At 43.0% G+C, this 129,998-nt stretch overlaps 5 protein-coding genes, 2 non-coding genes and 1 pseudogene across 16 annotated transcripts; 6 read left to right on the forward strand and 2 right to left on the reverse strand.

The window, feature by feature from the left end:
• The first annotated feature begins 849 nt into the window (after positions 1-849).
• Positions 850-15,720, forward strand: LOC123482707 (annotated as a pseudogene).
• A 29,266-nt stretch (positions 15,721-44,986) lies between these two features.
• On the forward strand, positions 44,987-56,240 carry LOC121568998 (transcription factor 20). 2 transcript variants are annotated; one of them, XM_045211416.1, is made up of 5 exons: positions 44,987-53,489; positions 53,675-53,768; positions 53,967-54,030; positions 54,252-54,352; positions 54,730-56,240. In XM_045211416.1, the coding sequence occupies exons 1-5, from the start codon at positions 46,119-46,121 to the stop codon at positions 54,744-54,746; spliced, it is 7,647 nt and encodes a 2,548-aa protein (XP_045067351.1). In that variant the 5' UTR covers positions 44,987-46,118; the 3' UTR covers positions 54,747-56,240. The 2 variants fall into 2 exon arrangements, with proteins under 2 accessions (XP_045067351.1, XP_045067352.1); XM_045211417.1 differs by having other exon boundaries at positions 53,967-54,016.
• Positions 56,241-58,958: 2,718 nt separating this feature from the next.
• On the forward strand, positions 58,959-64,992 carry LOC121568644 (germ cell-specific gene 1-like protein). Its single transcript, XM_045211218.1, has 6 exons — positions 58,959-59,102; positions 60,490-60,809; positions 63,296-63,343; positions 63,436-63,597; positions 64,003-64,114; positions 64,488-64,992. The coding sequence occupies exons 2-6, from the start codon at positions 60,512-60,514 to the stop codon at positions 64,990-64,992; spliced, it is 1,125 nt and encodes a 374-aa protein (XP_045067153.1). The 5' UTR covers positions 58,959-59,102; positions 60,490-60,511.
• Positions 64,993-65,269: 277 nt separating this feature from the next.
• LOC121568997 (epithelial membrane protein 2-like) lies at positions 65,270-71,130 on the reverse strand. 2 transcript variants are annotated; one of them, XM_041879570.2, is made up of 5 exons: positions 71,036-71,130; positions 68,095-68,177; positions 67,428-67,530; positions 66,453-66,593; positions 65,270-66,340 (listed from the first exon to the last, which is right to left on the reverse strand). In XM_041879570.2, the coding sequence occupies exons 2-5, from the start codon at positions 68,170-68,172 to the stop codon at positions 66,177-66,179; spliced, it is 486 nt and encodes a 161-aa protein (XP_041735504.1). In that variant the 5' UTR covers positions 68,173-68,177; positions 71,036-71,130; the 3' UTR covers positions 65,270-66,176. The 2 variants fall into 2 exon arrangements, with proteins under 2 accessions (XP_041735504.1, XP_041735503.1); XM_041879569.2 differs by lacking the exon at positions 71,036-71,130 and adding an exon at positions 70,659-70,769.
• A 4,737-nt stretch (positions 71,131-75,867) lies between these two features.
• LOC121570794 lies at positions 75,868-75,921 on the forward strand. The gene has a single exon (XR_006001534.1). It is a non-coding gene; the product is annotated as a U7 small nuclear RNA (small nuclear RNA).
• Positions 75,922-77,612: 1,691 nt separating this feature from the next.
• LOC121570791 lies at positions 77,613-77,668 on the forward strand. Its single transcript, XR_006001532.1, has one exon. It is a non-coding gene; the product is annotated as a U7 small nuclear RNA (small nuclear RNA).
• Positions 77,669-83,750: 6,082 nt separating this feature from the next.
• On the forward strand, positions 83,751-101,335 carry LOC121568994 (zona pellucida sperm-binding protein 1). 7 transcript variants are annotated; one of them, XM_041879562.2, is made up of 9 exons: positions 84,094-84,182; positions 85,836-85,924; positions 88,473-88,534; positions 88,888-88,989; positions 94,868-94,962; positions 95,427-95,556; positions 95,802-95,931; positions 96,033-96,102; positions 96,290-96,335. In XM_041879562.2, the coding sequence occupies exons 2-9, from the start codon at positions 85,859-85,861 to the stop codon at positions 96,307-96,309; spliced, it is 675 nt and encodes a 224-aa protein (XP_041735496.1). In that variant the 5' UTR covers positions 84,094-84,182; positions 85,836-85,858; the 3' UTR covers positions 96,310-96,335. The 7 variants fall into 7 exon arrangements, 4 of the variants coding, with proteins under 4 accessions (XP_041735497.1, XP_041735495.1, XP_041735496.1 ...); XR_006657897.1 differs by lacking the exons at positions 88,473-88,534; positions 96,290-96,335 and adding an exon at positions 95,152-95,275; XR_006657896.1 differs by lacking the exons at positions 85,836-85,924; positions 88,473-88,534; positions 96,290-96,335 and adding an exon at positions 95,152-95,275 and having other exon boundaries at positions 83,751-84,182.
• On the reverse strand, positions 96,404-108,229 carry LOC121568996 (CD9 antigen). Of its 2 annotated transcripts, none has more exons than XM_041879567.2 (9): positions 107,733-108,223; positions 107,372-107,493; positions 105,122-105,224; positions 104,747-104,844; positions 102,628-102,702; positions 102,043-102,144; positions 101,777-101,866; positions 101,342-101,425; positions 96,404-97,960 (listed from the first exon to the last, which is right to left on the reverse strand). In XM_041879567.2, exons 2-9 carry the CDS (start codon positions 107,435-107,437, stop codon positions 97,868-97,870), a joined length of 711 nt encoding a protein of 236 aa, XP_041735501.1. In that variant the 5' UTR covers positions 107,438-107,493; positions 107,733-108,223; the 3' UTR covers positions 96,404-97,867. The 2 variants fall into 2 exon arrangements, with proteins under 2 accessions (XP_041735501.1, XP_041735500.1); XM_041879566.2 differs by having other exon boundaries at positions 97,868-98,486; positions 107,733-108,229.
• Positions 108,230-129,998: the final 21,769 nt, after the last annotated feature.

Here is a 129,998-nt window from a genome sequence, read left to right on the forward strand (position 1 = left end):
TTATAATTTATGCAGCATATTCCATAGGTTTTTAAGGCGTCACAGTGCTAAGGTTGCTGCTGATACATATTAACAGACGGTCCTATATGATTTCTCCACTTAATATTTATATTTTAGTTTACAAAGTAGCCAGTGAAAGTAGAACGATTTGGTTTAAGGATATTTGAGAAGAAATATATCGGTTGGACCCGTGACATTGGAGCAACAGAACAGAATGTTTTACAATTTGCATCTACTTGCTTACCAATCATTCTATCAAAAATCACAGACTCTCCCACTCTCCTGCACACATCATACCAAGGTACAGTGGTGTACTGTATACCTCTCATTACACAACACACAGGTAACTGACAAAATAAAGGAAACACCGAAAGTGTTTAATAGGTGCGTATGGGACCATGACCAGAACAGCTTCAATGCACCTTGGCATAGATTCTACAAGTGTTTGGAACTCTATTGGAAGGATTGCAACACCATTCTTTCCAGAGAAATTCCATCATTTGGTGTTTTGTTGACGGTGGTGGAAAACGTTTATGTTCATCAAAACGTTAGTGACCAATCGGGGCATTGTATCCTATTTGGGAATAGCCATGGTAGCCAAAAAATAATATAATAATTTAGCAACGTTATAAAGTGACTTACAGTATGCGTGTATTACATTTCTTTTTTTTTTTGTGTATGGGTGGTCCTCGGGATCAAAACTCACTACCTTGGCGTATATAAGCGCGTGGTCTACCAGCTGAAAGCTACAGAGGACCACATCATACCAAGGCTGCCTAGCATTTTTATAATGACCCTAAGTATGATGGGATGTTAATTTGTTATTATAGGAACACAAAACGGGGGGGGATGGCAGGGGATGACGTGGTGATGTGTGACTGTGTGGACTGTGACTTCCATGCTGGCATGCTGAGGTCTGTGGAGAGCTGCTCTGGTGTGGGAGAGGAAGTGAGTGGTGGGGTCTAGGGAGTTTAGGGGAGAACATTGATAGGTGGTGAGCTTTTCTAGTGGTTACTGGTATTTAGAGCTTTTTGTAGTTACTGGTATGCAGTGTGGCGGTCTGCCTGGCTAGTGTTGCCGGGCATGTTGTTGGGATGACAGTGCTTGCTCTCAATGCAGAGACACCATCAGGGGGTAGTACAAACATGCATATCAGAGGAACACACACACAGACACACACACACACGCATCACTCTCATCTCCAGTCATGCATAATATTTGTCATGTATTTATTTATCTATGTATTGTGTGCGTGGTTTTGAGGCAGAGTGTTGCCATGGAAACAGTAACCCAGAAAAAAGAGAGAGAGGCAGAGAGAGAGAGAGGCAGAGAGAGAGAGAGGCAGAGAGAGACAGAGGCAGAGAGAGTAGAAGAGGGAAGATTTTGAGTACTGAAGAAACACTTGTGTTTTCACACACACATACACACACACACACACACTCTTCCCACACACACTGGCACATACATATCCGACAGCTAGAAAACAGAGAGATACCACTAACATGAAACGGAAGCACATTGAAAGGGGTTGCAAGTATTGAAGTGATAGTTAGGGAGAACAAGTAAAGAGCTGTCCTGTCTGCCGCCTCACTGCAGTCGGATAGTAGCCATGCTCTACTGTATTAAATTATGAATATTACTTACTATTTATGGATTATATTTACAATAGGATTATTCTACTCTATATTCTCTACTGGATTATGTATTCCTACTCTAATTTCATTCTACTGTATTCTATTCTACTCTACTCTATTCTACTGTATTCTATTCTACTCTACTCTATTCTACTGTATTCTATTTGATCCTATTTTCACTGCACAGATATCGCCACTCTACCCTGTGTGTGGGAATAAGAGCCTTATTAACCTGAATCTCTGTTCCTATCCAGGTACCTGATGAACGTAACGTTTGAGGGCTGGAACCTGTCCTTCCAGTGAGGATGGCTACAGATGCATCCCAAACTAGTCATCATCCACTGGACAAGATGAGGCAGTGGGACAATGCTGGTGAGGCTTCGGGGTTTGTATGTGTGTGGTGGTGTGTGTGTGTGTGTGTGTGTGTGTTTGTTGGTGTGTGTGTATGTGTGGGTGGTGTGTGTTGGTTTGTGTGTGTGTTGGGGGTTGTGTTAGTTTATATTTGTATTTTAATGCCTCACTGTGTGTTTAATTACTCACTCATTATTCTATCTCTTCAGCCTCTAATCGCCTCTGGTAATCTATATTCTGTCCTCTGATCAGAGCGAGCAAGGTGACTCCCCCCCCCTCTCCCTCCCTCTGCTCCCTCTCACTCTCATGTTTAATTTTTTGACTTCAGCTGGACCACTTTCTGGATTTGAAGAGTGCAGGCTTCACCCTCCGCCTCACACTGAATAGTTTGAAGCTTCAGTAGTATCCTGTCCAGTCTACACACACTGTGAGTTGACTGTAACCCCTCCCTCTCTGTTGGAGGAGAGGTAGTAGCCCAGTCAGTCGCTGCAGCCTGCCAACTTCCTCTCTGGAGTGTGTGTGTGTGTTAGGCATGTGTGTGAGCGTATGGGTTGAGGGAGGGCGCATGCGCGCACATGCTCAACCTTGTCCATCTCACATCTTGACAGGCCCAATTAGTTGATCATCCATATCCATTTACACCCCACGCCCATTCCCTGAAATAAGTGCCCGTTAGCTGCTGTTGGAGTAGAGGGCAAAAGACAGAGTCTTAGGTATGATTTGTGGCAGCAGTGATGGTGAAAATTGAGTAAATGATGGTGCTAATTCAGCGTGGGGATTGGAGGGTCCTCCAGGGATTGAGTTGGACATGGTCAGGAGTGCTTTCATTTGCATACGAATTACTCTCCTCCCTCTACGTGCCCCCCCCTCGTAATCACCCTTTCCCCTTCCTCTGCCGTCCTTCACGTTAACCTTTCTCCTACCCAGTGCGCTCGGTCCAGTTCGGGGCTTTGCCAGCCGCTGCTGAGGGATAGAGCAATCTACAGTTGTTGAAATTGTTTTTTTCTGTTGTGTTTTACTAATCAATCAAACACTCACTCACACTACGTCCTCCACTGTTTTGGTGTTTGAGTGTTATCATGACATGTTTAAGGTAAATCTCAATATTGTGTAACGAAGATAGGAAAATAATAAGAAATGAAAATAAGTACTTTTAATTAAATGAATTTTTAAGGGGACATTCATAACATGTAACCAATATTGGCAAAAAGTCAAATGAAACATCAATCTGTAAACAGAACAGCATAGATTGGAGTCAGGTGGGGGAAGTGGGAATGGCTCCTGTCATGAAGAAAGGTACGCTTTGAATTATCAGGGGCAGAGAGCCGGAGGACGACCACCTTCCATCGTGACGCTGGAGGAGGCTCGTTCCCGCCATCGTGGAAGGACGTTGAACCCCTCAGTGGCACCTGTATGAGGAACACTGTACCTGCAGGAGACAGCGCTCCAAACAATGTGAGGGGAAAACTCTCCACAACACTGCTCTAATGCCACATACAATGTCTATAACACAATGCATATCTTTAACACTACTGTAAGTGTATAATACCACAGAAATTCCTTCACAATTCCACAACAATGTATTTAACAATAATATAAAGTATTGATGTAAAGCAGTGTCAAGTCTATAATTTTAAGATGTATAATAATTCTAGTTATGCCCCTTATATTGTCCCACAATCACAATATAAGCTAAGACAAACCCCATTCTTACAGTAATGAATGCGCGCCTTAGTATCTCTACATCTGTTCTGAGTGATTAAGCCTCAACTGTGTGGGTACCTGTCCTGTGTCCAATATGTCCCCCCTCCACCTCTGTCTCACTTGCCGTGGCAACATGGCATGATGATGATCCAAATCCAGGCTAGGGGGTAGGAAGAGCTCTGTTAAAGTCTATAGAAAGCAGAACGCTTTAAGATGCTGATAATGTTCCTCGTAATCTCTGTCTAAACATAGGTTCAGCAGGAAAATAATTCTGCGCCTACAGCTGTATGAATGCCCAGTGTTAATAGGGCTATTGTGTCCCTATCACCTTTTAAACTTTTTTAGTTGCCTCAATCTGTCTATTCCTGTTGCACTTTCTCTACTATATCTCCCCCCCCCCTATTCATTGTTTTCTCTCTTCCTTTCCTCCATTTTATGGTACCCTAATTCTCTGCATGCTTTTCTCCTTATGCGCCTCTCCCGCTCCCCCCCCCCTCTCCCTCTCCTCTCTCTCTCTCTCTCTCTCAGGAATAAAACCGTAGACTCGGGATCTATATCAAGCGCTGCTGTAAGGGTTTTGCACCGACATCCCGGAAGAAGATCGCCAAGCACGCCAAGTTCACCTATGACCCCTACTTGTGACCAACGGAAAACACGGCAAGAAGATCAACGGCACCTGGAACGGATGGTGGGAGAGGTGGGCCTCAGGAGTGGAGTAGTGTGTGTATGATAGTGACATGGGGTTAGCTACTGTGTAGTCTGTTGTTTATCAGTCTGCAGGTATCAATCTGTTATGTTTGTCTGCCAGTGGTTTGTCTGTGTCTGTGTCGTATCTGTGTCAGTGGCTATCCCAACAGGCATCATGCCCTCTGTTATAAACTTGGAGTACTGGAAGGCAAACTCATTCTGAGTGACTTACAGACAGACGTTCACTTCCATGTACCAGTATTAGATTGGGCAATAGCTAATGTAGTAGGTTAAGCACTTCACCAAGCTGGTAAAGAGCAGTCTACATGAAAGTCCAGTTTGTGTTATAAAGATGCCCCGTAATCGACATTGGTCCCAAGGTAAGGTTGTTGTCAGTTCTAATTTACAGCAGTAGCAATTGCACTGAGGCAGATAGTAGCGAAGTTTACAACTTTGTTCTAACTTCAGGAAAATTCTAGTGTTGCGCCTCACCTTTGTAACAGCCCAAAGGCTGTGGGTAAAAATAATAGAAATAGAAGGATGTTAGGTGAAAAACCCACTGTAAGACAGGACTAATCATTTTCCTAACAAATCACATTGACGTTATAATTCAGCCATTTAGCAGACCCCTTATTCAAAGCCACGTAGATTCAAATGGAGACTGGGCCTCCAAGGCCAGAACGGTCACCTGTTCTAAAGGGGTGTGGAATGTGGAGTAAAAGGGGCTAATGTACCATCCTTTAACACTAGAGAGAGGAATGTTAATGGAGTAGAGCATCCTTCCCATCCCAGCGCCGCTCAGCAGCGTCCTTCTCACACTGGCCCTCCGCCAGGCCGTGATCTCACACTCTTAATGACCCCTGATCTGCACACAAGACGATGGATCACATAGATGCCCTTGATTACAAATGCACCAGAGCTGTGAAAAAAAGAGCAAGAACTCAATGCAGGGGATAAAGTTGGTTCCTCTCCATTTTGTGCTGATAACGTGCTCGCTGGTGTCGGCATTGATGGAGTGAAGGCAGCTCACAACTCCTCATAATCCAAAAATATTTTAGGCAATACTCTTGATTACATGAGTTGGCTTAAACATCACAGACGTGAACACAGAACACACACGAAGAGTTGGTCATTCTCAGTACCACCCACATAGTACTTTCATAAGGAGAGAGAAAGCCGTGGGAGGGAGATGAGGGAGAATAAGAGAGAGAGAGGAAGTGGGGACACTGCTGGACAGACTCTGCCCCCCTGGGGAGACACACATCACACGCACACACACACACTAAACAAACAAATCTTGGACAAACCTCCAGACCACAGGTAAAGGCAAAAGTTCACTCCCCCCTCCCCCTCCCCTCCCTCTGTCACACACACCTTATAACAGCATCTGTCCCACTCTACCCCAGGCTGTAGGGCCCAGGGTATTTAGAGCTAATATACTGTAGAGATAGAGGGGCATTAAGGGAGGGATGGAAAGCAGGAGGAGAGGAAGGAGGAGGAATGGAATGGGGTGGTATTTCAAGCTTAGACACTGAACAACCTCCCTCCCTCGTCTGTCTGTTCTGCCCCCCCCCCCCGCCTCTGTCCTCTCCTCCCTCCCTCACTGTGGAGCACAAGTCTACTTGAATGTTCTTGATGTGTAGAAACTGTCTCTCATTGACCTTCTTCTCTCTCACTCCCCCCCTCCCTACTGTTTCTCCCTCTCTACTCCCCCACCTCCCTCAGGTAGAGACGAAGAAGGCCCACAGGTGGCGGTGGGCCCCTCACCATCAACAAGGAGAGGTAGAGGTATTGACTCTCCCGGTGCCCTTATGAGAGATAGCGCCATGGTGTCCCGAGCAACGGACCGCCGTGCCCTCCTCGGTGAGTGTGACCCACAAACAGACTCCGCCAGACGCTGCCAACTTTACAATACAAATGTAGGAATAAGAGAATTATAATGTGGTAACTTTCGTGTTATTCCTCCGATATTTTATTCCTACCCCACCCTATCGCCTTCCCCTCCCCGCTCTATCCACTCATTTGTTTCGCTGCTGTACTCCTCATTTGCATATTTTTTCTCCCGCCCTCCCCCCCTTGGCCTTTCCTTTCTCAGAGCCTTTCAGTGCTGATGTGTGGGTGATGATGTTGTGATGCTGCTGAAGGTGTCGGCAATTGCTGTGTTTGTGTTTGAGTACCTCAGCCCTGTGGGCTAAACCGCGTGGCGATGGCAGAGGTGAGAGGGCTCCACACTGGCACGAACATCTCTCTCACAAATGCACACGCACATGCACACACACGCACATGCACATGCATATTTTTCTCTCTCCCCCTCTAACACACACACACACCTGTGGGGTGACCTTCCCCCCACATGGCTGCCAGTAAACCCTGACACCCCTCCGTCCTCCTTTACCTCTCAGAGCCGAGTGCAGATGAAGTCTTATTGATTTCAATGATGCCTCCTGGTTCTTTTTCAGTGTATTTTAATGCGGGCCCTGTGTTTTGCATGCATTTCCATATTTTCAGGAATACATGTCAGGCCTGGACAGGGATGGGACAAGTTTTTATTAGATCTCCCAGCCAAAAAGAAATAATAATATAAAATATAATATGCCATTTAGCAGACACTTTTATCCAAAGCGATAAGTAGAGTGCATAAATTGTGTATGGGTGGTCCCGGGATCGAACCCACTATTAGCGTTCAAGCGCCCGTGAGCTCTACCAGCTGAGCTACAGAGGACCAATGTCTCTCCATCCTATTCATGATGGGGCTATATTTAGAGACCATATTTTTTTAAATCTCTCTCATTTCATGTTCTGGAGAATAAGACCCTCTTCCATAAAGCGTAGGAGTGATGTTAGATACAGAGCCTTGGGAACAGTGTTTGTGCGAATTGGATAAATGTTGGATTCAACTAGTGATATCCTGGAGGCTATTAAGAACAGTAAATACAACTGATGTGCCAAAAAGTAATATGATGGATTCATTCTTGTGTGGTAGTGAGATAACCAGACAGAATATACAACAACAATAGGCATACTTAGTAGTGGACTAAAGTCTCATCTGCATACAACACACTTACCCAGGTGTATTAGAATGGCACAGCACCGTTGTCCTATCAGTTGTGTTCTCGCTTCCCTAGCCACATTGTGCTTTATGATCCTACAGTAACCACAACATATCTAAACACTGAGACACCTCCCTGAGACCATTCCTCATTGTGATCACTACCTGTCCTCCATCAGAGCCTGGAGGGCCCTCCTTCACCATCGGCAAGGCCATCTGGCTGCGGGGTTGGTTTTAAACAACCTGTCCCAGTGCAGAACCCCAAGGGTTGGACCAGTAAGATCATGGTGTCTGTGTGGGCCTTCGCTGTATCTTCCTGGCCTCCCACACTGCCAACCGGAGTAGATCCAGGAGGAGCATGGGGACCAGGGCTGGACTCAGCGACAAGAAGGTAAGGCCTGTCATTAAACTTATTAGTCCTTTACTTGTTTTTCTTACTATCTCTCCCCTCATTACCTCCATTACACTCTCTCTGTCCATCTTACCTTGATTCCCGATTTCTATCCCTGTCCTCTGCCCGCCACCACTTTCTCACGCCATCATTATTTCTATGCCTCTATCGCTCTTCAACACCCCTTATCTTATCTCTCTCTCCCCCGCCCCCCCTCTTTCCTCCCTCTCCTCTTCTCCCCTCTCTCTCTCTCTCCCCCTCTCATTCCCCCCAGTCCAGAGACCCAAGAATTCCCGCCCGTTTGGGAGCCAACGCAGCAGGAAAGGAACATCAAGAACAACACAAGGAGATGAGATAATGACTCAAGTTCCACCAGAAGAACGTGGACGAGGCCCATGGCTGAAGACTGGGTGAGCAGGGGGAACGGGACTAGTCTGGGAGAGGAGGGGGAACGGGGCCTTAGTCTGGGAGAGGAGGGGGAACGGGACCTTAGTCTGGGAGAGGAGGGGGAACGGGGCCTTAGTCTGGGTGAATGGGGGAACATGGTGTCCCCCTATTGCTGACCAGGGTTTTGGTCAATTCCATGTCAATTCAGTATCCCCCGCAACCCTGTTGCAGTCTTTCACTTACTTTATTATGTAATGTATTCTATTTCCTTTTAGTACTTAGTTGTAATTCTCCTGTTTCTCATTAAAAGCTCTTATTCATTTACCAGCACAAGAGTGTTACCATTATACAGTACGTGATAACTGTAGCCCTTGGCAAAGCAGGCATAAGTAATCCTTATCACAATATAAGGGCTACTGAACAGGTTATTGGGATGAGTAGTTACAGTGTAAAGCTAGGCAGAAGTAATATGTAAATTCATTAGTAAACTGATGCCTTATCTACGACGCAGCAGTGCTGAACACATGGCCGGGAGGGGACGAGGGCTGTAAGCTGGTGACATCGGCAGTGGGAAGGTGTTTGCTCACGGGTAGGATCGCATCCAGAAGGAATCTGGCTGGAAGAGACACGTGGATGGCCAGTCCTTCAGCTCTTGGAGATGGTGAGAGCGACGCTCAGTTAGAATTCACACAGAATATTTCAGCTAGGGAGTGGACATTACTGAGGGTTTTAACGGTGTGCTTTGATGGAAAACAGCCAAGTTTGGAGAGAAATGCAATAAAACTAGAAAATTGGGAAATTATTGAGAGAGTGCTGTGTAATGTTTCCCCATGGAATTGTATACTTGGATATTGACAACTGGCTAAAATATAAACAAAATTGTATGTAGATATTGTGCATAATATGGCTGTGTCCAACCTTGAATGAGCACAGTCATACTGCATTAAAAGCCATATAGAAGTAGTTTTTTTCTGCAGCTTGTCTGTGCTGGAGCCAGTTTATTTGGGTGTGTTCAGCCTGTCTTGAGGATCTGGACCAAGGGCCCTCCAGGCCCCACCTATAGTGTCTAGTTAGAGGTGCAGTATAGCTGCTGGTGATTTTACACTCTGTGGACAAGGGGGTGTGTGAATGTGGGTAGCCCTAGAAGACGTGTGTGTAGGTCTTGTTTCTGTGTTTGTAGAATGTACAGGGTATATGACCTGATATAAGCTTTGGATAAGGAGTGTGTTTTTGTATTAGGGATGGGAAAGAAGTATTGTGTGTGTAGGAATAGTAAACAGTTTTTGTATATTTTCTGTGTGTGTAGGTGTGAATATGGGTATCATTGGGCGGCTGTGTAATCCAGCCAAAGCTTAGCAAGTGGCCCTCAAGCACATTGACACGCCCCAACATTCACCCCTCTCAGTGTGGCCTAGTTTGAGAAAGCGATTCACGCGAGAGACCAGGGGCCTGTGAAGGTGCAGACGGCGGCTGGTTTGACGATGAAGCTCCCAGACAGTACTTAAAGCAGAGGAGGATGCCTAGGGCCCCAGGGGAGCTGTGGTCTCACAGACGTCACTGAGCCCCATATCACACCAGTCGCCTTAGTGAAGGAGCCATGCAGGCGCAGCAGGCAGTGGACCTGAATTCGATCATCTGTGTGTGTGTGTGTGTGTGTGTTGATGCTCAGGGGCCAGTGGTCCCATGCGAGAGCCCTGCTGATGTGCACAGCCATCTGAATGTATGCTTAATTAAGTAACGCCAGTCCTGCCAGGAAGTGCAGAACTAACTGCTGTGATGTTACACAAGGTGACACAAAGAGAAGATAAGACTCGGGAATGGTGGAACGTGGAACACACAATCAGAGACAATATTTCCATATAACATGGCACACATGGGTTATTTGCTGAATCTGGAAGTGTGCGTATGAATAAAAAAGCTGAGATGTATTTATTAAAATGCCACCAAAGACTTGCATGCATTAGCCTTTAATTGTTGTCCTCTACAGTTTTAGGAATCATTTTCAGACCTATATTCTCAAGTGTCTTTCCCTACCCCTCGTCCCTGTACCTTTTCTCTGCTCACTTTGCATATCTCCCCCTCCAATATATATCCCCGCTACATAGTCCTCCCTTCTCCACACCCTTCCCCACTCCCCCCTTTCTCTCCCTCCACCCCTCCCTCCCTCTCTATAGTCCCCACTCCTCCCTCCATCCGCCGTCCCCACTCTCCCCCCCCCCCCCTGTCCCCCACTCTTCCTTGACTCCCCCTCCATCCTGTCCCTCTCTCCAGGTGACAGCGGGAGGAGTAGAGGCATGTGGCTAACGGGGATCTGCCACCAGAGAAGAACGAGGTGATGAGCAGCAGCTGGATGTGGACAACATGGGGGCCTTCTACATGCTGGGGGCGGCCATGGCTCTGTGCATCACCTTCATCGACGAGCATGCCTTCTACTGGCAACCGCGCTTCTGCTTCATGGGCTACTGCACGGGCAAGCCAGGCTTCGTTCTCCATCACAGGGTGAGCCAGGCCACCCAGACACCCATAGTAACTGGTCTACACACACTCATACATGGCGTTTTCACTAAGGCTTTTTCCTGTGGTGATGTGATTGCATCAGCAACCTTTGGATCATTTTAGAGTTAGACTACATAACCCACATATAACACGTAAAAAAATGAGAGCGCTTTATTCCTGAAAAGGTAGTCCATAAGGAAACCTGGTAAGTAGAAGTTATAGGCACCGTTGGCAGAAATACGGGTAGTATGTCCCAGTGGACAACCAATGCCAAACTCTGAGTTTAGTTTGAACACAGACAGCTTTCTTATTTTGTTTTGATGCTAATGCCGTTTCACATCCGGGGTAAATATATACAAAATGTTGAGCCAAAATCAATTGTTTACTCGGCCCAGAGAAATGAGGGTAGATTAGGTTATTTGGGAGCAAAGTACGAGGTATTTGATTTATGTTCAATTGTTTTGACATGGCTCCAGTGTAATTCACCAAGGTGAAACGCTTGGGGTAACCACTTGGCTCATTTACTACAGTGCGACACACACCATTGTTATTTGAAAACAGACAGAGGAAAAGAGTAGTTTGTTTAATATTGCTAGTTGATATTTTTGTTTAGTGTTATAGTGTAATGTTAGTTGTGTGTTGTGTGTTGTTTGGGTGTGGTCATGACAGTGGTTAGTAATTGTTGATGATTATACATTAGCATTTGTATGAGGGACGAGAGTGAGGAAAATGATGTATGATTTGTGTGAGGTTCCATTATGACATGTATTCATGATATTATTTCCTAGTTGTTGTGACTGTAGAAATATCTGGATGTGACCCTTGAATACAGTTACTCTTAGAAAGAACTGTTCCAGAAAGGTTATTTGGCCATCCCCATAGGAGAACCCTTTTAGTTCCAGGTAGAACTCTCTTGGGTCTATGTAGAACCATGGAAATGGTTCTGTATGGAACTCAAAAAGGTCTAGCTGGAACCAAGAAGGGTTTTAAAGGGTTATCTATGGGGACACCAAGAATCCTTTTAGGTTCTATATAGCACCTTTTTTCTAAAGTGTAGAAAGGATTCAGTGCTCCAAAATATTAGAGGAAACAACACAATATTTGTTTAGTAGTACATCGCAGACAAGATTTAAGGGATAATTAAACAACAATGAGGGAAATTATAGTTTATTATCTTTTCACAATCCTGGAGTATGGCTTCACATTGGTTCATTCTCATTTAGTTTTATATTTTCCATTGACGCCCTTTCCCTGTGCCACTGGATTGATTCTGTTTTTAATTACAGCATAATCCAATAAACTTTATTATTATTACCGCAATTAAAAAGTAGCCGTAAGAATGAGAAATTCACGCCGATCGGAGTCACGTGTCAAGCCCTTGTTGGTTACAGTTGCGCTGGGGAAAAAAATAAGCAGGGCTATTAGCAAAGTATTCCTCTAACTGCAACACTATAACTAATTCACTAACTAATTAATTAATTGATTTTAAGAAACCGCCTAATGACTTTAGCTAGGAGTTTAGATGAGTATGTAATGTATTAAGCTTAATCGGGTGTTAAATGATCACATTGTAGTATTATTTGCATAAATACACAAAACAGAAGGGAGAGAATTTTAAACACATGTAAGTAACAGTTATAGATTTTAGGTGCCTCCATGACTTTACATTTCTAACCCTCAGGCCAGAGCTATTACCATTCACACATCCCTGCCCAAGATAATCAGAGACAGTCTGTGAATGTTTATTTACGTGGGCATGTGGAGTATCTCAGTTGAATATGAAGCACCATAAAACGATGCTAAGGATTTGTTGTTTTGTTTATTTTTCTGCAAACAGTCAAATGGAGCACACATGATATGTCATCTAACATTGCCAAGGGTGAGGGTTGAGTAAACACAAGGAAGCATGTACAGAGAATATGGGAGAATAGAGGGGTGGGGGTAAAATCACTGTGGAAGCAAGCCAGGAAAAGAAAGCCATATTACAACCTATGTGTTGTGATAATTGCATTGTTTGCTCTATAACCTGTTAGTTCATATGCCTTGACACTTGATATATAGGATGGCAGAGACAATAAGAAGACACAGTGGCAGCATAAATTCAACCACACCTTTTTCATCACAAAACCGAGAGCAACTCTGTGGTAAAGTACAAAGCATATTGCATGTAACAAACAGTTACATGACCTACAGCATGGAAAGAATATTTCCGACATTTTTTGGACTATAAACAACTGTTGATTTAGAACCACGAGAGTTACCACAAGTACAATGAAAACAGATGCTCCACTATTAAGCACCATTTCAACTTAACATTTCAACATATAAATCAATGCTTATTAATACAGTGACAACTAAAATATAACAAAAACAATTTAGTCAATGGTTCTGATGTGTGTGTGCGGTGTTGGGCAAGTAGAAAAACATGACTCACCCTACTGTAGAAAACCCCAATATCCCCTATGTTGACGAAACAGTCTATGACTTGTCATACAGTACACGCTTTTATGCTTGCCCTAGCCTAACTTCCTTTCATGGGCAACGTAGCTAGTTAACATTAGCCTCCTACATTAGCTACATATTGAACTTATCCCCCCCATTTCAGGGGCACAATGTATGAATGTATGATTGGATCAGAATCTGTTATAATCATTGGCCAGAATGGAGAATTAAGTAAAACCACAAGTCAAATTCCACTCATATAGCTAATTTTAGGAAAGGGACAATTTTAGCTAGCTAGCTGGGTTCCCTTGAACTTTTTTTTTGTGCGCCTAGGACCATTCACAGTCGAGTATCAGTTTAGCTCAACGCTGATTGGCTATTATTCTATACGTTTTTTTTTTATCAAGGGAGGCAAAATGTCTCGCTGGCTTCCTTGCATTAGTGCTAGGGGGCAACAATGTCACACCTTTATGACCAGACAGCATCAAATGCTGTAGATGGTACACATACAGAGACAGAGGGGTGTGTTTGTGTCAGATGGTCTGATGAGATATATTAGCCTCTTGCGAATGAAGGACAATTATGAAAACACAGAGAGAAAAAAAAATTATTTTATCTTTTTTTCTTGGTAAATATTTGGGGAAGTGGTTCCCTTGGCATCAATGATTACACGCCACTGGGGAGAATAGTGGTATGGAGGCTCAGTGGCCTCATCAAGATGGAGAATGGAGGGACATGATGAAACAAAGAGGAGAAGGAGGAGAAGAGAGATACAGTACACAGAGACAACCAATGAAGTAACAGTTAAAAGGGGGAGATGTCAAACGTGATGAAAGAGTTGACAAGGAACAAGGTTGGATATGGTTGTTATGGGCATCAAGGCGAGAGAGAGGACAGATTACATGAAAATTACCTGTTAAGGAATCTGACCCCAGCAGTATTGATAGGACACCTTTGATTAATGGGGCCAAAGGGTCATTACCGCTGTATTTCTGAGACAAAAAAAAATAAAAAATATTGGGTAGATTGATTTGATCACTCATCCATCTGTCACACCGGTTAGAATCCATCCATTTGTATTTGAATATCAGATATAATACAGGATGGAAATAGCACGGTTTGTCTTTCTGTCATGTTAGTGCCAGTGTTTCCTGGCCTCATCTCTTCTGGAGTTTTATGTTATTGGTTGGAGGTCCACAGGTCAATGCCGGGGGTATGATTAACTGCCAGGGTATTGTTCAGCTGAATTTTAATCACATTGATTGAAGGTATTGAGCTGAGACCCACAGGGCTTTACTGCATCTCTGTCATTATCAATCATCTCCCCATCCCCCCCTCTCTCCTATTTTCATGCTCTCCTTAAAACAAAAATAAAATGTAGATATATTAATTAGTCATGTGTGAATCTATATTTATTATTTTATCACTTAATGGAGAAACAACAAACAAGGAGTAAATCCAGAGGTACTAGAAGTGAAACTCTTTATATTTCGTTTAGGTATTATGTGTAGAGTATGTTAACAGTTGCATAGGCTATGTACATGGCTTTTGTTATTTAACAATCTCTGTTTACTCTCATTCTCCTCATTACTCTTAGCAGCCCATTTTTTGTTCTCTTTATTTGCCTCTGACTCTCTACCCTCTCTAATGCCGCTTAACCACCCTCTCACTCACAGATCTACAGCTGCATCCACGGGGTTAGATCGAGGAGAAGAGGGTCAGCTGACCATGGTCACCATGAACAACACCCAATCAACATTGCGCCCCTCCGAACCGCGCAAGAACATGGCCCCGTCCGGGGTCAACGGCTCGCCTCACAGGCCGACTTTATCCGAGAGTGCCCTTAAATCTCTGAGCACCGGCGCAGCCTGGCAGGTCACTCGATGCAAGCCTCCGATACATGGGAGGATAACATGTTAGCGATACATCAAGAGGTGGAGAGGATTGGAACCTCCACCTGAAGGAAGCAACCTGTACCAGGACCACTACCTGCACCACCACGGAGGCTCTGGCCTGGGGCTCAGGGCCCGCCCTCGAACAGACCCCACAGCCTGGGAAGCAACAGCTCTCTGAAGGGGATGTTTGATGTGACAGTCTAGGGGGAGGAGGGCACCCACTTCACCACCCAGCCACGCCTGCCCGACCCACAGGAACATGAGTAAGTTTGACCTGATTGCAGTCAGGAGCTCGCCCTCCGGGCCAGAGCCCTCAAATCAGGACTGTCAGACCTGTACGGAAAGTCTCCTAAGGGAGGGGCCTCCAGTAGGTTAATCCCCGGGCATGACAGGTACTGTGGGGGAGGGGGAGAGAAGATGACGGAAACATCCGCTGAGACGCCAGACATTCACTACACGTACCTACGGGAATCTGGAGGGCAATGCTAAGAAGCGTAAGAAGTATCGAGACAGCCTGGAAAAGAGGCCCGGAATCGAGACGAGAGCTGGATGAGATTGAGCTGGGCTACCGAGAAAGCTTACCACACAGCTAACCACTACCACGATGCCCTCCCCGCCCCTACTGCCCCCCGAACGAAGAGAGGAGGAGGGGGGAAAGCAGGGAGCACATCCTACCTGTTGTGACAAAGAGAGTGTGAGGGAATTTGGACCAGTTTCCCCAAAGATGGTGTCCCCAAGGGAAATGTGGATTGACAGATGGTTGAGGGGGGGGTGGAGGGGGGGGGGAACTGAAGTTTGGTGTAGTGGATGACTTGAAACAAAGTAAACCCAAGAAATAGAGTTAAGAGTGGGGGAGGCACAGGGGTGGGGTTGGCAGGCGGCGACTGGGAGGCGGAACTGCCGTGCCAGCTGGAGGAGGGGGCAAGAGATGTCGAGGCATGGCAGCGGGGCAGGGGAGAGGGGAGGCGGGCACGGTGGAGGGGTTGTGGATCCTCAGGGGGTGGAGGGAACAGCGCAAGCTCTGCCACCTGCATGCGTACGAGGGCTGCAAAAAGACAGGCAACCGTACGACATCAGGAGGACAACAACCAATGGAACAGATGGGGGGTGGGAAAGGGGAGGATGGGGGGGGTTAGGTGGAGGCGCCCCAGCCTCAAACTCACCCAGCGAGGAAGTCTCCGGCGAACCCTCCGAGGCAACACCAGATACCCGGAGACACAGAAAGAGGAGGCAGTCGAGTCAGTGGGATAAGGGGGGATCTAGGAGGGGGCGAGCATGGGTGGTGCAGGAATGGGCGGGATGTTGCCTCCTCCCAGAAGTGTTAGTTAAAAGAGAAGGAGGCTACGTGGAGGGATGGTAGGCCTGCCCACATATTTGAGAGGCATGGAGGCTCGGAGAGGGGAGGAGACAGAGACCCCAGAGCAGGTGGTGAGAGGGAAAGAAGAGGGCGCCGTCGGGCTTGTTCCGAGGTGGCGAGGGTTCACGCCAGTGGGGGAGAGGGAATGAGGGACAGAGAAAGAGCCATGATGGAGGGGGGAGGAGGAACCTACTCCTTATCCAAATCTCTCTACCCAGATAGGGTAACAAAACCCCTTTATCCCAACCTTCGAGAGATGACAGTGTATGCATGGCGCCAAACAATATACATCAAAAAGAACAGCAGCAGCAGCAGATGCCCCCAAAAACAGCCAATGAGGGCTCATGGGCGTGAGCTGCCAGCGACTGCCACTGCGGGGTCATGTCAATGTGGACCCCAGGTTCCCTATGGAGCGGGTCTGGGAGGGAACCTCCACGGCTCAGCGGGGGTGGGGCCAACACACCGAATGGAGCAAAGGTACGAGAAACTCTCCATATAGAGTAGAGTGTGAGAGAGGAGACTGGGTGGGGAGGCAGGAGGGAGGGAGGGATGGCATGGCATTAGTGTGGGAAGTCAGGGATGATGAGGCTCCACTGTCCACATTGCAACCGCAACACTTTTAACAAGGAAGGAGAACAGTAGGGAAGAGAAGATGAATGACAGAATGGTGAAAAGGTTAAATGGAAAAGAGCAGGGTGAGTTAGAAGGAAAGATGGGGAATTCATGCCCGTTATTTTGTTACAAAACAATAAATTCAAGAGGTGACACGGGTAGGGTTATGTTAACCCTAGTACTATTTGGCTGTTGCCATCAACACACTCTCAAAAAAGAATAAAAAGGGAACCTCGAATGTGATATTGCAAGTTTGAGCAAATGGCTTACAGAGTAACCTACAGAGTGATTATGAAAAGGGAAGGGAGGAGAAGTGAAGTGTCCATCTGGTCAAGTGTTATTAGAGAAAGGAGATGTTGTCATGACTCATATTTATGATAGCTTGACACCGAAAATGAGTTTGTGGAAGACGATGGCGTGTTTAACCCGACTAATCTCCGCTTTGCCTCTACACTTAGAAAAAAAAGTAAGATGGCTGTCCCATAGGAGAACCTTTTGTTCCAGGTAGAACCTTTTTTGTTCCAGGTAGAACCCTTTTGGGTTCCATTTAGAACCCTCTGTAGAAAGGGTTCTACATGGAACCCCAAAGGGTCTACCTGGAACCAAAAGGGTTCTACCTGCAACCAAAAATGATTCTTCAAAGGGTTATTTTATGGGGACAGCCGAAGAACCCTTTAAGGTTATAGATAGCACCTCAAGTAATTCTTCTGCTCCCTTACACCCAAACAACCATCTTTGACTTTGTTTGCTATGATAATTAAATCATAAATGAAAATAGAGTATTCTTACTGAAATAACAGGGTAAAACAACAATAATGTTATTAAATTGTGATTAACAAAAGTGATATTAGTATTAAGTATAATAATACTGCTTATGACATTAAGTTTGTTTTATGTTTTTGATATTTCAATACTGTTTAATATTTGTTGTTATTTTTTGTCTGCCCCACTGGCAGGAAGCTTGTTATCTAATTCAACTAACAAGCCTGAAGGACTGAGTGAAAAGTATTAGGTCTTTGTTTTTGTTTTAATGATATACAGTTATGCTAATTCATTAATTTGCTGTTTTTAAAATTGTTACGAAGGATCTGAAACATAATTTGCACAGTACTGAAAGTTTTTGAGTTTAAGAGATTTCACACCTGTTTCTGAACTTTGTTGGTCAACAACCGTGAAAGACATGTCTTGTATAAAGCAGATGGCTGAAGATATTGACTGAAGGACGTGCCTTAAAGGACTCCAAATGATGTGTACCCTAGAGAGCTGAGCAAGGGTGGTGTAACGGCATGATACATAATGAACAAGGTGTTAAGATGTGTACAAACCGCTTGTCTTGAAGGGAAAACCTTCTACTGAAACCAAGTCATTATTTACAGATGTGAGACTGAGATATGTGGTGTGTTTCAAGACAATAACATGTTTGATAATTACATTAATTAATGTGGATATTATTACACAGACATTACAATAATCAGAAGTGCTTCATAAACCTGTCACAATCCATACTAAAGAACACCACACATACTGTCAAACTGCTGTGCCTCATTAACAAGCATTTGATCACCCGATTCAGGTTCTTAGAAAAACAGCAGCCTCCAAGGCTCACTTTTACCACACCCCTTATTAGTAAAACCGTATGCGTCACTCTCTGAAGTTAGGAAGGTCTATACAGGCTTATGAGACACATTGAAGAAGCATTGTGAATGCAGTTTGACTTCACGTCAGTCAGAGTGTTTAATGGATTAAAGGCGTATGCTCTGTATTTCTAAATTTAACTCAAATCCTCTTAAAAGATGTTGTTGCCCAATGAAGATGGTAATGGTATTGATTAAAGCCTGAACGTAAGTCGTGAGGATGTCTCTAAAAGGGACATTCCTCCTCAGACTGAGGCAGTTAGATGGAGGATATCTTGAGAATGCTCACGCTGTATGCTTTGACAGATGTTGACAGTACTTTTAGCCCAAGTCCTCTATATTGCACCCCTCCCCGGGTTCAGACTTTCAGAAATACATGCCTTATCATATGAAACTGACTGATGATACAAGCTATTGTACAGCATACGAGCCTATCAGTTATTTAAAGGTTTGTCTTCAATTAGTATGAAGTGTCATGAGTTCAAGGGCTGCAGGAAATTGTGTTTCAGTGTTGAATGGAGATTGAAGGTGCTGAGGGAGTAGATTGCACAGAGTCATTCCTACTTCCAATATGATCAAACTGCACCTCTGTAATATGGAGGTGGAAGATGGAAGGGAAATGATTGAGTGATAACAGCTGTTTTCCTAGACCTGCTGATAATCTATTCATTTATTCAGGACACACTTCTCTCTCCATAACATTAAGATGAAACCCATCAAGTTAGCCTTAAATCAAACTGATTCAACACCCCCCATGAATTACTTCATAAATGGATGGGTATCTTTGGACTTTTAAATGCACATGTTTTGGATGGTCGGCCAATATCAGAACGTTTGAAGAAGCAATGGAAAAGAGGAGGAAGAAATAAGAGAGCGAGAGGAGAAAGAAAGAAAATTGAGTTATTATCAATCAATGTCAGCATTAGTATGTTATCTTTTTTTCCCCTGTAAATATATTTAAAAACTATTTTCCCTTTGTACAGTAGGCAGACAGTCAGGATGTAACTTTCAATATGTTTTACAACAATTTAAGAAATAAACAAAATGGTAATAAAAACATAAAAATACAAAATACAAAAACAAAAATATGCAAAATATAGTTAAGACATATATTACTAATAATGATAAATGATATGATTGAACCTTTTATTTGCTTTAAATCTCATGTTTACTTAATTATGATAGTTCACCAATAAATATTATTATTATTTTAAGGATATGCTTTTGCTTATTTTCACTAAAGTGTTGGAAATTGAGGATAATTTACTCTAGGTGTAGACGTTTGGTGATAAGGGGGAAAGTTTAGTTTACTGAGTCTTTTAAGTTTCCCTTGAATTGTGTTAGATTCTCTTTTAAGATAGTCTACTCTTCATGCTTTACGGGAAACCCACAATTATCTCTACATTTATGTAATACAGTATTACATGTATACATACCAGTAGATGGCTTTTGCATATAGAGACAGTATATTGTGATCCTTCATTTAAGCAATCCTCATTAATTAAGTAATTGACTACAAGATAATTTGTGTTATGTTGCCCTTTATTCAACTGGGATCTGATGCCGATTGCACTGGTGTTGATGGAGAATACACCACGCAGGACTGGCTCCTCCTCCTCATTCTGTGTATCTCTAATAAGGATAATACTGATATCTTCAGTGATACGTGTCAGTAGCACTGGGCACAACACAATGGACATTTCCCAGTGTTGCTCTCATAACAGAGGATGTGGGTGCAGATGTGGGCAAAAATGAAGTGGTTAGCTTCATCACATTAAAGAATCCATCTGAAATGGAAATGCATTTTTGCAACTCTTCTAGAAATGTTTCTAATCCATGTCACCTAAACATCATGTGCAGATGGTTAGAAATTAAGGGTGAATCAAGTAATTCAAGGCAATGAGTTGATATCATTATGTTAATTTGGGTTCTTGTCAGATAAAAAATGATATACTTTGTGATTTATTTATCCTTGATCAAATCTCCACGTGTGTCAAACTTTTTGGTATGCATGTGTGAGAAGATATATATGTTGTCTATGCCATTTTTGATTTATCTGCTATTTTTTGTCCAAGCATTATTGCTTTCAATAACTTTCAATCAGTTTATTTTCCAACTTTTGGGGAGAAATCATTTTAGCTTGAAATGTATCATTCAAATGCATTAATGTCTAGAGGGTTTTTTCTGAAAATTGAAATCATGAAAATGTTTTCACTGCACTCTGTTTGGGTCTGCATATTTTTTATGGAACTCTTCATATTGATTTTACTCATCGCAATAAACTGCATGATCCTTGGAGTACTTGTGTTGGAATCTACTGATGTGTGTTGATTAGTCTTGAATGGAAGAATCCCTTTAAATGTAGACCTACATTGTGATAAGGATGGCCAGGAACTCTTCTTGAAAATGGCACACTGGTCTTAACTGGTTTTAGCACTGATTGGACAGGAGAGAACACATTGATACTGCTTTAAACAGGCTGTCATACCCTTTACCACAGCTACTCTATGGCCAGCAAGTGCAGTAAGTGAGAAACAGCAAGCAGTGTTTATTTTCCCAAGGCCTTTTGGTCCCAGTCACACTCTGTGCACAAGCATGTCAGTACACATACACATTTGTTTAAATGCAATGACACATCAGCCAAAGCAAGGAAATGCTCTGCCATGGTTGTGGACTGTAAAACAGCCCAATACTGTTTGGTGGATACTTCAGCTTGAACACATTGTTCTAATATGATAACATCGCTACATCTACAGCCATGGTTTATTCCTGCATTTCAAAGTGGAATAAACAACACTGGTTTTATTGTGTTTTTACCATTATATTTTACCTATTGATGAAAAGGACTTACAGTTTTTTAACTATTTAATTTGTATAACAATATAAACTTTGATAGTAATAGTATTGCAATTATTACATTGATAACACATTGATTGGTTACAGACCTATTCTCACTTGTGTGTTTTGGACAAATTAAAGAAAAAGTATACCTTATGAATATTGATGGTTTTTTTTGCGAGGATTAACATTGGCAACTTTATGCATTGTTTGTTGTGCTCTCTCATTTATTGTAGATCGAATGAAAGTGGTGCACTGATTGTGCTTTTGATGCACTGAGTATGCTTGAATGGTTGATCGGTTGTGGGCACGTGTTTATTTGAGCATTAACATGTTCAACGGTTAGATTTTCTTTTGTCTTCAGATTAAGATACATAACATGAGAAATGTTATAGTAATGTGGGTAACATTGGTTAAGGGGTTATTGCAAAATGTATTTTATAAAAATATTCATTGCTCACTATTGAGAGTGTGTACAGACAGCCTGCGTTTTAGGCAAGGTTTGTGATCTTTCTTTACCTAAACTGCATATCCTGATTGAATTTGAAATGTAACATGAATAGTATCAACTGTATACATATTATTGTAGGCCATTATTTTCTTATTTTGTGGCCCTTTCTTCAAAATGTTACACCACTTTTACACCATTATACAAACAGAAAATTATATAAAAATAAAGAATTGTACAGATTGTGTAAATATGAATATTGGAGAAAACATTTAAACTCATTCCTTCATTTTTTAAAAAAATGGAAATGATTAAATTAACCACAATAAAGTCATTGGAAATTTGCACAAAAAAATCATCATGGTACCTCTAATAAGGATAATACTGATATCTTCAATGATAAGTGCTAAAATATGACTTATTTCTCTTTGTACATGATGAACAAAAATTACGTGTTGAGTATTAATTAAAAAAATGCCAAGCTCTCACAAATTTGGGGATGAGTCTTCCTTTCTGTCCTTGTGTGCTCTGTATCCCTCACGCTCTTTCTTTCTCTCCTCCTGTCATTTTGAAGATTTGTCATCTCCCTGAACCCCCTCAATCTTTCGTTTTCCATTTCCCTGATATATTTATGTTCCAGTAAAAGTTCCCCCTTGCTTCCTGCTTGTGTATGTCTCTCACGTTCAATCGCTTTTACTGGCAAGACATACTGAGTCTGTCTGCCCACTCTACTGGACAGGGCAGCAGTCTCCCTGTCTCCCTTACACTCCATTCTCTCACTGTCTCCTCCTCCTCCCTCTCCTCTTCTTCTCCCTCTCTCTCTGTCTGGGAGCTCAGCTTGGCAGGGGTGGAGGGAGCTAGGGACCGTGGGTGAGAGGTGGCGGCCCAGGAAGCAGGGCCATATGGTACCTTGAGTGGCAGGGGCGGCTGGGTTTCCACAGAGGCCCACTGCTGGCCCTCCACAGCACCTTACAGACCACATCACCACAGTCCAGGTCCAGGGCTCCGGTCACTCCTGTGCTCCCCAGATCTAGTAGTCTGTGACCGGGTCTGGTACCCTGCGCTCCTCCATTTGAATACATTTAAATACCACATGGTGCCCTTACTTTCTGCAAGAGTCAAACAGTCCTCCATGGTGTGAGCCCAGAGAATCTATAGCTAGGTTACCGTGCTCAATTCACATGAGGGAGATTGTCTCCCATGCTTTAACCTCAAGATGTCATTTTGCCCGGGCCCAGTAGGACCAATGGAGTAAACCTAAACAGTCTGTCAGGGACATTATTCTATTATACTATGGTTAGGAAATAGTTGTGGGAATGAACATGGGGAGACCTACACTCTTAGAAAAAGGTGCTGTCTAGAACCTAAAAGGTTTCTTCGACTGTCCCCATAGGAGAACCCTTGAAGAACCCTTTTGGTTCCAGGTAGAACCATTTTAGTTCCAGGTAGAACCTTTTTGAGTTCCATGTAGAACCCTTTCTACATAGAACCCAAAAGAGTTCTAGCTGGAACCAAAAAGGTTATCTTATGGGGACAGCCGAATAACTCTTGGAACCCTTTTTTCTAAGAGTGTAGCATACTGGCAAAAGCAAAAGCAAAAGCACATGCCTGTGAATGTACACCTTACTCATGGTTCTCAGCATCTCTGTCCCTCTGTCTGTCAGTTTACACATCCCTCCATATTTGATCAGACCTCCAACCACCATGACACTCATCTTCCCATGTATCATCTTCCTCTAGCATGTCTCTCTCTCCCCTCTTAGAAATCTTTCAGTCAAGTTGGAAAGCAAGACTTATAAAATGATTGATAGCGGGGGCGAGGCATGAGAAAAAAAGGCGCAAGAGAATAGCAGGACTTTGAAGCACGAGATGTCTGGGAAGCAGAGGTGACGGGGAGAAAGGTAGAGGGGAGGAGAGTGAGGGGGAGAGTTTAGAGAGAGAGGTTAATATAGGAGAGGGAACACAGAGGTAGACAGGCTGGGAGGCCAGGGCAGATGCCAATGATCCAGTCAGAGCAAATCCCCATTCAGGGCTTGTTTGAAGGCCAAGCTTTCAGGGACTCTAATTTAACCCCATTTAACTGGCAAAGCTCTCTCTTCCCCTCTCTCTTGCCCTCTTTCACCCTCTCTCGCTCTCTCTTTCCCTCTCTCTTTTCTTTCTTTCTCTCGCTCCTTATCGCTTCCCCCCTCCCCCTCTCTCTCTCTCTCTCTCTCTCTCTCCAAGCCCCCATATATTGTGTGTCATCTTGAGTTATTAGGATGGAGGGGGGGTAATAAAATGGAGGGAGACCTGTGAGTGATGGATGAGAGTCCACTGGATATGGAGAATGAGAGGAGCGTGAGAAAGGGTAAGAGAAAAAAGAAATGGGAAGAGAGGTCAGGAGGACAGATGACAGCAACTCCACTGTTAGCTTATCCTGTAAACACATGTCGGTCTCAGACTCTCTTTATTAATATAGAATATGCCTTTTTTTCTTCCTCCCCCAATACGTGTTGCCCTATTTTCTCTGTCTCTCAATGCCTGTCCTCGCTTCCGCTACATCTCACCCCCACAATCCCAGAATGCACTACAATACAAGTACCTACTTTTTAACAATTAACTGTTACCTAGCAACAGTGTGAGTGAAAGAGGTACAGGGAGGAAGGTTTTAGGCAGTGAAGAGAAGTAATGCTTTATATTACTGTTAAAACCATTTTCTCATACAGTAAAATATAAAACATACATGTATTATATGAATTAAGAGAACGGAATTTGCTCAATTTAGTACATGAGCATTGGGCAAAATGGCAGATGTTTTGAGGTTGCTTACATCACACATACTGTATACTATATACACCCACACAAGCACTTAACACTGGATAGGAACTGGGAGAGAATTTGGCTGGATGATGCTCCAGGACAGGTGATGCAGTGTCTATACATAGTGTGTACCTCCTAAGATAGTGAAGACTGCGGAGTAGGCATTGAGGAGCTGTCCCCAGTGCTGTGAGGGCCAAAAGGCATCCAGACACAACTGCAGAGACAGCAGCACACAGCTGATACACAGCAGCCCAACATACATGAGCTCCATCGACACTGACAACCACAACATTCCTGCAGGGAGAGAGAGGATCGATACACACACACACATACACACGCACTAAATGCAGACACACATACACAGAGAAAGGAGTCAGACAAAGATAACAGTTGGGTGTGTAAAATACTGTTACAGACGTCTGTTTTACTGGTAATACAGAGAGAAGAATGAAACAAATTCACCCTTAAGTTATGACTGTTGCTATGACAGTTAATCCTTTACAACATATTTGTTGATATTTGCAAAACAGTTGTCTGCTCAGAGCAGAGGGCGAGTCAAGGTGGGATATACAGTAGATAGCAGTAGATGCATGTAGACGTAATAGATTTGATGATAGATTAGGTATAGGCTGTCATAACAGTTTATAGATGTCATAACAGTTTATGGTTATGATAACATGAGTAAATAGGGTTGAAGATGTAGTATTGTGGTGAGAAAGAGAGAGAGAGCGGGATGGGATGCGGAGAGCGAGTAACAGATGGAGTGAAAGGACATTAACAAGTGATAGAACACTGGGAGGGTGAAAGACAGAAGGTGAAAGGAAGCGCTTGGGAAAAAGGGTTAAGGAGGAGAGGGGGAATTAAATGGTTGCGCGGCAACGAGCCAGCTTTCCATTGCTGACCTTAAAGGTTTTGATGGTGGAGATGATAGAGTGCCATCGTGTGTCACAAGGGGGTTAAAAGGTACATGCTCTACGTCAGGTTTGGGAAGCACACTATAACGACTACTGTATCTTAACTAATCAAATAAATCAGGAGTGTTTCAATTAAATACAGCCCCGAACATTGCAACTGGTAAGTATTTTTTAAACCTCTTGCTTTGGGCTGGATGTGTCAATGTGTAGTTCATACATGCATAATCTATGAGCAGAATTAATGTCTGACCTCAGCTAGCCATGAAATCCCTAGTTTCAAAGCGACTGTTTACTGGAAACAGATTGTTTCTGTTTCCTGTTTACTGGCACCCTTTCCCTACATTTTCTCCCACGTGGGCCAACCCTTAGCAATCTGAGCTAGTGAGAGATCAATGACGTGGTGCACATATCTGCACATATGTTACGTTTAGTAATTTTGGGAATTACTGGTATACAAAAAGTATAAAAGTATACAAAAGGAGAATCTCTTTAACTTGATGATTAAATTGAATATAATTTATATGGATTGACCTCCTAGCCCTGGTAGATGTGTTATCATTACAGAGCATGTCCTTTCTTAATAAGAACCACTGACATCTCACATCTACATGATTAACATTACATAACCTTAATGAAGAGAAACCTGCATTACATCATCAGTGAGATTCTTTCATAAAACCCTAATTAGTTGTAGTTGAAATAACAGCATGAGGCGGTACATAATCCTTTGTTTAGTTTTTATACAATACTGCAGTAAAGGAAAGGACTTGAAAGTACTGGAACATTTGCATATAGTCTCACCTTCCTCTCTTTTAAATAGCTCTGCACCCACCAAGGTAATACAAGCAGGATGGTATGGAACCAAACGCTGTCAACCTTGTGGCTTAGTGACACTTCCTGACAACCACAGGAGGGATGTATGATAGGGTGTAAGGTCACGGTGATGTCACAGCAGGGGATCGAAGGTAGAAACCATACATCATGAGAAAGGATGCCTCAGACCCCGGAAGAGAGAAGTAATAAAGCAGTCACAGGGACAGCACCGAGATGATGGCACCATCAAATGTAATGGCTGCTGAGTGGGGGGAGGGGTGCGGGATCTAGCGAGGTAACCAAAGGGTACCCATAAGACAAACCTGCTTAATTGGGGTAATCACTCTCCTCATTTCTCATTCCTGTAGTATCACTGATTTTGAAATATGTCCTTCAGACTTCTCTGGTCCCCTTAGCCCTGTTCCCTGGCCGTGTAAACCCTCACCAAAACACATTAACCAGCACCCAGCCTTTCACTGCTGCTGGAGAAGACCATTCCTTCCTCTAAGTATGGAGGTACAGGCCTTGCTGGGATGCCGATGCCTGCCTGCCTGGCCCAGCCCCTCCTCCTCCCCTTCCCCCTCCTCCTTCCCCTCCCGGTAGCCGTAGTGATTGAGGCAGGGTTTCTGCGGTTGCTAGGAAATAAGGAGAGTGTGGCAGTCGGCCTCAGCGAGAGAGAGAAGCCATGAGGATGTTGTGTGGGACTTTAGGAGAGGTTGCACCCTGCTGGATACACATAGTCACTCTCTCTATTAGTCATGATGCAGTTATCTTACAACATCTCTATTATTCTGCTCTGATAAAGGACATCTCCTTAGGGTAAAGCGTTTAATATGCTAAGGATTCTCTGAATTAAATGACAGATATTTGCAGTGAAATTAAATTGTCTAGGATACATCTTTAGACTGCCAATGGACGCGCTTTGTTTGCTGCCTCCATTAATCTAAAGTGCCTCCTCTCTTTCGTCAAGGACAGGAGGAAAGGGAAAGATGGAGGGACCGAACGCAGCCAAAGCTACTCAAGATGCTGTGCTAGACTAGACATTTGTTTTCCATAGAAAGGTATCAGATATATCCATTCTATTGATTCAATGTCTATTATGATTGCACCAATTGTAATATTGTAGGACATAGATGCTACACCAGTAAAGAGCAAAGGCATGTAAACTGTAGATATATGTAGAACTGTAGATGCATGGCATACAAGCACACACGTCAAAGGCCTTGTTGGATTAGTATTAAAAAGTGTTAAGACTTTTGCAAATTACTCATATTTTGCATGCTGCTGTGATGATCTAATGTGTTTTGATTAGCATGTTAAATTTTTCTGGTATAACTCTGACTCTATGTGGTCATCATAGAAATTGCACATGTTCACTGCCATGCATGCTGTGCACTGGTCGTTGGTTGCCACATCATTTGGATGTCATCAGACAAGATGTAAGGTGGTGTCTTACATGTCTCTTTTGATGCATTCCTTTAAACTACTTCATTTTGAAGATAAACATCTGCAAGGTTAGATGTAAAGAAACCAAAGTATGTCTTAGGGAAGCAGAGAGGTGGTACTGTGAACCACAGGAGATTGGTGGCACTTTAATTGGGGAGGATGGGCACGTGGTAATGGCTGGAGTAGTATAGGTGGAATGGTATCAACAACATCAAACACATGGTTTCCATGTGTTTGATGCCATTCCATTTGCTCCATTCCATTATTATGAGCCGTCCTCCCCTCAGCAGCCTCCACTGCTGTGAACTACACCCACATGCCTACAGCATTTCTATAAAGAGAGATCATTCTACTGGACAGTGACAACCTTTGACCAGACTACAATATGCTTACAGATAAAGGACAAAAAGCAGAAGTCAGTAGTGAAAGGGTCCGGAGCCCTACAGGTATAAAAAAAATTATCCTGTGTTTTACCTTAATGAAGGCTCTATGCTGAAACACATAGGTGTTTTCTATATGCCATATGCCCAGTATAGAAAGGCTTTCGTAACTTTTACATTTGCCTGAGTGCCTGGACCTTTCACTCTTTTGTGGGATTTGAGTTTTCAGTTTTTCTTATCAAAAGTAAGTAGTGCTTTATAGTTGATGATGTAATTATACATTTGAATACATTGGGAAATGTGATGGTTAAAAGAGATCTATTGGAATTTGTAGGCTACAGTAAAAAGAAAGGCATCCAGTACAGGTACTTAGCCAGTGTTCCTCCCTGCATGTGTGCAGGGTTAAGAACTGTGCTCCGACTGGGTTGTTAATTGCTCATTCAGTGATTTGATTGGCATCCCGAACACTTGCTTTTCATATATTAGACCTTTTCCACAAAACCATCACAGGTCGGTCCAGTGCATGCTTTGAGTCTTTGCTGTTACTAGAGCAAATAAAGTGTTACTACACAGGTATAGGAGCAACTTAATGTATTAAAGTGCTATCTTCGTTTTTCTTGAGATTATGCATATTGTTGACCCTCCTCACTTTGATAATCTAAATATTAGCTAAATCTAAAAGACTATGTTTAGATCACTGTTCTGTTAAAAGGGGAATCTGCAGTTGCTACATACATTTTTGGACTTACAAATCAATGATATGTACCCATTGATTCTTGAAGAATATAACTTATAAATACCTCATGACCTTAGTTCAACTGTCGTGCCCCATCACAACCCAAAATATAAGGTTGTTTTAATCCAATGTTTGTAAACAATGTAAATGTAAACAAACACTGTATAGCCGCAAAACATGGATAAAACTATAATTTTGATATCATGGATGGTCAGTCCTTGCATCCATAGCTCTGTCTATGAATTTGAGAGTGGTTAGATTTCTCCAGCCCCATCCCTCAGCTTTTTACCGAAACAGTGGTGTGGATTTAACTTTGTTATTGTTTCAACTGCGGATTGCCCCTTTAAGGTGGATATTGAGTTCCTTCTCCAAGTAACATTGTCAGCTTTGTGCTCACTAAGGTATATGACATATCAGGTGAGGGTTAATTCACTCAGACTGAAGGGGTAAATCATTACCATTCAAATTGTTTTATGACCTCGCCAGGTATAACGTCCCTGTAAAGATAATATATATATTTTTATAGATAATGGAATAGTTTATTGACAACAATATATTCATATTTTTGCCATGGCCTAGGCAGAGAACTCCTCTAAATTTGTAAATATTTTAATGATTTAATGTTTTTTTATTGTATTTTTTATAAACTTTTTATTTTGTTAACTTATCAATTCAACATTGTCTTAAGACCGACAAGTCAGTTCGTTTTGTCAAGATAACCCAGAGGCTTTTGTTTTTATCTGAAACTGGAGATGGCACAAACTAGGACATCACACAGAGGCTTGTAGTTCTCTCACTCCAAGGTGGACTATCCCAATAGTTTATCTGTAGATCCGGACCTGTCTTACTGACTTGAATCTGGGTTTGGCGGATGCCAGGATGCCAGGAGAACGCTACCTGCCCGAATGCATAGAGCCAACTGTAAAGTTTGGTGGAGGAGGAATAATGGTCTGGGGCTGGTTTCATGGTTCGGGCTAGGCCCCTTAGTTCCAGTAAAGGAAAATCTTAACGCTACAGCATACAGTGACATTCTAGACGATTCTGTGCTTCCAACTTTGTGGCAACAGTTTGGGGAAGGCCCTTTCCTGTTTCAGCATGACAATGCCCACGGCACAAAGCGAGGTTCATACAGAAATGGTTTGTCAAGATCGGTGTGGAAGAACTTGACTGGCCTGCACAGAGTCTGACATCAACTCCATCAAACACCTTTGGGATGAATTGGAACGTCGACTGCGAGGCAGGCCTAATCACCCAACTACAGTACCCGACCTCACTAATGCTCTTGTGGCTGAATGGAAGCAAGTCCCTGCAGCAATGTTCCAACATCTAGTGGAAAGCCTTCCCAGAAGAGTGGAGGCTGTTATAGCAGCAAAGAGGGGACCAACTCCATATTAATGCCCATGATTTTGGAATGAGATGTTCGACGAGCAGGTGTCCACATACCTTTGGCCATGTAGCTACAGTCGTGGTCAAAAGTTTTGAGAATGACACAAATATGAATTTTCACAAAGTCTGCTGCCTCAGTTTTTATGATGGCAATTTGCATATACTCCAGAATGTTATGAAGAGTGATCAGATGAATTGCAATTAATTGCAAAGTCCCTCTTGCCATGAAAATGAACTTAATCTAACCCTGCCACAAAAGGACCGAAGCTGACATCATGTCAGTGATTCTCTCGCTAACACAGGTGAGAGTGTTGACGAGGACAAGGCTGGAGATCACTCTGTCATGCTGATTGAGTTAGAATAACAGACTGGAAGCTTTAAAAGGAGGGTGGTGCTTGAAATCATTGTTCTTCCTCTGCTAACCATGGTTACCTGCAAGGAAACATGTGCCGTCATCATTGCTTTGCACAAAAAGGGCTTCACAGGCAAGGATATTGCTGCTAGGAAGATTGCACCTAAATCAACCATTTATCGGATCATCAAGAACTTCAAGGAGAGAGGTTCAATTGTTGTGAAGAAGGCTTCAGCGTCCAAGAAAGTCCAATAAGCGCCAGGACCGTCTCCTAAAGTTGATTCAGCTGCGGGATCGGGGCACCACCAGTGCAGAGCTTGCTCAGGAATGGCAGCAGGCAGGTGTGAGTGTATCTGCATGCACAGTGAGGCGAAGACTTTTGGAGGATGGCCTGGTGTCAAGAAGGGCAGCGAGGAAGCCACTCCTCTCCAGGAAAAACATCAGGGACAGACTGATATTCTGCAAAGGGTACAGGGATTGGACTGCTGAGGACTGGGGTAAAGTCATTTTCTCTGATGAATCCCCTTTCCGATTGTTTGGGGCATCCGGAAAAAAGCTTGTCCGGAGAAGACAAGGTGAGCGCTACCATCAGTCCTGTGTCATGCCAACAGTAAAGCATCCTGAGACCATTCATGTGTGGGGTTGCTTCTCAGCCAAGGAGTGGGCTCACTCACAATTTTGCCTAAGAACACAGCCATGAATAAAGAATGGACCAACACATCCTCCGAGAGCAAGTTTCCCAACCATCCAAATAGTTTGGTGACGAACAATGCCTTTTCCAGCATGGTGGAGCACCTTGCCATAAGGAAAAAGTAATAACTAAGTGGCTCGGGGAACAAAACATCGACATTTTGGGTCCATGGCCAGGAAACTCCCCAGACCTTAATCCCATTGAGAATTTGTGGTCAATCCTCAAGAGGCGGGTGGACAAACAAAAACCGACAAATTCTGAGAAACTCCAAGCATTGATTATGCAAGAATGGGCTGCCATCAGTCAGGATGTGGCCCAGAAGTTAATTGACAGCATGCCAGGGCAGATTGCAGAGGTCTTGAAAAAGAAGGGTCAACACCGCAAATATTGACTCTTTGCATAAACTTAATGTAATTGTCAATAAAAGCCTCTGACAAAAATATCTAAAAACACTGAAGCAGCAAACTTTGTGAAGACCAATACTTGTGTCATTCTCAAAACTTTTGACCACGACTGTATATATATATATATATATATATATATATATATTTAGAATTCAAGGCACACTTAACCAGCATGGCTACCACAGCATTCTGCAGCGATACGCCATCCCATCTGGTTTGTGCTTAGTGGGACTATCATTTGTTTTTCAACAGGGCAATGACCCAAAATACACCTCCAGGCTGTGTAATGGCTATTTGACCAAGAAGGAGAGTGATGGAGTGCTGCATCAGATGACCTGGCCTCCACAATTAACCCACCTCAACCCAATTAAGATGGTTTGGGATGAGTTGGACCGCAGAGTGAAGGGAAAAGCAGCACACAAGTGCTCAGCATATGTGGGAACTCCTTCAAGACTGTTGGAAAACATTCCAGGGGAAGCTGGTTGAGAGAATGCCAAGAGTGTGCAAAGCTGTCATCAAGGCAAAGGGTGGCTACTTTGAAGAATCTAAAATCTATTTTGAATTCTTTAACACTTTTTTGGTTACTACATGATTCTATATGTGTTCTTTCGTAGTTTTGATGTCTTCACTATTATTCTACAATGTGGAAAATAGTAAAAATAAAGAAAAACCCTTGAATGAGTAGGTGTGTCAAAACTTTTGACTGGTACTGTATTACTGTATATCAGCAATGGATTAATAGTAATTTGTTTTAGAGTCAACAATGTTACAGAGAATGGACAAAGACAGCACAGTCGAACAGGGACACAACAGTAACATTGCCTGTGATACATTATCTTACACTTATATCAGTGCCTATGTTTTTGTATCTATATTGTATGGATATCTGTCCTTGTTGATGCCCTCTTTTTACCTCTAAATTCTTTCAATGTGACTAAGCATAGAACATGTTTGACTACTACGCTGCTTGTATGCATGTCAGGCCTACTGCTACTGTATTTGTGAGTGTGTGCATGTTCATACGTGTATGTAGGTATGTATAGGCCTACATTTACTGGTAAGTGTGTGCATGCGCACATGTGTAACCGTCATAGACAAATTATCCACAGTTAGGGTTCTGTGATGCAGTTGCTATGGTAACCATGATAGAAATAGACTGGTATCTGTATGGGAAACGAAATAATTGAACTGTGTTGTTAAGAAATAGAGACAGAAAATAAAAAGATTGGTGAATGAGTGTGTGCACACCCCCTGCAGTACATTAAAAGTGCAGCAGAGTGGATGGGGGGCCATAGGCCAGGCCATTATGAGCAGGAGAGAGTGAGTGAGTCTGCACTGCATTCACTGCCTGTGCTTGAGAGGAGATTAGCACTCAGTGACAACACAAATTAAATAGGGAAACGATATTGTTTAAAACCTCTATTATTGTACATGATAACATGGTTTCCTAATCACAATGTAATACATCTGCTTTAATTTCAGTGCATTGTAGTCCTTGCAGTAGGGTTTTTTAATGAGACATTTCGTAAGTCAGGAGTCAATTGAGAAGGGCTCTATGTTTTGTGTTGGGTTTCAGTGTGCTGTAGCTAAGGTAAGCTACAGTTACTGAATGACAGGCTTTATCCCTAAACATCAGTGATTTTAAAGACCAGGCAAATAACCACATCAACCAGTATACTGTCTGTATCTTTATTAAACCCATTTTCTTAACACCATTCAACCACTGTCACGTCTCTTTATGGGTTCCTTTGTAGTGAATTCAGGAATCATGCACTTGGATGAAATAAGAACAAAGAGACTGATTGAAAGACTCAATCCCAGAGCAAAGATAGAAAAATGCAGTGATTTAAAAAAATATTTTGCCTTAATGTTTTAAATATATATATATATATATATATATATATATATATATATATATATATATATACGTATATAAATACAAAAATCATTAAGTAGAAAAGATTGGGAAAGGGAGGGGAGATGGAGGGATGTGATGGGAAGAGATGAGGGAGGGGGTGCAGGAATATGAGTGTATGCATTTTCAAGGCGGTCTTTCAGTAGCAAAAAAAACAGTAACAGGAAAACGAATAGGTCTACGGATAGATGCATGCTTTTATACGATATACGTATCATGGAAATAGGCATTTGAGATTTATAGATATTAGTTGTATAGTTAGTGCGGTGGCGGTGGCACTGCGTTTAATTTGAGCTCGATCTAGGTGGCTTCACCTAAACAGTGTGTGAAAGAGGGAAAGGAGAGGGAACAAGAGGGGAGGGGGTGTATGGACCTCACTGGTTACGGGACCTACAGGCACCCCAATTGTGCTCTCATAATTTCTGGAGGTGAGGACAAAAGAAAAGGAACATTGGAGGAAAGGCCCGGGATTTGATTGTGAAGGGGCCCCCGACTCGCCGCCGCTGGTCGGGGTTGTCGAAGACTACAGAGGGTGAGGGAAAAGCGGCGGAGCAGTCGATAAGACGGTTTGCCAGAGCAGCGGGATGTACAAAACAAAGATGGGCCAACCCATAAGAATGAAAAAGTGATGTCTGGTTTTTCTCTGCGTTTAATAAGGTAAAATTACATGTTGGGGGGAAGATTGTCTGCAGCAGCATCTGCTTTATTCAGCGTTATATATGCTTAACTACAACAGCTGTATTTTAAATCTGCACCTAATCAGCCTCTTTTGTAAAGCTTGCCCCTGTCTAGTATGATTATTGGACAGACCCGGTAGCTGACATTGCTAGTTAGTAGCAAATTGTGTTCGTCGGGCACAAATCGATTTCAACAGGGTAGCTAAATTGCAGAAAATAACTCAAACACAATTTGCAATGACACAGATGGGTTTTATAGACAGCCTAGTTAGTCAAGCAGCACCCACTAATTGTGATGCATGAAGCTAAGTTAAATAATAGTAATATAGCTACAAGAACGTAACATGAAATAACAGAAGCGCGCATAGTTTGTCTGTAACTAACTAACTAACTAAATACAATACACGGGTAAATGGCTGTCTTTGCTAGCTAGCTGATATTAAACATTTAGCGTCATTCAATATTATTCACCATCCACTGGTTTTTTGTAGCTAGCTAGTTATCATATCTAGCTATGTGCCATGGAATTGGTTTAGTAGAGGAGATGGTTATCAACTACTTCTGTCCTGACCTATAACTCACAGACAACTTGTTAAGGTGAGGCAGTGGTTAGTTTAACACCCGGTGTGACCCTTATGTGGACGTGTGACAGCACTGTGGTGTCAAAAAAAGTTTAATTGTGTTAAACGAATAGGCTGTTGTTTTTCATAAACTGTATGTTGTAGCTAGCATTCAATTAATGACAACATTTTATACATAATGTATATGATCACGTCAACACATCAACATTTGAATTACATAGTAAAACAGAGTAACATTGGTCCAAAAGTATTCAACCCCAAACTATTAGGCTACTGGATGTAGTAAACTGAATGACTGACTTGGAAAAGAAACTGACACAATTTCTAACTGATATCTTGTTTCACTATCAAGATTGAAACCCGCCAATTATTGGTCAAGGAAACAGATTTGTAGACGGGGTGGCAGGTAGTTAGTGGTTAAGAGCGTTTGCCAGTAATCGAAAGGTCGCGGTTCTAATCCCCTGTGTCGACTAGGTGGAAAAATCTGTGATGTGCCCCTTGAGAAGGATAACCATAATCTCCTATAAATGCTCGATAAGAGCGTATAAATGATCAACTGTAAAAATGTTATGCAGGTGCAGAGAAATCCAACAGTGCAGTAAAAATAAAATAAAAATACACACAATCCAGAAAAACACAACAAATTAAGAAATATCAGAAGGAGAATGTAGAATGGAATATAAATATACACTACCAGTAAAAGTTGGACATAACTCATTCAAGGGATATTTCTTTTATTTTTACTATTTTCTACATTGTAGAATAATAGTGAAGAATCAAAACATGAAATAACAATATGGAATATGTAGTGAACAAAAAAGGAAACAAATAAAATATATGTTATATTTGAGATTCTTCAAATAGCCACCCTTTGCCTTGATGACAGCTTTGCACACTCTTGGCATTCTCTCAACCAGCTTCACCCGGAATGCTTTTTCCAACAGTCTTGAAGGAGTTCCCACATATGCTGAGCAACTTGTTGGCTGCTTTTCCTTCACTCCGTGGTCCGACTCATCCCAAAACATCTCAATTGGGCTGAGGTCGGGGTATTTGATGCAGCACTCCATACTCCTTTGGTAAAACTAGCCCTTACACAGCCTGGAGGTGTGTTGGGTATTGTCTGTTGAAAAACAAATGATAGTCACAAAGCCCAAAACCAGATGGGATGGCGGATCGCTGCAGAATGCTGTGGTAGCATGCTGGTTAAGTGTGCCTGAATTCTAAATAAATCACAGACAGTGTCACCAGCAAAGCACCCCCACACCATAACACCACCCTCCATGCTTTACGGTGGGAAATACAATGGAGATAATCCATTCACCCACACTGCGTCTCACAAAGCCATGGCAGTTGGAACCAAAAATCTCAAATTTGGACTCAAAAGACACATTTCCACCGGTCAAGTATTGCGGTTTTGGCCGAAGCAGGTCCTTTAATTGGGTTTAGAGGGTTCTTTGCAGCAATCGACCAGAAGGCCTGATTCACACAGTCCCCTCTGAACAGTTGATGTTGAGATGTGTCTGTTACTTGAACCCGTGAAGCATTTATTTGGACTGCAATTTCTGAGGCTGGTAACTCTAATGAACTTATCCTCCGCAGAGAGGTAAGAGTTTATTCCTGTGGCGGTCCTCATGAGAACCAGTTTATCATAGTGCTTTATGGGTTTTTGTGATCTGCACTTGAAGAAACTTTCAAAGTTCTTGAAATTTCCGGATTGGACTGACCTTCATGTTTAAAGTAATGATGGATGTCGCTTTCTTTACTTATTTGAGATTCTTGCGATAATATGGACTTGGTCTTTTACAAATAGGGATATCTTCTGTAAAACCCCCTTCTAAGCTATTTGCTGCTTGACACCCCAACGGTGGAACAAGCTCCCCCACGAGCCAGGACAGCGGAGTACTGACCACCTTCCAGAGACACTTGAAACCCTACCTCTTTAAGGAATACTGGAATAGTAAAAGTAATCATTCTAACCCCCCCCCATAAAAAAGAAGAAAAAAAGTGGCTGACCGATGGCTATCATAAGTTGAATGCACCAATTTGTAAGTCGCTCGGATAAGAGCGCCCGCTAAAGATGTAAATGTAAAATGTAAATACCTGTAAACACACTGATTGGCTCAAACGCATTAAGAAGGAAAGAAATTCCACAAATTAACTTTTAAGAAGGCACACCGTTAATTGAAATGCATTCCAGGTGTGACTACCTCATAAAGCTGGTTGAGAGTATGCCAAGAGTGTGCAAAGCAGTCATCAATGCAAAGGGTGCCTATTTGAAGTATTAAAGAAAAAAATATATTTTGATTTGTTTAACACTTTTTTTGGTTAATATATGATTCCATATGTGTTATTTATAGTTTTGATGTTTCACTATTATTCTACAATGTAGAAAATAGTAAAAATTAAAGAAAAACCCTGGAATGAGAAGGTGTGTCAACTTTTGACTGATACTGTTTATACATATAATGTACACTACCATTAAAAGTTTGGGGTCACTTAGAAATGTCTTTTTTTCGAAAGAAAAGCAATTTTTTGTCATTAAAATAACATCAAATTGATCAGAAATACAGTGTAGACATTGTTAATGTTGTAAATGACAATTGTAGGGAAACGGTGATTTTAATGGAATATTACATAGGCCCATATATCAGCAACATAGTCGTGTAATGGCATGTTGTGTTTGCTAATCCAAGTTTATCATTTTAAAAGGCTAATTGATCATTAGAAAATCATTTTTGTAATTATGTTAGCACAGCTGAAAACTGTTGTGTGATTAAAGAAGCAATAAAACTGGCTTGAGACTAGTTGAATTGGAGATAGCAATTGTTGGGTTGACAGGATAAAATGGCAGAAACAAATAACTTTCTTCTGAAACTCGTCAGGCATACTTGTTTGAGAAATGAAGGTATTCCATGGAGAAATTGCCAAGAAACTGAAGATCTTGTACAACGCTGGGTACTACCCCTCACAGAACAGCGCAAACTGGCTCTAACCAGAATAGAAAGAGGAGGGAGGCCCGTGAACAACTGAGCAAGAGGACCAAAACATTAGTGTTAGTTTGAGAAACAGACGCCCACAGGTCCTCAACTGGCAGCTTCATTAAATAGTACCCGCAAAACACCAGTCTCAACGTCAACAGTGAAGAGGCGACTACGGATGCTGACTTAGGCAGAGTGCAAGGGAAAAGCCATATCTCAGAGGGCAATAAAAAAGAAAAAGATTAAGATGGGCAAAAGAAATACACTGACTTTTTCTTTGCAACTGCCTAGTAGCATCCCGGCATCGCTCTGCACTGTTGACGTTGAGATACAATAGCATTTATAACATTAACAATGTCTACACTGTATTTTGATCAATTTGATGTTATTTTAATGGACAAAAATAACAAAAAAAAAATAGAAAAAAGTAAAAATGTTATAAATTGATTTGCATTTTAATGAGGGAAAAAGTATTTGAGCCCTCTGCAAAACATGACTTAGTATTGGTGACAAAACCCTTGTTGGCAATCAGAGGTCAGACGTTTTGAGTTGGCACCAGGTTTGCACACATCTCAGGAGGGATTTGTCCCACCTCTTTCAGATTCTCCAAGTCATTAAGGTTTCGAGGCTGACGTGGGCAACTCAAACCTTCAGCTCCCTCCACAGATTTTCTATGGGATTAAGGTCTGGAGACTGGCTAGGCCACTCAGGACCTTAATGTGTTTTTGAGCACCTCCATGTTGCCTTGGCCGGGTGTTTTGGGTCATTGTATGCTGGAATACCCATCACGACTCCATTTTCAAGCTGGCTGAGGGAAGGAGGATCTCACTAATATTGAGGTACATGGCCGGCCCATCGTCCCTTTGATGCAGGGAAGTTGTCTGTCCTAGCAGAAAAAACATCCAAAATGTTTCCACCTCCATGTTTGACGAGGGATGGTGCTTGGGGTCATAGGAGATTCCCCCTCCAAACACGGCGAGCTGAGTTGATACCAAAGAGCTCATTTGGTCTATCTGACCACAACACTTTCACCCACCCCTGAATATTCAGATGTTCACTGGCAAACCAGACGGGATGTATATGTGTTTTCTTGAGCAGGGGACATTGCGGGCGCTGCAGGATTAGTTTCACGGGAAGTGTGAAATTGTTTTCTTGGTGACTATGGTCCAGTGCCTTGAGATATTGAAAATTCCGTGTAGTTATGGGCTGATCCCACCATTCTCATGAACATTGCAACTCCACGAGGTGAGATCTTTAATGGAGCAGGTCGAGGGAGATGACAGTTATTTGTGTTCTTCATTTCAATAATCACACCAACGTTGTCACATTCTCACCAAGCTGCTTGGCGATGGTCTTGTAGCCCATTCCAGCCTTGTGTAGGTCCACAATTTGCCCTGACATCCTTGGAGAGCCTGGTCTTGGCCATGGTGGAGAGTTTGGAATCTGATTGATTGATTGCTTTGTGTGGATAGGTTTTATACAGTACAAACTGAGATTAGGAGCACTCCCTAAATGTGTCCTAATCCAGCTCGTTACCTGTATAAAAGAAACCTGGGAGCCAGAAATCTTTCTGATTGAGAGGGGGTGAAATACTTATTTCCTCATTAAAATGCTAATCAATTTATAACATTTTTGATATGTGTTTTTCTGGAATTTTTGGTATTTGTTCTCACTGTTCAAATAAACCTACATTAAAATTATAGACTGATCATGTCTTTGTCAGTGGGCAAACATACAAAATCAGAGGGATAAAACTTTTTTTTCCCTCACTGTATATATATATATATACAGTGGGGAAAAAAAAGTATTTAGTAGCCACCAATTGTGCAAGTTCTCCCACTTAAAAAGATGTGAGAGGCTGTAATTTTCATCATAGGAAACACGTCAACATGACAGACAAATTGAGAATTTTTTTCAGAAAATCACATTGAATTTATTTGAAATATGGTGGAAAATAAATTCGGTCACCTAAAACAAGAAGATTTTGGCTCACAGACCTGTAACTTCTTATTTAAGAGGTCCGCCCCCACGCTACCCGTATTAATGGCACCTGTTTGAACTTGTTATCAGTATAAAAGACACCTGTCCACAACCCAAACAGTACACTCCAAACTCCACTATGGCTAAGACCAAAGAGCTGTCAAAGGACACCAGAAACAAAATTGTAGACCTGCACCAGGCTGGGAAGACTGAATCTGCAATAGGTAAGCAGCTTGGTTTGGAAGAAATCAACTGTGGGAGCAATTATTAGGAAATGGAAGACATACAAGACCACTGATAATCTCCCTCGATCTGGGGCTCCACGCAAGATCTCACCCCGTGGGGTCAAAATGATCACAAGAACGGTGAGCAAAAATCCCAGAACCACACAGGGGGATCTAGTGAATGACCTGCAGAGAGTGGGACCAAAGTAACAAAGCCACATCAGTAACACACACAGGGACTAAATCCTGCAGAGCCAGACGTGTCCCCGCACTTAAGCCAGTACATGTCAGGCCCGCCTGAGTTTGCTAGAGTGCATTTGGATGATCCAGAAGAGGATTGGGAGAATGTCAGATGAAACCAAAATATAACTTTTTTGGTAAAAACTCAACTCGTCGTGTTTGGAGGACAAAGAATGCTGAGTTGCATCCAAAGAACACATAAGGAAGCATGGGGGTGGAAACAATGTTTGGGGGCAGGTTTTTCTGCAAAGGGACCAGGACGACTGATCGCAAAGGAAAGAATGAATGGGGAGTATCGGGAGATTTTGAGGAAAACCCATAGAAGGGATTGAAGATTAAAGGGGGTCTTTCAGCATGAAATGATCCCAAACACACCGCCCGGCAACGAAGGAGTGGTTCGGAAGAAGCATTTCAAGGTCTGGAGGGCCTAGAGATCTAACCCCATAGAAGTATTTTGGAGGGAGTTGAAAGTCGTGTTGCCCAGCGACAGCCCCCAAAACATACTGCTTAGAGGAGATCTGCATGGAGGAATGGGCCAAAAATACCAGCAACAGTGTGTGAAAACCTTGTGAAGACTTACAGAAAACGCTGATGTGTCATTGCTAACAAAGGGATATAACAAAGTATTGAGAAACTTTTGTTATTGACCAAATACTTATTTTCACCATAATTTAAAATAAATTCATAAAAAATCTAAAGGATTTTTGGATTTTTTTTTCTCATTTTGTCTGTCATAGTTGACGTGTACCTATGATGAAAAATTACATGCCTCCCTCATAATTTTTAAGTGGGAGAACTTGCACAATTGGTGGCTGACTAAATTCTTTTTTTTCCCACTGAATATTGCCCATTGTAGAAGTGCTCAGAAAGTGACTTTTTGACCGAATCCCAAAACATTAAGAGATAAAGGTGGTCAAAGTTGATATTTTGCATTCACTGGAAACAATAAACCTTGAGATTTATATTTAAAAGCTTGCAAACAGGGTTGTCAAACTGTTTTATAATTTTATTTTTTTCTTAAATGCCAATATCTCAAATTATTTATAAAAACCTTATCTAATTATCATCTGAGGTTTTGGTGTTGTGCCCACCATCGCTGAGACACAACATGTTTTGAATACAGGGTGGATGTTTTGGCTGATAAATGTACTAAAATGGGAACAAAATAGACATTTCGACTTTCAAATGGTCACACATCAGAGAATGTTGACTTGAATGGAATATCAGATGGTTTAAATAACACTGTAATCCTCCGTAGGAAACCATTGAAATCATAGAAATATAGATAATAGAATAGACATGACCATTTAAGTGACACTTGACGGTGGGTGGACGCCATCTTTGTGGTAGTAATTAGAAGTACAAATTTCATTTCAATTTCAATGGTGTACCAGTTAAATTGCAGTGGTCTGAATTCAATTTCTATTATTTAAATGACGCCCACCCTGTATTCAAGAGATGTTGTGTTAACCGATGGCGGGCACAACACAAAAAACTTCAGATTAGTAAAGTAGGGTCAAGCAACAACAAATAATAATTTATTTAGATTATTTTTTCTCAAGAAATATAAAATAGACAACCCTGCTTTTAAGTGATATCAACCTCAACCGTTATCATTTCCAGTGATAAAGACATGGATGTCTATAGGGCAGGGACGAAAAACCAATATCGCAAAACCCTTTGGTCCTTTAAAAACCTGTGATGTAATATATTGTGAGCTAAAGCTTGGAAAATAAATACATGTGAATCTGGATGACAACATAATGATGTTTGTTTCAACATTAGGGCTGTTTTCTAAATAAGTTAAATCCTCTTTGTGTTTTTTTCCTGCTTGATAAACAAGTATCGCGATATGGTAGTCCCCAAAATGTCTCTTGTTGTGGTGGGGTATGGAATGGATAACTTTGAGCACTCTGTCTCCGAATGTTTTGGCATTAGGTCAAAAAGTCACTGAACTTATTCCAGGGGCAAATATGTATGGAAAGTTTTGTTTAATCAAAAGGGATGCTGTAAAAAAGTAATTGAATTCATATGGATTTACCCTTACTCTCTAGTGCTCGCTTGTGTGCAACCCAGGATGTTTGAGTTAATGCATTATTAGGAATTGAACATACACAGCAGTGGCAGTTGACACATTAAAATACGGTATATTGTCGCCGTTTGGACAAATGTTGCCCTTAAAATCATATACCGATTTTCCACACTATAAGGCGACTTAAAAGCCTTTAATTTTCTCAAAAAAGACAGTGCGCCTTATAATCCGGAGCGCCTTATATATGGATCAATTGGTTAATTGGTTGATCATACTGGCTGTACACGCTCAAGGCGCCTGTCAAAATGTTTCAGTATGAAAAACCAATAAAAACAATTTAATAATAATGAAATGTTTCAGTACGACTGGTAACTACAAAGCCGCACCGTGCAGCATACGGTAGGAGTCAGTAAACACGGTACTGTGCTTACTCACAGTCCACACCACTGTGTGTGTATAAAGACCCCAAAATGGCACCTTTCAAGAGACACGCTACGAGAGAGTCAAGCTCAAGTGTCGGTACGCAGTAGAATATGGGAATAGAGCAGAGCGAGAGAATTCAACATGAATGAATCAATGGTAGGAAGTGGAGGAAGAAAGAAGATGACCTGCGCCAAGTAAAGAAGACTAAACAGATCAGGGAACAAAGCGAGATGGCACAGTAGAGGACAAACTCGAACAGTGGGTTGTTGAACAGAGAGCAGCAAGTAGAAGCGTCTAATTATATTCGAATGAAGGCAACAGCGCAACGGGAAGATATCGATGAATTCGAGGGGTTCTTGGAGCTTTGTTATGAAAAGACATAATCTCTCCATCCGCACACGAACCACCGCCCCGCAGCAACTGCCAAAAGATTACCAAGAAAAGCTGGTCACTTTCGCGCATACTGCAAAAAAGAAGATCACTGAAAAGAAGATGCCAGAGCACATCACCAACATGGACGAGGTTCCACTCACCTTGATATTCCCGAGAACCGCACTGTGGAGAAAACGGGGAAGTAGGTGTTGTACGCACCACAGGGAATGAGAAGTACCTTCACTGTAGTTCTCGCCTGCCAGGCTAATGGCAGAAACTTCCACCCATGGTTATTTTCAAGAGGAAGACCTTGCCAAAAGAAAACTCAAGTGGGCGTCGGAATCAAAGCTAGCCGAAGGGATGGATGGATGAGGAAAAGATGAGTGAGTGGCTGAGAGAAATTTACGCCAAGAGACGGGGATTTTTCCACACAGCTCCGTCCCAGATACGACTCAATGCGCGCCATATCACCGATGCTGTCAAAAAACAAGTGAAGCAAACAATCGATTGCGTCATTCCGGGGGATTAACTAAAGAACCCAGGTAGATATGGGTAACAGGCCGTCAAAGTTAGACTGCGAAGCGCATGGGAGCAGTGGATGACAGAAGGGAACACACGCTCACAAGACGGGGAGACAGGCAGGGATTACGCCACATCGCCAATGGATGTGGATGCCTGGGGCGATAATCCCCTCAACTGTGGTAAAGTCACGAAGGCAGGAAAATCTCGAACTGCCAGGCAACAGCAGCGACACGACTCGGATAATGACGAGAGGGAGGGGAGGTTGGATGCCGGAGTCGACCAACTGTTCAATTCGGACACTGAAGAAGAAGAATTCGAGGGATTCGGGGACGGGGAATGAACTGAAAAAGTGAGCTTTACGGTTATACGAACTGAACAATGTTGAGTTATGCACTAACGCTTGATTTAGTGGTATCAGACTGTTTTTTTACTACGTGTTTACTGAATCAGGGAAAAGTCCCCCCACGTGGGAGAAGAGTGAGCAAGGCTGGGAGATATTGTTAATATGCACATTAACGCTTTGAACAACGCGACATGGGAGTGAAGGAGTTGTCAGAACGCTAATAAAGTTTGACTTTATCTGACTGTTTTGTTGACATTCCCTTTAGCACAGCTCATCTAGTGGATGCATAACGCAACCCCAGTCAAACGTTGACTGCAGTATTTCTATTCTATGCGCCTTATAACCGGTGGCCCTATATATGAAAACAGTTCTAAAATAGGCCATTCATTGAAGGTGCGCCTTATAATCCGGTGTGTTTTATAGTGGGAAAATACGGTAGTTGTGATTTTGAAATTTTAGTTTGATACCATTACAACAAGTGCCCTAATACCTGGGTATTATTTATATAGTAATTACATGGGCAGGTGGGCCTATAGTGTAATTACAGTATGATGTTATAAAGTTGGACACGTTGACTCCTGATTCATTGTATTGCAGATGATATGTGACTATTTCTACAGTAAGACCTACAGTTAGTACAATACTTTAGGAAAATAGACCATGTGGCATATGTTAAGGAACACAGTGAGAAAGAGTCATGGGTTATGCAATGGTTAACAACAAACCCACTGTAGTTACTTTGTCTACAAAAACCCACACAGCATTTATGGATGTAAAAGCCTATGTACAGTATAGGCTATGTGGTCATTGTGGCACACAGACAGTTATTTTTGTTTCTTCTTCTGTTCTTTCAGATTTCCACAGGGCTCCTGTAAACAACTGAAGAGAGATGGACTCACATGGATGGAAATACTGGAGAGAAACTGCAAAAGAAAAACAAGAACATGCTGATTAAATGGAAACCTTACTTTTGGACATCGGTATGGGAGATGGTCAATTTGAATAATGATTGAAAGAAAAAGAAAATAAGGTAAGACAGAAAAATGTGGGAGATATAGAAGAGCAGCAAGATAAACACTGAACAAATATAAGGTGAAGAAGAACTACAGTTGGGGGAAACTGGGGACCAAAGACTTCTACAATCCAACTACATATGTCAAAAAATCTAAGGGAATTACAAAAAATTAGACAATTTAAGAAAGTATTAATCTCAACAAGAACACACGAATGTCAGTGGATCTTTTTTCCTTTTGGGACATTTATTGGATAAAAGTATTGGCTAGCATTTCTGAGGATGTTTCTACACAGGTGCTAGCCAAATACAACGTGAGGGAAGCATGATTGTTTCACATAGGCTACTCCTGCCAGAGCTGAAGAATTTCTGCAATAACAGTCCAGCAGTCTAAAAGGCAGTGACTCAGTTACTCTTGACAAGTTTTTGCACATGGGACACCATTGAATCCCACTGCAATTTTAGCTGAACTGTTTTTGCCTGTGCTCTTATTACAGTGGAAAGGACTTTAAGGCCTATTATTTCAGGTGCTGTTGTCTCTCCTGCACTTGACATTTTCACATTTAGTGCCAAACTGCAACATCTGTATCATATCCTTTTAACATTGAAATCACTAATACATTTACTACAACAAAACTGATATTTTGTTATAATTTGGACTCAGTTCTCCAACTATTACAACTATAAAGGAGTTACTCTACATCATCAGCAGATTTCAGAAGTTCTTTAGAGTTGCATCTAATAGAAAATTACTGCTCATTTTCTGCTCAAGCCTCAGTATTTGCTTCATCTTCAATTGCTGCTACAAGTGTGATAAAACATTTGTGATAAAGTCACTTGCTTCAACTCTGCTGGACTTTGTTGGACTCTCCTCCATCATTTAACTGCAAGCCTACGAAGTCAACTGACACAGTAACTGCCTTTACGGAACAAAAAACATTCCCTCAAAGAATTCATAAAAATCCATCAAAACATGCAGAATTTCCCCAACAGTCCAGCACCTCCAGCTCTTCCTCCTGGATTTACTAGTAGGGGTGGAGGTGGCTCCGCTTACCCACCACTGTCAACAGACCCCCAGATATCCCCAAGGATGACAGATGACTACACTGGGATGCAACAGCAAACACCCCTAAACCCTCAAAGTCACAGTCGACACCTACTCCATCGAGGGCACCACCACCCTAGTCAGGCTGGCCATATGCTTGCTTATGATGCAAGAAACAGAGCTGGAGAATCATCACACAGTAATATTCACAGTGGCAGTAGTAGCAACCCTTACCGAAAGGAAACAATGGATTATTATTTTGCAATGGGTGGAAAGGACAGACATAGAAGAGGAGGTATGGCATATGGGGCAGGTTTTGGGTACTCAAATATGGATGGCCATATACCTCAGCAGTACAGACAAACTGGAACTAGCTCCGGATCGTCCTCCGGGATGATGTCTCCCTATCCTTTGGACTATGGTTCTACAGCTGGCTCAGGTGGTGGTAGTAGCAGTGGCAGCAGTGGTGCTGGAGCATTTTCCCCCTCCCATCAGTACAAAATGGGTCTGAACCCTGCAATGCAGCCAGCATCAGGGCCTCAGATGCAGCACCGCCAACATGGACAGAATTACCCCGCCCATCAAGCTCTGCAACATGGACAGCAGCATAGGACTTATCCCATCTCTGGACACAGAATGCCTCCACAGTTCTCACACTACTCCCCACAGGGTAGTGCATCCACAGGGTCATCAGGAATGTACAGCTCCCCACCACAGAGATATCATGATGGGGCCAGCAGTGGTGGTGGATTTGAACCTAAAGTCAACAGCTCTCCTAATATGACCTCTAATTCAAACTCAATTTCAAGTTCAGCTACAACAAACAGTGTTGGATCACTGGAGAATGTTGCACAGAGTTACCACTCTTCAAGTTATCCCTCATACTCCCCACAACCTCATTCACTCCACAAACAAGCCACCCTCCAGCACCGCAATTCTCAGCACAATTTAGGAATAGGTTACGACAACTCTCTCAAAATGCAGCATCATGCCCCTCCACCAGGTTCTGTATACTCTAAACATCACCAATCCGCCAATACCGGAATGCCTCATCAAGCGTGTCAAGAAGTCGCCAAATCGCCAATGCACTCTCAACCCCAACAGGGCCAGATTAACCAAAACTTCAGCCCTATATCTAACCCCTCTCCAGCTGCCTCTGCAGTGCATTCTCCCAGTTGTAGCTCCTCACCTTCCCCGTTGATGGGTGTCTCAGAAGGTCATGGAAACCCTTCATGTCCCCCATCACATGTTCCATCACATCCTCCTCCCCCAAACCCTCGTAGCAGCCATAGTCGGTTACTGCAGACTATGCCTCAGTTGAGTCCCACACCCAACTCTAACAGCAGCATCAGTAGTTGTGGCAGCAGTGGCAGTAACAAAGCTGCTGGTCTGAATACAAGCGCTGGAGGTGGTCACTCAGTCTCAAACCGAAGCAGAATGGGTGCAGGAACAGGAAAAGGATCACGTGAAGAAGGGTCATCCTCATCTGTCTATTCATCTTCTCCTCTTGACAAACTCATGCAAGACCCTGGCCTGAACAGTCTAAATGCGTTGACATCACAGGTAGCAAATTTACCCAACACAGTGCAACATATGCTTCTCACTGACACATTAATGTCACATAGAAGGGGGAAAGATGGACAAAGTCAAATGCAGCAGGCATTACAAACCATGCCCTCTACTCAACCAAGGAGTCGAAGTGTCAGTGCTGCCTCAAGCAGTGGGATAGGGGGTGGTGAAGGTGCTAGCTCTGAGGCTGGAGGTGATGAAGATTCCTTTCTGGTGTCGGAAAGAGTATCATCAAGGGCCAAAGAGGAACAAGATGAGCAGTTTTCTGAGGGGGAGCAATCTAGAATGCGGCAGATGAGTGGAGCAAGCAGTGGATCGGAACCAACTGGTTACTATCCTCCTCCATCTCCGAGTCAAATGTCCATGGGTTCAAGTCAAAACCAATCCCATACTGGAAAGAGTGATCAGGGTTCACAAGGGAAGAGGATGTTCACGGAATCTTCTACAAAACAATCTCTGAATCGATCAGATGTTTCTGAAAGAAAGACAACTGAAACCTGGAAACCTTCATCGTCATCTCCCTCCTCTGCTCCTCAATCTGCTGAGCCTGGTCCAAGTGTACATTCTCGCCCTCCTGTTTCCTCTACTCCCTCATGCCCCATTCCCTCTCCTGCTCCTCAGTTCCACTCAAACTGTGTTTCTGAGCCTGGTGCCACTGATGTTAATACTAAAAATGGCCTTAGGAAAACAAGGGAAATGAAATATGAAGGAATTAAAGATAAAAGTGAAGGGGTGATTGAAAAAATTGAAAAAGGCACCCATGGAGAGGGAGGTAGAGAGCAGACCCGAGAGGGACACATACGACAAGATGGGCAGGACAAAGAAAATACATTGGATCGATCTTCCTTGCGCAACAAAAAGGGTGATGAGAAGGACGGAAAACGATGTAAGACACGAGATTTGGACAACTCCAATCAAGATCTAAATATTGAGGAACAGCAAAATGCTGGTGGAGTGGGTGTTATTGTGTCAACTCGTTGTGAGGTAAATAATCCAGAAAAAGCTACACATACACAAGCCAACTGCTTAGAGGAGAAACATTCAGACAGCTTCTTTAGTAATGGGGAGGAAGGAATGGATTTGAGTGTATATTCCTCTCATCATGAAGTTCCCCAGAAATCTAACTTTGGGACGTCTGTCCCTCAAAATCATCCCCCCTCAGGTCCTCAGAAATATGGTTACCAAGAGTCACCACATGGTGCTGCCATGGGTTTGAAGAACAGAGGGAGACCTAGTCCAGGGAGTGTAATGGGATCAAATTCAAGGTATCAAGGCTTCCATCAGCCAAAGCCCAATTATGGCCCTGAACACACCAAGGATGTCGCGGGTACTACGGTTGAGGGATCAGTGAGGAGAGGGGAAGGATCAGGAGCAAGAGGACATGATGATAATTCTCAACTCCAACAGCCAATTCCAAGCCTCTTGCAGGAGGTTCTACAGGGTTATCACTTAGACCGGCGCTATGGGCGATCTGAACAGGCAGCAAATGCCCATCTCCAGGCTCAAAATATGACTCGGCAAGAGTACCAAACCAGGCATCCTTATGGCATGGCTGAAAGTATGAGATCCCAAACTGGAGTTGGAGAGGTCACTTCCCACCCCTCCCGAATGACCAGCCCTGGAAAGCCTCTTCAACTAAATCAGCGCCAGGGGCCTGGATCTGATTTAGTACCAGAATCACCTCATTCCTCTTTGAGGTCTGAAGTAGTAGGTACTAAGGGATCTCACAGTGCTTCTTCAGAGAAAAATAAAATGGCAACACCTCAGCGTCACCCCACCCATATGCCACAGTCTACAGAGTTTTTGCCTGGACCTCCACCAAAGCACATCAATTTAGCCGACTACTCGTTACCTCACAGGAAACCCCCTTCAGGTCTGCCCAGCTCATCATCAGCTGTGCAAGAACTCCTATTGCAGGAAACAGAGCAGCTAGCGGGCAGTGTTGGAACCATAGGTCAAATTGAGTCTCAAATGTCGACGGCCTCCCTTTTACCTCCATCTAAAGAGCGGCGCTCTGTTATATGTGATGTTTGTCCAAATCGCCGCAGTACACCAGAAAGGGATAGGGAACGTGAAAGAAAGCGGGAAAAAAGTCAAATTGGTGCCTCTGTGATCCAACAGCCATCAACAAATGATCTAGGGAACAGCAAGGAGATGGGAGATAAAAGAGCAGTTGGAATGAAGGTAGCATCAAAGGAGACTGCAGAGGCTGTCCATCATAGTGGTCTTACAACCAAGGAAACTGATATTGAGCATCATAACAAGGCTCTACACCCATCTGTGGTTATGAATTCCGAGCCTTTTGGAAGAGGTAAGATTGATTTGACCACCACCATGCCCTCTCGACATCCGCAGCAAGCCTCTCACTATCCCTCTACCACCAACCCTCTGTCTTCACCATCAAGACGTCAGTCATACCCACATGGGGTAGATTTATCTACAGGGCATGCCATTGGCTTTCCTGGTTATAGGTTTGGTGATACAAGAGAGGGCAATATGATTCCACGTAACCCCCATTTTCACTCCCACAATCCCTACCACTCACCCCAAACTCAACTACAAAACCCACAATCCACAAACAAATTACAAATGTATACTCACCCCCATGCTCATGACTTGGATGACAGACTTGATTGGGCAGCTACCATTAATAGACCCACCAAGGATATGATGCAGTCCAGTACTTCTCCAGGTAGACATAAACTCAGTCATTCAGAGCAGAGACAAAGAATGCAGTCTCCAACTGACATTTTGCACAGTCGCCAACCGTTCGCTAAACAGCAAGTTCCTCATCAGAACACTTACTATGACATGAAAATGTGGGAGTCAACACACTCTGGTAGAGAGAGTGTAGGGATGTTGGAGGGGGACCCTTACCAGAGAAGTCAACAGCCACCTCCTGCTTCCCCCCAATTGGTTCCAACAGCTCCACCAGTCTCCAACATTCTTGAATCAGCTGTCTCCCAAGTGGTTACAGAAGAAATCTTTAAATCACTCCATCCAACACCTACACCCAATTCCATGAAAACAGCTGGTCACAGTATTGGTGGCAATGTCAATTCAGTGATGCCACAGAGCCATCGACCAAATAAAACTGGTGGTTCTGGGGACACTAATCCATTAATGTTGAGGAGGAGAGTTCGATCTTTCATTTCCCCTATCCCTGCCAAGAGGCAGCATCAGGATGTATCCCAGCAAAGGAGTGCCCCTAGTTCATATCACTCACCTTTGGCCTATTCTGAATCCAGCCTCCAAAATGAAGATGATTCATCCAGTTCAGATATAACTACACTTGGTTCGCCTAATACTCCTTGTCCCACACCTGGACAAAGCACTTATTCACAATCCTCCTCACCTGTTCAGGGTAAAAAGAGTCTGCCTCCAAGAAAGGGGAGAGGTTTGAAACTGGAGGCTATTGTTCAGAAAATTACACCAAATGTGAAGAAATCTACTAACAGCAGCCATGCCGATGTTGACTCAAATGATTTTGCTGGATTTTCTCACACTGAAATGTCACAGTTTACTGACACACAGGATGAAGAGGAATGCTTACCTTATCTAGATGAAAGTCTCTCATTAAGTGACATTATGCCCTACAGAGGGGTTGATGAGACTGGACCGTTACCTCCCACCGCATACCCCTGTGATCCTCACCAGACATCACAAGTTCTTAAACGTGGCACCACAGGAACTGTTACAAGACCTTTGCAGCCAGACTTTGACTTTGGGTTAGGGACTGCAGCATCTAGTACTGGTGATAGAGATAAAGAGATACCCGCTGACTTCACCTTGTTAGGCCCCTTACCCCCACCTCCACCACTACCTTGTCCAGTACAGGGCTCCCCCCCACCTTCTTCATCTGCCTTGTCTGATATTCAACATTTCACTAATACTTACCAGCAACTTGAGACTCGAAGAGGTGAACAATCTGCTGCTAACCTTCTGAGACAAAAACTTGAAGAAACTGGGATGGGATTTGATGATTACAGTAGCAGTGACTATTATGGAACCACCCCACCACACCACAGTCAGGCTCAAGGGCACTTGCTAAGACAGCCACATCAAACTTCTCCAAGGGCATGTTTGGCAATGACAGGGTCACCACAAGATTCCAAACAATCAGACAATTCTGTACCCAAAGGCTATTTCCCATCAGGCAAGAAGAAGGGAAGGCCTGTTGGAAGTGTGAATAAGCAGAAACGTGCTCAAGCCACCCAGGCACAGAATGCGAGCCCAAGTGCTCCGTCTGGCCCACCCACCCAATCTCCTGCAACTGTTACCCCACAGGTAGCCCCAAGCCCCAGCACTACAGCCTCTGCCCCATCAGTCACTCCTCAGACTGATCAGAAAATGACTCTTCCTGAGATTCCACCAGTCTTGACCCAAGCAATAAAAGTGGATGCTGAAAGTGAGGACACTCAGCCAGAGACGGAGGTGAAATCAGTCCGCCAGAAACAAAGAAGGGTGAAAGACGAGAGTGAGGGAGTGGGATCAAGAGGTAGGCAGAGGAGGAGGAGAAGAGGAGTAGCAGCAGCGGCGGCCAAAGATGACCTGGAAGCGGCTACAAGAGGAGGAGAACATTTTGATAACAGCAGAGTTCTTCCTGATAATAGCAAGTGTGCCTTTGCTCCGTACATACATGTGGAGAGGAAAGTAGCTGAGATAGGAGCCGTGTGCACAATTGTGAATGGTGAAGAGGAAAAGATGAAGGGAGAGCGTGGTGCAGTTGGAGGGAAAGCAAGTAGTAGTGGTATTGAAGCTCTTTTGACCTCAGCTCTTTTGTCTCAACTGCATAGGAGAGACCGAGAAATTGAGAGGGTCAAAGAGAAGAGGGAGCTGGAGGAAGTAGACTCTGCCCTCCAGACAGGAAAGGCTCTACCTTCATCTGAGTACCTTCTACCAGGCCCTGTGATTACTGAATCAGTTCATTCTGACCGTCTTCTCTGCTGCCTGTGCCAGAAATGGGCCAATTACAAAAACCTTGGGGATCTCTATGGACCTTACTACTCTCCTGAATATGCTACAAGGCTTCCCAAGAATCAACCACAGATTCGACAGAGTCTTGTAGCTACTGGAATGAGTAGAAATGTGCAAAATCTAGACACCATTTCAACCCAGGGCCCTCAACTGCAAGATGTGCCAACTGTCAAGTCCTCAACTTATAGTAATTGCATGTTCAGTCAAGCGACAAATACAACTTCCCCTGCCACTGCTGTTGGCACTGCCTCTCCAGCAGGTGGAGGGGAGATGCTTTATCTGGCCAACAAACTTGCTAAAACCACCACCAACAAGACAACAATTCTTAATTGGGACATGCCTCTAGAGTTAAAACCAATTACTGAGCTAAGGAAACAACCTGAACCTCAGGATGAGCCCACTTACAGTCAGCAAAACCAACCATGCCAGCAACAGCAGACAGAAGACGCTCAACAAAGGCCACAACACAGAAAGCTGACATCGCACCCGAGATTTAAAAGGAGACAGAAATCCAGTGAGGATTCCCCAAGAATGGTGCCATCCAACAGCAAAGCCTCATTGCCATTCCAGCCTCCTCCCCCAACCTTAGACTCCCTTGGGCCTTTGGCACAGCTGGCCCAACTTCCTCAGATGCCTATGGACCCAGAGGAGCTGTGGGTACATGAGGCATGCATGGTCTGGGCCAGTGGGGTTTACCTGGTCAATGGAAGACTGTATGGCCTACAGGAGGCACTAGATGGTGCCAGAGACACAGTGAGTAATCTTTTTCTGTTGTTGTCTATACAGTATACAATGTAATGATATTGGTTACTATATATATATTTTTATTTTCAGCTCAATATGCCTAAAGCGGTTCTCAGAAGTCCCCCAGTTTTAAGTTGATTGATTTTTGCACTCTCTCTTCTGTTATTCTCTATGTTACGTCTGTCTGTCTTCAGGTCTGCTCATATTGTGAAATGGTTGGCTCAACCCTCGGCTGTTACAGCAAAGGCTGCACACTGAGATATCACTACCCGTGTGCCATGGATGCAGGTAAGAGCAGCAAAACATTTCCTTAATACCGACTATGTTATATCTCATTACTCATATGCTGTGCCCTAAACCTTACCTCCCACTGCCTACGGTAACTATAACAACAGTACCCAATTATGAAAGTTTGAGTGTTTATAATTTTCTGAGTTGATGGTTATGTTACATCATTTGTATCACTTTTCCTTCTCCTCTCCTCAGACTGCTCTCTGAATGAAGATAACTTTTCACTACGATGTCCGAAGCACAAGGTAAAGAGGGAGAGGTTGGTTATTATATAATTCCTAGGGAAACCAAATATTTGTGACTCTTCATTGTGTTAATATATTTTAAAGTCCTTTATCTCATGTGCCACTATAGTTATTAATGAACTACATTCTGCTACTATAGTTATTTAAAATGAATGCACTCACTAACTGTAAAGCTTCTCAATAAAAATACCACTTTAATGACCTTCTCTCCTTTGCCCCCTCTTATATTCTGCAGTCTCCCCAGAGCAGTCAGCCAGCTAAATCTGTGTACCTTGAGCAGTCTGAGAGAGGCTGAGAGAGACACTGAGGAGGAAGAGAAGCAGGAGTATAGGATCGGTAAGTTTAAAAGGCAGTGGTGCGACTGTGCGAGAGGGCACCGAAATTAATGTTACAACGCTCTTAAGGATTTGAAAATACTAATATTTGATTGGTATGCGACTGAGCACCCTGTTCTATTTGTTTGTGTTCATATCCCCCCAAATTATCCGCAAATTGTTAAACCAAAAAAATTGTCTGTCAAAGATAAAGCTAAATATTTATTAGCCCAGGGCTGATTATTATTTTTGTTTATATCATACGCTTCAAGGTAACATCAAGTTACAAAAAATGTCTTCTGCTCATCATAGATTTGGAAATGCCCACTGTTTCGACCACACACAGGGTTGTGTAATCCCTGGTGTCAATACACACTTGATTTTTGTATCCTTTCCTAGGTATGCTTGGACGATGAGGATTGTCAGTGAAACAAACAGCCCTAAACAGGATGGGACGTGCATCTATTGATGGATGGACTATGATGACAGAGAAAAAAGAGGATTGTAAAATTTCTGAACAGGAATTAACTTTAAAACATTTAATGAAAAGACAAACTCCTTACTTTAAAAAGAAAAACCGATCAAAGCAACGCTGAGGAAGACTAAAAAGGAAGACCAAGGTGGGACAGAATGAGACATTGCGAGTGACAGAACAGAAAGGAACTTCCTCTTAAAAGAAGACAAGAAACAAGCAGCCTCTCTAGGCAAACTTTGAATTTCTGGAAATACCCTCAAACTCTTCTTTCCATCATGGCTCTCGTCATTTTATCTATCATGTTTTTTGTCCAAATGTTATGAATCGGAGTATTGGGAGCAATCCCTCCAGAGGACCGTAAGAGAGCGTTGGGGTGAAAAGTTGACATTATAGTTGGAAGGAAAGGAGAGGCAATGTATCTAGTTCATGTAGTATTTTATCATAACCTTCATAATCATTATTTTAGTTATCATTATTATTTTGTATCTGCATCAGTATTTCCTGAAATGTTCCTCCATTTATATTTTGTCAACATATCATTTATCAAACATTGGATATTTTATCATTCCTGGAGAGGGAGGTGCCAGAATGACATCATTTGGAATGTCAAGGCCGAGTTGCTACAAAGACATTATTGCCTTGGAGAATGGACATTTGTTGCCTTTCAAAGTGCGTATGTATAAGAGTGAATGTGTGTGAAAATGTGGATTTGATTGTCAATTTTTGGTCCTTTGAAAAGTGTTCTTATTTTTCATCCTTGGGGTTTTTACGATACAGATAGTATTCATGAAAATCGAATGGACATGATCTTATTTTTCAAACAAAATATTCATAATGTGCTGAGAGAACAATTGAACCCTGACAGGAGGAGATCACAATATTCACTAATGCATGCCTGCCATGTTTGACCATGTTGATTGGGAGAAGATGTCAAGTGACAGGTGAACCAAGTGTTGACGTTGTGGTGGACCTTGTTCAGTACATGGGTGGAGTTTATGTGAAAGGATAGTCACACTTGGCTGACAAAAAGCTAGCAAGCATTACCAAAACCTTTTGGAATCTAGAGGGTTTTTGGAATGACTGGGACTGGGAGTCCTCACCTTTTACTTCATTTCTCAATGACACTTAAGAAATGGATCAAGAGATGCTAAATGCATCCAAAATAAGCGTTGCCATGAACTAAACAAGTGAGTTGTACGTGGTGTTGTCTTATCATTTTTTATTATTGTTCTTGTAAAAAAAAAAGTCAAACTGAAAGAAAACAAGTATGATATTGAAAACATGCTGTCAATATGTATATGAACTATGAATACACTTACTAAATGCTTAAAATAATGCTGTCCTTTTGAATATTTCACATTGTGCCATTTAAGCCATTCATTTTTTTAATTCCAATTTAATTTAGGTTTTTATTGTATGTAAATGGGTTCTCTCAGCTCAATAGTCTCTCCTTTCATTCTATCACTCCTTTTCTTCTCAGTCTCTCTCTCTCAAACACACACACCCTTCTCGCTCCTGCTGTGTCTTAAATTGTCTACTGCTGACAGTGAGGCTCAGGTTCACTGCATATATTAATCGAGCCACATAGCAGAGCACAGTTATAGCCAGAGTGACTTACAGTTAGTGAATGCATGTTTAGTATAAATCATTCTGGGGGAAATGAACACATTGTCTAGAAAACTTTTGTGATGAGTCTCCCTGTCCTCAGTCTCAACAGAGGGATAGGATCTGTAGTGGACAGCTAGTGTATGGTGTTTTGAGTACTGTACTGTATGGTTCATCATGGGTGTGTTGTGTAATTCTGGTCCCTCATATCAGAGCACCAGTTTCCTGAAGACCCAAGGAGCGCGATTTCAGTCCTGCGCTGAAGATCCGCGCTACAGCGTGATTGAAATTTAAAGGCAATGTTCCCGTGTTCACAGAGACTGCGTTCACAGTAAACGCTGCATATGTCAGTTCAAACGGAAATGACCTTTTTAAAGGCCCAATGCAGTGGTTTTTATATCATTATCAAATCATTTCTTGGTAACAATTAAATACCCTTTACTGTAATAGAGTTCCATTAAAATGGGCAAAAGTACTTTTCTAGCAGAAAAACTATTTCTCATGCAATAATTTTGCTAGGATTGGGGAAGGGAAAACTGAAAACTAGTTGTTATTGGCAGAGAGGTTTGTAACTCTTTGTTATTGGACTATTAACCTATTTACAGCATGGTGATGTCACCATGGAAAGCCGAAACTCCCGCCCATGCAAACCTGCTGATTTAGAAGGTCCTGAGTAGATTGTATACTGAACAAAAATATAAACGCAACATGTAAAGTGTTGGTCCCATGTTTCATGAGCTGAAATAAGAGGCCAGACATTTTCCATACACACAAAAAGCTTATTTCTCTAAAAGGTTTGGCACAAATTTGTTTACGTCCCTGTTAGTTAGCATTTCTCCTTTGCCAAGGTATTCCATCCACCTGACATGTGTGGCATATCAAGAAGCTGATTAAACAGCATGATCATTACACAGGTGCACCTTGTGCTGGGGACAATAAAAGGCCACTCTAAAATGTGCAATTTTGTCACACAACACAATGCCACAGATGTTTTGAGGGAGCGTGCAATTGGTATGCTGACTGCAGGAATGTCCACCAGAGCTGTTGCCATATAATTTAGTGTTCATTTCTCTACCATAAGCTGCCTCCAAAGTCATTTTAGAGAATTTGGCAGTATGTCCAACTGGCCTCACAACCACAGACCACGTGTAACCACGCCAGCCCAGGACCTCTACATCTTGCTTCACCTGTGGGATCGTCTGAGACCAGCCACCCAGACAGCTGATGAAACTGTGGGTTTGCACAACCAAATAATTTCTGCCCAAATTGTCGGAAACCGTCTCATCTGCGTGCTCGTCGTCCTCACCAGGGTCTTGACTGCAGTTCTGCATCGTAACTGACTTCAGTGGGCAAATGCTCACCTTCGATGGCCACTGGCACGCTGGAGAAGTGTGCTCTTCACTAATGAATCCCGGTTTCAACTCTACTACACAATTCCTGGAAGCTGAAAATGTCCCAGTTCTTTGATGGCCTGCATACTCACCAGACATGTCACCTATTGAGCATGTTTGGGATGCTCAGGATTGACATGTACGACAGCGTGTTCCAGTTCCCGCCAATATCCAGCAACTTCGCACAGCCATTGAAGAGGAGTGGGACAACATTCCACAGGCCACAATCAACAGCCTGATCAACTCTATGCGAAGGAGATGTCGCGTTGCATAAGGCAAATGGTGGTCACACCATACACTGACTGGTTTTCTGATCCACACTCCAGCCATGTGAAAGCCATAGATTAGGGCATAATTAGTTTATTTCAATTCACTGATTTCCTTACATGAACTGTAACTCAGTAAAATCTTTGAAATTGTTGCATGTTGTGTTTATATTTTTGTTCAGTGTATTTTCAACCAGCAACTATCAGGAAGTAACACAGTAAAACATGTTCAGATTTTTACAACTGTTGTACAGTATGATATACTACACAGGAAAAGCAGCATTTTGACTGCAATGGGTCTTTACATTTCAATTGAGCTACAGCACGGATCTTCAGCTCTACAGGTTGAATCAAGAAATACAATTGTAAATAGATGCATTTATTCAGGATGTTCTGAGGAAAAACTGATGGGAGATTTACCATTCTGGTAAAGTTCTATGGAAAGTCTCTCAGAGACTAACTACCAGAAATGTGTCTGTGTGGGAATAGAATTTGTCCAGGAGTTTCTTATTTGTAAGATTAAATACAACATACGGTGTAATCAATGTTAAATTCAAGTGACGTGAAGTCATACATTTTACTTTGAAAGTCGCTAGATTGGAGTTCAGGCTGTGGTGCTAGTACACTATATCTGGTACACTATATTCAAACTGGTAGTATTAGGAGAGTGTGGCCAGTTAGAGAGAAAGGGGGAAGACAGGAGGGGTAAAATAGTAGATGAAATTGATGAAAATGAGAACAGATTGAATGGATTTGTCCACTGTGGATTTAGAGTTGTATCAATAGATTAAAGAAGAGGGGAGCTTAAGGCTTGGTTGAGCACACTGATTTACTGACCAAGCGGTATCATGAAGAGTGACAACCACACACTCCACAGAGGTTACTGTGAGGGTCAACACCCTGAATCACTGACATGCTATCTGATGGAGAGGAAGAGAAGAGAGAGAGGAGATGGGTAGAGGAATACACATTAAATACTACCACAATCCACACTCACTCCATGAAGAACTAAAGAGGAAATAAGACAGGTTGAAGGTGGGTCCTTTTTCTCTTTCAAATGATCCTTACTGTCTGACGTCAACGCTTCTGAACATTTTAGCCATTATTTGTTCTAAAGGATTCACAGATAAGCTATTTTCTCCTGTAATTGCTGCCATTTTCTACTCCTGCTGGTCTTCCTACCATTTCCATTTTGTGTTCTCCCATTCTTTGTCATTCAGTTATATAATTAGTGATATAATCACTCCGTCTTAAACCACACCTGCCCTCTAGCACAGGGGTATTCCACCAGGCGTCCTAGGGTCCGTGAAAATATAAATAAATAAAAAGTGGAACATTGTTTTTCTGAATATCGCTAGCAACAATATAATAAACACATTTTGAATTACATACCTACAGTAGAAAAGAGGAGAATATCTTCTTTCTAATGATGTAAACTTTATTTCTCAACTCGTAATATTGAGAAAATTACACAGAGTTTCTACTGTCTTTGGTATTACACTCATTGTAGTGTGTGACAGGCTTTGAAAAGCACCTGCGAATAGGCTACCAATGCGGAAAGTGCCGCTGGCTGCTGGTAAGCTTTCTTGAATTGGACAACACAGGGCTAACCTTTGTTTAACCAGTTAAACAGCTGCTCTTAGCAAAAATGTGTTTGGAGTTACCTTTCTAGCTAATAGACTATGGGGGTTAGAGTTTACACTTCCTCTTCCAATTATAATAAGGGGAGGTCAAAATAATGAAAAACTATTTACCAAATCTATTAATTTTAAAATGTGTATTACTTCTCCTTGCCATTATCATTCACCTTATGATAAGACAAGACGTGATTTTTTTTTTTTGCTAACGTATGATGAGGGTCGCCGGTTTGCCCTGGGCCCTGGGAAAGAAAAGGTTGAAGACCCCTGCTCGCGCAGATTGGATCCCCTCTGCTCACAATACTGAGCCTGGTTTCATTGTGGTTGAGTGCAACCTGCGAGTACTTTCCAGAGTGCAAGGTTAGATTGTGTGTACCCATGCAAAGTCACAAACTTCTTAGTGTGTGTCCAAGAAAGGAAAGACGTTGGGGGATTAGATTGTTTTCTTTCAGTTGGGTTGTCAATTCCTCTGAATACTTTATCTTTCTTTTTCCATTTGCTCTCTTTCAACCCTCTCTCAACTCTCTCTCAACCCTCTCTCAACTCTCTCTCAACTCTCTTAATACTGTTTAAAAGAGTGCTGGAGCCGAGCCTCACAGTGCAGCCTTTGTCAACGTCCATATCTGATTCCTGTCACTCATGTTTAGCCCTGTGACAGAGTCTCTGTGTCTGAAGTGGCTCCGTCTCCCTTTATCATTATATATAGACAGAGGGAGTGTTTGACCAGCTGTTAAAAATACAACTTCTCTCTTTCTTCCTCTCTCCAACACCTCCCCCCAACCCAGGTTCCCTCTCTCTCCCTTCATCATGTCGTTTCTGTCCAGAGTGAGGTCCCCCAAGCTCACCTTCTTCCAGACACTGGTGTCTCTGGTCCTGGGGGCAATGGCCCTCTTGTCCTCCTACTGGTGTGAGGGCAGTCAGAAAGTCCCCAAGCCCCTCTGCTCGGCCAACAAACTGACCAAATGCATCCCTGTGCCCGGGGTCTCGCATAACTCCACCTCCATCCAGTTCTCCTGGGAGACGGGGGACGACCGCTTCGTCTTCCCTGCCTTCCATGCAGGCATGTGGATGAGCTGTGAGGAGAACATCTACACCGACGCCTGGGGTGAGACTTTGGGGGGTGAAAATGGATGGTTGGAACTTTAATACCTGTAGGTTTGTGCACAAGAGTGGCATATAGTGGGTTCAAAGTGGGGGAGTTGCAGTCACACAGTAATGTTACTATGGGAAGCAAGGAGCAAAATGGGTAAGAAAGGGGAAAATCACTGGTGAGATGAAACGCAATGAGAGTCTAGGTACGGTGGAGTGGGGGGGGGGGGGTGTGTGTGTGTGTGTGAGCTCTTGCACTCTCTAAAGAGGATTATTATCGGTGCTCTGTTCAGGGAGATTTAGATTCTAACAGCATGACTCAATTATGGATTATGACCAGATAGAGAGAAAGGTTCATATTATTCAACCCCCCCGGCTTGACTGGACTCAACACCCTAAAGCTGAGGCTGGAGAAGACTTGATAGAGCTGTGGGATTTCTACTGACAATGAAGGATTTGAGGATATCTTGTCTGGTGGATGAGAAGTATTAAAAGGACATACTGTTCTCATACATGACTACCCACTGGGCACAAACTGGTTGAATCCACGTAATTTGTCAACATATTGTGATGTGGAATCTGTGGAAAATACATTGGATTGTAAAAAAGTCATTAAAGGTAACTGTTGTTTTGAGGGTGAAATTTCAACCACAGGATTATGTAATTATGGTAACCAAATTTCAACATCGACAAACCTTGTATAAAATATGTTGAATTTGTACCTTCGAAACAACGTCAGACATTCAACGTTATATCCACTATCAGAAAAACAGCACCTCCTACTGGAGAATTGACCTAGCATCAGCTACCTCTGGTCTCCCATACAGGCCCGCCCCTGCTTAGCTACAATATTTGTCACAGACTATTACCAAGGTGCTATTGTGAGAGTGATTGTTGAGAAATCTCCACTTAGAACCTAAAAATATTCACTGTTGCTATCGAAGCCATTCCAAATGGAAGCAAATATAACAAGACCATACTTTAACACTCATATATCATCAATGATGCTATTTAAAGCTGCAATATGTTACTTTTTGGGCGACCAGACAAAATTCACATAGATATGTGTGTTATAGCTATGTCATTCTCATTGAAAGCAAGTCTAAGAAGCGGTGGATCTGTTCTATGTGCGCTATTTATATGCTTCCTGTTCTTAAGTTTAGTTTTTGCGTCTTTTACGTTCGTTTTTGTACACCATCTTCAAACAGCTGAAAATACTATATTTTTGTTTATGGAAAATATATTTCACAGCGGTTTAGATGGTACAATGATCCTCTACACTATACCAGCTTATTTTGTCACATAAACTGAAATTAGGCGAACTATTAGAATTTTAGCAACCAGGAAATGGCGGAGCGATTTCTACATAGTGCATCTTTAAGGCCTATATAATATTTGCAAAGTCATCAACAGCTATTGTTTAAATTCAACTAAAAATAGACAATACACTAGGCCTAGGATTTCAAATGTAATGATATTTAGTGATATTGAACGCATTTGGATTTCAATCAAATCAAACTTTATTTAAAGTGCATTTCAAGTTTTTGTTGATTTAGTCCTATTCTTTTACTTCAATTTTTGGGGTTGAGCTGGAGACGTGAATCCAACATATCAATTATTAATTTGTAGACAAACTGGAAGTAAAGCCAGACTAAGTCAGTGGCACAGATGGAACTATCCAAGCATAAGATAAATCTCCTTCAAATGTAGATATTTGCTTGCGTTGACAACCAAACACAATTCAATATCCAATTTGTCTCCAAATTAATAAATTATATGTTGGATTCAAATCTCCATCTAAACCAAAAATAAATAAAAAAATAGGACTAAATCTAATTGAATCAAACTTTAAATGCACTTATTTAGTCATATTCTTTAACTTTGATTTTTGGTTTAGATGGAGACGTGAATACAACATGTTAATGATTAACTTGAAAATTACATTTCAAATCAACCAAAGCTTGAAACCCTAGGCCTCTACTGTATGTATTGTCTATTTTTTGTTGAATCCTGGGTTGCAAATTCTATATAGGCCTAAATAGTATCATTGATGATATATGACTTATAAAGTATGGTTACATTTCATTTTCTCTGTTAAACCTACCTTTTAATGTAATCTTAACTGCAGTCCAGGTCATTTGGTTCTGCTGTTAGATGAAACACAGTGATAACACGATAATCTGTTGTATAAATAAACCAAAAATCAGATATTGTTTTTCCATTGGAATTTGGTTGTGCTTTTAGATAGTTGACAGCATAGTGATAACACATTGGAAAAACCCTTGGCTGTCTTTTTGAGTTGGTGAATGTAGGTTGTAATCTCATTGATCAACGTCTCAACCAAATATGACCCAATGTGCCCCGTGGGTAGAAAGGTTTCCTGAAGGACAGCTATTCCTGATGCTATGTATTTAATCTGTCCCACACAGAAATTAACCTTATCTGATAGCTATTTCATTAATAAAATAATGATCATCGTAATATCTGTCTTTCGTTTTTTAGAGGAAAAGTGTCGCAGTTTTCTTTCTTTAACTCCAGGAGGTGAAAAAGGTAAATTATTCTGCAGTGTCAAGAGTGTATGTTGGTACACATTGCACAGTCATGACATAGTTGTACTGTAATCGTCCTCTCTCTCCCTGCAGGAATGTTGTGGCTGTCAGTGTCGATGGAGCTCATGTATGTTGGGCTGCTGTGTATCAGCTGTGTGCTGCTGTCTCTGCAGTTGTGTCTGGATGCCTTTTGGCCCTCACAGCGCTGGGGACAGCTCCTCAATGCCTACTCCGCAGTCTTCACTATCTTAGGAGGTACACATTTTACATTAGATTCTATTTTTTTGATAATTTAGCACATAGTTTCCCAAACTTGGTTCTGGGACCCCCCTGGGTGCACATTTTGTTTTTTGCCCTAGCACTACACAGCTGATTCAAATAACCAACTCATCATCAAGCTTTGATTATTTGAGTCCGCTGTGTAGTGCTAGGGCAAAGTTTGGGAAACCCTGGTTTAGCAGACGCTATTATGCGGAGCAACTTACAGTCAGTGTGTTCAACTAAGGTAGGTAAGACAACCACACATCACAGTCATTGCAAGTAAAACTTTCCTCAATAAAGCTATTAGTGAAATCAGTGCTTGTATGAAAAAGTCTCTCTGATCTAATCCACATAAACGCTTTCAATGTCTGCCATTTAATCTCTGTTTTATTATCTTAGGGTTACTGGGAATGGTGGCTCACATGATGTTCATGCAGGTGTTTCAGACTACTGCCTCTATGGGTCCAGAGGACTTCAAACCACACAGCTACAGCTACTCCTGGGCCTTTTAGTGAGTCTGCACGCACGCACGCACACACACACACACTGTTTACTACAGTACCACTACTCATTCTCTGATCTTCAGTGTGCTCTGCTCCTCTTTGGTCTCAAAGAGCAAGTGTGCTTAAGTGCTTACATATTCCCCCTTTAAATAAGAGAGACACCCAATAATTTATCTCAAGGACTCTCAGGAGACCTGGGCTCCTGTTAAAGACCTCTGTCCAACTCAAATAGATTATTGCAATATCGCATATGCCTTGTAGCAATTGTGTTTTAGTAAGATAAGGATATGAAATATGTTTGCAACAGTAGGCTTGCACACATGGATTCAGATGAACACCATCCACCTTGCTGCTCCTTTCTCTTTACTCTGTTTCTCTCAGTGTGGCATGGCTGGCCTTTACCTGCTGCATGTTGTCAGGAGTCTCCACCCTCAACAACTACACCAAGAAGGCTGTAATGGAGCGGAGGCGTAAAGCCCGCCTGTACCCCCCTCGATTCCCTGACATAAAGCCCCTGCTACCCCCGGCCCCCTGCTACTGCCCTCTGCCACCACACCCCTGCATGTCCTTACCATCCGCAGAACTCTCACCCCCGTCGCCCTACTTTGACCCCCCTTCGCCACCCCCACCCTCATCACCCCGTCCACTCACCCACTCCCTATCCCTCCCCCACTGCTACACACTCCCCCACCCTGAATACTTACCACCTCCCCCGTCCCACCCTGCTCCCCTGTCCCCCTATCACCGCCACTCCCTCCCCTCTCCCTCCATCTCTCTGCCCCTCTACGTCCACAGTTACATACCCCAGTACTACTCAGAGGACAGGGGCAGAGATATGGAGGAAGAGGGGAGGGAGTACTCAGATGAGGAGTACAGCCCACTTTGACTGTAGATGTGTGATACTTACCTATGAGCCAACATGCATTTTGATTTTGACAGAGCAAAACAGTGTGAAGTAGTCTGTTGAAGCTCTCTGTCCAAACTTGTATGCATGCTGTCAATAAAGCTTGGTGAAAATGTGCAAAATCCTTTCATGCAGAGATTAGTATACCTTCTGTCAGTTTCACTGTGGTGCCCCTCTACCAGTGACTAGGTATTCATTCAATCTGTCCTTCTTCACCGATCATGATTCATATAAAATAGTTTTGCAATGACAGGTGAAATTTGATTTAAATCAGGTTTTAATACAAATTATTATCATTATCATACTGATAAGAAATAGTAACAAAAATAACATTGCATTAAACATACAAAGCATAATGTGGAACCAAACATGTTCATATTTACACATATATCTCAATGTGCAGCGAGCAAACGTGCAGTGAGGTTAGTACTAATGTTCCATTCCATGTATGGACATTGGCAAATACATTATATTCTTTGTCTTATTCTGCACACTATAGTAGGTCTGTAAGTCAAACGGGGTAATGATCGTTGACAGTTTCCGAAATTGGATTCTGTTTGCTGCACTCTAGTGAGGCGTCAATTCATTATTCTATTTGGTTTTGAGTGTTTTGGCCTTGTTTTATTCTGAGCCTAATTGAGAAATAAATCAAATGTAAGCAAGAATATTTCAGGACTATGATTCTGAAATAATACGATTCTGTAGGCCTATACTCTTTCACTCTCTGACTCCCCTATACATTCTCCAACGAATATATGAGCGCTGTAAAATTTGGTCCCACTTCATATTAAGAGCCTGTGAAAACTAAACATGGACTTGGTAATATGTGGGCAGGACAGGTAAGTTATTACTATGTGGGCAGGACAGGTAAGTTATTACTATGTGGGCAGGACAGGTAAGTTATTACTATGTGGGCAGGACAGGTAAGTTATTACTATGTGGGCAGGACAGGTAAGTTATAACTATGTAAATCCATATGTTTATACACACTTCATATAAAGTGGGAACCAAAAGAGATACATTAATCAAAATTCAAGCCAGAAAAACTGTGGATAACAACTCTCCCCTTTGGTATACCACACTCATATCCATACCTAATTGTACAAAAAACGATCAGATCGTAAGATATTGAGCCTGTCTCTTGGGTTTGGGATAGTCTTCTGCTTCTAGTTTGCTGTTTTCTTTCGCAGGACAAAGTAGATGATACTGGAGATGAAGGTGAACGCAAAGGAGATCCAGGCCAGAATGAAGGAGTGGCCATACCAACCATCCGATTCACCCTTGTGAAAGATGTCTGTGTAGATGGAGGCAGCGATCATGATGCACAGGCCTGGAAGGGGGGGGGGGGGAGGGGAGGGAGGGAGGGACATACAAAGGTCAAGCAAAGACAGAACTAGTTTTTTAACAGGTTGAAGATTTAAAGTGTTTAGGGCAATACTTACAGGCTAGGAGCTGGAAGATGCCAGAGAAGGTGAATCTCTGTCCCTTTGACAGAGTGAAGAGCTGTCCCACAAACACAAACAGGCCAAGGGAGGAGAATATGCAGGCCAGAATGGAGCTAGCCTGCACTGCCTGGAGGTAGTCTGTAGAGGGAGACAGAGACAGACACAGAGTAAGGACTATTTACAGAACAGACACACCCAGAAATCAACACCGTATTAACGAAATAGTGTTGTGTCACGCTCTGGAATGCAGAGGTGAAAGGGGCAGATCTTTCAAAACAAGTGGGAGGATTTTTTTTTGAAACACAATGAAAGTATTTTAATCTGGAAAATTGTGTGCTAAGGAATATTTATAAGAGGATTTAAGACGAGTTCATTTCATTAGGTTGTAAAAGGGTTTCTCAGACATCAAATAAAACACTTTATGAGAGCTACAACATTGCTACATATATACTTGACCACACATTCACTAAAAGGTCTAAACACAGACTCACTGTATTTGTAATATACTTTCAGTGTATGTATTCAAGCAAATCTGAACCTCTTCACCCGCCCCAACCCTGTCCCTGATCCTGCCACACCCTCTGTTCAGTTTCCTCTATGAGAACATGGCATTGTTCTCCCTCATTGGCCAATAGAGTACTTACTGATCAATCATGCTAGACACTGCCAGACACACAGAGACAGGTTAGATGGCAGGCTTAGTCTGACAGTTGTTATGGCACTCTACCCTGAATTCAATCAAACCTACACCGCAGTAAACCCACATCCTGGAGAAACTACACTGTTCCTGTTTCTGTGCTGCAAAAATGTATATCTTAGGGTGACTTGAGACAGAAAAAAAAACATTTACGTGTAGGTTGATATTTACATATATATCCAGGAGCAATGCTAAGTTCCTGCAGTGCTGTTTTTTTCCCACAGAGAATGTTTGATTACATTTTAGCCCAGCGGTCCAGTATGGCCAAGGCTTACCTTGAGGGTAGTGGCTAGGGAGATCATTTGAGATCCAGGTTCCATTGGTCAGTATCCACCTGGCCCACACATCAGTGGACATGGTTTTTGTCATCCACCAGGCCTGGACAGGACAGAGAGGAGAGATAGTCAATGAACATCCACAGGTTCATGTGTTGTGTTGTAACATGCATTTGGATGTCCAGGCACAGGGACAACAGTCAATGGGTGGAATGTACATCTGTAGAATGTAGCAGCATTCCACAGCAGCCAGGTATGCACCTCTCACTATGACAGACAGGCCTTTTAACACTCACTGGAATCCCACACACAAACAAGAGCATGTATATGCAGCCACATTGTTGACGATAACGCACAGGCGCACGTGCACACACACACACACACACACACACAGAGAGTGATGAAACACTGGCCAAACTGTTTGTCTCCTGTCTTCTCTCAGGTGTGAGAGTGAGCTCAGAAATGTAGTCCAGAAAACAAAAGTGGAACACTGACAGAACAGCACCAAAGGCCTGAGCCGATGAGGGCTAACATAGCATGCTTTCCTCTTTTGATTCAACACCCCACAGACATTGTGAAAGAGATGTGCACTCATGTGTAGCTCCACAGGGCTATGTCAACATGAAGAGAAAACTAAGTGGAGGAGGTGCAGTGGGGGATTACTTACATTGTCGATCGTTGCCACTAGGAGGAGGATGATGCTGGTGAGGTGAAGGAGGAAGATTCCAGCTAGAAGAACCAACATGATGACTGAGAGAAAGACAGAACAAGGGAGAACATTTATATATTGAATGTTAAAATCTGGTCAAACACTTCCTCGTCTATAACATATCAAATAAAGGGAGACGGGGCCACTTCAAACACAGAGACACTGTCACAGGGCTTAACATGAGTGACAGGAATCAGATATTCTATTGTTTTATTCTTGTTTTGTTCTCTCTTGCTGTACAGTGTCCTTGTGTTTCTTGAAAGGTGCTTTAAATCCAATGTATTATTATTATTATTCAATATTATTAGATATGGACGTTGACAAAGCATGCACTGTATTGCTTGGCTCCAGCACTTTGAAACAGGCAGTCAATAATGATGGAAGTCCTGAATCTGGCACCCCCCCCCCCCCCAGGGTGCGGCTTCATAACTCTTGATTACCATGGGTCATAGACACACTATCACACACACACACACTAACAGAAATGGAGGGAGGCGTGATAAAAAATGAATCTAAAGGATTCAGAGGAAGAGAGTTGAGATAGGACAATGTAGTGTTAGCCCTGGGAAACAGACAACCAGAAAATCAGAGGGATAAAGGGGGAAGTGTCGGCAGGAGATGAGTTGTAACTTGTTTGCAGCTTGCAACAAACCGCCACTCCTTAAAACAACTGCACAAAATACCTACTACCCTGCCTGCCCCACCTCCCCCAAATAAACACATACATACACCTTAACCAGGGGTTCTCAAACTTTATAGGGCTGGGACCCCTTTTGTGATAGTAAATGAATCATGGACCCCCTCATAATCAGAACACAACTTGAGTTAGATAAAAAATAGCATACAAGGAGTATTACCATAACTTCAGCAGTGCATGGTGAGACAAATCAAGTTTCGGGCCCTAGGAAGGAACATTTTAAAGGCTTGCCTCTTGGCATCGGAGAGAAAATGTTGCCGTTTACGAGCTAATTTCCTGCAATTCTACAGATTTTGTCATGTGGCAGAGAGATGTTTTTGTTGTTGCAGCTTTAAAGCAATTCTACAAAAAAAATTATGAGGCAGAGAGAAAACTTTGCCATTTTAAATCTTAAATTACACTGCATTTATGTAAAAGTATTGTGGATAGCAATATCCCTGTGAGCTTCCCAGACCCATGTTGCCCAGAGTTAAGAACATACATTGTAGATTAATAATATCACATTGTATTGTGTTAACTTATTCCACGGATCCCTTGGCCATAAAAAAAAAATCTGTATATATATAAATTTTTTAATATATATTTTGAGATCTGGCCATGAACCCCCTGCAAGCCATTGTTAGTGGCTTTGAATGACCCCACATTGAAAACCCCTGCCTTAACCAATTCAGATTAACTAGGCAGCTCAACTCAAAATATTGATAAACGATCTCAATTCACCAATTACAATTGCCATTATTTGATTTATTTATTCAGTAAACACCATAACCAATACAACATAAGCTGAATTACTGTTTGAATGGCCATTGTCAGTAGAGAGAAGGCAAGATTGCTTGATGCTTGTTTTTCCTAAATACAATCATATTGTGAGAACAACTCACGGATACACTCTAGAGTTCCTTCCCACCCCTACTACTGGCAATAGGGCGGCTTGGGATCTGGTGGATGTGGAGAGAGCGAGGCGAGAGCCCATCTGGAATGCAGAGGACCTCTCTGGGATAAAGGGCTGGTCTGGGTTGGGTCCAGACATGTGATCTACATCAACACTGATCCAGCCCAAGGTGTTTCCCGCCCACGTACACTTCAAAATTACTGTAATTGGGAACGAGTACTTCTTAGTTAGCTCAACTGTGTGTAAATATTTGAGTACACAAAAGGTGGTCTGTGTAATTTCTCATATGAGAGCTTCTCATCTTTGTGCTGAAGGGACAAATAAAGATGGAACTCGAGCTAGTCTTAGACAATTAAACCTCTGACTGTCTGAGCTGACAGCCGCTGAGGGAAGTTTAACCCTGTTCTGCTCTGTGAAGGAAATACAAAAGTACACCCTATCCAACCTCAGCAGTTTGCCCGAGTCACAGAGAGTAAACACTGAATGTATGACAAACTCCCTGCCTCCTAGGATGGAGCATAGTTCCATCACGCAATCAGCTACCTACCAGAAATTACAGGATAGGTTTCATGGGCTAAAGCGTGTGCATTTTGAACTTTAACTAAATATATACTTAAAGTTTCAGTGCATTTGGATTTTCACCTTGTAATGTTTGTTTCAGAACCAGCTACCTGATCAATTACCTGAACACACCAACACTAAACTTACCTGGCAAAGGACATAACAAAAACTACCAGTATCACTTGCAATACAAAAGACGTGCTAGCTACAATTCTAATTAATTCACGCCCCTACTGACTGTGTGCAATTGTATTAGTCTTGAGAGTAATAAAATAGAAGACATGCATATTGGCTATTATCATTTCAAAAAACACATGAAGAGCATGTCAAAGAGTTGAGAGTTCTGAAAGAGAACAAAAATGTTCAACTTACTTTTTGATGGTAGCCTTTCTGTTGAAGCCCAATTCCTTCTGCTCTCTACGTTCCAAATGTCAGACTCAGCCCTCCCGGCTAAAGAACGCACAAACACTCACAACTACACCTCCACCCACTTCTTACCCCTCCCTCTTTTCCCAGAGTCCACACCCCACCCAAATCTCTCTCACTCTCCTTTTTTCTATCTATCTCTCTCCCTCCCTTGCTCTCTCTCTCTTTCTTGCTCTGTCTCTGTGTCACATATATGCAGTTACTCAAAAGCCACTATTTCAACAATGTCAGTATTTGTTTTTCATGTTCTAGCTATGTCTTTGTCACTCTGTCTATTTTGGCCATTATATCCATGAGTACTCAGAGGAAGCACACTGACTCACCCACAGATGTTTGGGAAACTCCCAAAATATTGTAATGAATTCAAATCCGTTGCCATGGAGACTCAGTTGTAGCCAGAGCGACCACGTTGTTGCTGTTGTATCTCCACACACAGACGTGGTGGGTGTAGTGTTTCTGCCTGATCCCCACCCACTCTCTCCATTCCCCCTCCAAAGCTCTCTCTCCGGGAGGATAGTCAGGATGAAGGAATGTAGTTGGTTGGGAGGGAGAGGAGGAGGTAACAAGTGCAAGTCATAGCCTGAGCGTGAGAGAGAGAGCGAGAGATATTGTGTGTTTGCATGAGAACGAGTGAGAGAAACCTGTTTCACACAAGTACAACTCATATTCACACTTGATTGATAGATATAATGCACTATCTAGGACAATAGTCTGACAATATAAGTAGAGGGACAGAAACCTACTTCTGATGACCTCTGCTGAGGTAATGTGCTACACAGAAAGTGCTTCAGCAGCCTCAGGTGATGTCACAGGATAATGATAGGGTTTCAGATATGTTTGGCCAAGTGACTCTCGGACCTCAAAGTATTATCCACTGGGCAGGTCACATACTGGGTTATTGGTGGATACTGTTCCACAAACAGCATACCTCACTTGGGTCAAAGTCAGGGAATGTGGAGTAACCTCTAAAGATTTACTGTGGACTCCCCACACCCAACACTGAGGCTGTGACTGTCACAAAGCCAATAGGATACACCCTAGCGGGACAGGCAACTCAAATATTGAGCCTCAAATATAGAAAAAGGCAGAGAGGGAATTTAGAAATGTTGTCTAGCCTGCCTCTTCCCAGGCTGTATCGACCCCACCTACCTGCCAGGTGAGGTAAGCTAGCTCGGGTACAGTGTGGCCTAAATCCCTGCTGCCTCTGTCTGCCTATGGAGGCTGGTCCCGAGCTGGGCAGGGCCCCAGTGGAATTAACAGATAACATGCCTGTATAGCTTTTGAGAGGACCAATGGGATCATCTCATCAACAATCAGCCCTTCGTTTCCCTTCCTTAATCAAAACTGGAAAAACCAGAGCCCATAAAGCAGGGGTGTCAAACTCATTCCACGGAGGGCCGAGTGTCTGCGGGTTTAGTTTTTTCTTTTCAATTAAGACCTAGACAACCAGGTGTGGGGAGTTCCTTACTAATCAGTGACCTTAATTCATCAATCAAGTACAATGGAGGAGCAAAAACCCGCAGACACTTGGCCCTCCGTGGAATGAGTTTGACACGTGCCATAAAGGCAGATTGGAACAGTTGTGATATAGTTTGAATTGAAGTGTTGTATGTACAGTATTAATAACGTGTTCGCTCCTTTATATTCAAGGCAAGGCTGATCCAAGGTGGTTCTATTGTGTGGCAGTGGCTCACCTTGTGTGGGATGACAAGTTAGAATGTGTGGGTTAATTCTATGAGTGTTGAGAAAGACCACGCTGCTTGTGACTCAACGCTAAGGAGCTCCCAGGGAGGCTCACTGATAGAGTATTTCCACATGGCTGTGTGAAACAATTCCAGTGTCCACATGCCAAGGGGAGTAAGCGTGACCATAAGCACGTTGCTTTACAATGGTAAAATGATCTGTCTGTGGTTAACTGTGTCATTCTCCCCGGTCTCTGCCTGTCTGAGTCAATCTACCTGCAAGATGACTGTCCTGGATGTCTGATTGCTAGGTTTAAATTTAGAAATACAGCAAGGGTATGTATGGGATTTTCTGGGTAATTGTAATGTTTAATGAGTCAGAACAGATAATAGCCTGTATCAAAAACAGTGTGTTGAAACGCTCACCCTACCCAGTGTTGACTTATTGGGATAAGGCTACAATCTCACTTATCCCTCCACTCCCACTTGTCGCTTCACTGGTTTCCTATACAGGTACAGTACACACTGACGTCATGGTGCAGTTGTAACACACACATGATCACACCCTTCTGGCCCTCAGATTAATGTCATTGCCACACATATTCTGCTACAAACACACACACACACACACACAGTGGAAGGTGAAAGGATCTCCCTATCCTACAGGGAATACTACCTGGATCAAAGGAGCAAATGGACCATCAGATTCTAGGACTGCCAGTCAATGTTCCCTCTAATTTTTTTCATCACTGAGCAAGTTTCAGGTCTGCTGAATGCAAACTTGTTAGTTGTGAAAATTCTGTGCAACTTCCGGCGTGCGTTTGCTGTGAACACTGAGGCTGTACCCGCTTTAAGTTAGTTTTAACAGTGGTCAAGTAGGCTATTGTGTCTATTTTATCATAATGTAGGCCTACCAGAGTGGCCTACCATCAAATACAATGGAAAAAATGCATCCCATAACATTTTAACATGGAAATAGCTGTTTTATCATTCAGCCTACAGCATTCCATGAGACTTTGAAAAAAATATGCAGGGCTTCACATTAACCTGTTCATCCACTTGTCCTTTAGAAAATGTTGTTGTGTTGTTTGATGCAAGAAACCACTTTACAAAATAAAATGCATCATTATTCCCATACCATTATTACAGAGAATCAGCCAAATTATGCTACCCTTTACCTATTGGCTACTTAGCTTATACAAGCCTGTCTCAAAATACAACACTACCCCTTTAAGACAAAATAAATATTTTTACATGAAACGCTTTTCAAAGATGTCTGGAAATGCACACGTTGTGTGCTCTTGTATGAAGCAATCCCTCCCCCATTGCTGACTACAAATTATCTATAACTGGGCTAATAACTAAGTAACTAGCAAAGGATATGAACAAACATACACGTGGCTACATGCAGCTCTCGCTTTCATCTCAAAACAAGGGCATCTGCTCACCACCACTCATGCTGTAAATACAGTCCAGTTCAAAGTGTAGAGCACAGATCCATATATGGCAATGGTCTACTTGCATATAGGCCTACTGCAGCTCTGATTGGTTATGGAACACTGGTCTGTGTAGAGTAGGGGCCTGAGTTGTACATGTCAATGCAATAGAATCCTACTCCTTCAACAAAATCTCTTGCATAGTTTGTTTTGTTTCGAGTATGTTGCATTGAAAGTGGCTAAAATTGTGTTGGTTCGATCACAATTGCCACAGTAAAGGGAAACGGTGATAGTGTTAACTAATGGAGAAAACTCAACTTTCTAGAGTTAAGTTCAATCTTGTGCTTCTCTGCACGCTGATATTTCTTCTGCATGGCAGTCGCGGGGAGCTGCACGCCCGTACATGCGCTCGCAGCTTAAAGGGAACATTGCTGCCAGTTGAAGGATACTACTCCCATGATCTCCATGTTGTGGCATGCTCCTTCCACATACAGTGAGGGAAAAAAGTATTTGATCCCCTGCTGATTTTGTACGTTTGCCCACTGACAAAGAAATGATCAGTCTATAATTTTAATGGTAGATTTATTTGAACAGTGAGAGACAGAATAACAACAAAAAAAACAGAAAAACGCATGTCAAAAATGTTATACATTCATTTGCATTTTAATGAGGGAAAATACTTTTTTCCCTCACTGTATATACTGTATTCTATACTATCTATTGCATCTTAGCCTATGCCACTCTGATAATGACATTGCTCATCCATCTATTTATATATTCTTATTCCATTCCTTTACTTAGATTTGTGTGTTTTAGGTTTTTGTTGTGGAACTGTTAGATATTATTTGCTAGATATTGCTGCACTGTCGGAACTAGAAGCACAAGCATTTCGCTACACTCGCATTAACATGTGTATGTGACCAATACATTTGATTTGATTTGACTTGAAGGTGGAGCAACATTCAGATCAGCCAGGTGTCATCATAGGTCAGACAGAAACAGGTAGAGTTGGACTAGGTCCTAGGACATACATCAATGTATGTAAGCCTCGAAACTAAATTATATCATTATTCACAGAGTACATGGACATCCTGTGATTTGTGTTACCCTTTACGTGACCAGAATTAGAATGACATTTGAATTGCTCTGTCATTACCATTTTGGTATCAGGTGATTATATCCACTTCTTCATAACACTCTGACTTCCCTGGGGACGATGATCAGTTGAGGCCTGTAACGGCAGGACTATGATGTGGCTGCTTCGCGTGATGTTGGCTGCTTCGCGTGATGTATTGTTGTCTCTACCTTCTTGCCCTTTGTGCTGTTGTCTGTGACCAATAATGTTTGTACCATGTCATGTGCTGCTACCATGTTGTGCTGCTGCCATGTTGTGTTCCTACCATGTTGTTTTCATGTTGGGTTGCTATCTTGCTGTGTTGTCGTGTGTTGCTGCCATGCTATGTTGTTGTCTTAGGTCTCTCTTTATGTAGTGTTGTGTTGTCTCTCTTGTTGTGATGTGTGTTTGGTCCTATATTTATATAATTATTTTAAATCCCAGCCCCCGTCCCAGCAGGAGGCCTTTTGCCTTTTGGTAGGCCATCATTGTAAATAAGAATTTGTTCTTAACTAACTTGCCTAGTTAAATAAAGGTTAAATAAAATAATAAAATAAAATAAACAACGGCAAAACTATGGTTCCTTTAGATTCGTCTGGGGTTTCTTAATGATCCCCACGTTAAAATAATACTACAGTTTACTATAGAATACTACAGTACTTACTATATAATTATATAGTAAACTGTAGTGTACTGTAGAATACTATATTACACACTGTAGTATCCCTCGATCCTGTGTAGTACTTAATATATAATGTTGTAGTATACTGTAGAATACTATAGTAAATACTCAATATTATCCAAACAAAAAAACTCTGTAGTAAAAAGTATAGACCACATACAGTATTGTGTTCCCTACAGGTTATAGAAAAGAGTAGAAGCTCTGGGCTATCCGTTCAGACCCCAATCCTACTAATCTAAAGAAAAGTTGCTCTTTTAGTATTTCTCCAGTAGGTTTCCTGAAGGAGAAAGCCTCCACTTCTATGTCTAAGATAATAAAACAAAAACACTGTAGTAGGCTAAATACTACAGTAATGTCCGCAAAAACACTACAGTAAATACTACAGTATACTACAGTCTGCAAAAAACACTACAGTACATACTACATTATAGTACAGGCCGCAAAAACAATACAGTAAATACTACAGTATACTACAATCCGCAAAAGCACTACATAAATTACTATAGTTACACTACCGTTTTCTTTTACTACAGTATTTATACTATAGTTAACTGTAAATACTACAGTGCACTACAGTAAATACTGCAAAAACACTACAGTGAATACTACAGTAAAGTCTGCAAAAATACTACAGTGAATACTATAGTATTTTCCCATGTGGGTCCCTGCAAGGGGAATTCCAACAGGTCTTGAAGCAGTCTGTTGTTGCTTTTTTAAGAAGAAGAAGAAAAAGTAAACTGTCAGGGATAGCTTTAAGGGACATGTAATCCAATGTAGTAACAGAAAAAAGATAAGAAATGTAGCCACTAGTTGTTTTGGTTGTTCCAGCAACTGTTTACATTCAATAAAACAATTATTCCTGATATTTAGTGGAGCTGCCCGTTTCCATGGTGACTAGTCAGGGTTTTATTATTGATCCACTCCCTCTCTGTCACTTCCACCCTGTGGCTCTTTTTTTTAGATCTCACATTATTGCTACATGTTGTTTTGTCCCTCCTTTTCCTGTTCAGCCCTCGTTTACCACCCCCTCTCACTCTTTTCTCTCAATGAAATCCAGACATACATATTTTCTGCTTTGAAACGTTGAAAAGAAAACAACTCCTGACTGTTAGTAGCTAGGCAACTCACAATATGAGTCATCACTCTGCTGCGCCCATCAACCCCCTCTCCCCTCCCCTCCCCTTCCCTGTACAATCTCTTCATGTAGCCTATTGAAGAGTGTAGTTCAGTTGGACAGTGTCATTATGTTTAAATTAAATCCCTCTATTACTCACTGGTCCTTCTTGACTATTCCAGTAGTTAGTATGCAGATGTCTGATAAAAGAGGGAAGTACAGTGGAATTTGTTTTTGTTTTTCACTGTCACGCTTAGGCCTACCACTGTCCGTACAATTCATGCCACTGTACTATTCGGCTGATAATGATCAACATTGATGTTGCCATGTGGTGGCAAAGTGTCACTATGACAATAATAGCAATGGTTATAGTGATGTTATTCCAAAGGAAACACTAAATAAAATCCCTATAATGCCCCAAGTTGATTTCAGGGCAAATCCAACACCAAAAATACTACAGTTTACTATAGTACTTACTATAGAATTCTGTAGTAAATTGTAGTATACTATAGAATACTATACTCCACACTGTAGTATCCCTCAATCGTGCAGTGCTTACTATAGAATGTTGTAGTATACTGTAGAATACTATAGTAAATACTACGGTATTACCCCCCCCAAAAAACACTGTAGTAAATACTACAGTAATGTCCGCAAAAGCACTACAGTGTCTGCAAAAACACTACAGTTTAACTACAGTATTTTAATTTGCATATACCCCACACATTCCCTTCCCCCATATCCCAACTTGTGCCACCCATGAGTAAGAAACCTACATGCCAAGTATAGGCCGTATGTTGTGTTCCCTGCAGGTTATAGAAAAGAGCAGAAGCGCTCAACTATCTGTTCAGACTCCCTACCTACAGGTTATGGAATATTTGCTCTTTTAGTATTTCTCCAGCAGGTTTCTTCAAGGAGAAAGACCCCACTTCTATGTCAAAGATAATAAAACAAAAACACTACAGTAATAGTACACTAAAGTCTGCTAGTATACTATAGTATGTTTTCATGTGGGTTGGTACAAAAGCAGGTTACCTTACCCATACATTCAAAGGTGAAACTTCATTGGGGTCAGGCTTCACCTCTCAGCAGTTGCTGATGTTCTTGTGCTACAGCAGATGATGGTTTATTTTCCTACCATAATAACAAAGCAAAGTAAGGTTACTTGGCCATACCAGGGGGAGCGTGAAATGGTCAGATGCTCCTCAGGGGGAGAGTGGAGAATTCAATGTGCTCTTTGACTTGTATGACAATGCCACCCTCTTGTGGAGAGAAAAGAGAGCTTGTCATCAAATCACCATATTTACAATATGGTATATATCTCTAACGTATTATTGTGGTTAAGTTTAAAAACGTTACTTTTATTATGGTAACCCTTTAACCTTAACCATAACCCCTAGCCTAGCTAACATTAGCCACAACAAATTAGAATTTGTAACATATCATACGAATTGTAATACAAATTAATACATACAGTGGGGGAAAAAAAGTATTCAGTCAGCCACCAATTGTGCAAGTTCTCCCACTTAAAAAGATGAGAGGCCTGTAATTTTCATCATAGGTACACGTCAACTATGACAGACAAAATGAGAAAAAAAAATCCAGGAAATCACATTGTAGGATTTTTTATGAATTTATTTGCAAATTATGGTGGGAAATAAGTATTTTGTCAATAACAAAAGTTTCTCAATACTTTGTTATATACCCTTTGTTGGCAATGACACAGGTCAAACGTTTTCTGTAAGTCTTCACAAGGTTTTCACACACTGTTGCTGGTATTTTGGCCCATTCCTCCATGCAGATCTCCTCTAGAGCAGTGATGTTTTGGGGCTGTCGCTGGGCAACACGGACTTTCAACTCCCTCCAAAGATTTTCTATGGGGTTGAGATCTGGAGACTGGCTAGGCCACTCCAGGACCTTGAAATGCTTCTTACGAAGCCACTCCTTCGTTGCCCGGGCGGTGTGTTTGGGATCATTGTCATGCTGAAAGACCCAGCCACGTTTCATCTTCAATGCCCTTGCTGATGGAAGGAGGGTTTCACTCAAACTCTCACGATACATGGCCCCATTCATTCTTTCCTTTACACGGATCAGTCATCCTGGTCCCTTTGCAGAAAAACAGCCCCAAAGCATGATGTTTCCACCCCCATGCTTCACAGTAGGTATGGTGTTCTTTGGATGCAACTCAGCATTCTTTGTCCTCCAAACACGACGAGTTGAGTTTTTACCAAAAAAGTTCTATTTTGGTTTCATCTGACCATATGACATTCTCCCAATCCTCTTCTGGATCATCCAAATGCACTCTAGCAAACTTCAGACGGGCCTGGACATGTACTGGCTTAAGCAGGGGGACACGTCTGGCACTGCAGGATTTGAGTCCCTGGCGGCGTAGTGTGTTACTGATGGTAGGCTTTGTTACTTTGGTCCCAGCTCTCTGCAGGTCATTCACTAGGTCCCCCCGTGTGGTTCTGGGATTTTTGCTCACCGTTCTTGTGATCATTTTGACCCCACAGGGTGAGATCTTGCGTGGAGCTCCAGATCGAGGGAGATTATCAGTGGTCTTGTATGTCTTCCATTTCCTAATAATTGCTCCCACAGTTGATTTCTTCAAACCAAGCTGCTTACCTATTGCAGATTCAGTCTTCCCAGCCTGGTGCAGGTCTACAATTTTGTTTCTGGTGTCCTTCGACAGCTCTTTGGTCTTGGCCATAGTGGAGTTTGGAGTGTGACTGTTTGAGGTTGTGAACAGGTGTCTTTTATACTGATAACAAGTTCAAACAGGTGCCATTAATACAGGTAACGAGTGGAGGACAGAGGAGCCTCTTAAATAAGAAGTTACAGGTCTGTGAGAGCCAGAAATCTTGCTTGTTTGTAGGTGACCAAATACTTATTTTCCACCATAATTTGCAAATAAATTCATTAAAAGTCCTACAATGTGATTTTCTGTAATTCTTTTTCTCAATATGTCTGTCATAGTTGACGTGTACCTATGATGAAAATTACAGGCCTCTCTCATCTTTTTAAGTGGGAGAACTTGCACAATTGGTGGCTGACTAAATACTTTTTTCCCCACTGTACCATACTATGAAAAAAAAAACATTATGCACTCACTAACTGTACGTCGCTCTGGATAAGAGTGTCTGCTAAATGACTAAAATGTAAAAATGTAAAATGGAGTGTCTCGGATTTACATACAGAATAATACAGAAGACAGTGGACTCCTGTGCTAATTAGCTATCTGCATCTCCCAACACATTTGTGTTAATGGAAGACGGACGCCACAAACTTGAGTTGTCACTCAAAAATACTATCTGCTGGAACTGTGTTAAAAACCAGTTAAAACAGTGTACAGTATTTTCATTTGTGAAATTATTTTTGATGTGATATGAAAGTAGAGGGATTTATGTTTCTAGAACCGCAATTGAGAATCGATTCACGTTTAGATGGAGTATTTGGCTATTTTGGCTTCCAGAGCCAATTGGCCTTTAAACAGAACATGTAAGGTCCTTGGACTATAAGGAGTAAAGTTAGGCTCCGTTAGTCCATTAAGTCTGACCACAAGGTGTGTGGATGTGAATGATGCATAGCTGTAGGCTGTTGTATTCATTTGTCCTCTTGCCTTTAGCGAATGCCTCTGCTGTCCCCCTGGCCCAACTACCCTCTCAATGTGGCTACTCTGTCGAGTCGACATGGCGAGACCTGATGTTTGTGGTACCTTATGATGCCTGTCACATCAAGCGAGAAGAGGTAAAGTAGCACAACCTCTCTACCCTGCTAAAAAGTAACTCGATGGCCATAGTCACACTCCATTCTCCGAACTTGTCAGACTGGCAGGTTAAAACTGTTCTGTGACTGTCATTCTGTCAACATAAAAGCTTTTTCTATTGTTCATCACACACCATTATTCACTCCTTTCCTGTGGCCTGCGGTGCTGCTGACAGGATGGTAGTTACAGTGGGGAAAAAAAGTATTTAGTCAGCCACTATTTGTGCAAGTTCTCCCACTTAAAAAGATGAGAGAGGCCTGTAATTTTCATCATAGGTACACGTCAACTATGAAAGACAAATTGAGAAAAAACATTCCAGAAAATCACATTGTAGGATTTTTTATGAATTTATTTGCAAATTATAGGGGAAAATAAGTATTTGGTCACCTACAAACAAGCAAGATTTCTGGCTCTCACAGACCAGTAACTTCTTCTTTAAGAGGCTCCTCTGTCCTCCACTCGTTACCTGTATTAATGGCACCTGTTTGAACTTGTTATCAGTATAAAAGACACCTGTCCACAACCTCAAACAGTCACACTCCAAACTCCACTATGGCCAAGACCAAAGAGCTGTCAAAGGACACCAGAAACAAAATTGTAGACCTGCACCAGGCTGGGAAGACTGAATCTGCAATAGGTAAGCAGCTTGGTTTGAAGAAATCAACTGTGGGAGCAATTATTAGGAAATGGAAGACATACAAGACCACTGATAATCTCCCTCGATCTGGGGCTCCACGCAAGATCTCACCCCGTGGGGTCAAAATGATCACAAGAACGGTGAGCAAAAATCCCAGAACCACACGGGGGGGACCTAGTGAATGACCTGCAGAGAGCTGGGACCAAAGTAACAAAGCCTACCATCAGTAACACACTACGCCACCAGGGACTCAAATCCTGCAGTGCTAGACGTGTCCCCCTGCTTAAGCCAGTACATGTCCAGGCCCGTCTGAAGTTTGCTAGAGTGCATCCAGAAGAGGATTGGGAGAAAGTCATATGGTCAGATGAAACCAAAATATAACTTTTTGGCAAAAACTCAACTTGTCGTGTTTGGAGGACAAAGAATGCTGAGTAGCATCCAAAGAACACCATACCTACTGTGAAGCATGGGAGTGAAAACATCATCCTTTGGGGCTGTTTTTCTGCAAAGGGACCAGGACGACTGATCCGTGTAAAGGAAAAATGAATGGGGCCATGTATCGTGAGATTTTGAGTGAAAACCTCCTTCCATCAGCAAGGGCATTGAAGATGAAACGTGGCTGGGTCTTTCAGCATGACAATGATCCCAAACACACCGCCCGGGCAACGAAGGAGTGGCTTCGTAAGAAGCATTTCAAGGTCCTGGAGTCTCCAGATCTCAACCCCATAGAAAATCTTTGGAGGGGAGTTGAAAGTCCGTGTTGCCCAGCGACAGCCCCAAAACATCACTGCTCTAGAGGAGATCTGCATGGAGGAATGGGCCAAAATACCAGCAACAGTGTGTGAAAACCTTGTGAAGACATACAGAAAACGTTTGACCTGTGTCATTGCCAACAAAGGGTATATAAGAAAGTATTGAGAAACTTTTGATATTGACCAAATACTTATTTTCCACCATAATTTGCAAATAAATTCATTAAAAATCCTACAATGTGATTTTCTGGATTTTTTTTTCTCATTTTGTCTGTCATAGTTGACGTGTACCTATGATGAAAATTACAGGCCTCTCATCTTTTTAAGTGGGAGAACTTGCACAATTGGTGGCTGACTAAATACTTTTTTTCCCCACTGTATGTGTTGCCTCTGATCTGGAGAGGGACCCCTGTGAAGATGTCCTGCCCAGTGTCCCAGGCTCAGGCCCTGGCCCTGGCCCCCTCCTCCCTCTGCTGCTCGTCTCAGGGAATGACTGTCAGATTGCAAGGACATGGAGCCAAAGAGGAGCTCAGAGTCAAGGGTAAGTGTGGAGTTATATTGTATAATGTATCACAATTGTACATAGCCTGCACGCTATGGCTGCTGAACAGACAGATTTAGAGGCATAATTTGGACTGAATCCAATGTTTCTGTAACTATATTTCTGCTGCTATCATGAGTTTGCGGGGATACTGTCAGGTCTTATGTGAGATGTGTTGGTTTCCCCCTGCAGTGAGAGGTGAATGGACGCCACTGCTTTCGCTGGCCCTGCAGTGTGGCTACAGTATGGACAGGCAACAGCTGCTTATATCTGCACCCTTCACTGCCTGTGGGATCACATCAAAGGTGAGCCATGGCACTCATATTGCACTATGACATGGGATGGAAATTATGACTCAGGGCTACTTGACTGTGCTTTTTGCTTTTACATGGAATTTGCTGAACCAATTTCTTTGCTTAATAATGTTGCATTTTACACTGAGTGAACAAAACATTAGGAACACCCGCTCTTTCCATTAGACTGACCAGGTGAATCCAGGTGACAGCTATGATCCCTTATTGATTCACTTCAATCAGTGTAGATAAAGGGGAGGAGATGGGTGAAATATAGATTTTTAAGCCTTGAGACAATTGAGACATGGATTGTGTATGTGTGCCATTCAGAGGGTTGAATGGGCAAGACAAAAGATTGAAGTGCCTTTGAACGGGGTATGGTAGTAGGTGCCAGGCGCACCGGTTTGTGTCAAGAACTGCAACACTGCTGGGTTTTTCACGCTCATGTTTCCCGTGTGTATCAAGAATGGTCCACCACCCAAAGGACATCCAGCCAACTTGACACAACTGTTGGAAGCATTGGAGTCAACATGGGACAGCATCCCTGTGGAATGCTTTCGACACCTTATAGTCATGCCCCAACAAATATATATTTTGTACACTCATTGAAATGATCATTTCCCCACCTAACTTAAATAATATAAATGTTCTTCCAGGATGGAAAATACACTCTCTCTCTTCAAATAGGAGAGAACGCAATCACACTGGCCTGTCCTTCTGCTCTGCCTGACCAAGTAATACAACCCCTCCGACCTGCAGTAGATTTCCTCCATTATGCAACTATGGGCCCAACAAACTCAGTTTCCACAACCCTGCTGTCAAACCCTACTTCCATAACCCTGTCTAACCCGGTGCCTCACCCATTCTTCCCAAAAACTTGGAGGTTTGTCACACAGTACCATTTCCTTTTTCTCCATACAGACCCTGGTTTCAAGGCAGATACACACACACCCTGTGGCTTGTCCCACCATGACTGTGACGGCTTCTTAGGTTGCTGCTCTTACCTTGTGAATGGTTAGTCTCTCGATCTCAAACTACTGGTCTTGGTGTTGCTATGGAGAGGCCATAACAGTTGGCTTTTTTGGTGTTTCGCCGACATCAAAACACTTCCCAGGGGAATGTCTGAGATAGGAGGAATGGAAATGGTCTTCCAGCGTGTCCAAGGCCATGGGTACATGCTTGGTATTTTGGGAATGTCAGTTTTCGAACTGCTTTACTACTCTTTAATTTCCACAATGTGCTGATTGTGTCTTAGGTCCTCAGGGTGTGTGTGTGTCAACCCTCAGAGTGTACATCGGGGCGTCAATTTGTCTTGGCGGTCCCTGGCTCTCTGGTGGACCCCATGGTCATCCCTCCCCCTCTGCCTGCGGACAGTCACGTGTCCTGCACCCCCCACAGGATGACCTCTGACCTGTACAGTGTGCCCCTGGATGGCTGTGGAGTGCACAGATACGTAAGTTACTGTAGACTTGCTACTCCACCTCCTTATAAAACTGTTCAACTTATTATCTGTTGTTAGAAATTGCGTAATTCAAATCTGGTATTGGAATAAGAGAAAACATAATCAAGAGATATTCAATCCAAGCTACATTTATTATATGCAAAATGTATGTATGATAAGTATGAAGGTTCGTATACGGGCTCACTGAAAAACCACGCAGGGCAGACAGAGAACTAAACCATTGTTTACAGGTACTTTCTCAAATACTCTGACAGAGAGTTCCCACCTCTTCTGTTAGCCAATCAGAGTAAAGGACTGAGTGTGGTTTAGACTTTACTCAGCCAATCCGTTGGCGCACGGGTTAGTCCCAACCCCTTGGCGCTCCACCCCTTGGCGCTCCACCGTTCCCAGGCATAAGTTGCTATCATAATAACCTGTAGAGTCAGCACTTTTTTTTTGCAGTACCCATGTCCTTGGAAGGTTCACAGATCACAAAGAAGCAGTGTTCGTATCTGTGAGAAATACAAGTCTTATCTATCCTTCCCCTAACGTTCCTTACATGAATCACAGCCTGTTATGTGAAACAATTTATATCAGTATAGTACAAACCTATGCTCCTCATTAATGCATTCCTTCTAAGTTATTCATCACATACAGATCCAATTATGAGAAAAATAGAACCCAACAATCCCCCTTTTGACACCCTCCAGGGTGTCACTCATTAAAATACAATACAAACAAAAATAATCACACTTTTATTAAGAGGCCATAATGATACTAAAAAATTAAAACCCTCAGTCCTTCCATCTACACCCAACTTGCAAACGGTTGGCTACAAGTCACCCAGGCACTTCAAACCTTCACATAAGGAAAGACAAACATTCCCAATGGTTAACTTGATTAATAAAGCATAAAACACAAGATTATTAAAACTCTAGGGTGTGATTAAATATTTTTAAAGGGACATTTTAGAATTCCCTCTTTTGACACCATTTATGGTGTCACTCTAAACAGAGTATAATCACCCTTAAGAATAACAGGATATGGAAATTAAAGCACAACATTTAATGTTAATAAAAAATAAAAATAAAAATAATTTTAACCCTCTATTCCTCCCCTACACCTAACATGTACTGAGTTGGCTACCAGCCACCCAGGAATCCTTTACCTTCACATCAGGAGGAATAAACAATCACAGTGGTTAGTAAAAACATAAGGTAATAAATGAGCAAGAACTGAAAATAAATGCGTGTATATATTTTACTAGGCAAACCATGGATCATCCAGCTTGGTCTCAGAATCAGTAGCAGAGTCACCCGCATCATCCTGGGCCGGTAACAACAGCATCATACCTGATGCCTGCACCACTTCTACCACTGACCTCCTGAGACAGGGGACGATGCAAGCAGCACAACACATTAACAGCAAAAACACAATTACTAGGGTCAGAAATCCAGTAACCACCATAGAAGAGTACTCACCAAACCAGTCACTCAGCCAGGAGAACAGCCCACCACTCTCCACTCCAGCCATGCTCTCCATTTCTGCTGACAACTTCTCCAGGCCAACAAGGGCCTTTGTTATGCTCCCGTCAGGGCTTAGTGGGTTGAAGTTGAGCTGGTCCTGGAGCGGGGGTGTGGTCCAACTGGGTCTGTCTCTCCCCAGCTGCAGGTTTGGGTGTGACTGCGATGGTGAACATACCCATGGTGTCTGGTCCGGATCGTACTGCTGCTAAGGTGTACACACCTGCGTCTGTAAGTTTAATGTCTTGGATGGTTAGTAGGATTTCATCACCTTTACATGCACCCCCTTTTGACCCCTGTACACCCCTTATCATTGAAAACCTAGCTGCTTTAGAAGCATCTCCTAATGCATACGGATAGCCTCTACGCCATTCCCAGAAGGTGCCAACATTTGTGATCATATAGTCCCAATATGGACACCACTTTCCCTCACACAGATAAGTACCTCTCTTTAACACATGGGGATACATTTTGTTACAGTTTTCCTTCTGGTTCCAATTGCAACCAGTGTCCCCAATTCCACTAGCCCTATTCCTCCATGACCAGATCTTACATGGTTCTAGGGACATCACTTGAGATTCCCCTTCCTGTAAGGTAATGACTATGTTATGGTACTGATTGGGAGCTGAGAATACTGTTCCCCATAAGGCCAGCCCCACTCCTAACCACAACATCATCATCACTCCCCTTCTGTTGCCAAGTCCTGTTGTACCTGATCTAGAGTCCTTCCTGGAACTATGTCCTTGGCACAGTGTGTCCTGTGGTACCACACGTCTTTCTTGCTCGTGTTCACCCGCAACGAGTGGCTTGATACCTCTTTTACCCGGAAGGGCCCTTCCCACCTTGGCTCCGTCCACTTTCTGGAATGCACCTTCACTCTCACCCAATCTCCCACCAGGATGTCTCTGTTCTCGTCCGTGGTTTCAACAGCAGGAGTGCGCACTTCCACCACCTGTTTAGACAATCTTTCAACAAGAGAAATTAGCGCCTGCATGTAGTCTGTGTATCTGATTTTTGCAATATCTAGCCTAGGCATACTAAGATTGTCTGCTGGTGGCCCTGGCATTCTGCGTCCTGTCATAAGCTCATGGGGCGTTAAATGGGTGTCAGACCCAGGTGAGTTTCTCATTGACATTAGAGCTAGGGGCAGCGCATCTACCCACTTCAGTTTAGTTCCGGCCATGATTTTGGCCATTTTTCGTTTCAGCGATTGGTTAGCTCTCTCTACGAGTCCCTGCGATTGGGGGTGGTATACTGACCCGAACTTGTGGGTGATTCCTAGGGCCTGCTCTACCTCCCTCAGGTGTTTGTTCTTGAAATGGGTACCGTTGTCGGAACGGACCATTCGCGGGACCCCGAACCTTGGAATGAGGTCCCTCCTCAGCCATTTAATCACAGCCTTTGCGTCTTCTCTTGCTGTGGGGATGGCTTCCACCCATCTGGTGAATCTGTCAACCATTACCAACAGGTATCTTTTTCCTTCCACTCTGTTGTCCTGTCCCATGTCCGTGAAATCTATGCAAATGTCTTGAAATGGCGCTTCAGGTATTGGGAAGCTGCCTATCACTGCTCCAAGTGACACTTTGTTGTTGTATTGTTTGCACACTTCACAGCTCTCTGATGTCTCTCTTGCCATGTCCAACATGTGTGGATGCCACCATGCTTTCTCAACTGATTTTGCGACACTTTTCCATCCTCCATGAGCCTTCTCATGCTCTTCCCTTAAGATTGATCTGAGGAGTTTTGCAGGTCCCACTGTTTTTCCTGTGTGAGATCTCCAAATCCCATGATGGTCTTGCCTTGCTCCCTGTCTGCTCCATACGTTCTGTTCGTAGGCGCCTGCTGCTTCTTGCAACTGTCTTACTGTGTCTGTCGTCAACTCCTCCTGTCCTTGAGTGGCTCGTTGCACCATCTGCTGGGCAGTGTATCCTCCTGCATCCTTTGCTGCTTGATCAGCCCGATCATTTCCTTCACGCACTCTGGTGCTTTCTCTGCTGTGACCTTTGCACTTCATTATTGCCACTCGTTTGGGAAGCTGGATCGCATCAATTAACTTCTGTACTTCAACCTTGTGTTTGATGGGCTCATTTGAGCTGGTCACAAATCCTCTCCTCATCCACTGTGGTCCATCAATGTGTGCAATCCCATGTGCATAGGCAGAGTCTGTGTAGATGTCCACATTCTTTCCTTCACTTAGTTGTAGAGCTCTCCTCAATGCCCTAAGTTCAGCTAGTTGTGCTGAACTTTCATTGGGATCCAGTCTTTTTGCTTCAACAACTTCGTGTTCTCCTTCCTTGTCTTGCTTTACCACAGCATAGGCAGCAATATTCCCTTCCTTTGGGTCTTTTGACCTATAGCAGCATCCATCTGTGAACAGGGTGGTCTTGTTGCCGTCCAGAGATGAGTTCTGTAGGTCCATTCGAACCTTGATTTGTTTGGCTGCTCTGTCTTCACATACATGTGGTTCTCCCTGACCCATGCCATCAGTCATGTTGGTTGTGGTTGTCACATAGGTAATGTGTTTTGCAGTGATGGCCTTTGTTATATTGGATTTCCTTTTGCTGGACAATGTGAAAAGTTTAGAACCAATAAAAGCTGTCACTCCATGGTCTGTGTTGATTTCAAGCGGATGTCTCATTACAATGTGAGCTGTTTTGCCTACAGCTTTAGCAATGGCAGCCATGTGTCTGGCACAGTCAGTTTGTCCTGTCTCAATGTTGTCCAGTTTTGCACTGTAGTAGTGTAAGACTCTTCTCTCCCCCTTTTGTTTCTGATACAGGATGGAATGCACATAACCATCCCTTTCAGAAACATCCAAACAGAATGGCGTGGTGTAATCAGGTAAAGACAGTGCTTCAGCCTGCGCTAGCGTCTGTTTGAGTTGGATAAAAGCTGCCTCTGCCTCTGGAGTCCACTTAAGGACAGCTGTGAGATTTCTGTTTCCTGCTTCTCTCAAGCTGCTCGCAGTGGTTCCACTTTGAGACAGTATTCTGGCACGTGCGTTCTGCTGTATCCAGTAAGGCCAAGAAATGACAAAAGGTGTTGTACAGTAGTGGGTTTGGGATGTTCCAAGATTGATGTCCTCTGGGCCGTAGAGACAGCTTGTCCCTTTCCTGACAGTACTCTCCCCAGGAACTGTACACTTCTCCTACAGCACTGCAATTTCTCTTTCTTCACTTTGTACCCTTTCTTAGCAACCAAGAGGAGAAGGGACTTGGTGGCCTGCAAACAAGACTCAGCAGTTGGTGCTGCCAACAGGAGATCATCAACGTATTGAAGCAGTGTCACCCCTTCTGGTAATGTTAACTCTTCCAAGTGACTCTTCAGGATAGCGTTGAAGATTCCTGGGGAATCACGATATCCTTGTGGAAGACGAGAATAGGTGAATTGCTGTCCTCTGTAGGTGAATGCAAATAGTGGTTGAGACTCTGGGTGTAACGGAATGCAGAAAAATGCATTAGCAAGGTCCACCACTGTAAACCAGTCTTGGGTAGGTGAGATGTTTTGCAGTGCCAGATATGGGTCTGGTACAGGTCTAACGTCCGGTACAGTTACCTCGTTGATTGGTCTGAAGTCCTGCACCATCCTCCATTTTCCAGTGTCACCTTTCTTTACTGGTAAGATTGGAGTGTTCCAGTTGGAGCAGGTTGGATATATTACTTGCCCTTTTAGAAGTCCTGATATTGTAGGCTCAATTCCCCTTGTCTTTTCTTCACTGAGTGGGTATTGGCGCTTGCAAACTGGAATAGTAAGGCCACTGTCTTTTATAATTGAAACCACCACTGGTTCTACATCAACTAGTCCCACATCCTCTGCAGTTAATGTCCACAGTTGTTCTGGTAACTGGTTGAAGATGTTGACCGTGTCTGGATGGTCAGTAATTTCTCTTCCATGGTAATGAGATCTTCTCACCACTTCAGGTTTTCCAATGTCATCCACGTTTAGTAAGATTCTCCAAACCTGATTTCCATCCATGACTGAGCTTTGTATCTTGTAACAGGCGCTCTTGCTCCACTGCAGGCAGCTTGCCTTCTTTACTGCTGGTCCCAATGATCTTGCCTCATAGCCAAACCCTACTAGGAGAGTAACATGTGGTACAGAGTCACCAGGAAGTGCATACCATTTGTCTGTCAGTACCACATCTCCATCCATTACCATGCAACTGGTTGCCACTCCTTCTTTGAGTATGTACATGTGATTGCTTGTCACACTTGGTCGTCTGTCCTCCATTTCTTCTTCCCATGCTTCATCATATGCTTCATCCAGGTCCCTGGTGTAGTTCATTGTGACGTGTGGAGGGTCCTCAGGAGGGTAAAAAAAAAAAAAAAAAAAGGGACAGGGTAGTATGCGTTCAAAGTCTGTATCCATGCCTTCCATAGCTGGAACTCTCTGCATACTCTGAGAGCATCAGGGTCAGTCTCCATTAACTTCAGCCAATACACATATGCTTCTTCCTCCTCCTCCTCTTCTGAGTGTGTTCCCATGTACAGCATGCGTGGGGGATCAGAGAGTTCCTTCATGAGTATTGGCATGAGTTCATCAATAGGTGTGATAGAAGCATGCAGTCCCTCTTGGTTACAATAGATGCTGCATCCCAGCTTGGAGAGCAAGTCCCTTCCCATTAACCCCACCGAACACTCTGGATTGTAGAGAAACTGGTGAGTTACTTGCAGGTCATCCCATACAACTTCCAATGGAACTGTATATGGCTTTCTCATAATTGTCCCAGAAACCCCAGAGAAAGCTTGTGTCTTGGTAGTGAGTGGATATGATGCTTGTACAGAAGACCATGTACATCCTGTATCAATCAACATATTATGTTTTCCTCCTCCAATTAAACATGACACTACCGGTTCTGACCCTGGTGGAAATGAGTAGATGTTGGTGGTGAGGTTATATTGGGTTTCTGGGAAGCTTCATTGGGGGTCCTGGTTGGGGTGTTGCATTCCCATCCATGACATACTTGGTAGCAGTGCAGCATTGGGCACTGGTTGAGGCTGCCCATTGTTTTCTCCAGGGTATTGTTGAGGTGATTGAAATTGGGGGCCTCCTTGCCAGCTTCCTCGTCCCTGTCGGAACCTTGGCATTCCTCTTCTTTGCTGTCCACCATACCCTCTTCCTTTTTGTTGTCTTGATAGCTGGTGTGAGTGTGGGCAAAATCTTGCCATGTGTCCTTCTTTCCCACAATTAAAACATCCTCTATCTGCGTGTCTGCGGGGTGCATAGCCAGGCTGTTGAGGTGGGTCTGGTTCTGTGTACATCCCGACAGAGAAATACCCATTTGGCCCCACAGGAGCCATCATCTGGGGTGCCATCATCCCAGCCATTGCCTGTACTACTGCAGCAGCCGCGGCTGCAGCTGGATCAATACCTGGCACACCCTGTGGATTCGGGGTACTGGTCACAACCATCTGTTTGCTTGGTTTGTCTTCAGCCAGTTGTTTTTTCAGAACTTTCTTCTGTAGCTGCTTTAGTTCATCTTCCTCCTTCCTCTTGCCTTCCCTCCATCGCTCCACATGATGTTGGGCTATTTCTGTGAACTCTGGGATGGATTTTGCTGTGAGTGCCACAACCTTTTCACACTCTACCCGGGCCTGGTCTGGGAGTCCTCCCAGGCAGTTTGCAAGGAAGAGGTGACTCATTGTATTTTTGGTGGGCTCTTCATTCCATGCTTGTCTCCAGAGGCACTTTGCCCTCTTCATGTAGGCTGGTATGGTTTCATCATCATTCAGCGTCAGTGTTCTCATGAGATCTGGCCTTGCCTGAGTGGGATACTTCCTTCTAACTGCATCCCATATGACAGTTCGGTATCGATCAAAACCAGTTGCTGCTCCTACTATTCCTCTCAGGCCTGCTTGTATGAGTATCTCTTTGTATTCATGATCACCCATGCACCTGTTCATCACTGCCACCATATCCCCTATGGTGAGTTCATCTGCTGCAGTAAGGCTCTCAAAAGCCTTCACCCACCTGTGTCCTGATTCTTCAGGCTGGGGTAAACTGTCAACCAGAGTTTGCACATCCCTGTGTGGCCAGGGTTTGTATACTGAAGCTCCCCCTGTTGTTTCTCTCAGAGGGTACTGACCCCCACAGTTACCCCCTCTCCCTTGAGTTTTGGCCCGTGTGCGTTGTGCAGGCCCTTCCTCATCCCAAATATCTCCTTGAAAAGCTCCATAGAGCATTTTTGTCTGCTTTACGTCTTCATACTCTTCCTCTTCTTCTCCCAAATCAATACAATGGCCCCCCCTTGGCTCTGGTGTTCTTTGCAGTGATGTGAGTGCCAGCTCCTTTCTGTCTTCTCTCACCTGCTTTTCCAGTACTTTCAGTTCCTTTCTTAATTCGGCATTGTTGTCATAAATGGTTGAACTGGCTGTACTTCTACCTCCTATTTCCTAATTCTCTCTCTCACTTGCTCCGGTTCAACACAAGTCCCGGTACCCTGTACTTCTCTCTGAGTCTTCTTCCTCTTCATCCAGTCTACTCAGCTGAGAAATCTGTTCTTTCAGTTCTCGTGCGGTTTTCAACATCTGTTCGATGTCACTTCTTCGTCTATTCACCTCTTCTTCACCCACCCATGTATCCTGCAGCACGCCGTCTTTCTGCTGATACTGTACCTGCCCAGTCAGTTCCAACACTGGTGCCATTGTTTTTGGAGGGTTTTCATACGGTGGTGGGGCCAATGGCAGGGCTGGATACAACCGATTTGTTATCTTGGGTGGTGCTTTGTCTTCCCACATTTTCTTCAGTTTCTCCAACATAGCCAAACCAATCCGCTCCTTTAACCTGGCTTTCTCCATCGCGTCTTTGGACTTCCCTTTGAGGGGCTCTCCTTCCTCTTTCCACTCACTTACTGCCTTCTCTGTTCTCTTCTTCAGGGCTGTCAGTATTGTCCTCGGTTCTCCTTCCCCTGGGATTCCATTCATTGCCATTATCCATCCATCTGTTATCCATTCTTTGTATAACTTTTCTCCTCTCCTCTTCCATTCCTTCCCGTCTTTTCCCCCATTTATCTCGAGGGCGGATTTCAACACTTTAATTACTTTATCTGTCATTTTTGCCAATGTTGTTTTATCTATACTTTTGTTTTAAGAACTTTATTATTTATTCTTAATTGTAATTTAAAACCTTACTGACTCAAATATTTTGTATAAAAAGTGCTTTTAATGTTAATGGTTTAATATTTTTAGTTTAAAAACTGAAATAGGTAATAGTAATGAAATGGGTAATAGTAATACCATTAAAATGTTAGTACACACACAACATGATAAAGATATCCCCAGTCCTAACCCCCTCAATAATTGTTTGTATCAACCTAAATCACCCCCCTTCTCTCTCCTGTCTCCAGCCCCTCCCCTTGCAACTCTCTCGTCCTTCCTCTCCTGTGGAAGTAGGCTCTTTTGAGGAGTTGTGTTTTGTGTTAGTGTTTCCAATATTCTGTCGTTATTTAAAGTACTTTAATCTATTTATTTAAATCAAATGATTCCCACCTAATTAGTTAAAGTTGGTGCATGTTTATATTTAAACGATAAACCGAATTATTTCAGTCTAATTGTTTAACCAGTATTTTGCAGGGTCAAACATCAAACGTTACATCAAATAATCAACCAAAAAGCTTCAACCCAAACACCTAGAACCAGTATTATGCTATGTCAAACATCAAACACTGAATCAAATAATAAACCGAATTGTTTCAACACAACTATTCAAAACCAGTGTTATGATAGGTCAAACATCAAACGCCACAGTTCAATCATATCAGCTCAAACGTTTCAGTTCAGTCACACAATTAATCACTTTAGCTTTATGTTCCTAATTGTTATTAACGGGTTATATGGTTTAAGCAACCACAAACCCAACAGTTATCCCCAAATTATACAGTTTGGACAGCCACAGACGTTTTAATTCCCAATTAGTTTTCTATCAAGGTATACAGGTTTGTCATTCACACTCTCATGCATACGACAACACTCGCACTGTCTAACTTTTAAAGTACCCCCTATGAGCCTTTAGTCATAGCTCGCACTGTCTAAACTATTTTAAAGTACCCCCTATGAGCCTCTAGTCATAGCTCGCACTGTCTAAACTATTTTAAAGTACCCCCTATGAGCCTCTAGTCATAGCTCGCACTGTCTAAACTATTTTAAAGTACCTCCTATGAGCCTTCAGTCATAGCTCGCACTCCCATGGGTTTAACCATCACAATTATCAAACATTTGCATAGTATATTATGAAATCGAAGTAGTATACTGTCATTGTTATTTATAGTACAATAGGGTTCACTTACATCAATCAGGTGTTTCACAAAATTAATTTGGATAAAGCCAATATGCAGAACTTTAGTTATTTAACAATGGGTGTCTGCTTACCTGTGTTTTTAGAAGCCCGGGCACTTTGTGAAACACACAGTTCGACGACAGTGATGTCCAATAGGCTGGGTGAATTCCAGCGAAGTTCCGCTACCAGATCACAGTCGGAGGTCACCAATTGTTAGAAATTGCGTAATTCAAATCTGGTATTGGAATAAGAAAAAACATAATCAAGAGATATTCAATCCAAGCTAAATTTATTATATGCAAAATGTATGTATGATAAGTATGAAGGTTCGTATACGGGCTCACTGAAAAACCACGCAGGGCAGACAGAGAACTAAACCATTGTTTACAGGTACTTTCTCAAATACTCTGACAGAGAGTTCCCACCTCTTCTGTTGGCCAATCAGAGTAAAGGACTGAGTGTGGTTTAGACTTTACTCAGCCAATCCGTTGGCGCACGGGTTAGTCCCATCCCCTTGGCGCTCCACCCCTTGGCGCTCCACCGTTCCCAGGCATAAGTTGCTATCATAATAACCTGTAGAGTCAGCACTTTTTTTTTGCAGTACCCATGTCCTTGGAAGGTTCACAGATCACAAAGAAGCAGTGTTCGTATCTGTGAGAAATACAAGTCTTATCTATCCTTCCCCTAACGTTCCTTACATGAATCACAGCCTGTTATGTGAAACAATTTATATCAGTATAGTACAAACCTATGCTCCTCATTAATGCATTCCTTCTAAGTTATTCATCACATACAGATCCAATTATGAGAAAAATAGAACCCAACACTGTGTATGCTTATTTTGTATGATATAGTTTGATGCTCCTTCTTTTGACCTGTTGCGCATGTCTGTTTGGTTAGGAGGCTGGTCAGGCCGTGGTCCACTTGTTGGCGTTCATCGCTCTACTTTCCACACAACATGAACACAGCACCACGTCTGAAGACTCACCTGTCAGGTAAAGAACAAATGGTTCAAATCCCTAGCAAATGTATCCATTTGTATTTCATTTTGTATTCCCAAAAGTTACCATTTGAATGCTAATGCTGTCAAACCATGATGATGAACTTGATATCCTTTAGTACAGATGGGATGAGATTACAAGTCAGTGTAGAATTAGTGTAACATGAGCTTGTCTTGCGTGTAGGTTGGTGGAGAGCAGGTCTTCTCCTGGTTCTCCAGGGAGGGTGAGGTACCAGGTGATGAGCACCACCCCTAGCCCCCTGTCCCCACTCAGGGCTCATTGGCTGTCCGTCTACGAATCGCTACAGGTAGAACTGTAGAAGTAATGAAACATTCAGGAGTAGCAGCAGAGTCATAATAGAGCTATGTAGGACTCTGAGGAGTGAGTTTTATCATACTGTAGATGAGCACTACAGCAGCTTCTACCCAGAGAAACATCGACCAATCAGTCTACTTCAGGGGCGACATCTGCACCTGGAGGTGGGTCTGCTGAGGCCCCAGACCTGGACCCTGGCCTGGTTCTCCTGGTGCACTACTGTTTGGCCTACCCAGACACACAACTGGCCTGCTGGCTGCTCATCTATGATGGGTAGGTTGTTCCACTATAGTTTGTTTGTTTATATGCAACAGCACAGAGAAAGCACTGCATAGATGCATGAATCTCTATACCACGTGAATGATGTGACAGTGAAATTGCTGATTAGATTGAAATGTCCATATTCTATAGGTTTTTCCACAGCACCTGCTGCTCAGCGCCACTAAATAACTGTCCCTATAGTGAACAGGCAGTTATTTTGTCTGAAGAAAACCTCATTGTTTTGTCTTGTTTTTCAGCTGTCCCAGCCGTGGTGACTCCCAGGCCCCTCCCCCACCACCTGCCCAACCCCGTCACACCCGGAGGCTCATAATCACCACCTTCCAGTCTTTACCCACAGGAAGTCCCTCCCACCTGGAGGACCAGGAGGTCAGTCTCAGCCAATGGTGTCATATTATAGACTCAGCGTTTGATACAGTACTGTGTGGTCAGTGCATTTGAATGTGTTCTCCTGTCCTCATCAACAACAGCTCTACTTCATGTGCTCCACGGAGGTGTGCTCCCCAGCAGACGGGGACTGTATTGAGGGCTGCTTCAGTGGTGAGTTGAATTAACACTCCTACAATGGTTTGGACAAGGTGAAAGTATAAACCATCCATTTCTTGAAGTTATTATAATGTACTGTATTAATATTGTAGCGCTCAAATGTACTTGTTTCTTACAGTATTCAACGTGACACTCAAATGTATTTGCGGTCTTAGTTACATGAACTGTTATTCATTTGTAGGACCAAAGCTGGACAACTGAACAAATGAATAAATACACATTTACTCACAATTGGTCAATTATTTGTTCTTCTCCAGCACTTATTCAGTCATGTAGTAAGCACAATGACATCAGACAAGGGAAAAAAACACATTTATTTATTTAACAAAAAGCTCCACATTTGGTGCCATGTTACACAGTCAGTTGTATTAGCTTGCAACAGAATATAAGCGGTTCTTACATTGTAAAACAAGTGTTGGAAATTCAAATTATCATTAAGAACTATAAAATAAGACACTTGACCTGGTTAGTTACACCATTTTGTCATTCTGAGTAGTTTTCACACCATATGATTGGCCCACTCCTGACAAGGCCTGCATTTACAGGGCAACACTTTGGCTGGTGTACCAAGGCACTCCATATGAAGTGCTTATTCTATCACTCAACAGCCTCCATTACAACTGCTGCTTGACGGGGCATTCTGGTAGATATGATTCCCAAGAGCAATAAGGTTCTAGGTTACACATGCGCTGCAATTGGAGTGACTCAAAATTACAAGGAAATGTATCCTTTACATCCCAGTTCGCTTATAGAAATCAGTTGTTCACATGGTAGAAATGGCATCAAAGTAATAGAATAAGTGACTAGAATGAGTCAATGAAACTGAATGTTCCAGAGGCACATTTAAGGATCCCTGACGCAACGTTGCATATATCATCCAACATCAACATCCAAACATGGACTGAAGAAATCACAGATGTTTCATATCACCTTAGGGTGTACAAGTGGCGCTGCAGTTGGGGGATTAGGATTCTAAGTGTGTAGAATGATTAAAGATGTTATTAATAAACTACATTGTTAATAAATGCACTCCATTTGGCATAGAGAACCAACTACAGATTAATCCAGTTTGCAGTTGATAGTTAAATCCTCGTAGAAATTAATTTCCTAACAATCTAAGATCACGCCATTTTAAGATGCTAATTCTGCCAGCAGTACATTGATATGGATATTTTAACTTTGAAACATTGTAAAAGTGTTGCAACACAAACATGATTCTAAACTGATGTGATCACAGGGAAAGGTCAACACGTTGGACTGTACAAAAAAACATGAGCAGCTTCTGATTATAGTGGTGCCCTCATTCAATGCTCCGTCTGACAATATCTTAATAAAATAGTAGCTTTCATGTAAGCAGCATTTATGTCAGCAAGAGCAGCTATATACAGTCACTAACATTTGGTAACAGTGAATTAAAAAGGTAAAACATTTGAAGATGAAGGACTACAGTGGGAAGCGGGGCAGAACAAACTGAGCTGCTACTGAGCAACAGTGTCTTGTCTACCCTGTTTATGTCATCTAAATGGATGGTGTGGTCTCATTCTGAGCCCTGCTAATGCCATGTACAGATGATCTAGAGCCCTGTCCAGCTACGCAAATGAATGAAAGCTAATTAGGAGGACATCCATTTTTATTGGGCGCCTCTCCAGAAGTATTAAGTAAAAGGAGGGAATGGGGTGATGGTCACTGAATGACAACCATCTGGTTTGGTTTCACAGCGGCGAAAAATGTGTTTCAACATGTTGGTGGTCCTGTCCCCTCAGTTCACGGACTGGCTGTAATACACAGGGGCAGACAACTGATTCATCTTGATCTGTTTCATGAGGATGCTGCAGCACACCAGGGCTGTGATCTAGGAGCAACAGGAGAAGGTGGTGACGCAGGGAGGAAAGAGTTAAGCAGAATGGGATCAGATAAAGACAAAGCAGGGTTAGCGATCATCACCTTCAGACCAGATGCTGTAACAGGGTGAGATTGAGTGCAAATTCCTAACTCCTAAATTACTGTCTCTGATACAAGCAAATGTACCAAGAGTGTGAATTGAAGATGGGAAACATTAAGTCCAGACATTTAACGGCAGAAAATGCGTAGCTTGCAGTGGGACTAGACAATGACCTTATTGAGCAGTGAGAGGAGAATGTGGATCTGTGAGCGTCCGAGGAGAGGAAAGGATCATAAATTAATGGTGTAAATAAAGTTGGAGGGGTAAGGAGTTACAGTGCATCAGCCACAGGTATGACTGGGAGCGGGGTAAAGCCCACAGGGTCCGGGTTAGGGGGGGGGAGGACAGTAGTGGAGAGGAGGATGTAGGGGGGAGGAGAAGAATGGGAGCGCTGGATCTCTTTGCTGAGGAGGGAGCTGCACACCAGGGCCAAGATCTGAAAGGAGGGGGAGAGGAAACGGAGGGATGGTATAGGATGGGAGAAACAGACAAAGGTATGGGTTAAGCAGAGGGTAGAAAAACAAGAACAGAAAGATGTAACAACAACCTGTCTGTTGCTCTCTTCTAACCAGTGCATTTCTACCCCTGCAGCAACTTACACTCAGTGGTCAGTTTCAGGGGTGCAAATTTCACTGGGGACATTCTGAAATTGCATTTTTGTTCCCCCCAGTTTTGATACAAAAAAGCGGCATCGTTGTGCTTTAGGACCATGCGGACTCCTCAGAGCGGTCGTGTGGCAGTTTGGTTTCAGCCCGCCTTGATTTAAGACCGCGCGGACACCACAGAGCTTGCGATAAGAGGCAGCTGCTGTCTCTGTGTTGTGCTTTTTCTCAGAGTTGTAAAAACAAGCAGAGCAGAAACTGGCTACTCTTTATTTGACTGATGTAGCTGGCAATGTAACTTAACAGACAATAAATAATGTATTGTGTCATTTTGGAGTCACTTATTGTAAATAAGAATAACGTTTCTTAATACTTCTACATTAATGTGGATGTTACCATGATTACGGATAATCCTGAATGAATTGTGAATAATGATGAGTGAGAAAGTTAGATGCACAAATATCATATCCCCAATTCATGCTAACCTCTCACCATTACAATAACAGGGGAGGTTAGGATGTTTTGGGGGGAGCGGGTATGATATTTGTGCATCTCTAACATTATTCATGATTCATTCAGGATTATCCATAATCATAGTAGCATCCACATTCATGTACAAGTGTTTAGAAACATATAAATAAGAAATAGAATAATACAAGTGACCCCAAAAAGGTCATAAGATTGTGTAGAAATGCAGGAAATGAGCTATAGATGCTTAAACAATTCTGAGGGAGGACCCCCCCAGACCCCCTGCCAGTTTGTCTACCCCACTTCTAAAACCAAAGTTGCGCCCCTGGTCAGTTTGTTAGGTACACCACTCCGTTCATGAAATGTATCTCTCCTACAGACCGTGAGTCACGTGGCTTGCTATATAAAGCAGGCAGACAGGCATCGAGGCATTCGGTTACTGTTTGATTGAACGTTAGAATGGGCCAAGTGAGTGACTTAAGCAACTTTGAGTGTGGTATGATCGTCGGTGCCAGGCGCTTCGGATCCAGTATCTCAGAAATGCCTCCTGGGCATTTCCCGCACGACAGTGTCTAGGGTTTACCGAGAATGGGGCGACAAACAAAAAACATCCAGTCAGCGGCAGTCCTGTGGGCGAAAACAGCTCGTTGAGAGAGGTCGAAGGAGAATGGCAAGAATCGTGCAAGCTAACAGGCGAGCCACAAACAGACTAATAACGGCGCAGTGCAACAGTGGTGTGCAGAATGGCATCTCGGAATACACAACTCGTCGATCCTTGTTACTGAATTACAGTTCATGTAAGGAAATCAGTCAGTTGAAATAAATTCATTAGGCCCTAATTTATGGATTTCACATGACTGAGAATACAGATATTTACATTTTAGTAATTTAGCAGACGCTCTTATCCAGAGTGACTTACAGTTAGTGAGTGCATACATTTTTCATACAGATATGCATCTGTTGGTCACAGATACCTTTAAAAAAAGATAGGGAGTGGATTTTAAAAAAGGTGATGGGGCACTCTGTTCACAACGTTGACATCACCAAACCGCTCGCCCACACGACGCCACACGCTGTCTGCCATCTGCCCGGTACAGTTGAAACTGGGATTCATCCGTGAAGAGCACACTTCTCCAGCGTGCCAGTGGCCATCGAAGGTGAGCATTTGTCCACTGAAGTCGGTTACGACGCCAAACAGCAGTCAGGTCAAGACCCTGTTGAGGACGACGAGCACACAGATGAGCTTCCCTGAGACTTTCTGGCAGTTGTGCAGAATTTCTTTGGTTGTGCAAACCCACAGTTTCATCAGCTGTCCGGGTGGCTGGTCTCAGATGATCCCGCAGGTGAAGAATCCGGATGTGGAGGTCCTTGGCTGGCGTGGTTACACGTGGTCTGCAGTTGTGAGGCCGGTTGGACATACTGCCAAATTCCCTAAAACAACGTTGGAGGCGGCTTATGGTAGAGAAATGAACATTCAATTCTCTGGCAACCGCTCTGGTGGAGAGTCCTGCAGTCAGCATGCCAATTGCATGCTCCCTCAACTTAAAACATCTGTGGCATTGTGTTGTGTGCACCTGTGGAATGATCATGCTGTTTAATCAGCTTCTTGATATGCCACACCTGTCAGGTGGATGGATTATCTTGGCAAAGGAGAAATGCTCACTAACAGGGATGTAAAGAAATTTGTGCACAAAATTTGAGAGAAATACGTTTTTTGTGCATATGGAAAATTTCTGAGATATTTTATTTCAGCTCATGAAACATGGGACCAACACTACATGTTGCGTTTATATTTTTGTTCGGTATAAAAACAGGAAGAAGCGGATCCAGTGGGGACGCGATCACCAACACTGGACAATTGAGGAGTGGAAAAACATTGCCTGGTCTGACGAATCCCGGTTCCTGTTGCGCCACGCTGATGGCAAAGTCAGGATTTGGCGTAAGCAGCACGAGTCCATGGCCCCATCCTGTCTGGTGTCAACGGTGCAGGCTGGTGGTGTACTGGTGTGGGGAATGTCTTCCTAGCACACGTTAGGTCCCTTGATACCAATTGAACAATGATTGAACGTTTCCAACACCTTGTAGAATCCAGGCTGTTCTGGAAGCAAAGGGGGTCCGACCCGGTACTAGATTGGTGTGCCTAATAAACTGAGTATCTACCCTGCGTTAACAAATCTGTGCACTGAGCTGTGTGTGTGTGTGTGTGTGTAGTATTGCCCACCAGCATAGTCGCAGTCCCAAGGAAGAGGCCCATCACCAGCGGCGCTTTGGACACGAAGATGTCGACAATCACTGTGGGGCAGGCCTGCAGGGGGAGAGAGACACCAGTGTGGGATGGGTTAGAGCCTTGGGTTTTATACAGCCTAGAGATATGGAAATCTAGGACAGCCTCCTGGATGCCTCCATAGTGGATAAAACATAGGGTAACACTTCATTTGTCACAGTTCTTTTACGGGTTATTTTACAAAAATGTGTTGTGCAAATTATAGTCAATTATACAGTCAATATGAAAAAGGTACTGGATCCTATCTTGAGATGCTCCTGTAACTTGATTTCATTGCAAATATACCATTGACATAAATACAGAATTTATACAGATTTAAGTTGCACATATTTCTCAAATTAGGATTTGGCCCCATAATGAACACCGACTCACCGGGAGAGTGAAGGTCTCAATAAATCCGGTTTTTGGACATGTTTTTTTCACCAAGAAGTCCAAGGCACCAATGATTCCACAGCAGTGCAACTAGAAGAGGGAGAGAGAGGGCGAAGGCAAGTGAAATGTAACATTTGATGTAATGGTTTTGATAGTTTTCTCATGGTTTTGGAACTGTTATGGATTGAATTAGTTATGATGGACTGAAATGTGCCAAACTAAAGCGATGATGCTATTAAAAGTTTTGGGATATGTTTTGTATTTACCCCATTGTGGAAGATGGACAGGGTAACCGCCATACCAGGGTCTCCTTTGGCCACATACTGTGCATACACTGTAGTATAGAATTCCGCCAGCTGCTTCCCAACCTGCACAGCACAAAGACAAGACCACACATAAGCAGGAGTTACGTCCGATGTCCACCAGATGCATGCATATGCGTTTTGTTTTGCCAGATGTCTAGCTCGCACTTTCCCCACTTGACGAACATGTGCTTCGCTTTTCAACTAGCTAAAAGCTAGCTAGTTTGGAGTCAGTGTGTGTACTTCCGTTTGTACCACCGCACGGTAAAGCAACGCACAAGTTGAAAATATTGATGGCATGCGGTACACAGAACGCACCCCAGCCTACGCTATCCCCAATGTAGTGTTGCGGACTGCTCCATTGACAATGAATGACTTCCGCTGGAATGCAAAGAATTTGATGCATCTAGTGGACAGGTGTTACACTGTTGGTTACAACCATTTAATCAACTAACAAAGGTTTTTGTGATCTGCATGAAAGGGAAGCCTTGACGTTGTTTATTATTCAACATTTTGTCTTGCACCCTCTTTCTGTTCTTCCTTTCTCACCTCATCACTTCTCACGTAGGCGATCACTCCGACTCCGATCTGTACTCCAGCCAGGATACCCAGCAGGCAGGAGAACTGGGAGGGGCAGGTAAACAAATCAGAAATACAACAACACAGCACACATACTTACTGAATAAACACACATAAAACCACAGCTGTCCTTCAAATTGACTTATTATTTGTGAAGTGTGTTGTGACATGTTAAATGTATGCACAATGAACAAAGTTGAAAGTGGCAACTGTATGAGAAAAGCCCATGACTTTTCTGAGAAACTGTGTGAAGGTTTGGAACTACAGTAAGTGCTTCTAAAGTAAATCTGACACGCTTACAGTGACACATCCCATATTATAAACCGGGTGGTTCGCGCTCTGAATGGTGATTGGCTGAAAACGGTGGTATATCAGGCCGTATAGCATGGGAAAGAAAGAAAGACCTTTTACTATTCTAATTACATTGGTAACCAGTTTATAATAGCAATAAGGCACCTCGGAGGTTTGTGGTATATGACCATTTGCTTCAGCACTCGGCGGTCCCGTTCTGTGAGTTTGTGTGGCCTATCACTTCGCGGCTGAGCTGTTGTTGCTCCTAGACGTTTCCACTTCACGATAACAGCACTTACAGTTGACCGGGGCAGCTCTAGCAGGGCAGAAATTTGATGAACTGACTTGTTGGAAAGGTGGCATCCTATGACGGTGCCACGTTGAAAGTCACTGAGCTCTTCAATAAGGCCATTCTACTGCCAATGTTTGTCTATGGAGATTGCATGGCTCTGTGCTCATTTTATACACCTGTCAGCAACGGGTGTGGCTGAAATAGCTGAATCCACTAATTTGAAATGGTGTTCACATACTTTTGTATATATAGTGTACCATGGCTAAGGGTGTATCCAGGCAATCCGTGTTGCGTTATGCATAAGAACAGCCCTTAGCCGTGGCATATTGGCCATATACCACACCTCCTCTGGCATTATTCCTTAAATAAACCACACGGAGAGAAAGCAACCGCTGCCTCAAAATGGCAACAGGAATCTCTGGGCAAGAGAGAACTCACTGACTTCAGCTCATCATAGCTGTTTTGCATAAGTCAATTAGTAAACACATTACTTTGTCAATCTGTGATATGTAGCAGTCATAATTGCATCATCTGTTTCTCTCTGACATATAGGACTGTAGTGTGTTTCGTAGAGGAATAGCTAATAATAATAGTTTAGGTTGTTATTTCATGCTGTGAAAGTGCTTTCCAAATCTAGGAACTTTGTTAGACCCTTTGACCTCCTCCTTGAACTCACTCTATCCCTAAGAACTGGAAACTATGAACCTGTCGTTATACCGATTATACCCTTGGAATGGTGGTGAAACAGGTCACCCGCTGAGCTGGTCATTCACAAAAATGTATGCCAACGTGTGTAGTGTCATGTCCTACAGCAAAGCTTGCATACAGGAAGCAAGTATTTCCTATCTCGAGCCATTGTGTTAAATGGGAGTTTAAAAGTCTCTGGCCTTCTCAGACAAACAGGCGAGACTCCCAGTGCTCCTCTATGGTTGTAAACTGCACCATGGCTCTTGAGGTAGCAGCTCAGTTGAGTGATTGATGACAAGTGCTTGCTAGGCCCTTGAGAGAGAGAGGTCAGAGTTGCGGCAAGGAGAACCAGAGAACTCTATGGCGGGAAAACGCAGCAGGATCACCCAACATTCCAAACGCTCCATGTCACAGCTTAGATTTCGGCGGTTGTTTGTGGTTAAGGGCTTTGGGTGAAATATTGGGCTGAACAAGTTTCAATACTTTCTAGTGAGGAACTCTTATTAGGAAGTTAAACTAATATGTATGTTCTTAGACACTAATGTTCCCTGTGGTAGAAGGGAATCTGCATGGTTCGTCACTAGAAAGGGGTGGATATCCATACCTGCTTTCTGAAAGCATGTCTGGTCTCTGTCTTGCTCTCATGTTTCAGTATTTTGATCTCCCTTGACTTGTTTGCGGACAATTGAATTAGCTAAGGCTACCTACCACTGCCCACTCAAGCCTCTAAATCAGGGCTGTCAAATACTTTGTGCTCCCACTTCAGTGTAGTGTAACTAATGGAAAATGGATGCCGTTTTTCTTTTCTTTGTAGCTTACCACTCCCAAAGCAGTCCTATTCTCATTACACGCTCCATAGTCTCCGAAAGCAGCTACGAGCAATATCACTGCTCCTAACGCAATCAACACGGACACACCTAAAGTATGAGAGATAGAGATACCCATTTGTCAATGTTAGCTGTTCAGTACTAATGGTGATTATAATTATTTTTCAGTAACACTTTAAAAGGTATACTTTATAAATGGTTTTCAAATGTTTCTAAGTCATTAATAAAGAAATTATGAGTTTATAAACCTGTAATAAAATATATACTAAACAACTGACCTAAAGTTGTATAGTCTGTCTATCCATGGCTTACAGCTGCAAAAGGTTTTACAGGCTGAAATTAGTAGAGCAGAGTTGTGTGAGCTCACCGATGACAAACTGTTGCGTGTTGAGGTCTATGTTGAAAAATCCTCTGGTCTCAGAGCTGAACCTCAGCCACAAGCCCAACCCCAACATCGCCAAACCCACCAGCTGTCAGAAGAAGAAACAACAAAAACTGTGCATGAAACAGGTTGTGAAAGCATACCTAAAGATCAGTCTCACACAAGATGTTACAAATATAGTGTAGAAGATGTACTAGTATTAAAAGGATACTTCTGGATTTTGGCAATGAAGCCCTTTATCTAATTCCCCAGAGTCAGATGAACTCATGGATACCATTTTTATGTCTCTGCATCCAGTATGAACAGTGCTTGACTTGGACTGAAATAGGTGCCGGCACTCAATATGGGTGCCGGGACTGTTTTATATTTAGGTGCAGGAGCTCCACAATACTTTTGAGCTAATATTCTATAAGAGGAATGGGAGCTCAAGCAGCACAAAAATTGAGGTGGTGCTCCGGTGAGTTTATGCCCAAGTCAAGCACTGAGTATGAAAGAAGTTAAAAGTAGTTTTGCGAACCAATGCTAACTAGCGTTAGCGCAATGGCTGGAAGTCTATGGTATCTACTAGCATGCTAGCAGTTACATAGACTTCCAGTCATTGTGCTAATGCTAGTTAGCAATTGTGCTACGCTAGTTAGCAACTTCTTTCAAACTGCACGCAGAGACATAAAAATGGTATCCATGAGTTCATCCGACTCTGGGGAAGTAGATAAAGGGCTTCATTGCCAAAATCCCAAAGTATCCCTTTCAATGTAACTATGAAATCTACAATGTTCAATGAATCGGATGAAAACCTAAACTTTTTTTGTTTGTTTTTTTACATGTATGGAAAGCAGTAACTCCCCTCATTGAGCTGTGAACATTTCATTTCATGACATGACTCTAGGACCAAGAAATGTATTCAAAATAGCATCTGAAGTTTCATAATTGTATGTTTATTAATGGGAAAATATGGCTGTTTTTTCCATTTCCTGAAAAGTTTATGTTTTGGAGATGAGGTTTTCATCCGACAACGATGATTGGTAAAATGATGAGAGTAATGTCATCATGTAATGTCAGGTGCAGCACTGTTTTGCAAAAAAGGACTATGAATAAATATAGTCTAGTTTGGGAAAGCTAGATAAACAACAAGAAAGAATGTTCCACAAGAGACATTTCTTTCAAAGCACAGAATAAATACTGAACAGAATAGCTTCCTCAACCAGGGGCCTGGACTAAACTAGTTCAACGAATTAAACAGCACGCCTGTGTGATTCTACTCTGCTATTTAAGTTTGGTTTGGTTTCTTACTTTTGATTAATTCATATAGAATTCCCCTGCTTGAAATATCGGTTAGCTGGTAAAGTGAACTAACCACACCCCAATGATACACTAAGTCTGTGGTTTTGCATCACCTGGATGAACGCCAACATTTTGAAACTTAACATGGGAAACGAAACTTCTCGTTCATTTCCATTAATGAAGGAGAAGTTCATTAATGGAATATACGTGTGTGTGTGCGTACACTACATACACATCACACACACATACATGCACATTACACACACATACTTTTACACATCATTTGCTGCTGCTACTTTATTTTACTCTTATTATTATCTATCCTGATGCCTAGTCACTTTACCCTGCCTTCATGTACATATCTACCTCAAATACCTCGTACCTCTGCACATTGATCTGGTCCTGGTACTCCCTGGCTGTAGCGCCATTCTCCTGTATTTTATTGTATTCCTTGTTACTATTTTATTTATATTCTTTTAAAACTCTGCATAATTGGGAAGGGCTCATAAGCAAGCATTTCACTGTAAAGTTTACACCGGTTATATTCGGCGCATGTGACAAATCGAATTTTATTTGATGTGGACAACTGTGAGCAATAGACATGAGCTGGTACTTTGATGGGAAAGGGGTTTAATCAGTCATACAGACAATAAATGCAGCCTTTTAATAACAGCAATGGAAATGTATTTCCCATTCAGAGATGGTAGCAAGGGTCTGGACAAAAATTAAATAAGAGATTTTGCTATTTGACTTTAAGCAAAGCTTATTTCCAAATCAGCAAATGGCAAATGCTGCCTAGGTTGATCAAAGATAAATAGACAATGCCCTTAGAACTATTCACCTACTACAATGAATTTACATTTTACACCAGCCCCCTTCTCTTTCTCATGCACACCAGATACCAATTTGTTACCACTAGGTCTACAGAGTTACATTGAGATTATGGATACTTACGGCAAAAATGATGTTGAAAAGGATGAGGATACATTTACACAGCTGCCCACATCCGTCTAGTGCCATGATCAATTGTTCGCTAACACGCTCCAATCAGGAAGTCTGAAATACAGTCTAGTGCCCTGGGAAAATAATTGAAGATGTTCAAACATCTAAATGTTTACAATAGGTGTGAAAAAAGAGCAGTGATGGGTAATAGACTGTGTCGAGTGTTGGTGGAAGTATTTAGTTAACTATACAGTATCATAGCCAGGGTTGAATCATTGCATAATTAGAAACATTTTGTAACAGTTTGTGTTTGATCTTCTACATCGAGCTACAGTGAGGGAAATGTAACGCAAGCCTGAAGAAATAAACCTACCTGGATTCGTTGCGTGCAGATCAGTCGCTTCACACCTCGGAATGCAACTGCGACACCAACCGTTTCAGGCAATGTGTGTGAAGAAGGCAATTTATTGTGAGATTTCGTCTGGATTAAATCCAACCCCCCAGTCCGATTGAATCATTTGATTGGATTAGGTTGTTGAGTGACGGGGTGCAGTACACTTCAGAAGACGAGAAGACCGAGGATTTCAGGGTGGCAATGATGGAGAAATGAAACTTATCTTTGGCCAGTTCTGGGAAAACACTTTCATTATGCAAGTAATAATGAGCTTATAATAATGAGTGAACAAGGAGTAAGCAGATAAGTGTACTGCACAGTTATAGCCACACACAGTATATCATATAGGCATTTCATGATCAAATCAAATCATCAAATGTATTTATAAAGCCCTTTTTATGTCAGCAGATCTCACAAAGTACGTATACAGAAACCCAGCCTAAAACCCCAAACAGCAAGCAATGCAGATGTAGAAGCACGGAACCTAGGAAGAAACCTAGAGGAACCAGGCTCTGAGGGGCGGCCAGTCCTCTTCTGGCTGTGCCGGGTGGAGATTATAAGAGTACATGGCCATTAAGGTCAGGTCGTTCTTCAAGATGTTAAAACGTTCATAGATGACCAACAGGGTCAAATAATAATCACAGTGGTTGTAGAGGGTGTAACAGGCCAGCACCTCAGGAGTAAATGTCAGTTCGCTTTTCATAGCTGAGCATTCAGAGGTTGAGACAGCAGGTGCAGTAGAGCGAGAGGGAGGGAGGGAGAGCGAGCAGGTCGAAAACAGAAGGTCAGGGACAAGGTAGCATGTCCGGTGAACAGGTTAGGGTTCCATAGCTGCAGGCAGAACAGCAGAAACTGGATCAGCAGCACAACCAGGTGGACTGGGGACAGCCAGGAGTCATCAGGCCAAGTAGTCCTGAGGCATGGTCCTAGGGCTCAGGTCCTCCGAGAGGGAGAGAGATGGGAGAATTAGAGGGAGCATAATTAACTTCACACAGGACACCAGATAAGACAGGAGAATTTCACCAGATAGGACAGACTGATGTAGATCAGGGATGGTCAACTTTGATGAATAATGTTTACATACTGTTTCACCCACTTTATATGTACAGTATATACTGTATTCTAGTCATGGCTCATCCTAGATAACTACTGCTGTACACACCTTTTCTATTCATTTACTGTCCATACTGTCTTTACACACCCTTATTTATATATATACAGTACCAGTCAAAGGTTTGGACACCTACTCATTCCAGGGTTTTTCTTTATTTTTACTATTTTCTACATTGTAGAATAATAGTGAAGACATCAAAACTATGAAATAACACATATGGAATCATGTAGTAACCAAAAGAGTGTTAAACTAATCAAAATATATTTTATATTTGAGATTCTTCAAATAGCCACCCTTTGCCTTGATGACAGCTTTGCACACTCTTGGCATTCTCTTTTTTGGTTACTACATGATTCCATATGTGTTATTTCATAGTTTTGATGTCTTCACTATTATTCTACAATGTAAAATATTGTATAAATAAAGAAAAACCCTTGAATAAGTAGGTGTGTCCAAACAGTATGGAAAATGTATGCACTCACTAACTGTAAATTGCTCTGGATAAAAGCGTCTGCTAAATGACTAAAATGTAAATGTAAGTCACACACACATCTCAACATCAACTGTTCAGAGGGAACTGTGTGAATCAGGCCTTCATGGTCGAATTGCTGCAAAGAAACCACTACTAAAGGACATCAATAATAAGAAAAGACCTGCTTGGGCCAAGAAGCACGAGCAATGGACATTAGACCGGTGGAAATGTGTCCTTTGGTCTGGAGTCCAAATTTGAGATTTTTGGTTCCAACCGCCGTGGCTTTGTGAGACGCGGTGTGGGTGAACGGATGATCTCCACATGTGTATTTCCCACTGTAAAGCATGGAGGAGGAGGTGTTATGGTGTGGGGGTGCTTTGCTGGTGACACTGTCTGTGATTTATTTAGAATGTAAGGCACACTTAACCAGCATGGCTACCACAGCATTCTGCAGCAATACGCCATCCCATCTGGTTTGGGCTTAGTGGGATTATCATTTGTTTTTCAACAGGACAATCACCCAACACACCTCCAGGCTGTGTAAGGGCTATTTTACCAAGAAGGAGAGTAAGGGATGTAGCTCAGTTGGTAGAGCATGGCGTTTGCAATGCCAGGGTTGTGGGTTCGATTCCCACAGGGGGCCAGTATGAAAAAAAATAAAAAAATGTATGCACTCACTAACTGTAAGTCGCTCTGGATAAGAGTGTCTGCTAAATGACTAAAATGTAAATGTAAAATGTAATGGAGTGCTGCATCAGATGACCTGGCCTCCACAATCCCCCGACCTCAACCCAATTGAGATGGTTTGGGATGAGTCGGACAGCAGAGTGAAGGAAAAGCAGCCAACAAGTGCTCAGCATATGTGGGAACTCCTTCAAGACTGTTGGAAAAGCATTCCAGATGAAGCTGGTTGAGAGTGTGCAAAGCTGTCATCAAGGCAAAGGGTGGCTATTTGAAGAATCTCAAATTTAACATATATTTTGATTTGTTTAACACTTTTTCAGTTACTACATGATTCCATATGTGTTATTTCATAGTTTTGATGTCTTCACTATTATTCTACAATGTAAAACATTTTAAAAACAAAGAAAAACCGTTGAATGAGTAGGTGTGTCCAAACTTTTGACTGGTACTATAGTGCCTTGAAAAAGTATTAATCCACTCAAAATACTTTGGAATGTCAAAGTGGAAGAAAAATTAAAAATACAAATTCAGATTAATACAAATTAAATAACTAAAATATAGTCGTTGCATAAGTATTCAGCCCCTTAATATATTCCGGACTCTGACATTGCTTGTTCTGATATTTCTTAATTTCTTTATTTTTACTTTTGGATTATGTGCATATTGTTTTGTATTGCTAGTTATTATTACTGCACTGATGGAGCTAGAAACACAAGCATTTCGCTGCACCTGTGATAACATCTGCAAATCTGTGTACGCGACCAATAGACTTTGATTTGGTTTTGATTTGATTGGAGCCACAAAAAATCTGAAATCATCATCAGGGGCCGCAGTGGCTCGCGGGTCTGCGTACCCACATCCAGCTAATTTCCTGCAATTCTACACATTCTGCCATAGGGTGGAGAGAAATGTTTGCAGTTTTTAATGACATCTGAGTGAGAGTGACTAACAAAATCAATGGGGACCCCATGTTTACTTACCAAAATAATCAATGTTAGCTGACATGGGCTAATTGAGTGACTGCCAGTGACTGCCAGAAAAACTGCTGATGCACAACCAAATTTCAAAATTGCACCTTGTATATTGTACTATTCTAACTCTCAATAATAAATTGAGACCCTGACTGGGTTGTGACTAGATTGAGTACAGCTACAACCGGAAGTTACTTTTTGTAGCATGTTAGGAGAGCATTTTAGCTAACCCTAACCCTTTTCCTAACCTTAACCTAGTTCTCCTAACCTGCTACGAAAAAGTCACTTCGGTCGTAGCTGTATTCCACCTAGTCAAACCCCCCCCGACTGAGTTCCCCCACAAAATTAAACCCAAACACAACAATTTGGTTTGGTCGGGGGCCCCTAGCGGCCGGGGGCCCTAATTGCACACTTATGTCTCGGGCCGCTTATGCCTGGGACTGGCTCTGGCTCCACCAATGGTACAGGAATTTATTTCTGAGGTCAGACCTACCCTGAGCACAGCCATCACACACCACAGGAGGTTGGTGGTGGTTGGTGGGACCTTAATTGGGGAGTCGTGCTCGTGGTAATGGCTGGAGTGCCATTCCATTCGCTCCGTTCCAGATATTATTATGAGCTGTCCTCCCTTCAGCAGCCTCCACTGACACACACACACAGGTGTACATTGAACATGAACAGCTAGCATATTGCAACTAGCATATTGCATTTGATCGGTGTATCATGGGGACACAAAAGGCTTTTGCTTCACCTTTGGTGTGTTAACTGTTATGTGGACAATCTCTTCCACGGGAACCAGATCCAACTGGTTTGGCTCTGTTCCATGATCAATGGAAGTTCATAGCAGGTTCAGTGGCTGCTGAAGAGAGGGCTGTGATAGCACTGACGGATACCCATCTCAAAGTGGCTGCAATCATCTTTTCTGAAGTAGTGATGCTGAAGGGATTGTGGAGGAGCAATGACAAAGGTGAAGTAGAGATAGAATTGAATTGGTTGTTGCTTGTTCACCTCACACCTTGTAAGTTAAATTCATCTTTGAAGTTTTTTTTGCTGTGATGTTCTTGCTTTCAATAAAAATGTGAGTGTTATCACAGACACAGCAGTTGATATAGCTTTTTTGGTGACCCTTAGAAATCACCACTAAAATAATATAACTTGGTGGATTGGCCACTGTGGGTGAAAATCCAGCACTTGCAGAAAGAAGAAATTAGGAATATACTTTATGTATAATTATTGAATTACATGTAACGTACATGTGAACGAAAATAGCTATAAGTAGCAGTAGAAGTATTGCTGTCTGTTAGTTTATTCCAATCAGGTTAGGGATGATAGGGTATAATAATTACTTGTTATTGAAATTGTATGCACTATATGGATTGCTGAAACTGCTGCTGAAAGTATTGGCCTGTTATAGCACATGCTTCCTCTCCTTTCCATTGCAATTAACACTTCTACATTAACGTGGCTGCTGCCATGATTGCTGATAATCCTGAATGAATCGTGAATAATGATGTGTGAGAAAGTTAGAGGCATAAATATAATACCCCCCTCCAAAAACGCTAACCTCCCCTGTTATTGTAATGGTGAGAGGTTAGCATGTCTTGGGAATATATTTGTGCGTCTGTAACTTTCTTACTCATCATTATTCACGATTCATTCAGGATTATCCTTAATCATGGTAGTATCCAAATTAATGTAGAAGAGTTTAGAATGACACAATACATTATTTACTATTCATTTCTATTGGGCACAAAATAATCTGAAACACAACCAAAACAAACAGCAAATGCATCCAACAAGTTTGTACAGTCACAATCTTAATGTAGTCAATGCGTGCTATGAATATGGGACCAAATACTTAACATTTTACTATTTTAATACACATATAAGTGAATTTGTCCCAATACTTCTGGTCCCCTAAAATGGGGGGGACTATGTATACAAAGTGCTGTAATTTCTAAACAGTTCACCCGATATGGAAGAAAATACCCTCAAATTAAAGCTGACAGTCTGCACTTTAACCTCATAGTCCTTGTATAATTTCAAATCCAAAGTGCTGGAGTACGGAGCCAAAACAACAACACAATTGTCACTGTCCTAATACTTTTGGAGCTCACTGTTAGTATTACTTGCATGCATTTACTTTCCCCAGTTGTTGGGGTGAGATTATTTCACACCTGCTACATTAGGCTAGAGTGAGGAATTTTCAACCTCTCCTTGTCCCAATCTGTAACCCCCATGTTTTAAGATGACCACCATCATTCCTGTTCCCAAGAACTCTAAGGCTTCATGCCACAATGACTACTGCACTGGAGCACTCACATCTGTAATCATGAAGTGCTTTGAGAGGCTGGTTATGGCATACATCAACTCCATCATCCCAGACACCCTAGACACATTGTCCCCTCCAAGCTCGTCACCAAGCTTAGGACCCTGGGACTGAACACCTCCCTCTGCAACTGGATCCTGGACTTTCTGGGGGGCCGACTCCAGGTAGTGAGGGTAGGCAACATCACCTCTGCCACGCTGACCCTCAACACAGAGGCCCCACAGGAGTGTGTGCTTAGTCCCCTCCTGTACTCCCTGTTCACCCACGACTGCATGGCCACACACGACTCCAACACCATTATCAAGTTTGCTGACCACACGACAGTGGTTGGCCTGATCACCGGCGACAATGAGACAGCCTACAGGGAGGTCAGTGACCTGGCAGTGTAGTGCCGGAACAACAACCTCTCCCTCAACGTCAGTAAGAACAAGGAGCTGATCGTGGACTACAGGAAACAGGGGGATGAGCACGCCCCATACACATCGACAGGGCTGCAGTGGAGCGGGTCGAGAGCTTCAAGTTCCTTGGTGTCCAAATGACTAAGGACTTAAAATGGACCACACACATGCGCACAGTCGTGAAGAAGGCGCGACAGCGCCTCTTCCCCCTCAGGAGGTTGAAAAGATTTGTCATGGGCCCTCAAATCCTCAAAAAGTTATACAGCTGTACCATTGAGAGCATCTTGACTGGCTGCATCACTGCTTGGTATGGCAACTACACTGCCCTCGATCACATGGTGCTACAGAGGGTGGTGCGGATAGCCCAGTACATCACTGGGGCTGAGCTCCCTTCCATCCAGGACCTCTATATCCGGCGGTGTGAAAGGAAGGCCTGGAAAATCGTTAAAGACTCCAGCCACCCAAGCCACAGACTGTTCTCTCTGCTTCCACATGGCAAGCAGTGCCGGTGCATCAAGTCTGACACCAACAGGCTCCTGAACAGTTTCTATCCCCAAGCCATTAGACTGCTAAATAGCTAAGAAAATGGCTACACGGACTATCTGAGTTTACCCTTGTATTTTAATGTATTTATATTTTTTGCACTCTCTATGCACACTCACAGGGCCCTACTCAAGCACACTGACACTCCAACACACACACAAACACTCACTCCATAATTTGCTCACACATACATAATATGCACATACATTTATACTGACTCTACACACCCGCACACCCACTCACATACAATCATCATATATCCTGATGCCTAGTTACCTTACCCCTATACATATCTACCAAAGGAGGTTGGTGTCACCTGAATTGGGGAGGACGAGCTTGTGGTAATGTCTGGAGCAGAATAAGTGGAATGGTATCAAACACATGGTTTCTATGTGTTTGATGCCATTTCATTTGCGTCGTTCCAGACATTATTATGAGCCGTCCTCCCTTCAGCAGCTTCCACTGATATCTACCTCTATCACTCCAGTATCCCTGCACATTGTAAATATCGTACTGGAGCTTACTGACCCTGTATATAGTATGCTTACTTACTTTCTCATGTACTTCTTATTTCTTATTTTTTATTTCTCGTGTGTTTTTGTTCTACCTTATGTTAGTTTTTGTTATTACATTGTTATTGATTGCAGTTTTGTAACTTGTTACTTGCATGTCCATTGATGAAGTTGTTTGATATCCACCAGGCGTCGCACTATCATAAAAAAACATGCTTTCATATCAATCCTGTAAAATAATTAGCCTTTGAAGCTGCCTAGGTTTGAGTGGTTTAAAATTGATCACATGTAACATGTGTGTAGCCAGGCCTACACTACCCTGCGTCTTTTCTCACACATATTTATTCTACATTGTTAAATTGCTAGTTGTGTGTTATTTTAGGCCTACCCCATCTATTCCCTCTTTATTTATAACCCCTCCCCCTCCGTTTCATTAGCTATATCACCGCCATCTGACTCTAGTGAAAGTCAATTAAAGCGTTCGGTGGAAACTGTTTATACTCGATTCCTTGTTCTATTTCTTGATTTGAGACACTCGCTCATGCGTGGAGGCTGCATGCGTGCAGTCGTTTGAAAAAAAATCTAAAAGACAGATGTCTCGCCATAAATCGTGGCAAGCCGTCTCATATTTACCAGCAAACAATCCCCTAAAAATAAACATACCAATTTACACGTTTAAATGTTTACGAAATTTGATTATTTGAATGTAGTCTATCGGTAATGACAAAAGTCGTAAAAAAGCATTTGAGGTAGGCTACTCTAAATGAAATGCCACTGTGTATATTATGGTTTAAAAAAGAGGAGGTAGGTGCAGGAGGGAATACGACAGAGAGGAAAAGGAGGGGAATAAAGAGAGTGCAGATCTAGGACCCGCCTAAATTGTTTACCCCAATCGTAATTTTAGCACATGGAAAATAACAAAACTGACACCAGATCAGTGAACTCTCTGCGGCCCGTTCCACACCACACCAATTGGGACGTACACTATAGAGAGGAAATCGTGTTCCTCGCCACTCCGTACACACGCCACTAGAATTCACTGAACATACTGCAAGAAAAAGAACGGTGATAAAAAGAAGGCTAGGAGAAAGAGAAGGTGGAAGCAATCGAAGGGCTTAAAAATATATTTCGTTGGGAGCGGAGGACGCATTGGCTTCGCAAGGAGAAGATTAGTGATTCAAATCATTTCCCAACATTTTCTATATTCGGCGGAGAAAGAAGTATCGTTAGCTAGCTAGCTAGCTACTGTTACGAGGTAGCGGAATGTGTAGCTAGCTAATTAGCAAGGAATTTAGATTTTTGTGTTTACTAGGTTTACGTGTTCTATTGTGACAATATTTTTCTAACGCTAGTAATCGTGTGAAATGTGCACGAGCCACACATGGTCATGGTGTTCTGTATTGATTAGACAATAACAATCTAGCTAGCGGTACAATACATTTGGCCAAGAAGACCAGCTATAATCAGCTATTTGCACATTCAAGGAATAGCATTCCTTATCCCAGAATAGGGAAGAAGTCAAAGGTAAAAAAAAAAAAAATAGCTAGACTTGCAAGTGTAGACTAGCTGCCGTCCAATGTTAATGTCGACCGACGTCGCATCCATAATGTTACCCATTACTCGGGGAATGATGGACCGGGAAAGGGACATTGATACAGCAACCGGACCCCACGCGAACACGACCGGGGGTCCAGCAGCAGTAGTCCGGGGAATGAAAAGAGGGGATCCTGAGCCCGATGCTCAAACAGCTGCAACTTTGACCGAATTAGCAGCAGCAGAGTGCAAACGGCCAAGGATAGACGGGCGGTGGGTGTTGGTGACATTGGACAGGTAAGGAGTAGAACATCAACAAATGAAGCCAAATTGCTGTTTGTTTCCGTTCCATGTGTTGTTTACGTTGAATGTGTGCTACATTGTAACCCCTGCATTAAACGATTTCTATTGTTTCAAGAACATCAATGGGTCATGATGATGATGATGTTGCTGACAGGCAGGCCCACTCATCAATAGCATGCCTCGTCGCAGCAACTGCAGTAACGAGCGTGCCGTAGAATTACAATCTAGGTACAAAACGTGTCTTGAACATTGTTCTGTGCTCGTGGCAGCTAAGGTAACATCCTGATTATGGGCGAGACAAAGGTAATATGATAGCCCACAGCTTCTCGGCAATGACAGTTAAGCTACAGCAAAGATCCGACGATACATAAGGGCCTTTCAGGCACTTACATACACACTGATATTCCCGTCTTTACCATGATGGTCTGTCTTTGTCATTGGGCATCATATCAAAGCCTCCGATACAGGAGGGTACCCGCATGGGAACAGTCATTTGTGCCAGTCCCCCTGGTCTGTGATTGGAGCTAGTTGCTAAAAAGAGGAGAGAGACAGGGAGTTTGGGGGAGGGGTCATTACAGGAGAGACAAAGAACAGACCTATTTTTGTGAATAAGGGAGTATACAGGAAGGGGCTTTAGGATACCTTGCCTCTAGCTATGGGCCTCTCCATGACTTGACTGCTGATACAGCATAGCAACAGTGCTCTGCTCTTCGGCTAACCAGTGATATTACACACACACACAGCATCCGTAATCCAACAGAGCAGAGCATCATTGAAAGTAGCAGTCAAACATGGTTCCGGGTCAGCTGTGGATAATTGAATCCTGGGGATTGGGAAAATGCTTCAATTGGTACTGCTGCTAACCTATTGCAATGACAAATGGGCAGGCCATGTGCCTCACACCATATAATGGATGGATGGTGATGACAAAAGGTTATGTGTAGATGGTGTGGCAATGAGAGGTGCAACATTAGGATCTTCCTGCCAATCACTTAAATTGATTGCCTGCCACTGGGGGTCAGGCTGGAAATACGCCCACGGGAGAGAGGGGGAAACAGGAGGATAGAAGGCAGTATTTACTGTATGAGAGAGAACATTTAGCACAAGAGAAGGAGAAAGATGTCGAAAAATCCTCTATGTAGCTTAGTTGAGGTTTGACGATAACTAAGGGTAAACATTAGGAAATGACATTGGTGGTGCTTAATGTTATTAGACAGGATTACATCATCCAGTCCTGTAGGTGACACCATTTTCAGTGCTGAGAAGATGAGTTCACACATTTTTTTGGGTGCAGCGATGGATAGCTATTGGATACTCATTGCTACCCAGAGGACAGGATGGGTAACAGCCTAAATCATGGCTGAAATATTAAATGAGAGAGGAGTGTCCTGTCATCTCCATCCTCTTCTTTTGTTCCTGTCATCCTCCCCCTCCCCCTAAGGCATATTTCCAGACTGCTAATTGACTCCTGGTCCATAGAATTTGAGTGTGCACTGCCAGTGAGACAAACCTCCCCACCCCCGCTCACTGTCTCTGCCGTCCTCTCTCTCTCTCTCTCTCTCTCCCTCCTTCTATGCAGTATTGATGTGCCCTAGCCCAGTCCAGCCTGATAGTGTACAGTATGCTGTATATGCCTCCCTCCAGCACCCTGAGAGCAGATTTGTCCTATCGTTGGCAGTAAAGAGGCTTTGTGTCGCGCTAACGAGATCAAAGCTCATTTAGGAGAGGGCATTAACCAGACTGATCGCTTCAAGGGGAGGAGAGTAAAGGGGGAGTGGGTGGGCGAAGCTACTATATAAACAAACCATTAAGATTATACAGTTTTGCACAGATAAGCTCCAAAGGTGCAGTATTCTTTGAAACTATTAGGCTACCAGGGAATGCTGACTAGTAATAGCGGGAGCATTGTGTGTCATTAAAATGAGAAAGTAGGAGATATAATGTGCAGCAGACTAGTGGACACCCCCTCCCCTTACTTTCTCTGCAGCGTCTGTTTAATGATTGTCACTGAACTTTGAGCGCAATGCAGCGGTGTCACCCTTGACCTTTCACCCCTTGAGATAAGCTCAAAGTTCTCTTCAAGATGTTGCTCAACACAACAGTGCTCAAACTTTCCCCCCCTTTAAAAACATTTTTTTTACAGTCCCCCACTCATTTAATCAGATGCAGGGCCTGCCACTTACACTCACACGTTAACTCTGGACACTGGTTGTTGTTGTCATGTTGTTGTCACCTCCCCTTCTTTCTACTCCCCCCGCTGCTCCCAAACTGTCATATGTACTTCCATCTCCGCCCCCGAATGTCTCCCTGTCCGTAACGTTGATTCATCCTGTCTTTCTCCTTCTTTTGGTCCACTCAGCTCCTCCCTCCATCCTCAGCGTATCACCCTCTTTCCGACCCCTCTATCCCTTCTTCCCCATCCCCCTCCTCCCTCACCATCTGTTGACCTTATGCCATTTTACCCTCCTCCCTCCACTGCTCTCTTTTTCTGCCCATTTGCTCCAACTCTCAACTTCTTTACTTTTCCTAAAATAGAAAGTGGGGGAGAGAAAAAACTAACAGAGTGACGCCCTTTAGTTGAGCGTACAGAGAGAAAGTCACTGTATGTGTCTGTACATTTCTGATCTGTACAGTCTGTAGGTCCTGGCTCTCAGAGCAGCCACACCTCATAACTACCCCTCTACTGTAAATGTGTGTAATTAATACCAAAGTGGATGGTACCCTGTTAAATTGCAGTTTATATCTGCATGAAATAGGTTTTTTGTTGAGCATAATAAAAGCTTGAAAAACTTTACAGACTCAAAGCAGACCTGAAATGCATACTTGGCCAAAGCGCCATATGCCCGCAGAAGAAAGTGTGTGTGTGTTTCAACAATGAGTATCAAGTTCAGACAACCCTCCCCCACCCTTTAAGGAAATATGAGTCACATGACATTCTTGGGGTATGATTGTCTCAATTTCTTGGTTTCTTCTTTTTGCTGTATTTTTCACTTCTTGTCTTTGTCTTTCTTAATCCCCACATTCTTCCACCCCTGTCTTTCTCTCCTAATTTCCATCTCACTCTTGTTCTTTCTCTTCTATTCATCCCCCATTCGTCTCCCTCCCCCTTTCCTCCAGACAGATTGATTCCAGATGTTACCAAATTCTTCTCCTCTCCCTCCCCCTGTTCTAACCTAAACTCCTCCCTCTTCATCCTGCCTTTCTACTAGAACAAATCATGTTTTTACTGCAACCTTGTTATGTATTGAAACGTGTGGGGTAGTTCTGTGTTCCAAGTGATGCGCTACATTGTGTTTTCACTTATGGTGCCTTGTCAGAGTTACACTCACTCTGGTTTACATTGCCAGAGGCCTTGGATATCTACATCCTTTCAAATGTTCAGTGTGTCGCATCTTCATCAGTCCTCCACTGTCCAGCCTTTGAAGACTACCAGTGTTTTTACCTTGTGTGTTGCTGAATACAGCCCTGTCCGTTCGGCGGCTCTCCCGCTTTAATGTGGCGCGCTGAGGAGTGTGTTCCCCCAGAGGACGAGGCACGAGGGGGAAATTGGTTCCAGATGAAACAGGAAGTGGAGAAGGGGAGACAAAGAGAGGGCTGTTTTATGCGGGAGAGGGAGCCCGGACACTGCTGGGCTGAATAGCATACATCTCACTCCTCTGGCATGGGTCATGTATGCTATAGTTTGTACTGTCCAGACAGCATCACACATCAGTCTGTCACTCACTTCTGCTGCTCACTACTTCAAAGCTCTCTGTGCCCCGTCAAATGGTGTCCCTCTCTCTCTTGTTTGATTGACCTCATTCCTCTTTCCCCTCCCTGTTTTTGTTCTGCCACTCCCTCCCTCCACCACTGCCATGTCTCATTTTGGTGTGGCTGTGGAGTCCCATCCAGGGTTAGTGCATAAAGCACAGCCAGCACAGCTAGCTTTCTGAGAGGGCATCTCTACCGTGCTGTCGCCATGGCATCCTGAGTCAGGCCTTTCCCGCGATTGGTTGAAAAAATGATAGTAGGGAGGGACCAATTCCCCCAGGAAGCAGGTCGGGGGCAGAAGCAGGAGGTTTATTTTTTTATTTAATTTGTATTTAACCAGGTAAGCCAGTTGAGAACAAGTTCTCATTTACAACTGCGACCTGGCCAAGATAAAGCAAAGCAGTGCGACTAAAAACAACAACACAGAGTTACATATGGGGTAAAACAAAACATAAAGTCAAAAATACAACAGAAAATATATATACAGTGTGTGCAAATGTAGCAAGTTATGGAGGTAAGGCAATAAATAGGCTATAGTGCAAAATAATTACAATTAGTATTAACACTGGAATGATAGATGTGCAAGAGATGATGTGCAAATAGAGATACTGGGGTGCAAATGAGCAAAATAAATAACAATATAGGGATGAGGTAGTTGGGTGGGTTAATTTCAGATGGGCTGTGTACAGGTGCAGTGATCGGTAAGGTGCTCTGACAAGTGATGCTTAAAGTTAGTGAGGGAGATAAGAGTCTCCGGCTTCAGAGATTTTTGCAATTTGTTCCAGTCATTGGCAGCAGAGAAATGGAAGGAATGGCGGCCAAAGGAGGTGTTGGCTTTGGGGATGACCAGTGAGATATATCTGCTGGAGCACATACTACGGGTGGGTGTTGCTATGGTGACCAATGAGCTAAGATAAGGCGGGGATTTGCCTAGCAGTGATTTATAGATGGCCTGGAGCCAGTGGGTTTGGCGACGAATATGTAGTGAGGAGCAGCCAACAAGAGCGTACAGGTCACAGTGGTGGGTAGTATATGGGGCTTTGGAGACAAAACGGATGGCACTGTGATAGACTACATCCAATTTGCTGAGTAGAGTGTTGGAGGCTATTTTGTAAATGACATCGCCGAAGTCAAGGATCGGTAGGATAGTCAGTTTTACGAGGGCATGTTTGGCAGCATGAGTGAAGGAGGCTTTGTTGCGAAATAGGAAGCCGGTTCTAGATTTAACTTTGGATTGGAGATTCTTAATGTGAGTCTGGAAGGAGAGTTTACAGTCTAACCAGACACCTAGGTATTTGTAGTTGTCCACATACTCTAGGTCAGACCCGTCGAGAGTAGTGATTCTAGTCGGGTGGGCGGGTGCCAGCAGCGTTCGATTGAAGAGCATGCATTTAGTTTTACTAGTGTTTAAGAGCAGTTGGAGGCTACTGAAGGAGTGTTGTATTGCATTGAAGCTCGTTTGGAGGTTTGTTAACACAGTGTCCAATGAAGGGCCAGATGTATACAAAATGGTGTCGTCTGCGTAGAGGTGGATCTGAGAGTCACCAGCAGCAAGAGCGACATCATTGATATACACGGAGAAAAGAGTCGGCCCAAGAATTGAACCTTGTGGCACCCCCATAGAGACTGCCATAGGTCCAGACAACAGGGCCTCCGATTTGACACATTGAACTCTATCTGAGAAGTAGTTGGTGAACCAGGCGAGGCAGTCAATAAGAATGCAGTGGTTGACAGAGTCGAAAGCCTTGGCCAGGTCGATGAAGACGGCTGCACAGTACTGTCTATTATCGATCGCGGTTATAATATCGTTTAGGACCTTGAGCGTGGCTGAGGTGCACCCATGACCAGCTCGGAAACCGGATTGCATAGCGGAGAAGGTATGGTGGAATTCGAAATGGTCGGTGATTTGTTTGTTAACTTGGCTTTCAAATACTTTCGAAAGGCAGGGCAGGATAGATATAGGTCTGTAACAGTTTGGATCTAGAGTGTCACCCCCTTTGAAGAGGGGGATGACCGCGGCAGCTTTCCAATCTCTGGGGATCTCAGACGTTACGAAAGAGAGGTTGAACAGGCTAGTAATAGGGGTTGCGACAATTTCGGCGGCTAGTTTTAGAAAGAAAGGGTCCAGATTGTCTAGCCCAGATGATTTGTAGGGGTCCAGATTTTGCAGCTCTTTCAGAACATCAGCTGTCTGAATTTGTGTGAAGGAGAAGCGGGGGGGGGGGCATGGGCAAGTTGCAGCGGAGGGTGCAGAGCTGGTGGCCGGGGTAGTGGTAGCCAGGTGGAAAGCATGGCCAGCCGTAGCAAAATGCTTGTTGAAATTCTCGATTATTGTAGATTTATCGGTGGTGATAGTGTTTCCTAGCCTCAGTGCAGTGGGAAGCTGGGAGGAAGTGCTCTTATTCTCCATGGACTCTACAGTGTCCCAAAACCTTTTGGAGTTAGTGCTACAGAATGCAAATTTCTGTTTGAAAAAGTTAGCCTTTGCTTTCCTAACTGCTTGTGTATATTGGTTCCTAACTTCCCTGAAAAGTTGCATATCGCGGGTGCTATTTGATGCTAATGCAGTACGCCACAGGATGTTTTTGTGCTGGTCAAGGGCAGTCAAGTCTGAGGAGAACAAGGGGCTATATCTGTTCTTAGTTCTGTATTTTTTGAATGGGGCATATTTATTTAAGATTGAGAGGAAATTACTTTTAAAGAACAACCAGGCATCCTCTACTGACGGAATGAGATCTATATCCATCCAGGATACCTGGGCCAGGTCAATTAGGAAGGCCTGCTCGCTGAAGTGTTTTAGGGAGCGTTTGACAGTGATGAGGGGTGGTCGTTTGACCGCGGACCAGTTACGGACGCAGGCAATAAGGCAGTGATCGCTGAGATCCTGGTTGAAGACAGCGGAGGTGTATTTAGAGGGTAAGTTAGTCAGGATGATATCTATGAGGGTTTGTTTACGGATTTAGGGTTGTACCTGGTAGGTTCGTTGATAATTTGTGTGAGATTGAGGGCATCTAGTTTGGATTGTAGGATGGCCGGGGTGTTAAGCATATCCCAATTTAGGTCACCAAGCAGTACGAACTCTGAGGATAAATAGGGGGCAATCAGTTCACATATGGTGTCCAGGGCACAGCTGGGGGCTGAGGGGGGTCTGTAGCAAGCGGCAACAGTGAGAGACTTATTTCTGGAAAGGTGGATTTTTAGAAGTAGAAGCTCAAACTGTTTGGGCACAGACCTGGATAGTATGATAGAGCTCTGCAGGCTCTCTCTACAGTAGATTGCAACTCCACCCCCTTTGGCAGTTCTATCTAGACGGAAAATGTTATAGTTGGGGATGGAAATGTCAGAATTTTTGGTGGCCTTCCTAAGCCAGGATTCAGACACTGCTAGAACATCAGGGTTGGCGGAGTGTGCTAACGCAGTGAATAACTCAAACTTAGGAAGGAGGCTTCTGATATTTACGTGCAGAAAACCAAGGCTTTTACGGTTACAGAAGTCAACAAATGATAGCTCCTGGGGAGTAGGAGTGATACTGGGGGCTGCAGGGCCTGGGTTAACCTCTACATCACCAGAGGAACAGAGGAGGAGTAGAATAAGGATACGACTAAAGGCTTTAAGAACTGGTCTTCTAGTGCGTTGGGTACCAGAGAATAAAGGGGGCAGATTTCCGGGCGTTGTAGAAAAGATTCAGGGCATTATGTACAGAAAAGGATATGGAAGGATATGAGTACAGTTGAGGTAAACCTAAGCGTTGGGTAACAATGAAAGAGAGAGCATCACTGGAGGCACCGATTGAGCCGGTCTCGGCGTGTATGGGGGGTGGAACAAAGGAACTATTTGAGGCAGTTTGAGAGGGACTTGGGGTTTACAGTGAAATTGTATAATAAGAACTAACCCAAACAGCAATAGGCAAGGCATATTGACATGGGAGAGAGGCAGAAAGCAATCACAGGTGTTATTAGAGAGAGCTAAGACAACAACTGGTAATGGCGATAAAGTTTGGGCTGAGGCTAAACAGAATAAACAGGACAGGGTACCGTGTAAAGGAACAGTCCAGCAGGCATCAGCTGTGCAGCTGAGTGATCATAAGGTCCAGTGAACAGCAATATGTGAGTCCGAGAGCAGTTCAAATTGGGCAGGAAGCACAGTTGTAGTTTGCGTGTGCTAGCGGGCTAGGGCTAATAGCAAGTAGCCATTTGGTTGCAGCTAGACTAGTTTCAGCTTAAGGTTCTTGATAAAAGTTATAAAGAAATAATAGAATCCTTTCCACGTTGGGTGAGGCGGGTTGCAGGAAAGTGTATTTAGTTAAAGAATGAAAAGTAAAATTGAGAAATATATACAAAATAGACAAAAAACAAGAAACTGGCTATTTACACTAGGACACAGAAAAAAACCACGACCGCACTGCTACGCCATCTTGGAGTCTGGCAACAGGTTACTCTGTCTGTTTACAATGAAGAGGCCAGGACCACCTTTTTACTACATTACACCAGCCCTGGCTGCTCACTGAATGGAAGCTAATGGAGATAGTGTATGAATTTAAAATTAGTTGCTGACTGTCGTCTTTTAGCACAAGCACAATGGAAACATATTCACCCTTTTAACACGTGTGCAGTGTGCCACCCTCCTTCCCCTGAGCATGATTGAAAAGGCTGTAGTCTCGTTACTCTGCCTGTTTTCCCTGCACAGTGTACCGCTAGCATGCCAGACAGGATCGCTGGAATCCTCTCTCCTTACTGTTGTCAAAATATCATCGTTTTGGTTTAACTTTTCCCCTGTTGTTCTATCCCACCCCCCGTCCTCTTACATTGCCGTGAACAATGGCTCTTCTGCCGGCGAGAAATGGCTCTTCTGCCGGGGGGAAATGGCTCTTCTGCCGGGGGGAAATGGCTCTTCTGCCGGGGGAAAATGAGAGGGAAGAGCGACAGAAATAATCTAATTAGAAGTAATTACAGAGTAATTAACCACAACACTCGATTCTGGGGCATGGTCAGGGGAAGGGTGCGCTCTTTTTGTTGTTGCGGAGTGCGATTTTTTTTCGTCTGCTGAATAAGGAACTGGCCTGGCTGCAGAATGATTCACCAGCTGCTCTACATGGTTGAGGCAGCGCTCAGGGTCCAAACCAAAAGGGTCATCATGTTAACTGTTAACTTGCACAATCCTTTGCCTTTGTGAAATGTGCCCCCTTAAGTTCCCTGCTTCTTTCCTGCACCATACGTATTTTCATAAATGTGTTGGTCTCTAGGGCTGAGAATTGCCAGGGACTTCATGATACGATGTTATCACGATACTTGCCGATACGATATGTATTGCGATTCGATACTGTGATTTTGTGATTCGGTGTTCCAAACATGTTGCTCACCATAAGTCTGCTGCAGAGGGACAAGAGAGAGCCATGAGAAAATGAGTTTTGATAAAACTGCTGAAAACAAGATGGAGAACAAGCTATGAAGGAAAAATACTGGAGTTTTGGTGCAGATACAACACACTAGCGCAAACATAATATTGCGATATTGTCAAAATGATGCGATATATCAGCAAAAATAATATTCTGAAATGTTACTATATACATTTTTTCCCCCATCACTAGTAACAGCTAGGCTGTTTCTCCTCGCAGAGGCATATTACTTTGTTAGGGGTCGAAGATGTGAGCTGAAAAGTGACTTCATGTTAAATCACATCACATTTTTCAAACCCTTACCTCTCTCTCTCTCTCTCTCTTTTTACTTTTTTTTTTTTAGAACAACGACCCTTTAACCCCAGGTTTCCTTGGATACCCACCTCACAGCCAGGTAAGAGAGAGTACCATCTTACTGATTTCTCCTTTAATTCTCCTTTAATTTTGGTATAATTGATGGATGTGTCATGGAGTTTCATGAAACAGGTTAAAGTACCGTTGATGATCTCTTATGAAAGCCCAACACGAACATAGCCTACAGAAACTGTGACGACATTTTCCACTCTGAATCATTTTGATCTGCCTGGCTGCTGTGCACACTTTTCCACAATCCACATTCCCCTGCTCTCTTTCCCCACCTCTCTCTCTAATTTCTAGTGCTCTCCCTCCATATTGGTTCCAGTAATGAGTACCTTATGTGCGCCAGACAGGGCTGTTTCTGACAGTCTCTTATCTGCCTGGGAGCAGCAGCACAGTGCTGTGTCTTCTGTCTGTTGTCATGGCTGAGATGTGAGTGCAGGTCTCTGGCAGAGCCACAGGAGGGGGGTGTTGGTCTGCCTCCCCTCCCTCTCCCTCTCTTCTCAACATGATGGATCTCCACAGCTTTATCTCCATTATGTGTTTTTTCCTCCTGTGTGCGTTCCTCTACCCCTGCCATCTCCTTTCTTGGGAATGCAGCTCGCTCGCTGCGTGTGCTGAAGAGACGGGGAGGGGGGGGTGGATGGAAAGCACAAGAGGCAGGAGAGAGGGAAAGCGAGAGGAGGGGAAGTTGGAGACTGAAGCAAGTGAGCCACCATATTGAAGTTAACCTTTCTGTGGTGAGGTAATATATAGGCTAGACCAGTGGTATTCAAAGTCGGGGTCGCGACCTGAAGTGGGGGAACAGGGGAACTGCAGTGGGGTCACCAAAATATAAAAACAAAAATATTGAGTAAATGTATTTATTGGTTTGTTTTCATTGTGATAAGAGATTAAAAATTGAATGAATTAAAGATTATTTGTTGATGATTTGACCGATGTTAAGGTTGTTAGGTTTGGCAAGAAATTCCTGCGGAAAAAATGGGGTCCCCGCTGAAAAAGTTTTAATACCATTGGGCTAGACACGGCTGAAATAACATGCATTTGGTAAGGTTGTTATATAGTTATGATCCAAACAAACACATGGGAACCTAACTTACTTATTTGATTCAAGACTAGTCAAACATACAACCAATGTTTTAAATTATTTAATGCTAGCTAGTTCCACGGGGGGCCAGTATGAAAATGTATGCACTCACTAAAAAATTGTAAGTCGATCGGGATAAGAGCGTCTGTTAAATGACTAAAATGTAATGTAATCGGCCTCAGAGTACACATAGGAGTTGAGCCGGTTGTCATGCAAAGGGTTGGAGGAGTTAGTCTAGCCTATCTACATTCTAGCTGGAGTTCCTATGGGCTGTTGTGCGTTGGTTGATCTACCTGTAGGTTTGGCTGTGTCAATAGGGACAATGTTTATGCATGGTGGCTTAGCCAAAACCCTACGTATGTGGGTCTGTCTGGAGGTTAGTAGGGTATGGTAGTATGAGGCTAGTGCCCCTCCTCATCACGTTTAGGCTACAGAAGCCATGATGGTCCTAGTCAGTCAGTATACAGTGACCACACAGTCCTGTATCTGCCTCTGATGATATAGAAGAGAACACGTTTGACTGTGGGGTCAGTAGTACTGGTATTCCATGAAAGTGTGTTTTGCTGCAGTAAATGCACAATTACATTTTACACATCCATACCTGAGGACCACGATGGAAATAAGCCTTTGGGCTTTATTGTGTTTTTATCCTTGAATTTTGATGTATGTATTTTTGTCTCAAATCTAATTGTATTTGTCACATGCTTTGTAAACAACACGTGTGGACTAACAGTGAAATGCTTACTGAGGGGCCCTTCATAACAATACAGAGAGAAAGAAAACTGAGAAAGAAAAGTAAAACAAGTAATAATATATACAAAATGAGTAACAATAACTTGGCTATATACAAGGGGTGCCAATACTGAGTCGATGTGCAGGGGTATGAGGTAATTGAGGTAGATATATACAAATTACTAGGAATAAAGTGACAGATAGTAAACAGTAGCAGCAGCTTATGTGCTGAGTCAAAAAAGTTAGTGCAAAAAGTCAATGCCGATAGTCCGGCTAGCTGTTTGGTTAACTATTTAACTAACTATTTAGCGGTCTTATGGCTTGGGGCTAGAAGCTGTTCAGGGTCCTGTTGGTTCCAGACATGGTACATCGGTACCGCTTGCCATGCAGTACCAGAGAGAACAATCTATGACTTGGGTGGCTGGAGTATTTGACATTTTTTAGGGCCTTCCTCTGACACCGCCTGGTATAGAGGTCCTGGATGGCAGGGAGCTCGGCCCCAGTGATGTACTGGGCCGTACGCACTACCCTCTAGCGCCTTGCAGTCGAATGCCAAGCTGTTGCCATACCAAGCAATGATGCAGGCAGTCAAGATGCTCTCAATGGTGCAGCTGTATAACTTTTTGAGGATCTGAGGGCCCATTCCAAATCTTTTCAGCCTCATGAGGGTGAAGAGGCATTGTCGTGCCCTCTTCACAACTGTGTTGGTGTGTTTGATAGATCCTTAGTGATGTGAACACCGAGGAACTCAAAGCTTGCGACCTGCTCCACTATAGCCCAGTCGATGTGAATGGGGGCGTGCTCGGCCCTCCGTATCCTGTAGTCCACAATCAGCTCTTTTGTCTTGCTAACATTAAGGGAGAGGTTGTTGTCCTGGCATCACACTCACTATAGGCTGTTTCATCGTCGTCGGTGATCAGGCCTAGTACCATCGTGTCGTCAGCAATCTTATTGATTGTGTTGGAGTCGTGCGCAGTCGTAGGTGAATGGGGAATACAGGAGGGTACTAAGCATGCATCCCTGATGGGCCCCCGTGTTAAGGGTCAGCGTGGTGGATGTGTTGTTGCCTACCCTCACTAACTGGGGGTGGCCGTCAGGATATCCAGTTGCAAAGGGAGGTGTTCAGTCCCAGGGTCCTTAGCTTAGTGATGAGCTTTGAGGGCACTATGGTGTTGAACGCTGAGCTGTAGCCAATAAACAGCATTCTCACGTATATGTTCCTTTTGTCCAAGTGGAAAAGGGCAGTGTGGAGTGCAATAGAGATTGCGTCATCTGTGGATCCCTTCGGGGTGGAATGTGAATTTGAGTGGGTCCAGGGTGTCTGGGTTCATGGTGTTGATGTGAGCCATGACCAGCCTTTCAAACCATTTCATGGCTACAGATGTGAGTGCTACGAGGCGATAGTCATTTAGACAGGTTACCTTGGTGTTCTTGGGCACAGGGACTATGGAGGTCTGCTTGAAACAAGTTGGTATTACAGACCAGGTCAGGAATAGGTTGAAAATGTCAGTGAAGACACTTGCCAGCTGGTCAGCGCATGCTTTGAGTACGCGTCCTGGTAATCTGTCTAGCCCTGCAGCCTTGTGAATGTTAACCTGTTTAAAGGTCTTACTCACATCGGCTACGGAGAGCGTGATCACACTGTCGTCCGGATCAGCTGGTGCTCTCACGCATGGTTCGGTGCATAGAAGGCATTTAGCTCGTCTGGTAGGCTCGCATCACTGGGCAGCTCACGGCTGGGTTTCCCTTTGTAATCCGTGATAGTTTGCAAGCCCTGCCACATCCGACGGGCATCAGAGCCGGTGTAGTAGGATTCGATCTTAGACCTGGATTGACGCTTCGCCTGTTTGATGGTTCATCGGAGGGCTAGTGGGATTTCTTATAAGCGTCTGGGTTAGTGTCCCGCTCCTTGAAAGCGGCAGCTCTAGCCTTTAGCTCAGTGCGGATGTTACCTGTAATCCATGGCTTCTTCTCGTTTGGATATGTACGTACAGTCACTGTGGGGACGACGTCATCGATGCATTTATTAATGAAGCTAGTGACTGATGTGGTAAACACCTCAATG

Source organism: Coregonus clupeaformis, chromosome 36 (assembly GCF_020615455.1).
Source record: "Coregonus clupeaformis isolate EN_2021a chromosome 36, ASM2061545v1, whole genome shotgun sequence".
NCBI lineage: Eukaryota > Metazoa > Chordata > Actinopteri > Salmoniformes > Salmonidae > Coregonus > Coregonus clupeaformis.

Excerpts from the sequence above, each read along its gene's own strand:
- LOC121568998 (XM_045211416.1), top strand. The coding sequence starts at position 46,119 with ATGCAGAATTTCCCCAACAGTCCAGCACCTCCAGCTCTTCCTCCTGGA. Across the intron at positions 53,490-53,674 it reads TAGATGGTGCCAGAGACACA|GTCTGCTCATATTGTGAAAT; the intron begins GTGAGTAATCTT and ends GTCTGTCTTCAG. Across the intron at positions 54,031-54,251 it reads CACAAGGTAAAGAGGGAGAG|TCTCCCCAGAGCAGTCAGCC; the intron begins GTTGGTTATTAT and ends TATATTCTGCAG.
- LOC121568644 (XM_045211218.1), top strand. The coding sequence starts at position 60,512 with ATGTCGTTTCTGTCCAGAGTGAGGTCCCCCAAGCTCACCTTCTTCCAG. Across the intron at positions 63,598-64,002 it reads AGTCTTCACTATCTTAGGAG|GGTTACTGGGAATGGTGGCT; the intron begins GTACACATTTTA and ends TTATTATCTTAG. Across the intron at positions 64,115-64,487 it reads AGCTACTCCTGGGCCTTTTA|TGTGGCATGGCTGGCCTTTA; the intron begins GTGAGTCTGCAC and ends TGTTTCTCTCAG.
- LOC121568997 (XM_041879570.2), bottom strand. The coding sequence starts at position 68,172 with ATGTTGGTTCTTCTAGCTGGAATCTTCCTCCTTCACCTCACCAGCATC. Across the intron at positions 67,531-68,094 it reads TAGTGGCAACGATCGACAAT|GCCTGGTGGATGACAAAAAC; the intron begins GTAAGTAATCCC and ends TGTCCTGTCCAG. Across the intron at positions 66,341-66,452 it reads CATCTTCCAGCTCCTAGCCT|GCCTGTGCATCATGATCGCT; the intron begins GTAAGTATTGCC and ends CCCCCCTTCCAG.
- LOC121568994 (XM_041879561.2), top strand. The coding sequence starts at position 84,160 with ATGGCTGTGGAGTGCACAGATAC. Across the intron at positions 84,183-88,887 it reads GCTGTGGAGTGCACAGATAC|CAACCAAGAGGAGAAGGGAC; the intron begins GTAAGTTACTGT and ends ACCCTTTCTTAG. Across the intron at positions 94,963-95,426 it reads TCTGAAGACTCACCTGTCAG|GGGCGACATCTGCACCTGGA; the intron begins GTAAAGAACAAA and ends AGTCTACTTCAG.
- LOC121568996 (XM_041879566.2), bottom strand. The coding sequence starts at position 107,437 with ATGGCACTAGACGGATGTGGGCAGCTGTGTAAATGTATCCTCATCCTT. Across the intron at positions 105,225-107,371 it reads TTTTCAACATCATTTTTGCC|CTGGTGGGTTTGGCGATGTT; the intron begins GTAAGTATCCAT and ends TTCTTCTGACAG. Across the intron at positions 104,845-105,121 it reads CACGCAACAGTTTGTCATCG|GTGTGTCCGTGTTGATTGCG; the intron begins GTGAGCTCACAC and ends CTCATACTTTAG.